The sequence below is a fragment of the Psittacula echo genome, assembly GCF_963264785.1.
Source record: "Psittacula echo genome assembly, chromosome: 2".
NCBI lineage: Eukaryota > Metazoa > Chordata > Aves > Psittaciformes > Psittacidae > Psittacula > Psittacula echo.
The window spans coordinates 142,265,151-142,385,174 of record NC_137737.1 but is presented as its reverse complement, the minus strand read 5'-3'; the positions used below and the strand labels follow the sequence as shown (position 1 = coordinate 142,385,174).

The 120,024-nt window shown below is 39.7% G+C and overlaps 1 protein-coding gene across 2 annotated transcripts; it reads left to right on the top strand.

The window, feature by feature from the left end:
• Positions 1–1,457: 1,457 nt before the first annotated feature.
• Positions 1,458–111,324, top strand: RSPO2 (R-spondin 2; the record flags this gene model as incomplete). Of its 2 annotated transcripts, XM_080610477.1 has the most annotated exons (5): positions 1,458–1,551; positions 65,977–66,165; positions 76,190–76,333; positions 77,355–77,543; positions 111,215–111,324. In XM_080610477.1, 5 exons carry the CDS (start codon positions 1,458–1,460, stop codon positions 111,322–111,324), a joined length of 726 nt encoding a protein of 241 aa, XP_080466603.1. The 2 variants fall into 2 exon arrangements, with proteins under 2 accessions (XP_080466603.1, XP_080466604.1); XM_080610478.1 differs by lacking the exon at positions 65,977–66,165 and having other exon boundaries at positions 77,358–77,543.
• Between the last annotated feature and the right edge of the window lie 8,700 nt (positions 111,325–120,024).

The window sequence follows — 120,024 nt, the reverse complement described above, 5'->3', positions numbered from 1 at the left end:
TGGAAAGGAGCAGAAACACCCAGCTCAGGGCCAGTTCGGATCCAGCTGGGTTTATGAGACCTGCCAGCTGAGTCAGATCCAGGCTGCCTCCCGAGCTTCCACACCTCCTCTGTGGTGTCCCAGGTCTTCCGGGGCTCATTATGTCCAGCACCGCAAACAAGGAGCCATGGTTTGTTGATACCTGCAGTGCTGGGGTACAGGCTCTGAGTGAGGAGCAGAGAAATCAGATAGCTCTGTGGGGTCAGTGTAATAGATGCTATGAGAATTAACAGGCCCTCCTTCATCAGAGCTAAGTTCATCTGGAGCCTCTTGGGTGGTCACTTGTTTCATCCTCTCTTATGTGCACTATTGGGGTTCCTGCTTTACCAGCTCTACAGTACCTTTGCCAAGTAGAAATGTGGCTAGAAACAGCTGAAAAAAAAAGTTGTACTTTAGGAATTCAAGAGCCATGTTCCTGGGACAATGAAAGTGGCACTTCATTTGGAAAGTACGAGCTCAGATTTTAAGAAGCCAGAAGAAAAGAAGGGGAAAATAAATGGATAAAGTTCTTAAAGCCGGGGATGAAAGAAGGAAACAGAGTTAATAACCAAACACTGCGGGAAGAAAAAAAAAAAAGGAATAAAAAAGCGGGAGAGCAGTGCTGAGGACAAGGTTTCCCGAGGCTACGAGCAGGGCAGGGAACCGGCGAGGAGGCTTTGCGGGAGCGGGAGAAGCCCGCCGAGCGAGGCAAAAGCCTCAGCAGCTGCCGGGGCGGGGGGCGCGGGGCGGGAGAGCGCTAGGGCCCGGCGGAGGCGGGGTCGCGGGAGCGGCGGCGGCGGCGGGCGGTGCTAGGGCCGGGCGGGGGGGGTGGTCCCCCGGCGGCGGCAGCACTGCCAATGGACCGCGGCACGGCGGCCCTGGGGGAGCGAGAGCCCGGGGAGGGCTGGCGCGGACACCGCGTGCATGCGGCCGCCGCCCGCCCCGCCGAGCCCGGGGGGGGCTGCCCCGTGGCGCGGAGCCGGTGTCCGGGCCCGGCGGCGGGGCCGCGCCGCGGAAGGTCGGGTGGGGGGAAGCGGCTGCGCCCCGCCGTGCCCGCGACCTGAGCGAGTGTGGGCGGGGTGCGCCCTGCGCCGCGATAAATAGCGCTGTGCGGCAGCTGACAGCCCGGGCCGAGCGGCACCGCTGACCGCCGAGCGGGGGATAGGTGCGCTCCGCGGTCTGTGCGCGCCCCGCGGCCGTGCTGCTTCTCGTTTTGTTTCTCAGGGAGAGCCGGAGCCAGGCTCTTTCCCCTTCTCCCTCCCTGTGGCGCACGGGAGATGCTGGAAGCGGCTGCGAGTTTGCAGCGCCCGAGAAGTGCGGCGAGAGCCGTGTGAGCTCCTGCTGGTCCTCGCGGCTGGCGGCCGCTCGTAGACGCTCACGCAGCCGGCCCCCCCGCCCGTCGCTGCCGCTGGAGCAGACTGCCCACCCCGCGGCCCAGGATGCAGTTTCGCCTCTTCTCCTTTGCCCTGATCATCCTGAACTGTATGGATTACGGCCACTGCCAAGCCGGCCGCTGGAGACGCAGCAAAAGAGGTGAGTAGCGCCGCCGCACGCCCGGGACGCCCGCTCGAAGCAGTGGTGCCAGCGGGGCACCAGGACTGCGTGTGCCCGACACCTCCTTCCGCGCTGAGGCAGCACGAGCAGGTGAGCTGTGTCCTCTCCGCGCAGACACGGCGAGCCCGGGCGCGGGGCTGTACGGTCGTGGAGACCCTTCCGCGGGGCTGCTGCCTGCCCTCTCGCTGAGAGGCCGGAGCTGGCAGAGCGGCGTGGCCCCTTTCCCGATGGGAAGGCTGCTCCGCGAGGCGCTGCCGGGGCCGTCGAGCGGTGAGTACTGTCACTCGCCACTCCGCCCTCTTCGGACGTGTCGTCCTTCTCCCCTCGGGGCCGGCCGAGCCGGCGTCTCTCCGGGAGCTGCCCGCCGCGGGAATGGAGTTGCCGGCCCCTCGGCCGCCGTGAGCCGTGGAAGCGGGCGATCCCGCCGTCGTAGCTCACGGCGGCCCGAGGTTCTTCCACGCCGCTCAGGCTCGTGTGCCCATGCGGCTGGCTTTGAAGAGCATCCCGTGCAGCATCCTTGGGGTGACCGTGTTTCCGAGGCAGGAAGGCGGGTTCTCCCCTGCCCGCCCGGTCCCAGTCCTGTCCTCGCCGCTCCCGCGGTTGTCGGCGGCTCAGCTCGGGATTGCCGCTGAGGCGGAGTGAACCGCGCCTCTCCCAGCGCCAAGGGGTGCCTGTGCCGCCAACTTTGGCTAAAGCGAGCAGATCCCTTTGAGTGAAAAAGAGAAACGGTGCGCTAGAGTTTAATCTGTTTTTCCTAAAATGCTGGTGTCGGGATTACCGGAGTTCAGGAGTCGGAGTGGTGAGATGTACCAGTACAGCACCCATGTGGACGAAAAGGTTACTGCAGCTCTCCCAGCTGTCAGGGCCGTCTGGTGGGCTTTTCTGCTTCTTTCCTTTTTTCTCTCTTTTTTTTTTTTTTTTTCCCCTCCTTTTTTTTGGGGTTAAACCTTCAGTATAAATGTTTTTATCATCCAAGTATTTCGCTAACCTCTTTCCTATTATTTTCTTGGCCATGTCTTCTCTTCCCATTTCTAAAGTTAGCTGAGCTTATCAGGTATCTCAGCTGCTGAGAACTTCGTATTTCTGAAAGAATTGGACTTTTGGTGAAGTTATTTGGAAGGGGAAGGAGCTAATATCTCCTATGTTAAGCGGGTACATATAGCACTAGAAGTGTGAAAGGGCACTAGTTTGCACTTTTATGCAGATGCCACCTTAGGAGTATGTACAAATAAAATTGTGAAGCAGTTTAATTTTGGTGTTTTTTCAACAGATGGTTTCCGGAATTTAATTTTTGTGTGTGTGACTAGAACTCTAGCAGTCCTTTAAAGTGACCAGACTATCTGTGCTAACAAAGGGTATACTGTGTCTTTAATTAAATGTGGAACTACTTAGAGTGCTGGCTAGACTGCGGAGGGTGATAGTGGTATTTCTGCTTTACAACAGAGCTTAAGGGTTGCATTGTGGGAGTACTGAAATGAATAGACATCCAACTTGAGTTGTGTGAATTGTCCTCCTACAAAAACTTAAGCTGGTTTTAATTGATCTCATGTTCGCTGATTGATCTTAGACTGATTGTTGTGCTTGTTGAACAGTTGGCTTTTCCAAAGGAGATTGATTTAAATTAGGTTTTAGTTTAGTTATTGGATAAATACCATCAGTATTGACAGTTGACTTACTGATGCTGTTTTATGCTATCACCTAAGGGTTCTGTTTTGTGCTTTGAAGAATGCAGTCTTTTTCAGCTAATAAGTCTAAAGAAGTAAGAATAGCCAGTTCTGAGAACTGAAAGCAAACCGTAAGAATGTATTCAAATTATAATAGACATTTGCTATGACACATGCAGTCTGAAGTAATGCTTTCGTACAGGACCCAAAATTCCAATAATTTCACAATTTTTCCATATGCCATCTGTAAATAATCAGGCATTCACTGTGGGGTACTGGCAGTTAAAATTTCTCCGGCATTCTGTTTTTGTCTGTTACATGATCTCAGATGCTCCATAATATCATTTTCTTAATGAAATAAAATTTTTGGCATAGATCAAGTCTCCTGTGAGGTAGAAATCAATTGCATTCAGTGGAATTGTGGGCAAGTACCATGTGTAGCTGACTTCTTTAAGCAGCTAAATGTACAGTAAACTTCAAGTATATATGCCTGAATTGAAGTTTGAGTGGATTTGTATCTGATGTAGGGTATTCTAGTGAACAAGAATTTAGTAAATGTGAGGCGATGTTCCCAGTCATCTTCAACCCTTTCCCAAACCAAGGCATGCAACTTTGCAGCAGAAGCGTAATGAAAATTAGTGTAATGAAAAAAAGAGTGTGGTTTCTACCTGGCATTGATTTGTGTTTTGTTAGTCAATGTTATTTCATTAAACATTATTTGGGAAATGCACTATAATCAACAGATTCCAACTCCACTGCTGCTTTTAGTTACTTTTGCAACTTGTTAGAATATTGCTGTGCCTAGCTGGATCAGAACCTTGATTCCCTTGAAACATGCCACCAAATTCTCCCTCTGCAAGTCTCTGTCCTGAGCAGGTAATTATGATTATTTGCTTTTCGTGTAGAACCTCTTCTAAAATGGATCTAAGGGTTACATAGCTTAAAGGTCAGTGGTGTAATCTCACACCTGATATCAAAGCACTTCCTTTCTCTTTCTTGTCTAATTGTACAACTTTATGTTTTATTTCTCTTGGATACCTGCTCACTTGTTCATTTCAATTAAAATTTCCTTCAGGTTTCTCTTTAGCAGTCAGTATAAGATGGAAAAGTACATAAGGTTCACTGTAAATAGCTGTCAAAATCTAGATGTTAACAGAATTCCCAGGGGATAATAAAGTCAATGTTACAGCAGTGCCTGCATTGGTGGGAAGATTCGACTGTAGTACCTCCAGTACCTCTTTGGGGTTGGTGAGACCAACTCTGGAATAGTGAGTGATGTGAATTGGACACATTAACACTGGGAAATTGGAAGTTACCTATATCCAAGAACTCAAAGAAAAACTATGGGTATTGAATACTTGTCTTTCTATTTAGCTCATGTCCAAGGAGTGTCATAAGGGCTAAGGTGTGTACTTGTCTCCTGGATGCTATTCTATGATTCTGTGCTCTCAGTCAGTATTAGATGTACTTAAAGAAAGGGGTACTATCTCTGGCAATGGGTGAATAGTATGTGACAGTGGCCATGGCAAAATATCCACAGGTGGAAATAGCAGGAATGCCTGGGGAACATCTTCGTCAGTGACATGGACAGTGGGATTGAGTGCACCCTCAGCAAGTTTGCCGATGACACCAAGCTGTGTGGTTCAGTTGATACGCCGGAGGGAAGGGATGCCATCCAGAGGGACCTCGACACGCTTGTGAGGTGGGCTGATGCCAACCTTATGAAGTTTAACCCTGCCAAGTGCAAGGTCCTACACCTGGGTGGGAGCAATCCCAGGCACAGCTACAGGTTGGGCAGAGAAGAGATTCAGAGCAGCCCTGCAGAGAAGGACTTGGGGGTGTTGGTTGATGAGAAAATGAACATGAGCCGGCTTCAGTGTGCGCTCGCAGCCCAGAAAGCCAACTGTATCCTGGGCTGCATCAAGAGGAGCATGACCAGCAGGTCGAAGGAGGTGATCCTGCCCCTCTACTCTGCTCTCATGAGACCTCACTTGGAGTATTGTGTGCAGTTCTGGTGTCCTCAACATAAAAAGGACATGGAACTGTTGGAACAAGTCCAGAGGAGGGCCACGAGGATGATGAGGGGACTGGAGCACCTCCTGTATGAAGATAGGCTGAGAAAGTTGGGGCTGTTCAGCCTGGAGAAGAGAAGGCTGCGTGGAGACCTCATAGCAGCCTTCCAGTATCTGAAGGGGGCCTATAAGGATGCTGGGGATGGACTATTCATCAGGGACTGTAGTGACAGGACAAGGGGTGATGGGTTCAAACTTCAACAGGGGAAGTTTAGATTGGATCTAAGGAAGAAATTCTTTACTGAGAGGGTGGTGAGGCACTGGAATGGGTTGCCCAGGGAGGTTGTGAATGCTCCATCCTTGTCGGTGTTCAAGGCCAGGTTGGATGAGGCCTTGGGTGACATGGTTTAGTGTGAGGTGTCCCTGGCCATGGCAGGGGGGTTGGAACTAGATGATCTTAAGGTCATTTCGAACCCTAACTATTCTATGATTCTATGATTTACCCAGGTGTTTCTCAGAGCTCACTATCACTCTGTGGATGGCACTCGTAGCAGTGTATGCATGTATGGAGGAACATGGTAGCTGGAATCAAAATTATGTAAATGAAACCTGTATCACCTTTATGTAAGATGGGAATCTTGACCACAAACGAGTTATTAATATAATAATTATATGCAGGCTGTCACATGGATTTTCAGCTAGAAAAAAAACCTGTTCAGATGTTGGGGGCTGATTTACCTTTCCTGACTAGATACTTACCTGAGATGGTGAGAATCTTGGAAACTGTCTCAGTTGGATTGTGCAGTCAGGCTTTTGGAAATACTGATGATTTGAGCACTAGGAAAAAGGCATCTGTTGGAAGTACTCAATTGAAGTAAACACCACATCTGCTTTTATAGAGACTGTACTACCTCCAAAAGTGTGATTTACAATCTCGAAAAACCCCAAACCTAACATCATACTACAAAGAGTATCTTTGAGTTGTCCAACAGTGTCTAAATATTTTACCTATTCTTTTTCTCTTTGAACTTGAAACATGTTTTACACTTGGAGGACAGTTAACTTTTTGTCTGTGGCTTGAGCTTTAAAATCTTATGAGGAAGCTGTACTTTGAGATACCTGTTTTCCTCAGGTGTTACATTAAATACTTGTAATATAGTTTGTAAAAGAACTGAGACATGTTTACACTTCCTGGAGCAATTTCCCAGGTACTTGTGATCAGTACTAAAGCTTTGGGGAGCAGCTTCTGTACCTCAGCCCCTTTCTACTCAGGATAGTTAGTAAACATTCTCTATAGTTTGGAGAAGAGACTGCGGGGGGACCTTATTAGTGTATATAAATATATAAAGGGGGAGTGTCATGAGGATGGAGCCAGGCTCTTCTCAGTGGCAAACAATGATAAGACAAGGGGTAATGGGTATAAAGTGGAACACAAGAGGTTCCACTTAAACTTGAGAAGAAACTTCTTCTCAGTGAGGGTGACGGAACACTGGAACAGGCTGCCCAGGGAGGTTGTGGAGTCTCCTTCTCTGGAGACATTCAAAACCCGCCTGGACACATTCCTGTGTAACCTTATCTAGGTGTTCCTGCTCCGGCAGGGGGATTGGACTAGATGATCTTTTGAGGTCCCTTCCAATCTCTAACATACTGTGATACTGTGATACTGTGATATACACATCATTACTATGGCAGCAAGAATATGCTAACACTGAAACCATTGAAAAGTAAAAGCTTTTAAACTTTTTGGCTACTTACACCCTATGATCTGTTAAGTCTGAGAAAGTTTCTTATATTAAAATGCAGCAGAAGTCAAAACTTCTCTGTCAGTGACTTGACTACCAAAGCAGGTAATGGTGAGGAGTTACTGAGGGTAGTTGATGCTCAAGTGGATCGTGATGGTTTGTAGAAGAGATGATCAGAACACCAAGAGCAGGATTCACCATGAGAACAGACACCTAAGTTTAGGGGCTTGGTTCAGTTTCCTGAAGTAAGTTTCTAGTGCTGCTTGTGATATTTAAAAGACAACCTTCTCGGCCTGGCATGTACGTGATCTTTAGCAAGTGGAGGTCAGGCAGGGTACCCTGGAGCAACTTGTATACACCTGACAGGTGTCTCAAGGAGGCCTGTTATAGTGGAAACTAAAAGTTAGGAGTGTGTGCTGGCACAGTGTTTATGTGTGTATGCTTTTCCTCACCTGTATCCATCCCCTTAGCCTCTATTCCATGTCACTTTGGGTCAAGATGCTGGACTGAGTGCCTGTATCTGGTCAGACCTTGAAGTCTATGCTTATGGAATCATAGAATGGTTTGGGTTGGAAAGGACCTTAAGATCATCTACTTCCAGCCCTCGTGCCACGTGCTTATATGCTTTTTATTTTAAAAACTGCAGCATGATTTACATTGTGATGAAGAATTTGGCTGAAATCTGTTACTAGAGCAGCTCAAAATGCATGACAAATAAAAATGAGTTTGTACACTAATATAGTGAAGCTAAGATGCTAACAGCAAGAATGCAGTTTCTCACTTCAGTGTGTCATTTACAATACACAGGCCAGCATTACAGCATAATTACTATGACAAAGTGTGTTTGCATGGTACTGTTTAGATAAGCTGCTTTTAATGAAAAATGTGATGTTATTTAAAAGCTAGAAAGTGGAAGAGGTGTTGATTATCAAAACTCAAGGCATAAAGAAATAAACAACAGTCTTTCTGTAAGCTGTATTTTGTTATTTTTTTAATTTCTCTTGCTATTTCTGCCAAGAGTCTGACTATCCCATGGAGGTCTGCATTTCATTTCTGATCGCTTAGCTATTTTTGAATACCCAAAACCCTTAGCTAACTGTACATTAGAGGGGACTGTCTAGTTAAACCTTCAGACCATAACAGGCTGCAAACTTTTTTCCCAGTGCTTTACATCAAACTCCGAAGCATACAGGTGACCATAAAATCCCTTTCCAAAAATGAATCCTTGATTATAAACTCCAGGGGTGGGATTCGTGTAATTATTTGCAATATGAATGTCTACGTTTTCTTTAATAATTGATATAGTGCTAGATGGTACAGTCCATGGAGCTGTTGGTACATTTTAACTCATCCTACAGTAGGTGCTTGCTTTTGATAAGATAAAGCATACCCCAAACTCAGTAAGTGTAAGATGACTTGACTACCTCTATCTATAATAGAAGATGTGTACATCTGAACTACACTTTACTGTTAGCCCCTGTAATAAGCTGAAATGAGCCCCAAATGAGAAGGGAATCACCACATCCAGTCTTATCACCTATATTGAAATTGTGAAGTGCAGCTGTTTAACAGATAAGGTCCCTGAAAGTGATACTTTCTCTTGTATTAGAGATTCATTTATTTCAGGTATTTTGTAAGGACTACATTAGATTCCTCAGACATGCCTTCTCTTTTTGTTTTTACCTTAAAGTTTTGTTTAGTCACAGTAGGAGAACTTTCTGTATTTGCCTAGGCGCCAAGTGTTTGCTAATCCTTTTCTTGGTGAAAAGCATGACTTCATATGTGTTGGCTGTTGATAATGCACAAACGTAACAGCTTGATCCTTTCATCATGGGCTGCTTTAGACACCAAAATTAGGTGCTGCCATGGTTTTTGTACTCATTGTAGTACTCGTTTAGCAGATGCAGTGCTTTGGAAAGCATCAGTCACGTGCTGCAAAGCCACTTGGTGTATGCAGAGTAAGTCTTGTCACTTTTTGGGACGGTAGTATTGAGTTTAAAGCCTATTCCCAAGTAATTTTAGGTGTAGAGCACACAATACGCTTCTAGTACGACTTTTTGATGCCTGGATTCTGACTAAAACATCTTGGGAAGTGAAACATCAAGGGGACCTTGTCTCTGAGCTCTGTCAGGCAGATAAAGAGTTTGGGTCATACAGCTGTTTCTCCTACTTGATGGATTTGTCCAGCTAGCTCCATGCATAAAGGCTTCTTGCTGACCAGGGTTTACCATTACACTTGTTGAAATTTGTGTATCTGTGGTAGGTAGTGTAGCTTGTAAACCTGACTTGAAACCTGCCTGCATCACTTCATTCTCTCTTCATCTGGCTCTTCCAGCTCTCACAGGGTTTAGCAGGAGATGCACTGTCCTGTCCATCTTCATTAATGCCTTTTCAAAACTCTGAGGAGAAATGAAGTCAAAAGGGATCATCCCTCTAGTGTATGCCCCCAAAAGTAGAAAATTGTGTTTCAAACACAGGAGAAGCAAGAGTGAAAGAATGAGTCTGTCAGACACTCTAATGTCACCCTTGCAGTGCAGTTTCTACATTGGGATGGCAGGAGGAGAAATTCCATGGAGTTGGTGTTTGTGCATAATTCTATTTCAAAATACTTAATTGATGTGAAAATCGATGTTCTGAGCATGGGCTGGAGATGACAACTGTAACTCACCTAAAATGGTGGCATATCAGAATACTTTCCTCTGTATATTGTCATCTGAGACTGCAAGGGTTTGAGACCATAACTATATGTCTTTACTTTGGCATTGTTCTGTCTTAGCACCTTGATTTTGAAGCTATGCACATCTCTGACCCTTATCTATCGAACTGTGGATCATGGAGCAGCTGCTAGTATTTTCTGGATGTGTGCAGGTCACCCTGTCTCATCCTTGTGTTTGTACATAAATACTCTTGAATGCAACGCTCCAATGAATTTATATAGCTTTGCTTTAATTTTATTCTATTTTGATGCAACTGCTTATTGCTTAAATGCAAACTTGTCACTTAAAATTCATTTTTAGGTAGTAGCATGCAAAAGATTGGTGACTAAATTTTCTGACCTTTCTTCTTGTTTATGGAATTGAATGCACAAACTGTGAAGAGCAAAAAGACTTAATAAAAAGGATTAAAATTGTAGTGTGGGGGCAGAAAGAGATTATTTTCTTTGTTTTTTTTTAGGGAAAGCAGAAAAGCAACTAGCATTTGAGGTACCTTGATTGTGTGATCAAGGGGAGGTTTTTAAGATTCCACCTATTAAGATCTGGTGAGCAGTGCAAAAAATGTTCATGCTCTTTGTTTCATTATAATAGGAGAAATATCTTTTGATAGCAGGCAGTTTGCAAATCTTGGCATCCAGTAATTAAGCAGTTATGTATTTCCTTTTGAAATGCAAATTTCAGTAGAGCCAAGTACTTAATGTATCTGTAAGACTTCGTCCTTGTATGAGGGAATGGAATTTATGCTATCTATCTGCTTTCATTCCTTTCTTTTGTTTTGTTTTTATGGGATGTTTGCATGACTGTAACAAGGGAAGTGTAAGTAATTACAGGTAATATTTAGAAGAGGCATGCAGCTCTGTAATTACGTTTCAAAATAAACACTTGTAATTGAATTATGAATGTTATTTGAATAGGGTAATAGCAAATCTCATGTATGGTTAACACAGATCCAGAACATTATGAAAATTCTTCTAGTTTGATTTTCTGTTTTTAAAAAAATAGTTTTTGCTCTCTAGGATTTAAAAAATGTAAATCTGAAAATAATCCAGAAGATATGGTTTAGGGAGTATGAGTCTCAAATTTACCTCACAGAAACTTTTGCCTTTTTTTTGAGAATTGTCAAGATTTTCTCCATCTTGATGAAAACCAGACCCAAACATAAATGTAGTGAGGCGGAGGAAGGGGCCTAAAAGATAAATAGTGTTTGTGATGTTGGCTTTTAGGTACAGCCTAAATTCGTGCTTTTTTAATCAGTGGGCAGTTGCATGAACACTAACTCCCAAGTAGACCATGTGCAGCAATGAAGACAATGTTTGTGCCTTCTTATATATTGGGAGAAACTTGTACTGCCTTACACTGCAAAGGGACAGCAGTATTTCTGTTAGGGTGTTACAGTGGTGCAACAAACTATAAACTTCCTGAAGAGAGATTACTTTCTTTTTCAGGTTGAAATGCTGGCTGAAATATGTTACACACAAATAAATACTCTGCACTAATGTATGGTCTCTTCAGCCGTATGGTTGCCACCTTTGAAGTACCAAAAAGCCCCCAAACTAGCCACATCAAGCTGTATCAGACAGATGGCTGTTGTGCATGCACAAATTAATCTGCACATGTATAGCAGCGCTGACAACACCCAGTGCATCCACACTGAAACTTGCTGGGCAACTTGGGAACCACTGAAACAGCAACTGTGCTTGGCAAAGATGGGTGTTAGTGATTTGCTTTTGCTTCTTTCTTGGATTACTCAATTAAAAAATTTGAAGTGGGTATGATATGTTTTGATTTTAAACCTACCAACTTCCCAAGAGATTCCACTCCAAGCAGGTAGCTACAGCTCTTTAGAATGGGAATTAAAGCTCCGTCATCTTTCACTTTATCTATATTGAGGTGGTACTTAAGAATCCAGACTGAGGTGAGGCCCACTAATGTCGGCCCTGCTTAGACAATAACCTTTGAATTAAGGTTGCCAGAGCAGAATCTGTCCCAGATTACCCTCCACTATCAGAAATGTTCGTTGGCCTTTCATTTATAGCTGGTTCAGGTCTCACTTTTATACAGTGTGTGCCAATAACATGATGGATATTGTAGCCCATCAAAGGATGAGAGAGTAAGTCTTATATATTTTATTTCTGAATAAAATTAACTTACATCTTCAGCAATCACTGTCAAAGTGAAGTCCAGAAAAGAGAGGACAACCTGGTGCAACTTCCTGAGAGGAAGTAGGAATGTAAAAAGCACCTCAGTCTTCAGAAGAGGAGACTTTGTTTGGGGATCTGCCTTAAAGAATCCCATGGGTTACAGCTCTGGAGAGAAGAGGCATTTGAGTAAGCTGGTTGATTTTCAAGGATTACAGTGTGAATGAGGCTCTCAGTGACACGGTTTAGTGGTGGACTTGGCAGTCCTGGGGTAATGGCTGGACTTGATGATTTAAGGGTCTTTTCCAACCTAGCTGATGCTATGATTCTATGACATGGATTCATTTTTGACTCTGCAAGAGTGATTGTGTCTTGACAGGATCACTGCAGTGCACTCAAGGTGTGTTAGGTTGTGTTCACAGCACAACACCACAGCAGCTACTTGTTTTTAGCTTGCTCTGAGCTATTGCTAAATATTGCAAAATACTTACAAATATGCAATGCTTCACTCTTGCAAGGGACCTAAACCGAAGGAACACTTTGCCCTCATTGAATTATATGCTTTAATACTTTCATTAGGAGCATTCTCAGGAGGTGGTTTTACTTCTAAATTAAGTGTCCCCTCCTCTCCAAAATGGTCAGTCTTCTCTCCCCTGCTTTGTTGAATGGTCACTTGTGAGGAAAGCTGTTTTTCTGAGGAACATCAGAGGGAAGGCACATTTTGGAGTAGGACAGGTTTGTTCCTTTGCTGTTGTGGTCTACTGCTGTAGCTACAGCTGATAACAGGGCATTTCTTCAACATATACTCCTTGCTTGGGCCATCAAAAATATAGCTGGTCTGTATGAGTCCTTGGTGATTTTTATGATGTTCTGTAAATATTCATTGCACATGGGCTGATCACCTGTTTTGTGTTGATGTTATCTGCCTGTAATGGTTCGGTGCAGGGAAGTCTGCCCTCCTGCTGAGAGGGTACCTTCAAGAGGTCAGAGGAGTTGCTTGCATAACTAGTCTTTCCACATGTAAAACTTTTGCTTAATACGTATGTGTGTCAATGGCAATGGTAGTACAGAATAAATCCTTCTTTTTGTGTAAATGCTAAGTGGTGTGTGTGTGAAATTTCAGTGTCAAATGTTAATTTATGGCTGTATGGGAGTTAATAATGGAAGCATGTAATTGAAATAGAAGCCAAAGTACCAGCTGTATTTCTCACAGTGCTACTGCAGTGTACTGGAGTTCAGCGGCTGCACTTTAGGTAATGAAACTGCAGAATTACAAGTGCTTACCATAACTTTTATTCAGTCCCAGATTTTGCTGAACTTCATCTTTTGTCTTTGGCCTTCAGAGTTGTTTGGGGTTTTATTGGAGGGGAGAGGGGAGAATTGAGTTTTAGGAAACAGTTGCAATTGTAGTTGGGAAGTAAAATGAGAAATATCCCCAGCATCTTTGTAGTGCTTGAAGTAACAATATTGGTCTATAAAGCGAACTTTGATTCAAGTTTACCGTGTTATGTTTGTGAGGGTTTTTTTCATATAGGTTGTTGTAGAAACTGAAAACTAAGAACTGCTTCAATGCAATATGTGTGCTGTGAAACTGAGAAGCGAATCTTCAAACTCTTATATTTAGGTGAACAGAGCCTGTAGGCCACCTAGTGCTACACAGTGTGTATCTCTACTGCTTACAGATGTGTAGTTGTAAAAATACTTTTGAAGGTTTCAGGTGAGCAAAACTGTCTCAGGGTAGAAGAGGAAGAGGAGGCACAGAATAATCTGGTGAGTAAGAGTTTGGGATAAAGTTGGGTATTTGATCTCCAGTTTTGATTCTCAGTTGTCCATGTTAACTGGGTTATGTATCACCTCTGTGTTGAGGGCATGTACTAGCACACGCACAAAAAAAGAGTATTTCCTTCATTTCAGATAGGAGACTTCAGCCTCACCTGCACCTCTGTCAGCAAGGAAGCCAACAGTTTAACTGTTATCTTCCCATACTTGTGCTACACATGCTCTCTCTTTTGCATAATCTCTGTAACCCAATACAGACATTTCTATACTATGTCAAAGACAATCTAGTTTTGCTCTACTTTGGGTACAGGAAGAGGAGGATGTTGTCTGTTCTGCTAAAAATGGCTTGTTATTTGCATCTTGTGCCAACGCTATTCTGGAAAGTACCCCCCACCCCATACAGGGGGACCTCAACAAGCTGAAGAAATTGAAAGGAACCTCATGAAGTTCAAAAAGAAGTGCAAAGTCCTGCTTCCATGAAGAGAACAACCCCATGCATCAGTATCTGCTGGGGACCACCCATCTGGGAAGGGCCCGGGAAGTCGTGGTGGATGCTATATTGAACATGAGCCAGCAATGTGCCCTTGCTGCAGTGAAGGCTAATGGTGCTCTGGGTTGCATTAGGAGGAGCGTTGCCAGCGGGTGATACTTCCCCTCTAGTCAGCACTGGGGAGGCCACACCTGGAGTAATGTGTCCATCTCTGGGCTCCACAGGACAAGACGCATGGACATACTGGGGAGAGTTCAGCAAAGGGTCAAACAGATAACTGAGGGACTAGAGCATCTCTCCTGTCAGAAAAGGTGGAAAGATGGGACTGTTTAGCATGGAGAAGGCTCAAGGGGGATCTCATCAATGTAGCTGAAGAAAGGGTGCAAAGAAGACAAAGCCGGCTCTTTTCAGTGGTGTGCAGTGACAGGAAAAGAAGCAGTGGCCACAACCTGGGCCATAGGAGGTTCCCTCTGAACATCAGGAAACACTTTTTTACTGTGAGGGTGACCAAGCACTGGCACAGGTTGCCATGGAAGGTTGTAGAGTCCCCCTCCTTGGAGATACTTAAAAGCTGTCCAGACTTGGTACTGGGCAACTGCATCTAGGTATCTGTGCTTGAACAGGGTGATTTGATCAAATGACCTCCAGAGGTCCCTTCCAACCTCAGCCATGCTATAAAAGGTGGTTAGAAATGTATCAGGTGCCTAGCTTGTGCCTTGCTTGGCTTTTAGTAATAGTCAACTGTGGAGAGGAAACATGGAGATTCCATTCCCTTTAGGAATCCTTGGAATAGTGACTGAATCATGTGCAGTTTCCATCACCTTAAATTTGTTGGAGTACTGAGATCAACCCAGAGAAGCTTTCTGGTATTTAGCAGTGACACAGGACCGCCCAGCTCTGTCACTTCCCTTCACCAAGACTCCCAGTCTAGCAGAAGTCTTGCAGTCGCACCTGCTCCACCTCTTACTTCCCTTCTCTCCTTTATACTTCTGTGCAAAAACTGCTGATGACGCACAGCGGAAATGAAAGGTGAAATCAAAGGGAAGACAAAAAATTATGTTTGTCTGGGTGATCTGAGCCATTTAAAGTTACTGTAAAAATAGGGTTCTGCATTGCACTAATTTTACATCATATGAGTTCCTTGCACCCCCATTTATTATTATTTTTTTTTTTTTAAATTTCCAAATATTTTCAAATAGCAAGGAGTGCTTTGTGAATGTAATGATTAAGATACTGGATATGTCTGGTCTCACTCATTTTGCTGTGAATCTGGGGCCAATGTCAATCTGTCTCAGGTATAGTATATATTTCTGAAGTGGTGCTTGCTCTGGTATATTGTTGTCTCATGCAATATTACTAGCAGATCATACAGAAAGTCTCAAAGTCAGGCACTTCTCTAATTTTTAAGAGCTGTAGTTTACTTTGCTAATGCTGTATTGAGAACTCTTTTACATTACTTTTAGTTCTTTCCATCAGACTCCTGGAAAAAGTCTTGGTGCTTCCAACTTTTATTTCAGTTATTGTTACATTAGCAATGGCATCAATGTGTAGGGTTTTTTCAGCTTTTGGAAAAGGGTTGAAATGTGACTCTATTAAACCTGAATCTGAAGACAGACTTGGTTTAATATTGTTTTCTCTTAATAGCTTTCCAAGCAGCCACTAAGTGAAACTACTGCATATTGAGCCTGGTGTAATATGAGGCTCATTGGGTAAAATAACATTAGTCTGTGCTACTTAAACACACACTCTGGAAGGCTTAAGGAGGAGAGGAAGGAAAATATTTGAAGAGATCAACTGGATGTGGTTGAATTCAAGTAATGTCACCTGAGAAGGATTAGAATTTGCCAAAGCTTGACCTGAATGAAGACCTCCATTTAGGGCTTGTGTTCCTACCAGATCAGCTGCAGTAGTTTTTCCATGCGCAGTTTTCTCCCAGCAGTTGTATAGTGAAAGAGTCCAGTGATTTACTTCGCTTCTGTGTCTCAGCTGCAGTAAAGTGGTGTATTTTCTTTAAAAAAAAAAAAAAAAAAAAAAAAAAAAAAAAAAAAAAAAAAAATTCAAATCCCAGTTTAACATTCCTTTTCCTTATTAGCTGCAGCTGGCTTTTGCTAATTAACAAAGTCTTAACGTTTTTTTTTTCATCTACATCTTGTTGCTTTTATCCTTGCTGGGAGCTCAGTGTACGTACTCTAGCTGATAAACAGCTACATGTGTAGTTCATATCCTTAAATGTGGACAGCTTCAAAAAGTACATGCATTGACACTTCAAAATCCAGGAGAAGAGTCAGTGGAATGATTAGTAGCAATGGTACTTCCTACACCATGGTCTTTGTTTTCTGATTGTGTGGGGTTAGCAAACCCAACAGTCTCATATCCTTACTAACCTGCCTACTGAGATGATGTCTTTGAAAGTAATTTTTTCTTCTGTTTGTGATTGAGATTTGGAGGGCTCAGGATACTTCCCTGTGCACCTCTCTGAAGTGAGAGATATCTCTTACAGGTGTAGAAGTTGAGTCTCTGGGGTTATAAAGTCCTGAGTTCTTCCACAAGGCAAAAGATTGCTCACTACCTGCTGATCAATTCTCAGCTCCTTCCAAGCAGCAATCTGTGCCTTCCAGGTAACTCCCCCCACCTTATATACTGGGCATGATGTGCTGTTGTATGGAATACCCCTTTGGCTAGTTTGGGTCAGGTGTCTTGTCTCTTCTCCCTCCTGGCTTCTTGTGCCCCTCCTCACTGGCAGAGCATGAGACTGAAAAAGTCCTTGATCAGAGTAAGCATTATTTAGCAACAACTAAAACATTGGTGTGTTACCAGCACTGTTCTCAGACTAAAGCACTGCACCAGCTACTAGGGAAAAAAATGGACTCTATCCCAGCCAAAACCAGGATGCAGAGAAACTGCTTCATCTCATGCATCTAGGATTAGACTTGAGTATCTTCTACTGGAAGTACTCTTAATGTGGAGATGAATTTGCCTCTGCTACCAAGAGTTTTCTTGGACCTTTCTCAAAAGCATTATTGACTGCTGCTGGAGTGAGCAATGCTTTTACTCAGTATATCAATTTCTGTGTAAAATTCTCATTACAAATTTTCTGTTTCTACAGAAAATGGTAATTGATCCTAGACTTTTGTGAGGCTCAGCCTAGCATGTGTCTTTCTGGGCTTGATTAATCTTAAAAATACCCAGAGTTGAGCCTGGCAGATATGAGAAAAAGCACACAATGAAATGCCATGCTATGGAGGAATAGCATGTCTCGCAAGAGACTTATTTTGAAATGATTTAATGTTGGAACTGCTTGGTGTTATCCTTCTTTTGCATTTAGATCTCACACTGCTAACTTATGAAATTGTGACTGAGCATTAACCGTTTTGTTTGGTCACAAGCATAGTTGACTTGTTTTTCATCATTGCTCATTACCATGTTAATTCGTTTCTTGATTTTTGTCATTCATGCTTAGTTTGTAACAGAAACCCTATCTCCTCTCTCTGTATAGCAACCATTTAGAGATCCCCATGATATTCTACTGGATGGAATAATTTCTTTTTTTGTTTACATATGTTGAGCTAAGGAGGAATATGATTAACTGAATGCTCTTGATAGTGTTCAAGTACATCCTAGAGCTTAGCATTTGCTGTTTGATGTTTCATTTTACTGCTTTACTTAAATGCTCTGCAGGGATTGTGGTTTTGTGGTGAGAGCATGAAATTTGAATCCAAGGTGCCTGGTTCTCTTACCAGCAGAGCTGGTCAGTATGTTTAAAACCAGATTCCTCTACCCCACCACCCCCATAATGGATTCCTGAATTTGTGTCTGCAAAGTAGCTTTTCCTCTCTCTTTTTCTTATAAATCTTGAGCACTCACAGCTTAAGAAGTCACTGTAAGTCTTTCTTTTGCTTCTGCATTATGACAGCACAATTTTAGTTATATCAGTGACTTGCATGCTAAAGAGGTCCTAGTGTGTTGATCTCTAGGCATGTATATAGTTATTATGAAGGATAATAAGCACATGAGTAAGCTTCCTGCGTCTGAGTTTATTGACTGGGCACACACCTGCATGCAGAACATTGCATCCATGACAGTGATCTAAGAGACTTAGAAGATACTGGCACAATTTGATGGAGAAGTTTTCTGCATTCTCATGTCTGTGAGAGATGAGACAGAAAAACCTGTGTTACTGCGTCACTGCTCTGTAGTGTGCAGAAATTACTGCTGGTTTTTTTATTACAACACATGTCTGAAAAAGTATTTAAATGTGGTTTTATCCTGACATATTTTATTAATTTTCAGATACAAAGGATGGAGCTCTTCAGCAGGCTGACTTAACTGCTGTAAGAACAACTTATATATTCATAAAAAAACCAAATTATGGTTTATTTCACACCAAAATAAATAAAATTTTGCAAATGACGAGGCTTGGGGCAACTCAGACTTGGATTGTAAAATTAAGATGTTTCAAAGAGGCCTGCATTTAGAGATACTTAGCTGAACACCCTCCTGACTTGAACTTATCTGAAAATGGAAAATTGCCTTAAATTTTTAAATTTTTAAAGCTTTCTCAAAATTAAGAAATGTCTGTTTCTTATATTAAGAATATTAAATTATATATTATCTTTGTCTTTACCTCCTCACAGTTTCCAATATCTTTCCTTTAATTTTAGTCTCTTATTATCCACATTACAAATTGTTGGAATGGGTCCAGAGGAGGGCCACGAGGATGATCAGGGTACTGGAGCACCTCCCGTATGAAGACAGGCTGAGAAAGTTGGGGCTGTTCAGCCTGGAGAAGAGAAGGCTGCGTGGAGACCTCCTAGCAGCCTTCCAGTATCTGAAGGGGGCCTACAAGGATGCTGGGGAGGGACTCTTCCTCAGGGACTGTAGTGACAAGACAAGGGGTGATGGGTTCAAACTTAAACAGGGGAAGTTTAGATTGGATATAAGGAAGAAATTCTTTACTGAGAGGGTGGTGAGGCACTGGAATGGGTTGCCCAGGGAGGTTGTGAATGCTCCATCCTTGGCGGTGTTATATGGTTGGATGAGGCATTGGGTGGCATGGTTTAGTGTGAGGTGTCCCTGGCCATGGCAGGGGGGTTGGAACTAGATGATCTTAAGGTCCTTTCCAACCCTAACTATTCTATGATTCTATGAATGTATACCAAATGGCTTTTAGTTTTTTATAAGCATATGACTTTTCTTTTTTTTTTTTTTTTTTTAAGACAGTATTTGCATTCCCACAGTGTAAAGAAACCAGTAGCCCTTTGCCAAATACTGATTTTAATTCCTGCTTGGAATGTGCTGAATGCTAAGCCCCCAGAGTGCAGGTAAATGTAATACATTTTTATTTTTTGTCGTCTTTATGAAGGAGTTCTGGTTTGGATTCAAAAAAGCGTTCAGCCATTAAGTGTCATTCTTTCAGGGTGAGATCCAGACTGCTGTGATTTGAAAGGATCTGAAATACAGAAGCTACTTGATTTTAATTCCATTTTAATGGTATTCCTGCAAGATGAGGAGATAAAGTTTATGTATATTTGAATAGCAAATATGTTCTATCTGTTCTAGTTCAAGGTTTCTAAGTCTGGTCCATTGTCATTAGTTGATGTCTCAAACTGCCTTGGGCTGACAACAGGGAAGATGACAGAAGATTTGGTGGATGTTTTGAATATTGTAAGTACATGCAGGATGTAAGGCTGTACTAAAGATTTATAACAGGATGACTGCAATGATAAGGAGTTGTCTCTGGGTACAGAAGATATATATCCACTTCTTGACTCTCAGCCTATTTGACTGTGGTGAAGTTGTTCTGTTGACCTCCTGTCTCCACCTTTCTTTATCTGGAAAATGGGACTACACATTTGCTCCTGGCATAGACTTGTTAACAGCACTACAATGGTGAAGACTCTATGCATCTCTTAGAAGATATAAATTCAATTCTCTTGTCTGGGTAGGCCTATTAATCCTGCAATATATAAGATTTGGAAAAATACAGGATGTAAATGTGTTCTTCATTATTCATGAGAGAAAATTGCTCACAGCAGCAATGTAAATTGGAAGGAGTTACTAAGGTGACAACTGTCATCATCACGAACAGGATGCCAAGCTGGTGAAGAGGGCTTTAAATGTAAGTTGCCAGTGGAGGGGGACCTCAATCTACCCTACTCCTACCGATTTGATACTAGTGCCAGAAAGAGATGCCCAGAGCCTGGAGAGGGATTGTGGGTCAGCAGAGGAGCACTTGTAGAGCAGCATAAAGGAATTCCTAATGCTCCAACCAATGCATTGGCTTTGTCAGAGGCCTAACTTAAACACCTCTATGTAAACACATGTAGTATGGGTAGTAAACAAGAAGCATTAGAGATGCGTGTGTGGCTGCAGGGCTATCATCTTATTGGCATCACAGAGATGTGGTGGGATGGCTACTATAATTGGAGCCTTGGAATGGAAGGATAAAGGCTCTTCAGGAAGGACAGGCAGATGAGAGAAGGGTGAGAAGGTGTGAATACATTGGTGTGTTCTTTCTCCAAGTGACTCAGCCACTCAGGAGACGTGCTGTGCTGGATGTTCTTCTCACCAACATGGAGGGGCTACTGGGGAATTTGGTCCCTCTCCAGAAGGAAACGGAAGACCTGGTTACCTGGATATGGAGAAGACTGAGGTACTCAGTGACTTACTTGGCTTGATCTTCAGCAGCGAATGCCTAAGTCGCAGAGCGCAAAAGCAAGAACTGGGACACTGAAGAACTGTCTGCTGTAGGGAAAGATCAGGTTCAAGAACATCTAGGGAACTGAAGGTGCACATGTCCATAGGAGCTGATGAGATGCATCCATGGGCTCTGAGAAAACTGGCAGGTGAAATGGCTAAGCCACTATCTATCATATTTGAGAACTGTGATAGTCTGGTGAAGTTCCCACTGGCGGGAAGAGGAGAAAAATAACCCCATCATTACAAAGAGAAAAAGGATGACCTGGGGAACTGCACACCAGTCAGTCTCACCTCTGGACCTGGCAAGATCATGGAACACATCCTCCTGGAAACTGTGCTAAGGCCCATAGAAAATACAGTGGTGACTGGTGACAACCAACATGGGTTCACTAAAGGTCAAATATGGTGACCTTCACAGCATCAGTGGATAGAGAAAAGCAAGTAACGTCATCTACCTGGTCTTGTGCAGAGCATTTGACGCTGTCCTTGTCTCTAAACTGACATTCTTGTCTCTAAACTGGAGAGGCATGGATTTGACAAATGGACCATTTGATGTGTAAGAAATTGGTTGGATAGCTGTGCTCGGAGTTATGGTCAACAGCTTGATGTCCAAGTGGAGGTCATTGAGTGGTGTTCCTCAGGGGTTGGTATTGGGACTAGAGCTGTTCAACATCTTTGTCAGTGACATGGACAGTGGTATTGAGTGCACCCTGAGCAAGTTTGCTGATGACATGAAGCTATGTGGCGTGGTTGACATGCTGGAGGGAAGGGATGCCATCCAGAAGGACCTTGCAGGATGGAGGGGTGGGTCAGTGTGAACCTCATGAAGTTCAACAAGGCCAAGTGCCAAGAACAAATACAGGCTGGGTGGAGAATGGATTGAGAGCAGTCCCGAGGAGAAGGACTTGGAGGTGTTGATTGATGAGAAGCTCAACCTGAGCTGGCTTCAATGTGTGGTTGAAGCCCAGGAAGCCAATCATATGCTGGGCTGCATCAAAAGAAGTGTTACCAGCTGATCAAGGGAGGTGATCCTGCCCCTCTACTCTGCTCTTGTGAGACCCCACCTGCAGTACTGCATTCAGCTCTGGAGCCCCCAACCGAAGAGGGGGGTGCATCTGTTGGAGTGAGTCCAGAGGAGGCTGCAAAGATGGTCAGTGGGCTGGAGCACCTCTGGTATGTAGAAAAATAAAAGATGAGGTTGTTCAGCCTGGAGGAGAGAAGGCTTTGGGGAGGCCTGATGGCAGCCTTCCAGTACCTACAAGAAATCTGGAGAGGGACTTTTTACAAGGGCATGAAGGGATAGGACACGGGGGAATGGCTTTAGACTGACAAAGGGGAGATTTAGATTAGATATTAGGAAGAAATTCTTCACTATGAGGGTGGCGAGACACTGGCACAGGTTGCCCAGAGAAGTTGTGGCTACTCCATCCCTGGCAGTGTTCAAGGCCAGGTTGAACAGGTCTTTGAGCAACCTGGTCTAGTGGAAGGTGTCCCTGCCTGTGGCAGGGAGTTGGAGGTAGTTGATCTCTAAGGTCCCTTCCAGCACAAACCATTGTATGATTTTGTGATCTAGTTGTCTGTTTCTGCTTTCATTCTGCCACGAACCTTTTTTGTTCTGATGTTTATAATCGGGAAGACCTGTTTCTTAGCGTCCTTTATCTTCAGTTTTTAGCGCCTTTATCCCACGTGCTCCTTGGAAGCTTTCTCCTTAACCAATACCATGATGGTCAAAACCTCATGTCTGGAGTTTAGAGTAGTGTACTTCTATTCACTTAAACTGCTCTGTAAGTTTTTCAGGGCAAAGATAAAGGGCGAATTCTGTCCCTGTGAAATGAATGATTCATAATTCATTGATTTGAGTGGAATGAGAATATCTCTATTGGTTCACCAGTACCAGGGAAATGTTGTGACAGTTGGATATGTCTGTAAATGAACTTTTCTTATCCAGTGCTTTTCCTGGGATCTAGTAGGAGTGTGTTCCTTTGCTTATTTGCCCAGTACATGTTTTATGTAGATTATAATGGGGGCTTGGGTACCTTAGAAGTAGTTGAGGTGAGCTGGAAAGTAGGCTGTTTCCAGTAGAGGGCCAAGCTTGCTGCTAAATGCCCAATAAAAATAAGAGAATAGGATTTCCTTTAGACTTGTGAATTTTATTTACTCAGCATATTATTAGAATGTAAAATCTTATGGGCAAGGACGAGATTAAGTAGTCCTTTGTTGGTTTTGTTTCAGAGTTTGCAATAAACAACCAGTGTCATTTCCAGCCTCTTACTAGATAAATGCTTCATATTTTATTAGAACAGTTTGGCTCCTGACCTGAACTTTAGGTTCATTAATCCTGTAATACAGTGAATAAGATTGGAAAAATACAGGATGTAAATATGTTCTTCATTATGTGCTTTAATGCCAACCAGATATATAATATGCATTCTAGAACATGGTAGTCAGAATCTACTAAGCAACTATCAAATTATTGACAGGGTTCATCTGCTGTTGGTTTATTTTGGGGTTAAGAGCAAAAAGACTTCAGAAATTTTAACTGTTTGACATTATACATTGATGTCTATCACATCTTGCTGGACATAGCTTAAATAGATAGGGTTAGTGGCTTTATTACCTTCAGCTCAGTACTTTTCGTTGAATCCAGAAACAAGACAAAGAATACATGAAGTGTTGTTCTTCAATAAGTCTTATGGAATAAAAAGACTCATCATCCAAATAGTTAAATTTTTACTTTGGGAATAATAATGATATTAATAATTGAGTTAATAAAGCAGTAAATCCAAGCTCTTCTATTTTACCATATTATTTTTTTTTAATCTGACACTGTTTTTTCTTCCCAGATGTAGTCTGAGAGTTACTCAGATCACTTAAGGAGTGGGAAAGAATAAATTCCTATTGATATCATAGCATGTACTACAAGAATCTTAGAACTGATGATCATAATGTTCTCAGTGGCCATATGTTCAATTAATTAGTTGATGCTACTCAGTGGAGTAAAATCGACCTCCAAACTGGAAAGTGTGCTCTAGCAAACAGCCTGTGTATCTCACCTGTAGCTCATCTGTGGGAGCATGCATGTGGAAAGGAAACCTGCAATCTTTGAATACACTTTATTTTTCCCATGAAGCATTTTCCTCTTGGATTGTCAAGGTATTAGAATTCTGCTTGAAATTTGTGAAGGGCGGAATATTGATGAAGGCCTTCACTATCTGTGATATTTCAAACATTTTTGAGATTTGTAATTCCGGAAATGGACCCACTGTGTACTGTAGAGGATTGCAGTGTTTATATTGAAAGTCAGCATGTTTTGTTTTTTGTTTTGTTTTAGAATCATAGAATAGTTAGGATTGGAAAGGACCTTAAGATCATCTAGTTCCAACCCCCCTGCCATGGGCAGGGACACCTCACACTAAACCATGTCACCCAAGGCCTCATCCAACCTGGCCTTGAACACCGCCAAGGATGGAGCATTCACAACCTCCCTGGGCAACCCATTCCAGTGCCTCACCACCCTCTCAGTAAAGAATTTCTTCCTTATATCCAATCTGAACTTCCCCTGTTTTAAGTTTGAACCCGTTACCCCTTGTCCTGTCACTACAGTCCCTGAGGAAGAGTCCCTCCCCAGCATCCTTGTAGGCCCCCTTCAGATACTGGAAGGCTGCTATGAGGTCTCCATGCAGCCTTCTCTTCTCCAGGCTGAAAACTATAAAGTTAAACTTTCTTCCCCATGGAGTTTGTCCTGAAGATATTTTGATGTGTTGGCTTCCCAGTTAGACTTCCAATGCATTTGTGTAAGTGAAAGGACAATCCCTTTATAAATGAAGAGACATTCTTTTGAGACCACCTAATTAATGCTTACTTAATTGTCTAGTAATGCTGCAAAATTCTGGTACTGCATTAGTGTGTTGCCATATTACTTCATTTTTCTTCTTACAAGACAGCATAGCAGAAATTTCAGTTCTTCAATAATGGCATTTGTAAGAACAGGTCAAGTTCCACAGCACTGGCAACTGAGCATTAGAAGATGCAGTGAAAGAATTTTATAGCCTTTGTCCTTTTCTTATGTTTCAGACCTTTCCTTTAGGACTGAGATCATTGCTCCCACATCACAGAGATGCTAATGTAGAAAAAAAGCAAAGGAACCACTGTAGTTGGTGGAAGCTGGTGGCAGAAGTTAGGCAGAGAAATAGGAAGAAAAACCCTTTTTCATGGAAAGCAGACAACTGTCAAAGAAAGTGTCACTTAGTAGAAAGTAAAAAAAGATTGCTAAACAGAGTATCAGTGTAGAAGCTTTCAAGCAGCCATAGAAAACAGTACCGAATTCGTTGGTATGGGATTTTGGGGTGCAGTTTTTATTGGGTCTAAGAAAGCGTGTTTTGATCTGTTTGGAATGAGACTTCATGGAAATACACTAACAGCCTGTGCACAGATTCAGAAAACATTCCTGTATTTGAAGTGGTTTAGCAAAATTCATTTATCCGTTAAATCAAGAATTGTGTTTAGGCTGCAGGACTGATGGCCCACATAATGTGCAATGGGCTACTAGCAGTCATATGTAAACTGTCTAATCACTCTCAGCTGTGTTATAACAAATAATTGGAAACTTAATATCTACCAGCAGTGGTACCTGTATCTGTAACAGTAATAGCCATTCCTCTTAACAGTTCCTTAAAAAAAAGAGATCCCTCAGAAAAAATTGTTTGGTTTTCTTTATTTTTCTTTCCTGCTACTTTAAGAAGCTGTAAGAGCTTAGCCGCCTGTTGTCCATGTTGCATTGTTTTCTTTGAACAAAAGCCAGTCCTCTTTTGGCAAGTACTTTGTCATTAGAACAACTGTCGGTAGGGAGAGGCGCATTTCTGTGTGGATACCGTGATGATTTTAACAGGTCACTGATGCAGTGCAGGACATTCCAGAAACATTCCTGAATACAGAGGCCCTTGCTATGAACTGTGTATTGTGAATCCCACAGCACTGTACAGTGGGCAACTCTGGTCTACTGTGTTGACTTTCATATTGGTTAAAAGACCAGTAAACCCTTTTGCAGTAGTATTTGATATTGCTCCTTGTTCACCGAGTGTGATGCAAAAGCAATGGAGAAAAAAATTGCACCCTGTGTTCTGTAGAAAGATTTTCTGTTTTTGTAATGTTACCTGATCTACTGGAATTCTACAGATATTGAACCAATATCTGCTCAAATGTATTACAAGGCCTGGGAAAGTACCTTGATGGTAGGGTTGTGGTTCTAGATAATATAGCTGTGCAGCCCTCTCAAAAACATAAAGGACATACTGATGTGAAAAATGGTGAATAGCTGAAGCAAAGCTGTAGTGAGATCACTTGAAAACTATCATTATGTACACATTCATTTTAACTCTAATATGAAATGAGAAATCTTTTTTCCATAACAGCCTTGTCTGAGCAGATGCAATGATTTTGGTGTGCTATAGTTAGTCCAGTAATTAGCTGATGATTGCTTGGCAAAGAAGCCAACAAATCAAGAACATAAAGAGTACAGTGACTCATCTGAGAACATTTGCTGTGTTATATTTGCTTGTTAATTTTTGGTTGTATGATTACTGTTTGAATTATTTAGGGTTTTATAACTACAGAAAGGAAATAAGCATTAAGAGCTAGTTTTCAAAGGAAAAGTCTTTTTTTGGGTTCACACAGATGACGTTTCTCTTTTTCATTCAGAATAAAGCCCATGAGGCCAAAATAGGAATGAAAAAGCTGCAATAGTGTTACTGTGAAGTTGCAGGTGATAGTAGATTCTTGATTAAAGCATTTAATTGGGAACCTTACATTCACCTAAGTCCAGCTTCAGCTTTGTAATATACCACTGGTGCTGATAAGTATTAACTGCCAACATCTTCCAGGATATGATCATCTCCGCTTGGTCTCCTGAGCTGAACCAAGCCTGTGATGGGCTTAGCAAGACACAGGTTTCCTCAACAAAGAACCTTGTATGTTAACTTCATGGCTGTGTAACACTTCACAGGCTGGCATGTGAGGAGAAGTCTCAGATGGATGGCACTTTCTTCCTTCTGATTTTCTTCACTCTATTTAGTTATAATGGCCAGCATGAGTGTGATATATTGTATTTGTAGACTCCCAGGCTCCCTTAGAACTTGTGGCAAAAGCTCACATTTATTTTTGTACTAGGTGTTGTTATGCTAAACTGAATGTGGTGGTTATTTGGACTTGAAAATTGAAGTTTTCAGTAAGAGAATGAAGTTCCTTTACTCACATTTGTGTCTTTGAAGATCTTTCTGCTTAACCACTTGAACTTTACTAAACCTGGTAGGTTTTTTGCATTTTAACTGCATTTCCCAGCGAAAGAGGGATGAGTAAAGATAAATGAGCTTTCCTGTGTTGTTTTCATTCATTAAGTCTCTGCTGTGAAGTGACAATCCATATATACATGAATATGTGTACAAATGCAGTGCACCTATATTTTCTTAAATACCCCTTAAGCTTTACTTCCTTACTGTTTGTTATTTGGGTAGGATGCTTTGCAAGAAGATAGTCCCTTGAACCTTGAGTGTGTACCCTGGTCTGTGCCTCTTGGGATCTTTTACTGCAGCTCTGATCTTGAAGTAAGGTATATGCAAGGGATTTTGTAGGTTTGTAATAAACTCTACTGAATTCAGGAACAACTTGTAAGACTAAGGCCAAACTGCTTTGATTAGGAAGTCCAAAAGAACATAAATACAGGCAGGAAAAGATGATGCTGGTGTAACAGGGCAAAATGTAGCAGCAAGAGGAAAGAACAGTGAAGGCAGTTTTATTGTGGAATGGAGGTCAGCTGAGTTGATTAGTTTCATGTGTGGGATTCTTTCTTAAAACATTTGTTTATAGAAGTAAATATAAGTTCCTTACTTGAGACTATTGTGGTTGTGTATGGTTATGCATGTGTGACAGAGGATAGCAATGTATACATTAAAAAAAGACAATCCTTTCAAAATATCAGGAGATTAACAGGAGAAGCACCTTTTCATTGACTTTGACAGTGTCCCTGACTTTATTAGTGTCAAAGTTATTCATCTCTCATCATATTAATCTTCTAGTTGTTACAGTTTGCTGGAATACAGTCCTTGACATTGTTTCAGTTTAGGTGCTGATGACAAAGTTTGTGCATCTTATAAATTGCATGCAATGTATAGAACTCTTATTAATTGGCGGTGGAAGTTACAATCCATATTTTAGATAAGTAGCATAATACATCCATTCAGAATTACACCACAAAAAAGAAAGGGGTTTAATGGACTCCATATGTCTGCTTTTAGGATTGGTTGAGTAAAACTTTGCTATACCACATAATGGTAAACCATCAGTGCTATAATGTCCTTAGGGTCTTTTAAGAACCTTCTTTATAGACACTCTGTCTGACAAAGATTAATTCATTAATGGATTCAAGCCAACAGTATTATGGTTTATACTGTTGCAATAATCAGGCATCAGTGTTGGTTGCATTGTTCCTTTAAATTCCTGAAAACTGAAATGCAATATCCTTGCTCTTTAGGAAAAGCTGATTTTGAACAAGCAGCAGCATTTTGGAACAATTGTTTTAATGCATACCCTAGCTTATGCCCTTTCAGAATGAAGACTGAAAATGTAGATGTATATAGGAAAATATGGATATGGGATGCAGTCTTCCTGCATCAGGGATAATTTTTTTTTATACAGGAATGTTAGTAACTAGTCCTTAAAAATTGTTTCATAGCTAAACATTTAAATAAAGCAGCTCTATGTATAGTTTTTAAGAAACTATAGAGCCTGGGTACTAATGGGTAGTTAGCCAGCTTAGGGCCACATTATGTTAGTGGTCTGATCCCTGCCTCATCCTTAGCCTGCCCACTCCAAAACAGTACTTACACTTGGGAGTAGTTTCCAGCCCATGACCCTATATGTGTGCTGCCTGGCCTAGCCACTCCTTTTGTAATGAGAATCAGATCACTGGATTCTGTATCAGCAGTCCTGTGGGAAGCATGTTAAAATCCTTAGCAACTACTTCTTCGCTTCTGCCCCTTAGGCATTGGCTGGTGATTTGCTTAAAGATTTACTTAAAAATTTAGACTGACTTTGAAAAGAGCTGTTTTATTACTTGTAGGTGACTCCCTCAAAGTCATATTCAGGCAGTTAGTCTGTCTGTTCAAAGGAACAGACCCACATTCAGGTAGGTCTCCTATATCCATAGTCCACATGGATATTCATGCTTCGTGTTGGGATTGTTGCAAGTGTCTAAGTGAGGTGGGCTGACCTTGGTTGGCTGCCAGATAGATACCCACCTAGCCACTCTCTCACTCCCCCTTCCCAACAAGATGGGGAGAAATAAGATGAAAAATCTCATGGGTTGAGATAAAGACAGGGATATCCCTTACCAACCCAAACGTTCTTTTGCTATATGGGAGTGACAGCAGTGGGATCCATATTTAACTCCTAGAGAGACAGAAGGCATATGGACCATCATCTTGAATGGTATCGCAGCATCACCTTATGATAATGAAGTAAAACAGTTTCCCCAAAACTTACTGGAATTACTGATATTTCTATATAGCAAGGGAGATAAAGCATAAAATTAAGTTCTTCATGGTCTGTAAAGTAGTTCATGGATTTCAAGACTGTATACAAACTTGAATGCAAACTTGGACAGATCCCACTGCTTCTATCAGTCCTTTGCAGTTTGTTTGTTTTTGTTTTTACCTTAAGAAGAGTAGAAAGAAATCCCATTGTTTGCCTTTTTAAAATTTATCATAGGAATCCAGGACCTGGGTATTTGGGTTCCCATTCTTGCACATCTTCAGTATTGGCAATGCCACCTTTCGGAGGCTCTGCATTTCAACAGGAAACCAAATTGCTGCTGGAAGGAAGGAAATCGTATAGCTGTCAGAGAAGGAGAGCTTTCAACTCATGGCAGCTGATTTTTAAATCCTCATTTCTGCTTTCTTAAAAGGCTGATAATTAATTAATTTAGTTGCTTGTCAGCCCACATTTTTTGATAAAGAGGTAGTTACTGTAGAAACAAACATTTGTTCATTATTTCAGATGCTGGGTTTTAATAAATGCTTGCAGTTACCTTCCGCACATATGTAATACATTCTAGCTTTTTATAAGGCTGTTGGTTACAAATGGCTTTGAAATAACTACCATGCCTTCCAGCTATAAAATCCCATAATAATTATTCATTATATCACCATCATTTTTACTATGCTAAAAGGGATTCCTCCATACCCCCTCCCACTGCAGAATAATATTGTAGAAGGGATTTCATTTGCCTAAATTAATTCAGGTTTTTTCAACACTGCGATACAGCTATATTATCTTTGTTTAAGGGGAAACTGAATGGAGTGAGACAGCAGTGTCATGAAACTTCAGTAACTGGATTCATGTTTAAATAATGTGTGGGCAAAAAACCCCTTCAGCTTCCTAGCTTAATTCTTTTTATTATCTGCATGTAATCTGAGTAGGTTCTAACTAGAAGTTCGCTAAGAATTAGGCTAGCTGGCTTTATAGCTATAATTTAGGCATAGTTATACATACCTCTGACAATTCCCACTTCCTGTTACATATTCAGAACTTAAAAGACAAGGATGTTGAGATGGTAATTTGTTTCTGAAAATGAATTATGATTCTTTTAACCCCTCTTCCCCCAAATTGTAAAAGTGTTTCTGAAGCTTAAGGTCGTTTATTTGTGTTTTTGTTTTGGTTTGGTTTTTTTCTCGTTTACATCTAAGACTACCAGAAAGTCTGATTTTAACTTAATTTCAGTGTGGTATATGCTGCTATAACATCCAACTGCTTAAACATATTTTAGGCTTCAAAATGCGTTCATTTAGACTGCTTTTGTTCCAGAGCATCTGAGTTAGAGACTTGTGCATTCACTTCTTAAATAAAGTGAAAGCATATTGTGTCATACAAGATTTTTTTTTTCTTCATTATCTGATCCTTATGCATTTGAACTTGGGCTTCTGTGACAAAGACACAGTTGTTTGTGTGCTGATTGAATTTAACAAGAAGCTGGTGTTCTGTAAGTACGAGTGCCTCATTTCCTATAGCATAACAGTACAGTAATGCTAAATGCAGATATGGAAAAAAAAAAAAAAAACAAAACAAAAACCAACCCAGAAAATCCCCTTAAATCTCAAAGCTGGAAATTCAACCACTGAAAGGTAATTGTACTGAAATTTAAGCCACAAGTCATTTTCTTACATGGTTAAGGGGTTTTAAATGGAATCAATAAACTGCAATAGAAGGGGTCTTTCAGAGGCAGCTTCAAGGAGATGGTATGAATTTATGTGCATTGAATGATTGTAGTTCCCAGCCAAATGTACAGCAAAAAGATATTTTCAAGCTTCTTGTGAAATAATAGGTAAAATAACCTTCATTTTACTAAAGCTTCTTAATTCTTTCTGTTAGCTATTTATGTAAATGATACAGTTTTTGGAGCTGCTGCCTAGTAAACAGATACTACTGACAAGCATCTGTCTGCCTACCCCAGAAGTGTTGGACCCTTGCATCATGCTGATTGTTGCAGCAAATAGAGTACAAGAATGTTCTAGATTAAAGTTTAGAGAGGTACCCATTTCCCATAGTTTTAGCCATCTGAAGGTTAAATTCAGTCTGACCTAGCTGTCAGTAAAAAGGGATTGAGCATCTTAGCAGGGATGCTCAGCCCACTTAGCTTTTAGGTTCTTCTGTAGTCAGTGGAAGAGGATGAACATCTCCAGAGGGTAATTTATCTTATCCCAAGGGGCTAACCTAAGAGTGAATCCTTAAGGTTTTAGCTGGTGAAGTTAGTTGAGGTGAATTTAATTCCTAGCTTGCTAAATATTGTAGCTTGTTACTAGGCTGTATTTGTTTATGACTTGAGAATGATCCAGGATGTCTGTGGTGGAAATTAAAATACGCTTGTTATGTACTTAGTAAAGCAGAGCATTTGCTTTAATGTAGTTGAGTAAAACCACATTTTGAATTGTGAATTTGTGAAAAGAAATACCTTTGTCAAGACTCGGAATCCCTGCAGGTGGGCTTCAGTCTGGGAAGTTCTGGTGCAGCCTGAAGACTGAAGATTCCGTGAATTTTTTTTTGAAACATCATTCTGTTATGGAATGATAGTGGGGTGGATTATAGTGGATATATAGGTGGATATATAGAAAAAGGCTTTTTAGATGGAACTTAGAAGAGTTATGACAAGTATTCCACATTTTACAACCTGCACAGGTCCTTTCCTATTCTTTATTCCTATATTTTCAAAATCTTGACTTCATAAAAATAGATTGGAGTCAACAGACTCAGCAGACCTTCATGTGCACAAAGCTAACACAGTTCTTATGGATGACATCCTTTTGCTCACAAGTGTCAATGAGCTGATGGAAATACCAAATAAAGAAATTTGCTTGTCTCTAATTCTGTTAAAGCAGCTTAAAAGTTCGAACTTTTTCTGCCATAGTGTTCGTGAAGAATCTTGCCATGGTACTTTAAGTCTTAGGATTGCCTAGAAAGCATGTTTAGGATGTTCTGCCAAGCTCCTAGTCTTTGTATGTTCACTTGCATAGCAATATTAAACTCTCTGTAGTATTCACTATGTGTAAATGGGTTGTTGTTTTCCTTCGGTTCCTGTCTGGCTCTGCATAGTTGCCATCCTGGGCTTTTTTTTTGTTTGGTGGGGTCGTGGAACAGTGGTTTGGCTCTTAAATTGTTTTGCCTTTTGGCACTGGTGCTTGACTGGCTTCTGCCTCCTGTTTAGTTCCTAAATATTTTTGTCTTTGCATTGTAGTTACTGATCTTTATCTCTAATATTTATGTTTGTGGTGATGTGTTTGTTTTAGAGTTTCCACAGTGTGCTGCCATTTGTTCTTTGTATCATCTCATATGCTCACTTACTGACTTGGAGAGCAAAGAGAAGAAAGGAAAAAAAAAAAAAAAAAACTAGAAAGGAAAAAGTATATGTGCTTTTTTTCCCAACATTTGTAGTCAACACAAAATACACTGTGGAAAACACAGTTGTTTCAACAGATTCTTAAAGCTGAGACCTGGGTGAAGTTTATGGTTTCAGTGAGGCTCAAGGGAACATGCTTTTTCTGCCAACTCTAAAAAGACTTGAAAATGTGTTGAAATCTTATATGTATTGTATTTGTTTTGTCTGTGTAGGCAAGTGCTTCTGTGTGGCCCTGCTTTTCTCGATATTTGCTACAGCTGACCTAGTAGGTAGGTTTTATGTCTCCCGTGTCGATCAAAGGGAGTTTGTAAAGTGCTTTTTAAAGGTGCCTTAAGAGTTGGTCTGACTCATGTTTCATAGGTTTGAGGGATTTATTGAAAATATGTTCAGCAAATTAATTCTTATTTCTGCAAGGAATCTGAATTCAGTTTCTTGACTGTTAGATTTTATTTTTCCCTCCCTACTACAAAAAACTGGGAGTTTCCTATCATATTTATGTCTTAACTAAGTAGAAAACAGAATTCCCGTTTTATGCTCTGATGCCTTATAAGTAAGTGTGTAAGTTTTCTCATGGTAAAGTTACTGGCTACATGCAGGTGAAAATATTTGTATGCACCTGTACTTTAGGGTAGGATTTTTAGAGTGGTAGGTATGGTCTTGCAATGTCTAACACCTCATTAGAGTCATTATTTTGTTCATGTTTTTCCCTTTTTTCCCCCTCTAAGTCTCTTTTATTCCAGTTCCACAAACACCTATTATTACTGTTAGACCAGACTCACTGCAGCTAGGGACAGGTTAGGGTATTCTGCTGGGCTGCTTCAGTTGGCAAGGAGAGAACAGGTACTTGTTATTTAATGTCAAGTGGAAGAATAGTACTTGATCTCTGGATCTCATGGACATGGCTTGATTGACTGATTTATTGTCCCAATTGTGCTTGTTTAGTACCATGTATTGTCTAGGCTCCCCTATCATTTCACTTTGAAAGTTACTTTCCATACTCATGTTTCCAAATTAAAAATTTGAACAGATGTAACTGATTTTGACTATCTAGTCAAATCGGCTGGTTTCGAGACCACTGGAAGTAAGGAGTATCAGTATACTTTCTATTTTGACAATGTTTTTATACAATTGCTTAATGCAGTTGATTAAGCTGGTAATGGATTCCTATCGCTTCAAGTGGAGCTGAGCAGAATTCAGCCTCATCTCTCCATGATGGTGTCACCTTCAGAAAGGTTCTGTTAAGTCTATGAAAATGCTTTGCACAGTAAGTGTGTAAAGATGGGACATCTCAGAAGAACATACTTGAAACTGCACCAGGGCGATGTCACAAGAACATATTTGAAACTGCACCACATTTGTAAGCAGATGTTATTTTGTGGTTTATAAAGATTAACTTATTTTTTTCCCTCCAGCTGTATGCCAGAATCTTACATTTGCGCACTTTCTGAATGCAGTCAGAAGTTGATGTATCAGTTGAGCAAACCCTAGTCTGTTCTCTCATGTATTTGTGCCTAGTGTTGCCAAAGATGCTTAGATACACTTGGATGAGCTTTCCCACTTTTGGATGCATTTTTATTTGTTTGTTTTGACACATGGTATTTTGAGATCACATCTGTATACAAGAGCAGCAGCAGAAAGAGATGAGACTAATTCTCAGTTTAAGCAGTTGATAGATAAACTGATACAATAATTGTTCTTAGAATATTCAAACTGCTGTGTTACTAAAATCATATAGTTACCTTTCTCCTTATTTTAATAAATGCATTTTTATTTAATCAGCATCTCTATTTGAGAAAGGGAAGTTTGAGAAGTGATTTTGAGGATTGCAGTTTTTTTGGTCTTTAGTCTTACTGAGTCATGGTCTCTTCTTAGAAGAGCACTTCTCTGATAGCAAATGGTGGAGCTGCTCAGCTACAGAGATTGTGTGTGTGTGTGTATGTGTGTGGCTTTCCTTTCTGGGCATTGTTTTCTGAAATCTGTATTAATTCCTGCTTCTAAAGACAGGTAATTTTCCTCATACTCTCTTGAATTGCAGTGTCTAAACATTCCTACCAGTAGGTGGAGAACGATTAAAAAAAAGGCAATTTGACCTGATGACTCCTCTTTATGAAAGGTGACCTTCTCAGAGACTTTCAGAATATCTAACTTCATTTTTCCTGTTCTAAATCCTACTTCAGCATATCCATTAGTTTCTGTTGCCTGGACAATGTATGCAGAAAAGGGCATTTGAAGGGAGATTTCCTGAGCTACAAGAACCTTTGAGGAAAAGCTGATGAATGGGCAGAGATGTTACAGCTTCCCAGCAGGATGCCAGTTAACATTTCTGCCCCCAAAGGAGCCTGACAATTCCCTGCCTTTCCAGCTGAGTGCTTCCACAGGAATTTTCTCTATAGGGATAAAAAACCTCTAAGATTTCTCCAAGCCATAAGTGTGATCTGTCCCTTTCGTGTACATCAAACTGATGATTCCTACTGCCAAGCAAGAGGAAAGGTTTGGGATTAGTGCATTTGCAGTTAACAGTTTTAGCCTTTCTGATCTGGTTCCAAAACAGGGTTTGTGTTTGGGTTGTTTATGATATTTTTTTTTTTTTTTTTTGGTATTATATTTTGAAGACTTTACAGGTAACATACCACAGGAGAGCTGATGGGTAGGCTTTTATTTAGCCTAAGGTGGTTCAATCTTAACCACTGGACATGTGAACTAGAAGTCTATTTTGGGTTTCTTCTTGGGAGACAGCAGCAGCAGCAGAAGCTCAGGGCAGCCCTGAGCTGTGTTGGAAGCCATCCTCTTCCGCTCCCGTCTCTTTTCCCCCTCTGGTCAGTTCTGCTGACTCTTGTTTCTTCCACACTTGAAGAAAGCTGCAGCACTCAGGTTTCTCCAAGGCCGTGACGTTGTGGGGTGGCAGATGCTCCCAGCCCAGCTGTGTGAGCAGCAGCTGGCTGTGCTGTGCTGGCTGGTTTGCCTCCTCCTGGGAAAAGGCAGTGGGCCAGACTCTGCTGTTAACTTCCAGCTGGATCTTACTAGCTAGTCTCTCCCAGCAGCATGCAGAACTGGCAGCTGACATCTAGGAGATAAGCATGGAACTGCAAACTGTTAGAGAATGTAAGAAATTTGAAGCATCTCCTAAAGTATTGACTGGACTTTCATAGGATGCAGAATTCATCCAATAATCAGTTGTCAGTTTTACAACTGGGATATGTAGGACTTGAAATCAGGACAAATTTCTTTGCTAGCTTTACCTTGTTATTTATTTTCCCTTCCTTTTCCCACAACAGCCTTGTTCTACATCCCCTCCTCTGCACACCACCTTCTCCAAGAACCTTTCCTTGAAGCCCAAGGAAGTGGTTTAGCATTGGATACAGCATGCATGCAGACATACTCAAGTGTAACATCCCATTGTTAGAAAGGGAGCGTGACTTCCTGCACACAGCGGGATTGATGGGGGTGGGAATGGCACAGTTGCTAAAACACGAACAGCAGAAAGGCAATCGCCAAAGTATATAAAATTCCTATAGTTCAAATGACTAAATCAGCTGAATGCTGCTAAATGTCCCAATGGTTCAGTACAGGCTAAATGTGAAACCTGCAGCCTTTCTGACAACCAAACTTGAGCTGTGGAGGCAAGCGAAAAAAATGGGGGGTGGGTGGTAAAAGAAGATAGTAGGAATGTTTTAAGCATCTTTCTATTTGAAACTAATTGCCATTTTGCCGTCAACTAGAAATAAGGATGGGGAACCTAGCTGAGCATACAGAATTTCCATGTTGGAATGTAACTTAGGCTTGTTGCTGTATCTGTGCTTCTGGTTGTTCATATGCATCTCATAAAGCGTATACAGTAAAGAACTGAAGTAAGGAGCTGAAGTCAAATGCATCCTGTCCTGGAGCAAGGTTTCTTGTGGTAGTTTTTCCTCTGATAAGAGGTGGAATAACATGAAAATGCTGTGAATGTAATGGACTGATTTTCCTTTTTGAACTTCTTCTTGTCTGTTCTTCCCCCAAATGTGTTCTTCCCCTGTAAAATTGTGTTGCTCATGAATCTCCTTGCAAACTTGTAGAAACTGCTTCTGTGTGTCATTAATATTCCTGCGTGCCCTCAGACCAGCCTAGCTTGTGGCCCTCTGGGGTAAAAATTTGATGTGTGATCTCTCCACTAACAAAACACATGTGATTAGATACTTGGGCATATAAATACTTGATAATCTGGGTTAGTAACTGAGGTGTTCCTTATTCTCTCTGCACATAATAAGAGAATCTAGGCCTTTCCATGGGGATCCATGCCATGTTGGTGGATGTTCAGGTGCTGCAGGAGGTTCTGGTAGAACAGCATTTGTCTGCAACTTCCCTGTATGAGGAAACGAAAAGCACAAGCTGATGGGGGTACAACAAAGAGTTTTCTGATGGACCGGTTGAGGGCCTTAGAGGTCTGTGTCCCTGCAGCAAACCCTAGTGATACCTCGATAGGAACAAAGCTATGAGAAAGACCATATTTGTGTTTAAATAGAGAGGAAAAAGGAGACACCAGCTGGATCACAATCAGCTGGATGAACTCAGACTTTAGCTGGCTCATTACCAAGGCACTCCTTGCTTCCCCAGCAGCTAGTTATGGGGAAGAAATCCATTCTTGAAAAGAAGTGGTATCGAAAGTACCATCTTTTTATCTGAGATGCCATCTGAGCCCTGTGGTGGTGCAGATTTCTAAGAGCACAACTTGGACTGAAACAGTTATGACAAGTCTTTTCTTTCTTTCCTGATCACCATTCTCCAAAAAGACTGTCCCAGTAAACACATATAGTTCCATGTTCCTTTTCTCTTGTATTTTTGAATATGATAAACTGTTTTACCCTGAGATAACCTTGTGTGCCTACAAAATTTTATTTGATGTCTATGTTCCTAAAAATAATACATGAATGAAGTGTTCCAAGCAGCAAACCACAGCTTCCTGAGGTAGCAATGGCTGTAGTACAGTTTCTAGTTCAAAGATTTTGTTTTATAAGTGATATAACATTGCAGAGTCTGCGTCCAGTTTTACAGCCTTGCTTTGCTGTGTGCTGTTTGTTCGTGTTCCTTTAATGATGCTTGGATGCAAAGCATGTGTCATTAGTTGGCTCATATAGCAGAAGATTGCTACAGCATATGTTTTGTGGTATGTGTGCCCACTCCACTACTTTACAAGGCTGTTTAACCTATATGTTCTTTCTAGCCTCTAATTATCAAAATATTGATCACACATTTTAGTCATCTATTTTGTCACTTATATTCTGAAAGTGCACTTATTTCTGCAGAATATATTCAGGACTGAAAGTTTGGGTTAAATACTCTGACTCTTGCTACAAATTGTTTTCTAAAGCCCTACTTGCTCAAACAAACTCTTTGGTAAAAAGGGATCTGGCTGGGATTTGATTGCCAAATGTGTTTAGAAAAGACGTTGCAAATAATAATGATTTCAAGTTCATTTGTCTGGGACAAATCCAAGCATGATATGTGTTATGTTCCAAAATTAATTCAGCAAAATAGAGTGCAGGGAAGTAAAGGGGAGAGAGTGAAATGGTCATTTGGCGATACCAAAGTACTTCATTTTCTTGACAAAGTTCTTAATATTTAAAAACATTTCAATCTTTTGGACAGAAACCATACACTCTCTAATTACTGGCTATAAAACTAAGGATTTAAGAGCTATGAATGTTACAGTTGGAGGAAACTATAATTAAGGCTGGCAAGACTCCGTTTCCTTAAGGAAACAGAGTTCAGGCAGCTCTTGAAAGGAGGTGGTAGGTTTTTTTTTTCCTATTGAACTTATATGTATTGATAAATGCATGTTGTCTAGTCTTCAACCCGTAAGTTAAGCAGTATATATCCTAAGTAACTTCTTGTGTTTCCCAGTGTACTGTTTCATCTCTAAAATGATTTATCCAGTAATAGCTATAGTTTCTTCGGATTGTAAATCAGGATTCTTCAATTATGCATCTTATATCTTCTGCTGAGAGAGAGGTGTAGAACAAAGTAAAATTTACTGGATATGGTTAAAAAGTAAGCTGATTCTTAGTTACTGCACCATGTATGTATTTGCATGCATTCTCTTGTAGCCTGTTTGCTTCCAGGGAACCAGGGAGACACTGCTGAATACAATAGCAGGAAGACTGTTAGTCGTAAAATAAATGTGGGTGCACATTAGTATTTGCCAGTCAGCAGGTCATTATGTGCAACCAAGTCTAGACCATCCTGGAATCACTGAAGAAACCACTGGCATATAAATCCCTCTTAGTCTGGTGGGCTTCCCTGGGGCAGTATTTTGTAGCCAGGAAAGATGCTGTGAAGGCTGAAGCTGGGAGTGGTGGTTGCTGCAGCTCGAGTTCTGGGGCTCTCACTTTACCACGACGTTCCAGTGCTGCCAGTACTTTGGCTGTCCCGATAGCTTCCCAGACACTGTGGGGAAAGCAGCCAGGCATGTCTCAGTGCTGGTTATGGGAGGCTTCCTTTTAGACCACTAAATCATAGAATCATAGAATAGTTAGGGTTGGAAAGGACCTTAAGATCATCTAGTTCCAACCCCCCTCTCTTGGGCAGGGACACCTCACACTAAGCCATGCCACCCAAGGCTCTGTCCAACCTGGCCTTGAACACCACCAGGAATGGAGCAGTCACAACTTCCCTGGGCAACCCATTCCACTGCCTCACCACCCTCACAGTAAAGAACTTCCTTATATCCAATCTAAACTTCCCCTGTTGAAGTTTGAACCCGTTACCCCTTGTCCTGTCACTACAGTCCCTGATGAATAGTCCATCTCCAGCATCCTTGTAGGCCCCCTTCAGATACTGGAAGGCTGCTATGAGGTCTCCATGCAGCCTTCTCTTCTCCAGGCTGAACAGCCCAAACTTTCTCAGCCTATCTTCATAAGGGAGGTTGCTCCAGTCCCCTCATCATCCTTGTGGCCCTCCTCTGGACTTGTTCCAGCAGATCCATGTCCTTTTTATGTTGAGGACACCAGAACTGCACACAATACTCCAAGTGAGGTCTCATGAGAGCAGAGTAGAGGGGCAGGATCACCTCCTTCGACCTGCTGGTCACGCTCCTTTTGATGCAGCCCAGGATACGGTTGGCTTTCTGGGCTGCGAGCGCACACTGAAGCCAGCTCATGTTCATTTTTTCATCGACCAACACCCCCAAGTCCTTCTCTGCAGGGCTGCTCTGAATCTCTTCTCTGCCCAACCTGTAGCTGTGCCTGGGATTGCTCTGACCCAGGTGTAGGACCTTGCACTTGGCAGGGTTAAACTTCACCAGGTTGGCATCAGCCCACCTCACAAGCGTGTCGAGGTCCCTCTGGATGGCATCCCTTCCCTCCAGCGTATCAACCGAACCACACAGCTTGGTGTCATCGGCAAACTTGCTGAGGGCGCACTCAATCCCACTGTCCATGTCACCGACAAAGATGTTGAACAAGACCGGTCCCAACACCGATCCCTGAGGGATACCACTCATTACTGGTCTCCAGCCGGACATCGAGCCATTGACTACAACTCTTTGCGTGTGGCCATCCAGCCAGTTCTTTATCCACCGAGTGGTCCACCCATCAAATTGATGTCTCTCCAATTTAGAGACAACAGTGTTGAACGCTTTGCACAAGTCCAGGTAGATGATGTCAGCTGCTCTACCCCTGTCCATCAGTTTCGTAGCCCCATCCTGGGGATGCCAGTTCCCATGTGCCTGCGTTCGTGCTCCTGGCTCGGGGAAATGTTCTTGTTAGCTGGGCAGCACCAGAACTAGGCTTATCTTTGAAATACTTATTTGTAATTTATTCTGGACTGGAATGAATACTGATCTTTTGAAACAGGAAGATTTACTGTAAAGTGGGATTATATTTTTCTGTACAACCCTGCAAATGAGGAGGAACAAATCCTGTACCACAGGGTTTTGATTTATTACATAGATTCATATAGAAATGTGCGTAGTTAGAGAACAGAATACCTTAAAAACCTGTATTCAGAAAGTCATTACAGAATGAGTGCTGAGAAAGTATAGTGTGGCATATAAAATTCCTTTTATTTTATAGAAGTTATCTTATAAACTTTTTCACAATTGTGATTGAATTCATATTAGTTGTTGTTTGAACTAGTCAAGCTTTTGGGATGCTTTTATTTCACTTTTGATGAGGCAGGGTTTATGGCTCTAGTATATACCTAGTTTGTTCTGCAAGTGTGTGGGTTTGTTTAAGTAGATGTTTTTGCATGTGAGTTTTATCTTTGAGTCAGTTTCATTGGAAACTGGTTGTCCCCTGTTAGAGCTGTCTGCAGATAAATGAGTTGCTGCAATGCTATGAAGAGGATGTGGGGTCAGCGGCTTAATGTCCAGATAGAGATCAGTGACAAGTGATCCTTCAGGGATCCTTACTGGGACCTGATGCCGGTACAAGATGGGGAATGAAGGGATTGAGAGTACTGCTGAGGAGAAAGACACTGGGATACTGGCTGAAACACCTCTCCTATGAAGACAAACTGAGAGTTGAGGTTGTTCAGCTGGGAGAAGAGAAGGGTTCAGGGAGGCCTTATTGGAGCCCTTCAAGACCTAAAGGGGGCTTATAAGAAAGATGGGGTCAACCATTTAGCAGGCATGTAGCGACAGGACAAAGGGTAGTGGTTTTAAAACTAAAAGAGGGTAGATTCAGACTAGGTATAAGGAAGACAGAACAGGTTTCCCAGAGAAGTGGTAGATGCCCCATCCCTGGAAATATTCAAGGTCAGGTTGGATGGGGCTCTGAGCAACCTGATCTAGTTGAATATGTCCCTGCTCATTGCAGAGGGGGTTGACTAGATGACTTAAAGATCCATTCCAACCCAAATGATCATATGGTTCTCTGAATGTGTTCATGCATCCTTCTGTTTCTCCAAATATGAATTAGCTAATTTTTAAAAGCTAAAATAAAATGAATATGTTTTACAGTGGTTGCAGTAAAGCAGAGCGAAGCATAGCACAATGCCTTGACGTAGGTTGTGGCACAATTATGTTTTTCTCTCCATCTTTGGAGATGGGGACAGCTGTTCAACAAGAACCATAGTGGAGACTAAGGGAAATCTGTGCATTTTTTGGCACTTAGGATTCTTTTTCAGTTTCTAATTTTCACATTTAACCAGCCCTAAAAGGCACACAAAATGTTAAACCACAAAGTGTTAAAAATTACTTCCCAGGTCACAGGTTGTGTTTTAAATCAGTCTTGTGTTGTTATGGTTCTTGCTAATATTTCTGGAGCATGCCATGTGAGGTCGTTGCTGAAAAGCAATTAAAGTCTGGCAGCTTTGAAATTACAGACACATCAACAAGGCTGGGAAATCTGCTGCTTTTTGACTGTGCTGCACTCCTAGAAGTCAGGAAACGTAAGACAATAGGTGCATGGTGGCTGTTTGGAGTCTGCTTTTACAGGTAACTCTGTGCAATGTCAGGTCTGCATGGATGATTTCGGTTTGTGTAGAGGTCTTTAGTGTTAGGCTTTGTTATGCTTTCAATGTTGTTTCACAAATTATGCTCTTGATGGGTATTTTCACACCTTCTATCCATTTCCTAAGTCTTTTGTGCAGTTGGTCATTTTCCTCTGGTTCACCACAACTTTAAGTAGCTCCAGCACACTCTTCCAATTTACGACATCTCCCTGACTCACCAGCTGGACTCCACACATAGCCTTGGTGCTCCAGGAAGGAAGACTTGGCATTGAGTGAGTCTGGGGTTAATGAAAGCCTGGAGTGGGAAGTTATAAAAATCAGATGGTTATAGTAATTGTAAGGGGCTGTATGTTGAGCTTAATAGCTCCATGGGGAATGGTGAGATTGGTGATATATGAGGAGTGCAGGAGGAGAAAATGTGCATAGGAAGGTGCCATTATATAAATATATATATCTCTTTTCCCCCTCCCCTTTCATTCCCTCTTTGCTAGCTATTTTATATCTTTTTGTCACTGCATCATCAAACAGTCCCTGCAGAAAGCCTGCAGAGAGGGGAAGCTGTTCTCAAGATCCAGTCTTTCCCTCTGGCTGCAATGAAATGCATAAGTCTGATAATCATGTGATTATCTATCCTGCATTTTCCATGGCAATTCTTAATCATCTATTTAACTTTTGTCTTGATCAGCTACTTACCTGTTTTATTTTACGTTCAGGCAGATGTAAGACAAGTTTTTTAAAGGAAGACAGCCACAAAGTTAACATGACCTTGCTTTTTGGTGGTGGCCCGAGTTCAGGCTCAGTCACATAGGCCACTGCTCCTGCTTGGGTGGAAAGAGGGAATAACTAGAGGCAGGCCCACTATAAAGGATTGACTGCAATCACAGACTTACCATCACAGGCTGCCTGTGATGACCAGCATGTAAACAGCTGTGGTAAAGCCAGGAGTTTACAGCTCCATACAGAGGCACTGGCAGTTGCTGTAGGTGCAGGGCTTGGTGCTTCCATCCTTCTCCCTTCACGAAGGTGATGCTAGGTCATTCATCTTAGTGCATTGGACCATTGCGTGTTGTCCAGTGACCCCCAAAGTAAGGAGACCCTGCTGTTGCTTAACAGGCATAAGAGGACACTAAAATTAGAAGCTCCTATATCTGGATGATTGCAATATTAGCAACTGAAAGTAAGTGTTTAAGCAGCAGTTAATAGGACTAGATTGAGACATAGTTACTATATTTTGAATTAAAAAATAAAATAATCTTGAAAACTGTAAAAAATATTTTATAAAATAAAGTCTTTTCTCTGGGACTGTGTTGCATGCATTCTCTATTGTTCTTGCTTCGTAGACTTAAACACTTCTTGTTTGTCTTGGCTTTGCAAAGCCAGTGCTGTGACGAAAAATGCTTTTGATTCCAGCTTGTACTCTTAGAATAATGAAAGAAAATTACACTGGCCTTTATTTACATCTCCTTTTAAGTATGAAGGCCATGGTTTTTATGTGGTTTAATAGAAAGCATAGTGAGTACAAAATCTTTGAGGGAGATACAAGCACCTTCCATGACAGAATTTAATTAGTTTTTATCTGGGCTTGATTTTGGCATGGAATATGTATGCCTGTGTATATGTGTGCATGTACACGTTTACATGTGCAGCTCATAACTTGGGCAAACTGTTCTGTGAGTCCTTAAGGTATAACTGTGGAACACCCCCATGCTGGTATAGAAGTCATGTTTTGGAGAGGAGAGGTACTTGGAAGAATATTCAAACTACATAATTTATTCAGTTTTAAAAAACTATTTTGGGTCAGGATAGCACGTTTTCGGTATGCTTCACAATGCCAGAAAATAATAAATGAACAAAAAACCAGCACCATAGAGATTATATGAGTAACTTGAGGTTTCAGTTTAAGTAGTTAAGTATCTAAATATAAATTTAAATATCAATGTATTTAATGATATTTTCAAAAGTAGCTGTCATAACTTCCTAAAAATTTGCCTCTGGTGGTAGACATGAAAATGTGCTCATGATTCTCAGCTGCAGCTTTGTGTCACAAAAACCTCCTCAAAATCTTAAGGAATTACAAACTCAAGTACATCTGAGATACAAAGTGAGATGTGCATTTAAATAATTTACTTTCTTCCTGTGAAAGAGCTGTGTGAAGAAAGCAGGTGTACTAGGGCATCATTTGAGTACGCTCTCCTCAGTGCACAAGCTTGCATGAGTGTATACAATGAAGTAAATTTGTTCTTGATCATTTTCACCTCTCGTTTTAGACCCCAGACCTGTTCACACCTAGACTTTATTTACAGATATTTACGTAAATTAAGGTTTTTACTTCTTTAATTTTTGAGGTCCTAATATGTGACTCTGGATAAATATATGTTATAGCATGCTTAGTACTGCTAAGTTTTAAGGTGGCTTTTGTTAAATGACAGTATGGCTAGGATTTTCTTTATTCAGATGGTGGATTTTGGGCTCACCATGGGCTTTCCTAAAAGTCCAGTTCTTAAAGACCTTTTGCCTATCTTTACAGAAAACTAATATCATTTATTCCCAGTGGAAAGATATGTTGTCTTTCTTCCAGTCAATTTCTTCAAGTCAAATATCCAGTAGTGAGAGTTATAATCATGGTGTGAATTAGCAGGCTGAGTTAAAGACCATAGTTGCACCAAGGCTGTACTACACAGTCTTTCTTTCTGGGAAACTACCAAAAAATATTTATCATTCAGAGACCTGTACCAGGAGACCCATAACTGGAATGGTTCTGGCTCCTGCTGACTTACTTGAAATTATTAGAGTCTGTTAATGTACAGCAGTGTAAAAACTAAGCCCTGTTCCAATATCAAAGTATTGATTTAGCTGCCAGGTTTCAAGTGCCTCATTTGAAAGTACTGGTCTGTATTTTTCAGTAGCTTTTTTTTCAGTGGCTTACACAATTTTTACTTCTGGTGGTCTCTAGGATGAAGTGTTTTACGAGCTGAGGGGAGAACTTTGGAAAAATAATTTCTGTTTTTTTAAATACTCCAGAAATTAAGTTTTACATTGTATCAATTGCATTGATCTCTTTTTTTCTCTCTTTTTAAAATGAGATAAAAGCCCGTGTAACTTCTTACTTTAAGGCATTGACACTCCTTTTTATTCTGAGACAGTGAAGTGCAATAATCTCAATTTTAAGAATGAGGAGTTCAGAGTACGAAAAGCTAAGGTATATGCTGAAGTCATGAAATCAACAGTAGCTGACTTATTCCTTGAACCTAGGTGTGCCTGTCCCGGGTTCAGCAGCAGCAGTCAGTTTTGCTCCTTCCTAGTAGCTGGTGTGGTGCTGTGGTTTTGACTTTTGGCCTGGGAGTAATACTGATAAAGCTGATGTTTTTGGTTGCTGGTCAGAATGTTTGCCCTGACCAAGGACTTTGTGAGTCTCATGCTCTGCCAAGGAGGAGGGGAAGCGGGGAGGAAGCAGAGACAGGACACCTGACCCAAACTAGCCAAAGAGGTATTCCATACCATAGCACTTCATGCCCAGGATGTAGAACTGAGAGTTGCCCGGAAGGGCTGGATCACTGCAGGGTGGGGGTGAGGTACCGGTTGGTGAGCGGTTGTATTCTCTTCCTTGTTATTTCCTTTATCATTATTACTATTAGTGGTAGCAGTAGTGATTTGTGTTATACCTTAGTTATTAAACTGTTCTTATCTCAACCCATGGGAATTGCATTCTTTTGATTATCCTCCCCGTCCCTCCAGGAGCGGAGGGAAGAAAGGTGGGGGGGGGAAGTGGACTGCGTGGTTCTGATTTACGGCCTGGGCTTAAGCCACGACAGTGCCTTACCCTAAGCTGAGGACTCCCTTGAGTACTTCATTCCTCCTCTCAGAGGTACGGCCTTTCTAATAAAGGGAATAAAAATTAAACTTTTTTATTCAGCATATCTTCATTCACTTTTTAAGACCAGGAAGGACTGTTTTTATAATATATTGCAAGTCTTACTACCTTTTACTCAGATGTATGTTGTCTAAAGACTCAAATTGGCACAAACCAGTTCAATTCACAGGTTACTCAATGTCCTGGGTTCAGCAGCAGCAGTCAGTTTTTCTCCTTCTTAGTAGCTGTTGCAGCACTGTGTTTTTGACTTTTGGCCTGGGAACAAAAGCTGATAACACTGATGTTTAGACTGACCAAGGACTTTGTGAGTCTCATGCTCTGCCAGGGAGGAGGAGGGGCCGGGAGGAAGCAGGGACAGGACACCTGACCCAGACTGGCCAAGGAGGTATTCCATACCACAGCACGTCATGCCAGGGGATGTAACTGGGAGCTACCCGGAAGGGCACGGCCCCTTTTTCTGTCGGGCTGTCTTTTCCGGCGGGCGATATCGTATTTTCTTCCCTTGTTATTTCTCTTGTCGTTGTTATTATTGGTGGTAGCAGTAGTGATTTGTGTTATACCTTAGTTACTGGACTGTCTTTATCTCAACCCGTGGGAGCTGCATTCTTTTGATTCTCCTCCCCGTCCCTCCAGAAGCGGAGGGAAGAAAGGTGGGGGGGGCGGGGCAGTAGACTGCATGGTTCTGATTTACAGCCTGGGCTTAAACCACGACACTCAACTATGTTTCATAGACCACAGAAGTGACCAAGCAGCCACAAAACACTTCAGGTGCTTGGAAAGGCAAGACATTAAATGAAAATTGCCCAGACAGTCCCAGCAGTCAACTGTGCCACATGCTGCAAATCTATGCTGCTTTGATGGGAGAAAATTCCTTTCTGAATGGAATACAATTTTGAGTATATGAGAGGCATATACAAACTAGACACTAGTTTTTATCTAGCATGTTACTCGCACCTGGATATGGCCAGTCTCTGATCATTCCAAGGAAGAAAATCAATTTTCCCTCATTCTTGGGAAACTAGATATGCCAGTTGCACACTGAGGTTGGTAAATTTTTCAGGTTACTGGCTGGGCCCTGAACTGTGACACTGTATGTGATCTATAACTGATGTCTTAACAGGCATGGGACTACTGAGAGCAATATGGGCCTTTGTGTTCTACCTGGGATCAGGAGAGACTCACTGGCCATGTCTACAACATCAGGAAATAAGGCCCAGTGGGGTGCAGTTGTAGAACTAAGCAACTAGTACTGGGGGAGCTGATGCCCATGCTTTACGTATTTCAGGGTTTTAATTTGGGCTAGCTCTAATTTGGTCCTGTGAAGTGAGTGCATACTACTTCCTGAAGTATGTTAGGTGTACACTTGGGGCATGTTTTCCAGTTGAGGTTAATTTGAAGTAAATGCAGCTTCAAGATTGTTCCAGCTTGTAGAGCAAAGCTCAGTCTTTAGGTGATGGTTTGGATTCCTGATATAAAAGCACACTGATGACCCAACTGTGACAGACACGAGTCATGTATTCTGAAGTTCTTGCATGATACCTCCAGGGACAAGAGCCAAATACTTTATACCACAAATGCCATTAAAGCATATAACTTCGGAAGAGAGAGATAGTCTTCCTAGCAAGGGCTTCCAGCCTGTCCAAACCTCTTCGCATTCCCTTCCGTCCCCGTTTCCATCTTATAGATAGCATGTTCCAATATCTAATTACAGGGTGGACGTATCCTGGTAAATCTAACCTGGTAAACCTAGGTTCAAGCCTAACTTCAGTTTCCAGTCATCATCAGCAAGATGGACCATCTCCCTCCTTCTCTTTTCATGGGTAGTTTTGTACCTTTGTTCAACTGCATTTCTTGGGTTGTAAATGGTTAGTCGAGACTTGAGGTGACTCTATGCCAGTAGTGGTTTCTACTGATGACTTGTTGCCTCTTCAGCTTTTGTCATCTGGAGATTGTGCCAGGAAAGATTTTGTATATTTTTTGCTAAGCATTGGTTCTTTCTGAATACAGTGTACATTTAGAGATTAGTCCGTGAGCTGGGCTTTAAAATCAAAATGGCGTGTAATAAGACAAATGAGTTGAAAAAATTTTAAGTATAACTCACCAACAGTTTCCTTCCATGCTCATAGTGAATAACAGTTAATTTTGATCTAAACTCTTGCTTAGTCTATTACATAGATACACGTGTATATTTAGTCTCTGATTTTCCATGATGAAACATTTTCTTAAAGCTGTTGGATTTCTTCAGTATTCAAGCATTTATTAAAAAAAAAAAAAAATAAAAATTGTTCTAGAGGGAAACATTAAGTTAATGCATTTAGCAATTGACTGGGAGTGGTAGTTGGTTAATCCTTATCCTCTTTGGCAAATGGTCTTGCGTAGCTTCCTCTTGTGTGGATGGCAAAGTTTTGATTACAGCTGTTACCACATTGGGTGGAGACATCCAAGCACAAGATGTAACTGATGAGCTCTTTTGCTTTGTCTGTTATTTTAAGTGTTAGAAATAGGATTTGGTATTCTGGTCTCCATTTACTGTTGAGTTTTGGGATTTGAAGGTTTAGAGGGGTGGGGTTGTGGGTTTTTTTTCTGTGTGTTGTGTTTTTTAGCTTTTGTTTTGGTTTTTCCCTTTAGTTTATCTGTCAATTATCTCACTTTCTTTAACTGTCATTGTTTGCTATTTCCATCTTGGTTTTCCATTCTGTGAAGCTCTGCTTTAATACCACTTACATAATTTTTAATTTATTTTTGCTCTTAGTTAGAATGGTGATTTTCTTCATCCAATAGAATATCCTTAAACAATTACAAATTTTAGCTCTTTCCAACATCTAATTTCTGTTTCCAATCAATTACACTAACAAGTAATTTAAGCATGGCAAATTTGGAGCTTGCAAAGTTTCAAATAATCATGTTTCTGGGTCATACTATGTTCTGCTTGTTTGGCGGAAATAAAGCCAGTCTAAAACCCACAGGTACATTGTCAACTGCTAATTTTTGATCAGTATTTACCTGGATTTTGTCTTAAAATTTAATCTAACTTTGAATTGCCCCATAATGAACCCACTGAGGTAGTGCCCTTTATAAATACAGAAAGACCCCACTTTATTAAAGAAACTTTAGGAAATGTTCTTTAAATGCTAATATCTGACATACATTGTATTTCTCCAGTGTCAAAGTTTCTGGGATGCCATTTTTCTGTAATGATAGCTGATGGCTAAGGAAGAGTTTACCCTGGTGTCCTTGAAAGGCTGGAGGTACACCAGTACTAACATTTTAGTCTTGTGAGTGAGGTTTATAGGCCACGGAGTTTCTATACTTCTGTGTGTGACACTAAAGGGTAATTGTCTGTCTGATACAGAATACTGCCCCTGTCGCAGTTTATCAGAGTCTCACCTCCCAGAATGAGGGGCGTGGGTTGGATTTTCAGTATTTGGACATACAGCCTTTTCTCAGTCTTGGTAAAGCAAAGTGGGTATCCATATCCAAATTCACCTGTCCTTGTGGAACATCTCTACTCTTTTCAAATCAAGAGTATCACTGGGGAGCACTTCCATGGGGTTTTGGCCAGTGGTGGATGTCATCTTGTGCTTTCCTGAATTATCTCATTTGAGTTGAGCTGCATTGCTTCCTATAGGTCTTTTCCTCTGGTGAGCTATTTTCTCTTAAGAGAACTCACTTTGTGTGGGAAAGGATACTTCCAGCTGTAAAGTTATCCTTTAGGATCCCTTATTTGCAATTACAGCACATTTCCAAAATGCAGTTTCCATTTCATTCTTTGATACTTGTTGCCTCCCTCCATGGGATCTCCTGTGAAAAGGAATATATCTGGACATCCAGAAAACTTTCCGTGTCCCTGTGTGCTTTGTTACCTGTTCCTCCTCCCTCAGAAATGCGTTGGACATCATGTATGTAGCTCAAGCTGCTGCTTCCTTCAAGCTGGAAGTAGTACTTCAGATGTAGGTCATAGGACCACAGGGTAAGTCAGTCTGGAAGAGACTTCCCAAACAGGAGATTGGACATCCCTTTGCAATCTGCTGCTCAAAGAAGAGTCAGGTGTGAGGCCAGATCAGGTTAGTCAGAGCTTGAAATAGCTGTGCATTCCTTTACCTGTTCAGGAGTCTTGTGGTATCACTTGGAGTCCTGGGCTTACTGAAAATGGGTAGCTGTTGGAGTAACCACACTGTCCATCTTGCTTTGAATTTTCCTCTTGGGCAAGGAGAAAACATTATCTTCTCTCTGCCTAGTGCTTCAATAGCATTGAAATGGATTTATCCAAGTACGCCATCTGGGACCTTGTAAGTGCTACTGGTATTCTAGCACAAACATAATCATTCACTATTCTGTCAGCTGCTGTAGCTGAGGGAATTCTGAGCTGTGTCTACACACTACCCAAATGAGCTTCTCTGCAGGCTTGTTGCATGTACCTGGTACCAGCCTACTCCTCTGCAAGGCTGTGAGGAGCAGTTTTACTTCTGTGTGGTCTAAGCTTCGTTCTTAACCTAATGCCTAACCTGAAACTCAGGTTGCCTCTGTCAGGCTTGGACATATGGCAGATCTGCTTGTATAGACCCCCCTGAAGCTTTGTTCAGAACTAGCTTTTGCTCAATGTATGACAGACTTGTACAACATTTCTTGTACAAAACATGATACTGTGAATATAACCTTACATGCATTTTAAAGTTTCCTATTCAGCTCCTTGTATTTGAGGCAATCAAGTCTCCCAGACTCTTGCCAATTGTCTAAAACCTTACATTTCCTCATTCTTAGGGGGTACGACTTTCTCTGCCTTTCAATTTAAGATTTTTTAATTTTTTTTTTTGAAGGCAAAAAGATCTATTTTTATGCTGTTCTGTATTTTCAGAAGTTTGGTATTTACGAAACACCAACCAGTGTGTTCACTGCTTTGCAAACTGGAGAAATAAGGCATGTTCTTCACACTGTTACAGATTTACAATCACAGTCAAATATTTGTTTGGCATTTCCTTTACATACCAGCTCCTGTTATACTATAAAACATGATAGTAAACAATAGCTAAGTGTGTAGTTATTAGTTTAGTGGTGCCTAATATAACAATGAAAATAACTATATAGTCTTTGCCTTTATTTCTGTTGGAATTGCTGTATTGATTATCTAGCTTCAGAGTCCAGATTTGATACCTATCACTTTATCGTGTATTGAATTTAATCTTCCAGGAACTGAAAAGAAATACTTGAGCTCCTTCTCTAACCACTTTTTCTCTGTTCCTCCATCTTTTTTAGCTTTTTAGAAATTGTTTATTAAAAGCATGAAAAGGCAACGTGAAATATCATGCATCATGCATAAAGTCTTCTTGTATGTCATTGTACTTTGTGTCTTAAGTAGAGTGTGCTGGATCTTCATCTCTTTAGCTTTAGTGCTTCCAATAATGTTTTGTCTTCAGTGGTTTGGGTGGACTTGTGTCTGGAACTGTGTTTTGGTTTGAAAAGCCAGTACGTTGGATCCCTGCAGTTTTCAATGCTTGGAAAAGTTATAACTTACAATAGAAGACAAAGTAAACACACCATCAAAAGAGAGAAAGTTAAATCTCTGTTCATTCACCTGCATGCTAGAGAAGAATCTTACAGCAGCTAGCTGAAATAGTCTAGATATTAAAAGGCTTGGAAAAAAATGAATTTGTTTAAACCCTGAGCCTTTGTTCCAATAGGATTTGTGTCCCAGATGTTGATTTGCAGCAGCAATATGCTGGATAAAGTTTGCTGTTGAATGTGCTATCAGATAGTGGCACACAGAATATGTACATGGGGAAAATGCATTTCTGTGTATTTCTGTGCTGTTTTGTAATTAAGAAATAGGCTGCGACGGCCTGTGCACTTCTGGAAGACTATAGCATGAAACAGAGAGGTCTGAGACTGGTGATCAAGAGACTTTTAACCACTTGAGAGGTGGAAGTACACTGCCTTGTGGACTCCACTGACCAGGCCTCTCCACCAGTATGGTGTTATGAGGGAAGTTAAAGGAGTGTTTCTTCTTTAATTTTTGTTTCTCTTTGCAGCTTTTGCAATAACGCCATATTTAAAGAGTTGGCCCCAGGTATAGTGAGTATCTGGAAGTGCCACGACTATTTCTGGAACTACCAGGCTCTGGTTGATCATCTGCTCATGCTTCCCGGTGGAACTTATTTTTAATGGAAGGCAAATAAACTTCCCACTTGAAATGAGCTGGGAAAAGTGAGGGTTGTCATGAACTGTCTTCCCTGCTTACTTCTTCCTACATGCAAATTCTAGAACGCGCTCTGGTGTCTCATATATAGATGAGATAAAGGAGATATAACTGAAAAAGAGATAAAACCTTAGCTGAGGAGTGATTTTTCAACAGCATGTTTGGGAGAACACAGCGATTGGTGTGTTGGGAAATTGAAAATTCCCTGTTCCTGCTGTAGATGGTTTAAAGTTGGCTTTGTGCAGGCGCAGTGGCTGCGGAGTGTTCACACTGTTTTGAACTTGAGTGTCTGCTGGAGAGCTGTGACTGGTGAGTGATAGAGCGGTGGCCTGGTGGGAGGGAGCTCTAGATGTCCCTTCTTTGGAACTGGCCTGCTGTGCCACTAAGGCAAAAGAACCCCTCCACTGCATGAAAAACATGTCGGAGAGAGATGGACATTAGGTTTGATCCTAGGGGTAGAGCAGACTGGGGGTCTGGTCTCTGTCCCATCAACTGATTTATGCAGTTTTCATCAGATGTAATCAATGTGCTCTTGCCAAAGATACTGACTTGTGGTGTTTGCCTTCATGTCTGAATTGCTGGAGTTTGGGGAACAACCCAGAATCTCAGATGTGATTATTTTCTTTTTTTAAGTCATGGCTTTGGGGGTTTTCTACATTTTACTCTACAGACCTGCAGAAAGCTGAAAGTCTAATTAATATGACATCTAAATAAGAGAAACTGGAAGATAGTTTATTCTTGTCGTGGTTTAAGCCCAGGCCGTAAATCAGAACCACGCAGTCTACTTCCCCCCCCCCCCACTCCCCAGAGGGATGGGGAGGAGAATCGAAAGAATGTAACTCCCACGGGTTGAGATAAGAACAGTCCAGTAACTCAGGTATAACACAAATCACTACTGCTGCCACCAATAATAATAATGATAAGAGAAATAACAAGGGAAGAAAATATGATACCGCTCGCCGGAAAAGAGCCCGACCGAAAAGAGGACGTGCCCTTCCGGGTAGCTCCCAGTTACATCCCCGGGCATGACGTGCTGTGGTATGGAATACCTCTTTGGCTAGTTTGGGTCAGGCGTCCTGTCCCTGCTTCCTCCCGGCCCCTCCTCCTCCCTGGCAGAGCATGAGACTCACAAAGTCCTTGGTCAGTCTAAACATCAGTGTTATCAGCTCTGTTCCGAGGCTGAAAGTCAAAAACACAGTGCTGCAACAGCTACTAAGAAGGAGAAAAACTGACTGCTACTGCTGAACCCAGGACAGTATCCACCCCTTATTCCATACCATTCACGTCATGCTCAGATCCCACATTTTCCATATACCCTCACTCTCATTTCAGTGCACTGTTATCTTAGTGCACGGACCAATTCCTATAAAGCTACTGAGTCCGTTCAGTTCATGATGTTGGGCTCCATCTCTTGTAACAGTCTTTCAGAGCAGGAGAAGCTGTGTGCAGTGTTGGATCGTTGCCTGCTGATGCTGATCATTCCTTTACTGTAGAACTCATCCGGTTCTATCAAAGTTCATTCTCTGTTGGGATGATGGTCGGAGGGAAGTCAGGGCCAGTCGCTGGTGCCCTGCAGACTTCTAGTTGATGGCTATAGCAGGCAACAGCGTACAATTGAGTTCATTGTCTGTTTTCCCCTAAAATCAAATCCCCTTGAGGTACGCATCGGACTTCCCCATCTTCCCGCATTACCCACCAAGTATATCCAGGTCCCTGAGCAAAAGCAATCCCACGAGTGGGTTTGCCTTTACCTGAAGCAGGAATAACCCAGACTGTCTTCCCCAGCAAATTCTTCATGTGCACCACAGGAACTTTGTCCCCCTCTACAATATGTAAAAGTTCTGACTGTGCTGGGCCAGCCCTGTTGGCAGATCCTCTGGTGTTGACCAACCAGGTGGCCTTTGGTAAGTGTGTATCCCAATGCTTGAAAGTTCCCCCACCCATTGCTCTCAGTGTAGTTTTTAACAGCCCATTATACCGTTTGATTTTCCCAGAGGCTGGTGCATGGTAGGGGATGTGATATACCCACTCAATGCCATGCTCTTTGGCCCAAGTGTCTATAAGGTTATTCCGGAAATGAGTCCCATTGTCTGATTCAATTCTTTCTGGGGTGCCATGTCGCCACAAAATCTGGTTCTCAAGGCCCAGGATAGTGTTCCTGGCAGTGGCATGAGGCACAGCGTATGTTTCCAGCCATCCGGTGGTTGCTTCCACCATGGTAAGCACATGGCGCTTGCCGTGGCGGGTTGGTGGGAGTGTGATATAATCAATTTGCCAGGCCTCCCCATATTTGTACTTCAGCCATCGTCCTCCATACCAAAGAGGCTTTAACCGTTTGGCTTATTTAATTGCAGCACATGTTTCACACTCATGAATAACCCCGGCAATAGTGTCCATTGTTAAGTCCACCCCTCGATCACGGGCCCATCTATATGTTGCATCTCTGCCCTGATGGCCTGAAGTGTCATGGGCCCACCGAGCCAAAAATAATTCACCTTTATGTTGCCAATCTAAGCCCATCTGAGCCACTTCAATCTTAGCAGCTTTGTCCACCTGTTGGTTGTTCTGGTGTTCCTCAGTGGCCTGACTCTTGGGTACATGGGCGTCTACATGGCGTACCTTCATCACCAGGTTCTGCACCCGGGCAGCGATATCTTGCCACAGTGCAGCAGCCCAGATGGGTTTACCTCTGCGTTGCCAGTTGCTCTGCTTCCATTGCTGCAACCACCCCCACAGGGCATTTGCCACCATCCATGAGTCAGTATAGAGATAAAGTACTGGCCACTTTTCTCGTTCAGCAATGTCCAGGGCCAGCTGGATGGCTTTCACCTCGGCAAACTGACTCGATTCACCCTCTCCTGCAGCAGTTTCTGCAACTTGTCGTTGAGGACTCCACACAGCTGCCTTCCATCTCCGACGCTTCCAAAGCACTGGAGGGGCCCAGTGGATTAGATACTCGCCCATACTGTCCCACGCACCATAACACACATGACTGTCCAGCCTTGGGGAAAACCTCTCGGTCCCCCTGTATTGTCTAAACCCAGACAAGACCCAAACCTGACTCTGCTTAACTCTCGGGATCAGACAAAATGGTCGTGGGTAGAACACACTCTGTGTGTGTGCCAACATGGTGATCCCCATCACAATCAGCAGGCAGGTCCCAAGGGTACCCAAAGGCCATTCAAAACCTTCAAAACTCTCAAATGCTGCTGCTGTACTTGTCACTGGGCCTGGTGTAGCTGCTGTGCTTGAAGGCCCCCTCACCACCAGCTCCGCTTTTTCCGAGTCCAGATCTTCCTCCTCTGCCTTGCTGGGAAATGCTGCATGGTCTCCTGCATCCTCCTGCGGCTCAGGCTCACGGAGCTGGCTGGGCTGCTGCTGGGGAATGCTCTCGGCCGCCGCGGGGCTGGGCTCGGCCGTGGGGCTCGGCTCCTCCGCCGCCTCCTCCCGCTGCTCGGCAGCCGCCTCCTTCCTGGCCTCCGGCCCCGCTCCCGCCGCCGCTTGGTCCCCGGGGCCGCTCTCCCGGGCCGCTTCGGCCGCCGCCGGCTCCCGGGGCCGCTCCCCCTCAGCTCCCCGCAGCCTCACAAAGACGGACACGAGGACGAGGGCCAGGACAGTGAAGAGCAGCGGGACGGGCAGGTGCAAGTCCACGGCCACGTCCATCCCGCCCTGCTGCCAGAGCCCGCCCGTATTACAAGCCATTACCATAAAGTACAGTGAAACAAGAACCTTAGCCCAAGGCCCACACTTGATAAACACTAACACAGCAGATACCGGCTCTAAGTAAGCTACAGCATACTGAAACTGTGACATCAAGAGAAACAACTTTGAGAGCCAATAAATCAGCATTGTGCCTTGGTCAGATCTGTTGTTATCTCAACCCTTCAAGCCCCACGTTGGGCGCCAAAAAGAACTGTCGTGGTTTAAGCCCAGGCCGTAAATCAGAACCACGCAGTCTACTTCCCCCCCCCCCCACTCCCCAGAGGGATGGGGAGGAGAATCGAAAGAATGTAACTCCCACGGGTTGAGATAAGAACAGTCCAGTAACTCAGGTATAACACAAATCACTGCTGCTACCACCAATAATAATAATGATAAGAGAAATAACAAGGGAAGAAAATATGATACCGCTCGCCGGAAAAGAGCCCGACCGAAAAGAGGACGTGCCCTTCCGGGTAGCTCCCAGTTACATCCCCGGGCATGACGTGCTGTGATATGGAATACCTCTTTGGCTAGTTTGGGTCAGGCGTCCTGTCCCTGCTTCCTCCCGGCCCCTCCTCCTCCCTGGCAGAGCATGAGACTCACAAAGTCCTTGGTCAGTCTAAACATCGCTGTTATCAGCTCTGTTCCGAGGCTGAAAGTCAAAAACACAGTGCTGCAACAGCTACTAAGAAGGAGAAAAACTGACTGCTACTGCTGAACCCAGGACAATTCTTCAAAACTAATACATGTCAGAAATCCTCTTGGGTTTTGTGTTTGGAGTTTCTTGAGGTTGCTGTACATGAAACGACCATCATTTAATCAAATTCTCTGGGGCATATAAAGTACTCTAAATAATAAAGCTACCTGATGCAAGTTTCTTGAAAGCTTACATCATGGATAATTTTACAGAGACTGAAGATGCCAGAAAAGATAAAGAATTTTGAGATTTGGAGTAGACAAAACTGCCCACAGCTGTGCAAACAGTACAGCAATGTATTGGCCATGTTTTGGTACTGCTAAAATAAAGGGTTCTTAAAAAAGAATCATTCTAGCATTTCATAAGCAGATGAAACAGGTCACCTTGGAGGGACTCTTTTCAGTGTGATAACAACTGAAGCAGCCACTTTTACATATCAACAGCTTTTGAATGGATTAAAGGAAATGGCTGGTCCATTTGTTGATGTAATGCGATTTCTTACTATAGCTGAAATGGATTGGCTTATAAATAAAAGCTGAGAAGTGGGATTAGCAATGTGCATCATGTGCCCAAGACTTGTGAACACCAAATGTAAAAGATGTTTTTTTTTTTGGGGGGGGGGAGCTAGGCTTCGGGGTAGATGACCTGTGAATCAGTTGGTTTATAAGACTTGGTTGGATTTTTTGGGTTTTTTTATGAACAGGCTATGTAGCTGACCTGTATGCATGAGCAAGAGGGAAGAGGACTTTTTAATAGTATATTTTATTTTACCTTTTTGTTTGTCTCTGCTTGTGATGCTTGGACCTTTTCTCCCTTGTTTCAAGTGTTGGTGTTGAATTATTCTGTCAGTGGCAGCAGGAAGACCCAGCGTAAAACTGGTGAATCTATGAACAGCAAACAGCAGTAAAAACTAACATTTCCTAGGCTACTTGAGCAGGGAGTAGGACACTTTCCTCTCTGTGTATTTCTGTACTTGATTTTTAGGATGGCAGGTGATGGAGTGGTGTTTGTGACCTGCAACAAATGTTCCGTATTTTTTTTCCATCTGGTAGCCAGAAACACTGCGCGTAACATGCAAATTGTTGACAGCACTGGATTTCTGGACTGGAAGGATGAGTACTGTCACCGGGGAAAAGAGCAACCAGACTGAAGAAGCAGTGCTGCTCCATTTTCAGGGAGAGAGAAAATGTCCCCCAAGGAACTGAACAGAGGGAAAATGTAGAGGAAGTTTCACATCAGAAGGAGGAAGCATCATTGAGTGGCGTTGAGGGCAAGTGAGGACTGGTAGGCTGTGAACAGCAGACAGAAGAGGACAAGGGGAGTTAAATGTTTCCAGTTGGTAGGAGGTATCCAGAAAGTAACTGAGAGATGCCTTTAAGAGCTCCAGACAGTTGAATGAAGAAGGATGCCTGAGATCTTTGAACTACTTCTCTGGCAGTTCAGCCCAGCTGGAAAGAAGCTCAGTAATGTTCTCAAAATATCTAAGCAACCAAGGCATCCTGAAACCAACATGCATGTCATTTTATTGATACAGTAGGCTTCTGAATTTGGTAGTCAGTATGCAATGCTGATAATACATGTACTTACTAAATATTGCAAAATATCTCAACGTGTTGGTGATTTCTTGAGACTTGCCAGGGTGCTGAAGGAGAATAACATCTAACTGATCTTCACAGTGATTCTCCCTACCATGGTGGTGGGTAAAACAGTACAGAAAATTCTGAAAGTATTCAATGGGATACCCACTTTTGGGTAGCAAAAGTAAAATGTTTTGATTTAGGAGTGGAATAAAAGTCCAAAAAGTCCACTGTCTTTTGAATATAGATGGAATGAAGATAAGTCTTCTGAGGCCTAGATTAGAATAATCAGAAAGCCATATATCAATAGTGAGAGAATGAAATCAGCTGAAAAATGGGAGTAGTTTAAGCATAAAATTATGATATTGAGAATACAATTAAGACTTCTAAAGGAAGTGAAGAAATTGTTTCATAACAAGCAGGCAAAATTGTTCATTTATGAGCATAAATTTAGTGAGATTTATAGCAAACTCATTGAAGTGAAATGCTGCTCTACAGTTAGTCTATCTCCAGAAGAAGAGTGGGAAACATGCGGATTTTCTGACTTGTGGGCAACTTCAGAGAAAATAATTCTGAATGGTTAAGGCCCAACATCTTGATAAAGACAGCACTGAGTGATCTGTGTAACTGCAAAAAATGATGGCTTCATACCCGGAGCAGCATGGTGCTTGGGAAATGGTGTCTTTGTGGTCAAAAAAACCTTATATAACACATGAATGTTTTTGAGAGTAGTATCTAGGAAAAGTAGAGAAGTTATATCACTTCTGTCTTTGGTACTGGCACAATAGCTTTTCCCACGCTGAGCAGTTTTTTTGGTGCCCATAAGCCTCTTCATAAAGTGGTAGGGGATTGATCAAAGGGCTGGATACTCTGCCTTGTGGTGAGACATTCTGAAATCTTGCTGTGTTTATCTTACCCTTGAGAAGGCTAAGGCTTGACCTGATCAGAGTGTCTGCATTGGGGAAAAAAAAAACATTGAAAAACTGTTAACAATTTGTCAGGCGAAGATACAAAAAGGTCCCGTGGTTGCTATTTGAAGTTCAAAATTCCACAACAGATTTTCAACAGTGAGAGTGATTAGCCCTGTGATATCTTAACAAAGGTCATGGTGGTTTCCTACCACTGACAGTTTAAAAATCAAGATTGAATGGTGTCTTAAATTATATGTTTTAGTAAAGTGCAAGTTCTGTGGCTTCTTTATATAGGACATTGGGCTAATTGTTCATGAGAATACCCTTTGACTTTGATTCTCTTAATTCTCTTGAAGACAATGACTAGAGGCAAGCTAGTAATTCCCCCCTCCTTCTTTTTTTGTTGTTATTGAAGTTTTCTATCCAAAACTTCCTTTTGTTTTACACAGCTCTAATGACAAATAGGTGTTTTTCTTGGCCAGCAACTGTTCATAGCCTGTCAGATGGTTTTTAACTCTAATGACCTTGCAGTCTTACAGTGTTAGTACGTTGGTACACTGTGTAGTATCAGTTCACCTGTAAGGCTGTATTCTTTGGTACCCTGAAGACATATGCCAAGCATATTTTATTTGGTTTTATTGAGATGCGTGGGATATCTTTATAACACTAAGTGAATTCTTTCTACAAAAAGTGCAGCTTGCAGTAGTCTTTTAGTTGCTTCCCTCCTCTGAGTCCCGTTTGCACTCCTAATGTTTACAATGATGAATATCTTAGAGACATTACTGCTAGATCTGAACTAGAATCCAGGTACCAGCATTTATGTGGTTGCAATTTCAGTTAGGGCAAGTGTGCCATTAAGCTGGCCATTGTACCAGTAAACCCAGTTTCTGACTTCAGAGAGTTCGAAAGACCAAAGATTGCCGAAGTGACACAGAGACCAGGCTCTAATATCACATGGATATTAGGCATTTAAAGAGCACATTAGCTTGGCCCTCTAAAGAAATTATGTTTAGGTAATGATGTTTTCTATTGCTTGTTTCTCTGCCAGGCCCTCCTGTTTCTCTAATTGGTTTTGGATTCATTTGTCCATTTCAGTGAGGATTTTATGAAAGTGTAAAAATACCAGATTCTTGTGGTGAACTGAAGTACCACATTCAAAAGATGTTTGTGACACCTAAAAAGGGGGTATACAAGAAAGTCACAAATTAGTAGCAGTTGTTGTGATATGGGCAGCAAGACAGTAAGATCACAGAAAATCAAATGCTGTTAGGTCTCTTGCTTACAGAACAACTTGTATTCTTGTGGGGAACAGGCTATACTCATTTTGTACTATTGATTCTCTTGTGATTTCAAACAGTCATAACAATTCAGTTAAAACTGCTTCAGCAATATAGCTTAAATATATTTGATCCAGACAAGAGTTAAAGTAATTAGCTGACATTTGATTTTACTTGGTACAGTTCCAAACCATGAAACTTTGAACACCCTTAGAGTTCATTCAGTGTTTGGGTACTAGTCTGTGTTCTCAAGTAACCTTTTCAAACTTGGCAGCTTTAAACCTAGATCTAAAATAAAAAAAGCACCATAGCAAATCTAGCCTGTAAATGGTTTTTCTTTATACTCCAGATATTTAGTTGTAGAAGCAGCAGGCAGAAGGAGTAGAAAAACGTAGTATGTGTATAAAGGTGTGTGTTTGTGTGGTGGTCACACCCGTGCATATACTTACATGGCTGTGCAAAACATTAGTCCTTCTGCAAAGACCTTACAATCTTAACAGACAGCCAGGGCAGTCATGTGTTGTGATACTCAGAGGATGGTGCTGACTTGGAGCATATGTGCATTTTCAGTTTTATGATGTGACGACAGCAGCGCTCTGATGCTGGTTAGCATTTGTAGGCCCTGTGGAAGGAGCGAGTTTCCATGAAGGATTTCGCTGGAGGAAACCTGTCTGCCTGGCACACAGAGTTGAGGGAGGGAGGGTATTACAGGGAGGGTAGAAACAGGGATGAGTAGCGTGATGTTCTACATTGCGTGTGCTGCAGCTGGATACTTGGAATGTGATTGACCATGTTTTATAAGTTTGTTATTTTTTCTTGCAGTCTAGTACAGAAAGAAAAAGAAAGTTATGAAGAAATTTGAAAGGAAGTGTATAGGTGTTTATGTTGCACACAGGCATTGGCTTCCTTCTTCAAAGAGGAATTATATGAGAATTGAAGAAGCTGTATGTGATAAGAATACATTGTATTTGCTATGTTAAGAAACCAAGATAGAAAGGGAAGACTTTGGGGCAGGGGGGATTCAGTAGGATTTAATGATATCCTGTGTACATAGGGGCAAAGAGAGAAAATTAAGTTGGTATCTTCAAGATGGCTTGCTGATGTGACACTGAAACCAGTGCTGTGATACTTGATTTGTTAAAGTATTTGTTCAGTATCCAAGTAATGTAGTAGTAGACCCTACCATGATTTTCCCTGCATTGGGTCATGTTGAACTGTCACAGAAGTCAGTATGCTTCCCATGAAGGTCTGAAAAGAATATAGGCAACAACAATGTGGAAGACTACCAATTCTGTGATATAATTCACAGTAACTTACTGTATGCAAAATACTTGGAAATTTTTCAATGTCATGCTTGAGCAGCACAGTGGAAAGTTTTCAGATTATTTCATAAAGTTCACTCTCTGTATTGCATCATATAAATCATATTATTTCCCCTTACACCATTATCATTGTATAATTCTTTAGTGTTTTTTTTCCTTAGTGTGATTAAAAAAAGGAAAAATATCTGATGCATTTTAGTTTTTTGTTTTAACTTAATCAACTAGGAGAGCAACAAGGAAAGTCATCACTATGTGACCATTAACTGTGTGACCATCTTGAACTCTGTTATCCAAATTCAATGAGCGAGTTAAAGTTTTGATGAACTGAATCTCTCAGTGTTTCTGCAAGAGGGAAAAAAATGCAAGCATGGAAATTACAAATAATTTTTTAAGGCTGGTCAGGAGATAAAGAAGACAGTCTAGATGTCATGGTTTGGGAAACCTCCACACGTGAAAATTGTGGAATAAATGTATAAAACTTGCAAAATTACTGTATTATTCAACTCCTTCATGTATCTTGTGTTGACCTTAGGCTGTGAAAGATGTGCCATCCATCTCCAAAAAAGGGATAACACAGGGTAATGGAGGATCGTTTTATGCTGTTGGCTCCTTTTCATGTGAGAGTATGCTAGGACAAAGCTATGGCTGAAGCTCAGAGAAATCAGCATAATTAAATTTGTCTGCAACACCCCCAGGTCATTTTCCACTGAGCAGCTTTCCAGCCATTCTTCCCCAGGACTGTAGCGTTGCATGGGGTTGTTGCGTCCCAAGTTCAGGACCTGGCGAGTTGGTTGTCTTCCCTGCTGGCTTTTTTTTTGGCACATGAGGACAACCTGCTCTTCCACCTTTAAGATTTCCTTCTTGAAGAGTGTTCAGCCTTCCTGGACTCCTTTGCCCTTCAGGAGTGCCTCCCAAGGGACTCTGTTAACCAGGCTTCTGAACAGGCCAGAATCTGCCCTCTGAAAACCCAAAGTAGCAGTTCTGCTTACCCCCCTCCTTACTTCTCCAAGAGTTGAAGTCTATCATTTTGTGATCACCATGCCCAAGGTGGCCTCTAGCCATCACATTACCCACAAGTCCTTCTCTGTTTGTAAACAACAGGTCCAGTGGGATGCCTTCCATAGTTGGCTCACTCACCAGCTGTGTCAGGAAGTTATCTTCTACACGCTCCAGGAAACTCCTAGTTTGTTTCCCCTCTACTGTATTGTATTTCCAGCGCACATCTGCGAAGTTGAAGTCCCTCGTGAGAAAAAGGGCTAGTGATTGTGAGACCTCTCCCAGCTGCTTATAGAATATTTTGCCTGCTTCTTCATCCTGGATGGGTGTCCTATAACAGACTCCCACCATGATATCTGCCTTGTTGGCCTTCCCCTGATTCTTACCCAGAAACACTCAACCCTATTGTCACCATCAAGCTCTAAACTATCAAAACGCTCCTTAACACACAGGGCTCTACCACTGCCCCTCTCCTTCCTTGCCTATCCCTTCTGAAGAGTTTATAGCCATCCATCACAGCACTCCAGTTGTTTGAATCATCTCACCATGTTTCCATGATGGCAACTATGTCATGATTTTCCTGCTGCACAGTGGCTTCCAGCTCCTACTGTTTGCTTACCATGCTGTGTGCATTTGTGTGGATGCACTTCAGTTGGGCTACTGATTCTGCTACAGTTTTGCGGGTAGAAGCCTTAATTGTGACCATTCTCAGGTACTTTGTGATTTCTAACACATCATTAAGTCTTGCTTCTCTGCTGCCTCATGGATCTCCATCCCTTACCTCCACTGAGATGGTGGTACATTAAAGGACCTCGGCTAGCACACCATCCCATAAACATTGGTGTGCTGCCCCCAGACTTATCTCTAGTGAGCCTGGTTTTATCTTTTTCCCCCTTCAAATCCAATTTAAAGCTCTTTCAGTGAGCCCTGCTAACTCTTGTGCAAAGATCTTTTTATCCCTTTGAGACAGGTGTACCCTGGTACCTTGTCTGTTGCCAGCAGGCTTGCTGTTGTATAGCTTTTAGTTATATCTGTGTATATATATATATTCATATATATATAGTCGCCTTTAGCTATAACCATGCTGTTCAGTGGTTGGCCTGGCCCTAGAGTCATAATCATGCACATGCCGTAAATGAGATCTGACTTAGCTGATTGAAACTCCGAAGAAAAGTGTTTGAGTGGCAAATAAAATCAGGCATCTTGCATCTTCACTGCTTTGTTCTATTTAATTCTTTTGTATAGTACAGTCTTCTCTGAGGAATCTTGAACAAGCTAGACGTACAGATTTACTAAGAGTGAGATCCAAGGAGATTAAAAATGAATTCAGAAGACTACAGGATTGCCCACCATGTGTTAAGCAACAATTGTTTTGGAGTACGTGGTCACATTATTTGATGTGGTTACAGATAGGCAATTCCCTGCTGACAGTGAGATGAGGGATATATCCAGGCCTAGCTCATCATCTGTTTGTTTCTCATCTTATATGTCTTTGAAGATGTGGATTGTGAATGAGAATAGTAGCAACGTACAGTGTAGGAAAAAGTTATATCTGAAGTCTTGTTGGCAACAGGAGAGGGGAACTGGTTTAGGAGTATAAGGCAGTTGGTCTGATAGGAAGCGTTGTTACATAAGCGTTATCAGAGAGGCAAAGAATCATACATATACCCTAGAGGGTAAGGATGCTATTCCCATCAAGTGGTTCTCACTGTCTGAGCCTGATGCCAGAGGACTCCAATACTCAAAGTGTCCCACTAGCTGGGCTGTTTCACACTGATTGCTTGCCTTCTTGTCCTGCCTGCCACCCACCAGGATTATTTTGTACAAGATCAGAGTTGAATGCTGTTGGGCTGAAGTTGGTGAGGCGTGTGTGGGTGACGGGAACAGAGAGGGAGTGGGAATGTGGTGTGCAGATGTGTGAAGGTGAGAGTAAAGCTTATCAGCTACCAGTTCCAGAGGGTGGTGGGCTTTTCCTATTTTCTTTTGCTGGCTCTGCTGGCGAAGTCATCCATTGAACAACCTCAATTATCCATCCATACAAGATAAAAGTACCAGAGTACTATGTTAGGGTGTGAATACTTCTAAGTTTTTAAAAATACAACCATTAGACGTAGCCCTTGTTCTTTTGGCTAGCTGCTCTGTTAAAAAGCTCTTGAGACCCCAAAGACACTTTCCTTCTGTTGCATGGTATTTTTTTGTTTTGTTTCCAGTAAACAGGGGTTGAACTGGCAAATTTCTGTGAAGTCCTGTAGCCAATTTAATATTTAAACCAGACCTGTTAAGTTATGCTGTTTTCAGGAATGTCATGAGCCATCCTCCCTCTGCTAACCTGCTGTGCTGACTCAGTGCTTGAGGAGTTGACAGCCCATGGGGCCAAGGCAGTGTTTGGTGACTCTGTGGAAAGGCATGATAATAAAAGCTCATAAGGGCAAAAGTAATACAGCTGAGGTTTGTGTTGCAGTTATCAGCCAAGTAATTAAAAAAAACAAAAGGGGGGAAAGAAAACCAGAATTTGAGAATAGAATTGAAGGCGCAGCAACTGGTGACCTAAAATGGTAATCTCCTTCAGTAATGTCTGTGCATATTGTTTTCAGCCCATTTTGGTAGAAACTTGTAGAAAAAGGCTCCTGGAATTTAAAACTGCTACTCTTTTCTTGGAAATAATTGTCTTGATGTCTTATTAGAAAGATCAAGAAAAGGTTGCAAGAAGAGACCTGTTCTACGACAAGACCCTGAGAGCTATGGGACAGCATTTGTAGTGCTGTACCTGTTCTGCAGAGAATTCTCTACTCTTAATTTTGCTTTCTTTACAAGTCAGAAAATACAGTAGTGTGGTTGCTGGATTTCCATGAACATATCATTCCAGGTGCATTATCAGTATGCTCTTTTTCATATATTTTGTTGTTGTGTCCTTATGTTCCTAGCTTCAAACTAGAATTCATCACCTGGGTTTTACTTAAGTTATACTGGTGAACTCTGTATAGCTTGATCTCTGCTTGCCAGTACTTTTATTTTCAATGTGTGTAAATTCATTAAATTGCCCTATGTACAATAAATAATGTAGAGATTGCATTTCTCTTTATTCATTTGCCAGTGCAGATGTATGAGAGTGAAGTGCAATTTCAGAAACTTCCTTTCAAAACTGTTTGTAACCATGTGGTAGATAAGTAACACTTTAGAGAGAAGAGGACTTCTAGCCAAAATAATTTCCAAATGATCTCAAAGTGCAATTTATCTTCTTATTTTGCAGCTAGCTATGGACCAAATCCAATTTGCAAAGGTTGTTTATCTTGTTCAAAGGATAATGGGTGCATCAGATGCCAACACAAGTTATTCTTCTTCCTACGAAGAGAAGGAATGAGACAGTATGGTGAATGCTTGCATTCCTGCCCATCAGGGTACTACGGACTCCGAACACCAGATATGAACAGATGTTCAAGTGAGTTTTTTTTTGAACCCTTACATTCACTGTTGTAGGAAGGCCATAACTCATGTTCAGTTTTTAAAATTATATGTTGTGGAACATAGTGGTATTTTCACAGATGTCTCAAGATCATCATAAAACTTCTTTGCTAAAAGAACATCCCAACTCATTCCAAGATATGTAACATTCAGCAGACTAAATAGTTGATGCATTAGCCTAGTTTTTATTGTTGTGGTTATTTTTATTGGTTTTATTGCTTTAGTTAGAAGGGAGGTTGAGGAAAGAATGATGATCTAAGCAGATATTCCTAATTTTAACAAACAAATTCCCACTATATGAAAATAAAAAGGATTAAGTATTAATTTAACAGTGCCTCATGTAGGTACTAGTCAGTACATACACTAATATATGGGTGGGCTTCTTGTCATGCTTTTTGTTCCCACACAAATTTCATGTGACCAGACACCTCGCACCAGACATACTTTAATATGTAAGTGTTGCTATTTTAATAAAACAGATGTACCATTAAAACCAAACAAACAACCTTTCACTTTTAGTACTGCATTTTATTTGGAAATTTACAACCTGTTAATGTGCAACAAGATTCCTTGTTTGCATGTTTGTGCCTAGAAGCACAACTGTTAAAATCAACAAGTGCTCTGGTATCTCTGCACATTATTTCATTGCTGTCTGGCAGTTGTGCTGATTCATATTGAGTTTTCCATGTGCTCATATGTGCAGTATTACCCATATGGATTATTAATCGTTGTTGTTACCTCTAATTCATATTTATGGGTTTGTTTGTATGTGTGTGTCATAGTCTAACCAGAATTAGGTCACTGAACCTAGGAAACTGAAGTGAGAAATAGCTTTACTTTGCTTCCTGAATAATAAAGTGTCTGTTCCATGAACGACATTCTCCCCCTCAGTACTGTGCCATGTCACTGGAATGCACCACGTTGTGAGAAAGTGGGTGCTGGCTTTCACATCACATGATCTTCAGACCTGTGTGAGGTCAGTCCGTGGCAATCTGAGCTGGACGATGAGCACTCATAGCCATGCTTGGACCTGTCCCAGCCCATGGAATGGCATCCTGGCTCTCTTTCCCTGTTTCCTGTGCAGGCTCTGTGGATGTGGTATTCTTCAGGTTGTGTTCCCAACTGCTGTGTAATATTGCCAAGTGCTGCCTAATCTATACCAGGTGGCTGGGTTTTGATGAAAAATTAAATGAGACCAGTATATGGTTTATGTATCCCTTCTGTAAATTAGTTTAGGATTTTGGCCTTCATTTTCATAACATGTTTATGAATTCAGCAACTTGTCCACTTTAAACCTTTCAAAACCATGCTGTAAAAACTTGCCCATGTAAAAATGTTTTTGAATATAGTTACAACTTTGGGAAATAGATTAATTTATCTGTATTAGCCTGTACTGTGCTTATGAAATAGAAAAAATAGTCTGTACTGGCAAGTCTTTCTTTACTTTCTTAAGAAAAGGAAAAAAAAAAAAAACAACAAACCAAAAGATTATTTGCAGAAGGTGGATGGTGAATTCAATATAACTTTTTTCATTTTTACCACTTACTGAAAGTGGCCTTTTCCCTGAATTACAGGATTAGTTTTGAAAAGCATAAATGTGAGCTTTGTCCAACCCATGTTGGCATGTGTTGAGCACTGGATACTTAACTCACCCTCATGCCTCTGACAGTCTCCCCCTGTGAGAATAATGATGCAGTTGCATTTACCGACCAGTTTTGGTTCTCCTCCAATGATTTTTGTATTGTATATTTTTATTTTGGTGTAACTGCCAGCTAGTGTATTTATAAATCACATCTTTTTTTTTTCCTTGGTTTGGTGATCTTGCATGGCACATGCATTGCATTGTGGGCACACAGGCATTTTGAATGTGGACTGAAGTTGAGTTAATATAAACATTCTTAAGAAGAAGAATAGGTTTCTTCCTACTTGATGTTAGATACTTCTAGGTATGCTTGGTTACAGACTCCATTGCTCAGATAATACTGTGTCAGCTAAAAATAATAAAAATTCTGGCCATTTAAAAATCCTTCTGGGAGTTACAGGGCTTGAATTACATAAGTTAGAATTATTTCTGCCTTATTAATGTCTTTATAGGCACAAAAGCTGCTTAATATTTTATTATTGGAATGCTTGCCCATTTTGGTTAGACAAGCTATAGAACACATTTTTATGGAAAATATTGACATGATTTTAAAATCCAAACATATATAGTGCCAAATGTAGCACAATAAATGCAACAGCCAAGTGAAGCAACTCTAAAATGATGGAAATTTTGAATTTCAAGACTAGCTTTCTTTTCTACATGTAAGCTGTATGTGTGTGTCTTGAATTTGCTAAGTGGTTCTAGACTGTTTTTCTAGTAACAGTGAATCACGTAATTTGAGACTGCTTGTCTCTAGAAATCGATGTAGAGTTTCCTGCTGGAGATATTTTTCATCTTGAGCTCTGCAGTATGAGAATGCAGTACATTTGGACATGAAATTGGAAAGTGTTGAGTCTCTTCTGTAGAAGAATACCCAAGAGAAGAGCTACACTTTGTTAGTTTTCCAAGAAATTTTAGTAATTACTGACTTTGAACTGAACTGCTCCAAAAAGAAATAATCTCATGAGAAAAAAAAAAACCAAAACTGAATTAAAGAGTAAGATGAAATCTGTCACCTGGGTGGTTGGTTTAACATTGGTCTGATTAATGAATCAAGCCCATCTTGAACCGTTCAACTTAGTGTGTATCCATAGTAACTTCTACGATTTTAGGGGGAGGAAGCAGTCAGTGTTGAGAAATTACAGCTTCCTTCAGCTTTGGTTGGCTACTCCATTTGTTTAGGTTCACCTTCTTTCTTCACAGGAGGGCTCAACATTGCTAAAAGTGTAATTTCCCTTCCATGTGCCTTCAGTAAAATCAAGATAAAGAGAAGCTTTTAAACAAATTGAGCATTTATTAAGCACCTGTAGTAAATTCACTGTATTAAGAAAGTTCTTTTTTTTTTTTTTTTTTTTTAACTTTGTTACAAAATAGCAAGGCATCATTAATATATCATGGCTTGACTATTTCTAATGTAGTATAGCTGAGCATATGACTGTCTGAGACTATTGTAGTCAATGCAATTTTAATGGTCTGCTAAGGGATTAAATTACTTTAAATATTTTTTCTGACTTTTTAGAAATAGTTTTCATTACTTTTGTGTTTGTTTCCTTCCAATATGGCCTTATCTCTTTAAAACAAGCTTAATATAGCATTTGGGATTTTGAAAATTAAGTTGAATGGCCAGAAATTGAGGTCTATCTGTCAATATTTTATAGGCTTTTATATTTTCCTTCTCTTTCTCATTGTTCTGGATTTTTTTTTAATTTGGATTTTTATTTATTTATTTTTAGTTTTGGCCTTTGTGCTTTGATGGAAAAGTTTTATTCCATCTCTCTGGCAACAAAAATCATGACAGTGCTTTGAATTAAGATTTATTAAATCTGTAGTCAATTTAGATTTAGTAAGGCAATTGTATATTTGTAAAGTAATAATTGAAAACACTGTGGTTTGGCATTTATTTAAAAGATCTAAACTAATAATGAATTGAGATTAGAACTTACTGGAAATGTATTGCTAAGTCTTTATTAAGTGAATTTAATTTAAAAAATATCCTCACTATAGTATTTTATAGTTAGGATGTTGTATTCCAAGCATTGCTTTCTATGAAATGGTAGACCTGTGGTAAACTTCAGGATCTGTTGTGATCAAGTGATGGTGTGTGTCATCTCTAGAACTCATGTTTGGCCCCAGCTCTATAGCTTAAAAATCTTTATTTGTGTAATAATAATAACAACAAAACTGTAACTACCTACGCCATAGCTGCTTAGGAGGTTAAATATCTAATATAGATACTCCCCTGTAGGCTAAAGCTCTTTTACTTATGGTTTTCCTTCTCTCCTTACTGTTTCCTCAGAGACTTTCCTGAAAGTTTTGGTCTCTCTTTCCATCAGTTGTATAAATGATACTTCATTCACTTTAAGAACTCGCATCATACCTTTCTTCAGCATCTTGCATCTGTCTCGCTCTTTTGTTAGCACTAGCAGAGTCTTTGCCCCTCATGTGCCCTTGTGTCCTCAAGATGAGCTACAAAACCTGTAGTCTGTCTGGATTTCTGAAGTATCTCTCAGCTCAAGAAATTCTGGAGAGGATTAGCATGGAAGGTGGTGCTTGATCATGACAGATTGGTATGGAGTGCCAGTGCACACGTCAAGATGGCAACGTGAAGTCTGTAGCACCAATGCTGTTTTACTGACCAGCAGAGGGATGGGAGCAGGAGTTGGAAGGAGTGAGTGTGATGGACATGGGGACAGTCTGGGGATAGGTGAAATTAAGAGGTTCTGGGGTTAGAAGAGGCAGAAATATGAGAAAAGAAGAGTAGGGGCTGTGAGTCAGAGTTCATGTGAAAGACTCAAGTATTTAATGCTTTGGACCAAGCAACAATTGTCACACACCAGGATAACCAACCTCGCAAGTTATGGGCCCAGAGGCTCCTTTGGAATGCTGCCTTAAAGACTGAGTTTGACCTTCAAAAGTAAAACACTAACTGTCGTGAATCATCATCTGTTACTTTGACTTCTTAAATACAAAAGAATGCCTCAGGCAAAGATTACCAAGCCCTTCAATTGAGGAATGCCGTGTTTCTTTCCACAGCTTCAGTCTGCAGCGTCTCTTTGCAAAATACCATTATCTCTCCACCTTGAAGGTGTTCAGTGCAGATCTCTTTCCTACACTGGTGGTTGCCGGTTTCCACTCATGCAGATCCCCTCGCATGTTCTCACTTCCCTTTCCCATAGTCAACTGCTCTTTACTGGTGTCCAAGATTCATGTGGAGCAGAACTTGCTGTGAATTGTTGTTTGACTAACATTATTAGGAATTGACCAGCTATCTCTTCCACTATGTGTACCTCAAAATATCTTTGTTACGAAGGGAGTTATGAGTGGATAGTCAGTCACATTGATTATGTTTAGAAGGGGACAATATTGCAATGGTAATGCTGCACAATCTGATCTTTAAGAAAGGCAAAATAAGGCTTGTGTAAAATTTTCAAGATTATGCTTATCAGTAAAAGCACAAATGAATCACTACTTTTTATAGTCGAGTTAGACATTTTTTGACCTTAAAATTCATCATATTGTGCTTAGTATAAGAAAATTATATGATAAACCTTGTTAAGGTATGTTAAAATATGAAGCACATGCATCTCAATATGGATACTTTGCTTTATTTTGAGGCATATATTCAAATGCATATCTTTCCCTAAAATTCATCTTATTCTGCATCGCCTTATAAGCTGGTGATAAATTTACTATGGAAGTATGGTATTTGTTTTGGTAACATTATGCTGTCTGTAATTTTAATACAAAGAGATGATGTTTACAGGAGGATGTACTATTTTTTTGCAATAAAGGTGTATGTACCTGAGTCTATATTTAATTCAATATCTGAATTTGTATTTTGAACTCCTGGGCTTTTGATTCCATCTCTAAAACATAAGCCTGTCAATTCTTTGATGCTCATTTTAAAAGAAGAATGAGTAGGACTGGCTTATCATGACTGTCAGGAAGCAAAAACAGGTCACAAAAATCTTTTAATATCACTGTGATTTATCTGCTTAAAATGTATCCCTAACTTAGACGTGATTTGTAATCTGGGCTTTCTCCTTCCAGAGTTCTTTAATGCACTATTTATGTAATTTTCTATAAATAGTTTCATCTACATCAATCAGATTTGGGTTTTTTTGTGATATTTACATAAATATTTGTGGGTCAACATAAATGAGATTATAAAGCCTAAATACAAACTTACTATTCTTGTCCAGCTAAATAAACTCCTTACACATCTAATTGTTGCCCTAACCTTTACTGAAAAATGGTTCATAGCTATTACTTTTTCAAAATATCTGGTGCCTGTGCAAAATACTTCAGAAAAAAGTTATTTCTGAAGTGTCATGGGGTGCTAGAGCTCACTGAAAATCAAGGAAAAGGGGACTTGGACTCATAAGTCCTGTACGTAACTTCTCTTTTGCCACTCTGTTTCAGTCAAAGTCAAAGATGGTTTAAATTACTGTCTTTGAATTCTTTTCTGATAGTGGCCTATTTTAAGGCGGATGATATTATCCTTCTTCTTTTTCTCCTTTTTCTCCTCTCTAGAACCAAAGAAGCCCTTCAGTTTGGTAGATTTCCTGCCTATTGGCTGAGCAGTGCAATATTAGCTTATGGAGTTGTTTCTTTCTTGAGCATATTCTGTAACTACTTTCAGGCATGGGAGCACTTTTACATACTATAGTTGATCCTTGGGCTCTACTGAAATGTCAGTCATTCACATTCTCACTCTTCTGTCAGCCTGAATTAAGAGATTGCACAGTATCAATAGATTTTTCCAGTGGAGAAGTTATATATCTTGTCCCATAAATAAGCATTTTAAAGCTCTTGAAGAGGTAAGTTTCTGTTTTGCTTTGTTTTGTCTGAACACTAAAGACAGTTGAGCAAAGCACTTCCGTCTGATTTCAGCCCAGCTCAGCTTCACCAGACATGTAGTGACTTCTCTTCCAACCTTTCCCCCGTGGGGTGAAGTCATGGAGCTGTGAATTTATAACCACTCCTGTGACTGAAAGTAATCTACTAGAAAGTTTTTCTAACTTTTGGAGTACTGCTCTTCTCCAGTTCTCACTTTCTACTTTACAAATACGTTTTTATTATGAAACATTATACTCTTTATTGTTTCTAATATTATTTTTTCCCATTAAAGTAATAGCAGTGGGGTCTTGTCAATTTGATGGGATAAGAAAGTTACTAGTTTAAAACTGCCTTTGCTGAAGCAATTAGGACCTTTGCATGGATTTTGGTGAGGTCAGAATGCTTTTCTTTTAGCATTTACATACAACTCTTGTGGGAAGTATGGTGTGACATTTTAAAAAGTGTCGTCTGTTTAGAAACTATGGCTAATCAGGCATACCAGCAGATTTCTATGGGCCTCCCTGAGTGCTTTTTGAAGTCCAGTTACATGTGAATGGTAGGAAGAAAGATGTATGGTCTTCACATGGGAGTGGCTTTCAGTGGTGCTTTATACCTTTCAAATGAAAGGATGGAAGCAAGTATTTCACTTTCTGGCTTTCTCAAAATAGGATCGCTGGAAAGAAAATATGAGATTGTGCTAGAAGAGTTGCAGTAAGTGTTATGATGTCTGAAAGGTTCTGGTTATGAATAGAGGGCAGTAGGGACATGATGCTGATCAGGAACAGGAGGGATTTGATGTCTAGTTGGAATCAGACCCTTGGTGGGATGCTGCAAATTGAGTACAAGTGAAGGCAGGAGTAGGGACTCCAGCGTCTGCCACTGACCTGCAGACCTCTTGTTGCTAGCTAAATGGGAGCAGCAGCAATGTAGCACCCTTTACTTCTTTACTGTCAGGTTTTGAAGATTAGGTTTCTAATTCTGTCATTGTTGCCCTGCAAATATGGTAAGCCTGACAAAAGTAAGTGATTTGTCTTTGGGGTTCTTCTGCAGGACTGAATTTGTCAACTTTCTCCCCTTTAAGCCAGTCTTATCTTTCCCTGTGACCCCAGAGTTCTAGGCTTCTTACTGCTTCTCAAGTCTCCCAGGCACCCTTGTCTGTCTGGAAACCTCTAGCGGGCACCATTTTCTACATATTTTTAAAGATTTATTCATTCATTAATTTAATGTTTAGATATGAAGTATTCACAGGAATACTAGCAATACACAATAGCAGTTTAAATAGCAGTAGTTTTATGGAGGGTATCCCAAGCAAAGGTGAGGCAGGCTTTTGCCTGCTAAGCATGTTTATATGTTATAAAAAGGGAACTTGTGTCAAAAAGTTTCTCATTTAATCCCTCTTCCACCCAAAAAAGTTCAAATGGATTAACTTTAAACTTGTAACTCCCCAACATGTTTTGAAAGCAATAGTTAAAACGATATTTATTTCAAAAAATATACTTGCATCACTTGGATGTGAGGGAGGGTCAAATGATGCTAATTTTTCTTTTAATGTTCTGTTCTGCACCTCATTGAACTACAAGATCTGGAAAAACCTTGATGTCTTTTCAAACTATCTTGTGTGGGTGGGGCAAGAGGCAAATGTTCTTTTCTGAATATTTACACACACTAGATGCTTGATTCAAGCATTGCAAGTAATAAAGTACTTGCATAGTACATCTCGAGTGGATAACAAATCTCAAACGTAATAAAATAATTTGCAGTTAACTATTGCAGTACATCTCCAGAGCAAGTCACCATATCATTTGTGCAGACAGATTAATCTGGGGAAGTGATGTTGCAGGGTTATTGTATGGGCAGTGACCTTCTCTTTGGAGAATGGTTCAACCCTCGTTCTTGGGAATTTCCTATAAACTGTGGATAAGAAGCCCAGATGTGCTGCTTATGTGAACACAAGTTCTTAAAGCCCCTTTGAGAGATGCTGGATGCAGGAGTTGGTAGCACACAGGTTATGTGTGGTTGTGTCTAAACAGAGCCTGCAGAGCTTATCTTTGGCAGTGCAAGACTTCAAACTGATGTTCGTGTTCCTTCTAACGAAAGAAAGGAATACCAGCATTTGATTATTTTTTTTCCAAGCAATATGCCTGACTTATTGTCCAATGCCACAAGAAATCTGATCTGAAAAGCCTCATATTGCCCTAATTGCTAACAAAGAATAATTTTCCATCACCACCCAGTTTAAGTGTTTTGTTGTGCCTTACTTAGGCATGTTGAAGTTCAGGAATAAATACTAAAATCTATTTTATAACGATTACCTAAATTTGAAATGTTGTTAAGGGAAGGGTATATTTACCAATAGCTATTTCAGAAGTCCTTATGGTTTGTGGTTTGTTTTTTTTTTTTTTTGTCTTTAGAAAACAATGAAGAATAAATTAATTAAGTGACCAAAATATTAGTATGTTGTTGCATGACCTGAATAACAACTATTTCCTTCTGTGACTTCAGATACCTGAAGACAGGATAGTTAACTATAAATTAACTATGTTAGCTGAAGGGTTAGATTCTTTTAAAATAATTTCAAAGTGTTCATTACTTTTCCAAGTAAAATGACTTTTACTTTTTAATCTTGGGAACATTTTTCCCTGGCATTTTTTTTTTAGGTATGTGTGACTCACTTTCATATGCCTCCATGTAAGTATTTCCGCTTCTCAGGTGTGCATCTGAATGCTGATACCTAGTTCATTTCCAAGTTGCCATGTTTTAGTATGGAATAGGATGTTTCTGAACAGTCTGCCTCTGAGTCTGTAGTCTATTGTGGATGTAGTCTATCTGTTCTCTTAAATTTTCAGAGAAATCCAGTATTTCAAAAGACAATAGTATATTTAATGTTGGGGGATTTTTTTGCTAGTGTTCATAGCTTTATGTTTTTTAATCACTTAATGTTGGCTTTTGGTTTTTTATGGGTTAGCTGCCTTAATAATAAAGAGGAGTTACATCTAGAAAAATTGAGGCTTTTTGCATGGTAGCACTTACCTGCTAGATATGGACATCAGATATAATACACGAAAGCATTCGTTCAACTATTTACAGAGTCAACTCATGAAAAAAAACATATCCTGCTTTTGATGACAAATAGTAAACTGAAGACAGTGCATATAATACATGCATACTTTACAAAACTTTTGCATCTTAGTTATATGAAAACTAGTTAAACACAAAAATAACAAAAAAAAAAAAACAAACCACATTTTTCCTCCAAAAAGGTGTAATTAACTCAAATATTATCTAACTAGAGGTTTTAGCTAAAGATTTGATTTAAAAAATATGGTTAAAAGGGCATGGGGAAAATGTGGTAAGTAATTACAGTTAATTTCTCTTACAGAGCAGATGAATTTCAGGATGACAATATTCCTCATTAGAGTACTTCTAGTTTTGCTGGTTTATTACTTTATGAAAGTCCTTCCATTTTTAATCTGACCCTAACTTAGCTGTTTCACTGTTCCTTATGATCCTTTCAATTCAGGATGCAGAATAGAAAACTGCGACTCCTGCTTTAGCAGAGACTTTTGTACCAAATGCAAAACTGGCTTTTACTCGCACAGAGGTCGCTGCTTCCGAGGATGCCCCGCTGGATTCGCAGCCTTGGAAGAGCTTATGGAATGTGTGGGTGAGTCTTCCAGTACAGCAATGCTGCTGAAGCAGCTCTTTTGCCAGTTGGCAAGTTCAAATACGGCACTGTTTTTGAGCTGATGCTCAACATTTCCTATGAAGAAATATTGACTAATGAATTGGGTCTGCATTTTCTTATCAATAATAATGATGTTTTTTTCCTAAACTTCGAAATACTGCATTAATGGGAATGGCACTCTGTTCTGCATCAGAAAGTTCTGTCCTTCCAGTTGTAAATCACCTTGTATGAGGATTTACAATTCAGAGCTTACAAGATTTTAGGAAGGCCAGTTTTTTTGCATTAGAACTGTAAATCAGTGATGTACTGTTGGATTCTTTCCCTCATAAAACTACGTGCTCATTTGGCCCAGGGGCAGGGCAGGTTGCGTTCCTGTAACATCTGGGTTTCATATTTACTTTCAGTTTCTCTGCTGCCCCTCCCTTTTCCAAAGGAAGTAACAAATATAAACCACCAAATAAGTTTGTTTGTTTGTTTGTTTGTTTGTTTGTTTTTCTAGAAATTACTATATAACTCCTACCAGCATTGGCAGTTCTCACATTATTTCTTAAGTCTCACAATTTGGTGCTTTATCTTTGAAGCCTTGGAATTGTGCTAGAACAGATTGTCTTTCAAGAGTATTCTTTGCATTTCATGATGGATAAGACCTGGAAATGTGAACTCTTAAACTTTGCAAATCCTGGTGACAACCAAATAAGATTTATTTATTAAAAAAAAGTAATTAATAAGCTGTGATTTTAGAAGGCTTTTTGAATATTTGGGACTAACATGATGTCTCTACGTTCAGATTGATAGTCAGATGGTTTTATGCTCAAGTTGATGCTGGCTGAAAAGATTTTCAGAGATTTTCTGTAAAAGATTTTAATTTTGTTTGGAGGTTTTTGCCTGTTAACAGTGAAACTTTCAAGTGGTGCTTTATAATATTGTATTCCAATTAAAAATCCAACAACAAATTAGAAACAAAATAATTGCTTAATCATGTTTTCTTTTGCTTTATCAGAAGGCTGTGAAGTAGGTCAGTGGAGTGAGTGGGGAACTTGCAGCAGAAATAACAAAACATGTGGATTTAAGTGGGGCCTGGAAACAAGAACAAGACAAATTGTGAAGAAGCCAGCAAAAGACACAATACTGTGCCCAACCATTGCGGAATCCAGACGGTGTAAAATGGCCATGAGGCATTGTCCAGGAGGTACGTGTAAGTGTAATCCATGCCACAAAAATCTATAGGAGCTTTCTTTTAACTGAAATCCTATTTCTAACTTGAAAAGACCTATTTCATCCCAGCCAAAGGGGAAATCCTGTCCCTACTCTGCCAGCTAAGGCTGAAAGGCAGTACTGTGGCAGTCCTAATTTGTGCAGCAAGGCTCAAGGGAAAGGTTCAGTGTGATTAGTCTCTCAATATACTGTGAAACTGTTTTTCTGGGTGTGATACTGAGGCTTTTTAAAAGGTGCCCTATGGAAGAACTATAATAGGTTGCAATTTAAGCTTCGGCACAAAAACAATAGTGAGGGTGGAATAACTAATTGCTTTGCACATGGCAGGAAAGATTATGATTCTAAATCTTTCTGCAAGCGGCACACCCAGTGCTGGTGTGATGGGGATTTAAATTCAGTGAAGTTTGTTACACATGTCATTGTTAGCTGGAATGTTACTTGTTCTGAATATTGTAGATCAGGGCCAAACTTTGATAGATGTGATATTTGCAGAATAGTGATATATATGAAGCTTTTCATCAGAAGACCAGCTTATGATAGTTACCACAAGTAAATTTCCTAAGAGTTAGGAAATTTATTGCCTAGACTATATCAAGATCATTGATCAAATCTCTGCAATTTTTCATTAAGTATCAGAAAAGACATTGAATAAAAATTCAGTGTGAAAGGTTTGAAGTACTCTCTCAAAACTACGGTCTCCAGTAAATCCTAAATGTTGCAGTCCTCTCCTATCCTTCTATAATGTGTATTCTCTGCCTGTGTTTTTGGAGATAAAAATAGATTTGTATGAAACTGCAGGTTTGAACTCCCCACACTGAATGCTGATGCTTAATAATGCTTCTGTGCCATCATATAAAACGCTGGCCAGAGTATAAACTCTCTTCTCTCTCAGAAACTGCCACGAGAGAGTGTGTTAGTAGTATTTTAAGTGCCTAGGGTAAGCCTAGGGTAAGATAACCTGGTCTGGTTATCTCTGCTGGTGGGGAAGCCATAGGCATTGTCCTGTTTGTAATGCCTGCTTCATAGTATGTTTTAATTATGATTATACACATGGCTGGTCTACGATCCCGCTCCTCTATCATATTTAATTTAGATAGCAAGTTGCTGCATTAGACACTCAAAGTGTTTTGTTGATTATTTAATCAATGTGAAGCAGCAGAAGGCAGAGACACTGGTTACAGGGAAACTCAAATCAAGCAGATCCTACCTCCTAAAATATGTTAGAAATGTTAGAATTTTAGAATGTTAGAAATTTTGTAATTGAACTTTTAAACTGAGCAAATAAGAGAAAAATGTAAGATTAGCACTACTGGGGGACTGAGGAACCATAATCCCTGTAAATGCCAGTTGAGAGGCTGTTAATAAATGCTTTCTTGCTAATGTTCTCAGTATATAAACTCACACAAATGTGTAGGATAAGTATTGGATTATAAAGCTAAAGGAGTTGTAGATTGTGATGGATTAAATTGAGCACAGGCAGTAAGGTTATTTTTGGTAGAACAGGGTCAAACATAGTGCTTTTGTCACATGCTTTTCTACTTCTGCACAGTTTACAGTTACTATTTATGGTCCACACTACAGAAAAGCTTCCGATACAGATTTTTACAGATTTGCAGAATTGGAGTTAAATTCAGTTTTCCTACAAAGTACTTCAGTTTCATTTTTATCAGGGATTGAGATGTTAGCCATCTGGCAACGGGTCTGTGGTACAAATCTAGTGATGAAGAAGAATTCGGTATCACTTTCCCAGTATTTGCAGAGTTGTAGAGATACAACCTGGAATGCAAGTGAAAGATGATTTCACTTCTTTCCTACTTAAGCCAGCAATGTTAAGAGGATACTCTTCTTGATGTCAAATATATTACTGTGTGATATTTTCTTATTGCCAGTACTAATTGATTTAACTGTTATTACCGGGTAGGAATGTGACATCTGTGTATCTGTTTCTGTTATGTATGTTACCCTGTGGCTTGGGTGTAACCTGACTCATGCTATGAGAGGCTGGACTTAGAAAAAGATTAGTTTGATTGTTCAGGCCACCTTCTACCTGTGCTGGTCTCTTCCTGATAAGAATTTTTCTCCTCTTCATCTCAAAAGAAACACAACAAAAAACCCAAGAATTTTTGAAAAAGAGTGATTGTGTTACAAGCAATGGGGAAATTAGCAGCAGAAATGTTCTGTGGACTGATAAATCTTGTGGTCTTGAAGTTTTCCCATAGATTTATTGCAAGTATTCTCTTCTTACCTCTTATTTTTACATGGTCCCCATGTTCACCTCAGTAGTTAGTCCTCTTTCATTATTACCTTTGAGAAACTTGCAAATTGCTCTCATTTCATATTAAGTAATACATGAATATTACTCTATCCCAGACTCCTTAATTCTAGTACAAATCGTGATGCTATTTATGAATGTTTATTTAAGACATGAATCAAGAGAGATGAAGATGTCATATATGTATGCATTAATTTCCTGAGCTCAAAAGGGGGAAGGCAGCAGGACAGGTCATAAGGCTATAGTGGGGGGGACTTCTTGCCTTGACTCTGGCATGTAATTGGATAGATGTCATTCTGGTTGATTGGATTTTGGGGATTTTTGTGCAGTAATTTTTATCTAACAGTAAAATGACCCAATCAGATTTTCATTATTCATATTTGGAAATTATGACAAAAAAGACTAAAAGATAAAAGAATTTATACTTAAATACAGAAAGCTAATGAATATGCAGACTGTAGTACATAGAATTTACAATATACAGTCATTTACGTACTGCATCTTTTTGTTAATTTTGCAGTGGCATTGGACCAAATCTGCCCTTTTTTCACATTCAGCAGACAGGTAGAAACTGCATTAAGTGTAGCCCCACTGAGTTCTGGCTCTGCTAGAATATTGATATTACCAAGCAGGCTTGCCTCCTTTGCTGTATTTTGCGACCGCCAATTAACCTCAGACCAAGAAGGCTTGGCTTTAGCTTGTCTGAAAATACAACCGGTAATTTTCAGTTATGAAGCGTAACTCAAAGCTTTTGCAGGAAAAAAGGAAAAACCCTTTCAGCATCAGCAGAGAGCTGACAAGAAGTAAGCTCAACCAAAGACGCTTTGCACAGTGCAAGTTGGGAAAGTAATAGTAGTAGCAATAGTAATAGAGCAAGTATTTTTGTGAGTATTTTAGTCGATGGCCATTTTGCACATTTAGTGAAGGAGTTAGCAGTTGGGAGCAGGAAGGGACAAGATGAATGTAGCTTGGAGTATGGCTTAACACTCGGAGCCTGGCATGCTTATTAGTATGTTTGCTCAGGAAACAAGCTTTTGTCTGCTGCAGAATCTGCTTGTCTGGATTGTCAACATCTGCTTTCGTACAGGGAGTGTTGTGCTGAGAGTATTAAAATATTTGGGGTTTTGTTTCCCCCCCCCCCCCCCCCCTTTAGCTGATTGCATTCAGAAGGGACAGCTGCAGGCGAAAACTAATAGTAAAGGAAATCTAAACCCTATGGAAAATGAAATTCTTAATTCTGCTCATTTCAGTAAGAGTGCCTGCAACTAGACTAAGTATTTTAAATTAAGGTGTATAGGCAAGAAATGTTGTTATATTATCAATATACAGCAAGTTTGTGTCAGCTCCTTAGAAAAGCACAAAGGTTGTAATCTCTGTTTGGTAATAATAATAAAAAAAGAAAAACTGAATCATAAGGAGCTCAGGTTGGAAAGGACTGCAGAAGGTCCTCTAGTCCAGCCTCCTGCTCAAATCAGGTCAGCTGTGAGAAAAACAGGATTAGCAATTACTCTAACAATTCTCAGAGATTAAATATTTTCCCTTTTTTGGACATACTTCTGTTCCTCTTCATATACTTATTTCTGTATTAAAATATAGTATTTTACTTTTTTTTTCTTAGAAACAAAAAACCATGTATTGATAATTCACACAGAATCATAGAATAGTTAGGGTTGGAAAGGACCTTAAGATCATCTAGTTCCACCCCCCCTGCCATGGGCAGGGACACCTCACACTAAACCATGTCACCCAAGGCCTCATCCAACCTGGCCTTGAACACCGCCAAGGATGGAGCATTCACAACCTCCCTGAGCAACCCATTCCAGTGCCTCACCACCCTCACAGTAAAGAATTTCTTCCTTATATCCAGTCTAAACTTCCCCTGTTTAAGTTTGAACCCGTTTGCTCCACGGAGCCTTGTCTTCTCCAGGCTGAACAGCCCCAGCGTTCTCAGCCTCTCTTCATACGGGAGGTGCTCCAGTCCCCTGATCATCCTCGTGGCCCTCCTCTGGACTTGTTCCAACAGTTCCGTGTCCTTTTTATGTTGAGGACACCAGAACTGCGCACAATACTCCAAGTGAGGTCTCACGAGAGCAGTGTATATATCTTGTTTTTCCTTTGTGCAGCAGGGATAGGCAAATTAGGAATCTGTTGATGAAGGAGCGTTTTTCTCCCTATTTTCAAATCACAGCAGTAAAGAAAATTAAGGTGTGTTAATGATGAAATGTGAACAGATATGTTCTTTTCTTAAGGCTGATGAATAACAAATCTGTTAGGTCCTCAGAACCAAGTATGACATGTTGATGTTCACGCACATAGGACAGAGATACAGCATGATTCATATAAATATTATTTTTCATGTAATTTGTGTGTTATTTGGTCATATGAATGAAGAAATATGAGATTGAATGAATCTATGAAATCCTGTTCTGAAACTTCCCTTGCACACTAAATGTTTCAACTGAATTTGTGTTGCTGCATTTTTTGGGTTTTTTTTTGTGGGTTTTTTTTTTTTTTGTTTGTTTGTTTGTTTGTTTTATTTTAATGGTTTTTTTTTTTTGGTTGGTTATTTTTTGGTTTTTTTTGGGGGGGGTTGTTGGTTTTTTTTTTTTTTGTTTTTTGTTTTTTTTTTTTTTTTTCATTTGTTTTGCTTGTTTTGGTTTCATTTTTGTTTGTTTGTTTTTTAACAAAACCCACCCGAGCAAGAAATACCCCTGAATAGATGCAGAAAAGAAAATTACACATGTGAGCTAAGACACGCAATAGCTATATTATGCATGCATTTGATTCATAGTCATTAAAATTAGTTCAACTATAAACTTAGTGTGACTTTTAAAAAAATGCTGGATTTTTTATATTACATTATTGGAAGTGATCCATTCTTTAGTCATTTTCGACAGGGAAAATGCAATCCAATTAGACTCTTATCTGAAAAGTATTTAGAAATAGTTTTTATAAACTATATAAACTTGTACATCAGCTTGAGTAGCAGTTAAGTTTAAAGCCAAGTACTATCTGTGAAGGACCAGCATTCAGGTTTCCTTTGCAGCTTTTATAGAAATGATTGCTCTGTTACTAAACTGCCTGATGGTTTAGATGTCTCTCAAAGCTCTGTGAACAAGGTATGGCTGTTGACTCGTACTCCTCCATTTTCTATGTGTTTGAAATAAGTAGGTTAAATTAAGCAGCTAAGCAATTAAGTGCTCTGAAAAACATCAACACTTATTGAAAACAATCCTTTCAATTTTTAGGTTCTTTAGGTAACTGTTCAGTATTTGAGTTGGTATTTTCCTTGAAACTGGTATGGTGGATCATGAGTGGGACTTGAGGCAGCTTGATATTAAGTCACAATGCTTCTACAGAACTCTTTTGGTGTTTCATTCCAGATAAATATTACTGTGGGTTATAATCGTGCTTATTAACATTTGTGAGGTGTGTGAATATGCTGAAATAATACATTATTTATATTGAAACCTGTAACTTAGCTTGGATAGATATAAGTAGCCTAAATTTCCTTGGAGTGCTGTTGTAGTGAAGTGTGGTTTTGGTTTGTTTATTTAACTGATAGATCGGGTTTTCAAAGGATTTTAAGAGGCTTAGTTCTCTTTGACTTCAGGAGAATTTAAAAATGCATGTGCTTTTTAAGACTAGAAATAAAATCCCTCTAAAATGACCTTTAGAATGTACCTTTTATGACATAAGCAAAATACTTTTGTGGAAAAGAGTTGTCATCTGATTTATTTTAGTTTTCCTTCTTCAGGACAACTGCCCGAAGCACATCTTGTCATGGTCTATATATTCCCAAGTGCAAGGGTTTAGCTCTACGTATCTTATCAGGACAATTTAGTCTGTGGAATTTTATGTATTATCATATGGTAGTGTGATACATTTTCAATTTATTTAAAAAGATTATCAGGGAATTGCTGGCAGTGCAAAAGAGGCAACTGAAGCACGTTTTTCCCTTCCTTCTGAATATAAATTATCCTTCAATCCTCCTTTTTAGTTAAAGTAATAGGAAATATTTTCTTGGGAAGGCTTCCACACAGTTTTTCGAAGCATTAAAAGGTTGTATGTGCAATATATTTATTGCCATTATTATATCTTAGACCAGATAAGTACTTTCAACATGTGTTTTTTCTTAAGTATATTGTATTTGAGAAGTAGCATGAGTATCATGTGATGCAGTATCTCCTATGGGAGTAATCTTTTTTAATGAATAACCAAGTGTACCAGTGTGTAAATCCTCATAAATGACCAGTGTGAGTTATAACCGTCCCATGGCAATTATACAGATCAGGGTTGTTTAAAAATGCTGAAGGAGAGCCAACTGCTAATCCACATGGACATACAAATACCGAAGAGTGCTGTAGTTGATCCAAGTGCATAAATTGAATTTGTCCATAAAAGGTACTTGACAAATTTTATTGTGATACCCTTATGAAGTAACTCCTATTGGTTTTTGTCTTTTGCTCGTTCTGTAACTACAATTCACCTGAAGGAGGAAAAGCCATATATTTACTCATTTCTACTTCTCAACTGGAGAGCTATCTTTGTTACGTTACAGTCAGCCATTTCAGTCACAGCAGAGAAACCAGCAAACACTTTCCTACCTGAGATTATATTTTCTTCTGAGGGTCAATCAGTAAGGCACATTTCTATGGATATCCTCTCCCATACCACAGGCCTAGGTAATGGCAGGTCTGGAGACCCATCTGCTTCAGGTATGGCATGACTCGAAAGCAATCAGCCTTGCTCATTTTTAAGGATTCTCTAAGGCTTTTCTGGCACAGAAATCTCTCCTTAAAGTAATAAACCTATTAGGCTGTACAGATATTATTTATTTCTGCAACGTTAATACAAAGGCCACATTCTGACATACTCCTGGCAGAATTTTTGGTTGGGTTCTTCTGATACTCCTCAGCTTTTGTACTGTTCATCTTTCCAGCAGAACATGAACGAACAATGGCAGTGTTTGGATCTTGGAAGTTCCTCTATAAATAATGACAACTGTGACTGAAGTAGAAAGACTTCACCATACTATAATATTAGAAAATATGCAGTATTTGTATGCAATACTTAGATTCTGTCCCCCTCATCAACCTTAAGGATACTGTAAGAAAACATGTATGACCCTGAATGTTGGGCCTTGCTCTGCAGGACTGACTTGGTGATTTCTAACCAACCGTGACAGAAATTAGATTCCTTGGATGCACGTGTGATTGCCAACAGTTAAATTATCAGTTTAAGTAGATAAAGTTTTTCAGACATAACTGGGTGCATACTCCTTGCACAGTACCAATGAAAGTAAATTATCTAAGTCTGCATCACTGTCTAATTACAGCTGCTTGGTTGTTAAGCTAGGAACTCATTAGACTGCTGTAACTTGATTGATTGTGATGAACTGTCCAAACCCTCTATAATGGCTTTCTGCTGGAGCATAATTTTGAATGCTCTGCAGCCTGCTTGCTAGATATGTACTGGCAACGTAAGGTAGCCTAAGAGAGGAGCCTCATGGATTCGGGCTGAATTCAACAGAAATAGAATCATAGAATCATAGAATAGTTAGGGTTGGAAAGGACCTTAAGATCATCTAGTTCCAACCCCCCTACCATGGGCAAAATACTTTGCTCCTATCCCATAACCAGAGGATGCAAATCTGGAGAGTAAAGAATCCAGCAAAGAGGAGGAGATGGGAAAGAATCTGAGAAATAGACAGTTATGGCTTCTTCCTGTTGTTTGGCTCTTCAGACAGAAAAAACACGTATAGGGATATTTGGGTCCCAATTAATGGCTTTGTTAGCAGACTGCAATAGGTAAAGCTGCTTCACTGACTGGTTTCTAGTGTCTTTTAAAATCTGACACCCAACGGACATGTCTACAGTGATGCAGTGAGAGGTTCCAAAGCTGGTGCTGTGCAAGATAGCTCACTATCAACATAATGTCGTGTACAAGTTAGTTACCCCTGCTGAGAGACAGGATTTTTTAGATCTGGCTCAGTCCTGCGCAGGCCATGAGGTACTATGTTTGTGATAAAGAACTGTGGTTTGCTGTATGGATGCATAGCTCGTGAGTGCTAACTTGGGGAACTCATTCTCTTGTGGGGTTTATTCCTGTTAAATAACTATCACAAGGCTCAAAGAAATTCTGGACAGGGACACTGCTCAATTCATAAATGCCACAGTTTCCAGTACTCTGCTGTAGACCAGATTTAATTTAATTAACTTTCACTAGCTGGCTACAGGAGTCAAGGGGGAATGCCAATAGGGAGTAGGTGAAGGAAATCCCCCCAGCTGCTTTCACTTCAAGTTGCTGCCAGTGTTAGAACTGGGCTGGGGTCAGCTGCACTGTTTGTAAGGATGTGCTTTGGAAATCCTTCATAGAGAGTTTCATGTCTATATCTTTACATGTCATGAGCAGCGCAGGAAGAGGGGAATGGGGGAAAAGATCTGCTTCTTTTTGCTATTGTTGCTTGGTTTTGCTTGCTTGTGTGGTATTTTATTACAGCTTTCTGAAATAATTTGAGATAATTTTACCTCAGATTGGAAAGCTTGGTCTGACTCCCATCGTTCTCTTTGCTTTGCTCCTCAGAGGTGAAAGAAAAGAACTTACTCTTGAACAGTTTGAATCTCAGGTTCATTTTGAAGAAATTCAAACATGACTGTAGATGATGTTTGGAAAAGGTGTGAGAACATGAGCAGAGAATAAGACCAATAGAAAGCAAGAACTGCTCGTTGAACAGGGCAGTCCTTCTGTGCACTGATTTTTATATGGTGTTATAGCCTCACATTAAAAATGGGTAGATTTGATAATTTTCTGGGCATAGTCTTAATAATGAATTAGCCTAAAATGAGTAGTAACATGTAAAATAGCAATGCAATACCACAGAGGTAAACAAGTACCTGTGTCAGTATAACATTCTGCACCAAATGATCAAGCATAAAAGCAGTATTAGTTGGGATAGACACAGTACCGCACCAATGTTTGGTTCCCAAATGGGCTCCTTTTATGCAATAAATCTTCTCCCTTAAGAGTATTTATTTGTGTTTCTAAATTGGCATGGCTTAGATTCTGAAAAAGCCCCAAAAGTAAAGTGTCTTCCACTGAATTAGAATCCTCTAGATTAGAGTCATCTTTGCCATTTAATTTGAGAGTTTATCAGTTTATGTTTCTTCATAGAGTGTGAATCAGGAAGAAGGCTATTTGAGTTCAAATAAAGGCTGAGTTTATACAGCTTTGAGTATCACCTCCAAGTTTGACACTTTAATCTTGTGTCATACACACCTATTTAGTGCATATAAATACTGCAGGCACAGTAGCAAACTGTTAGCTCGTCTTTTAAGGCTATTCTTTTGAGATGTTTGAGATATGAACAGCTTGGCTGTTCATATATTTGTGCATTTTAAGCCTTTTTACCCAAATTATAATTTATTGGTTTCCCATGAGCATTCCTTGGCATTCTTAGCTAATCAGTCACTTAAGTCTGATGACTTCTGTGAACCTGGTACCAAGCCAAACTGCTGGAGAGCGGAGAATCATGCAGGTATCTAGTTGCAAAGAACCACTGCAGTAGGACACCAGTGAGAGCAGGTGCTTTACAGCATGTCAGATTTGTTAAGAACTTTGTTTAGGAAGTTCAAACAAGGGGCATGACTTTCAAGCACCCATGTTTGAATTGCACTATAATGTTTCACAAAAATCACAGGTATTTCGAATAGCATTGATATCCCATGATAACACTGTGGCACACATTAGAGTGAGCTCCTGGTGAAAATGACAGCCAGCTGTTAAATCATGCTGTTTCTCAGATACAAATGTGAACATCTTGAATGGATTGCCAGCTCTTCCTATACAAAGAGTTCAGCACAGTAGAAAGAGTACTGTAAAAACTGTCAAATGTTTTCTCTTAATTCATTGCTTTTAAAGTTGCACAATGAAACCTTAGCTGTTGACTAGATGCAAATGCCAAGCAGCTTTGATCAGATGGAGCGTAGCTGTCTCGAAGCTAGATTGCATTTAGTTTTAATGCTATAGTATCTTCAATACTGAAAAAAGTGCCACATTTATCTGCCAGTTGAAATGACAAATGCCTAAAGGGTTCCTAAAATGAAGATAGGTAAAAACTACCACAAAGATGGTTGAATTCCAGCTTTATCCTTTTGCTCGTAATTTATGGACCAGATTATTTTGTTACCTCCTCATTTACCATCTGTTCCTTATAATATCTAAAGTAGAAGAAACAACTTTTGTGAGGCCTAGTAAAGAAAACCCACAATTTGGCTGAATATAGAGAATAAATTTTAAGCATTGCAAAAGATTGTACAGGAGAGACGCACTAAAAATCAGTGCACAACTCTGCCAGATAGCGCTAGGAATGATATACAAGTAGGATTATTTGGGTATATTTACAACAGAAGAAAAGAGATTGTATTTGATAACTGATGGCTGAAGAAATTTCTGGACCATAAAAACTCCACAGATAAAAAACATCTACTGAGCAAGTCCTGTGTCAGGCTTCAAATCATTGCTCTGGTTAGGAAACTAGAATAGCTGATGGAAGATTTCTAGCTTAAAGAAAGTACTGTAACAGAACACAGGGAGATAAGTCTGTAAGAAAAAGCAAGTTGGCTTTAAGATCATTTCAGACTCTGTCAGTTTTATAAGCTGTAATACTGACATTCTGATGTAATGGTCAGAATCAATTTTTCATAATCATTGAAGGTGATTAAACATATATTTTCTGCAGGACTTATGGATATATGCTATCAGCTGTAATTCACATCACTCAGTACATGATTATTCTGCCACCAAACTTTCTTAATCAGCTCTGCAGCCCAATGCCAGCTTGAGCGTAGGCTGCAGTAGTACCTCTTGAGAGCAGGGGAAGCCAGTGGAACATGAGTCCTAAACACAGAAATGGAAAAATCCTGGGAGATAAGGTTCATTTTATTCTTGCCGCTGTGGCGAGGAAAAAAAGAGGGATTTATAATTTCTGCTGAACTCAGTAATAGAGGTGGCCTAAAAACCAGTGAAGTGTTTCGTAAGAAGTTTTATAACATGCTGAATATTTCTTTCAACTGGAGTGGTTTTATTAAAGAAGTAATTGTCCTTCAAGTTTCAAGCTTTAAAAAAAGTTGATTCATATGTCTTTTCCAGAATTATGTTTTCTGGGTGGAGTATGTTGTGAAAGAATAATGTGTTACTTTCTCTTATTTTTCTTCCAACCATCTGAATTATTTGTTCAGGATGTTAAAAAGAACTCCATTTTTTGGGAGGGGAACTTCCCCTCATCCCCCTTTTTATTACAGTGTCATAGTCTTACAGTATCTCAGACTGTGACTCAAGCTTATAAAGCATTTGCATCCTAGTTCTTTGGGTGTGATCCTTATCTGGAGTAGGTCAGTGTTCTATAGATGTGTTCCTATTGGTCTTTTATAGCGTTGATGAGCATGAGCTTCTTCATGGTTATTGCTGAAAGTCAGAATTTCTGCCGAAGCTAGTAAAGTTTCATTGATTGATTGGTTTAAATGAGAAGCAAATCTGGCTCTTTTGTAGTTGCTACTTGTTCCACAAAATATTAGGATTTCAGAACTTAAAAGTGAACTGAAAATAGGAGCCAGAGTATAACTACAGTCCTCTTCACTTCATGGAACAGTGATGGAACCTCTCTCTAATTGAGAGAAGATTGTCCTAATAAAAAATAAAGAAGAAATGATTAAAAAGATAAAAAAAAAAAAGGGGGGGGGTGGAAGAAAGATGCACTTTTCCCAACCAGCTGAGTGTAGAATGAAAATTCAAATGGTGTTGCTGGACTTGGAGTTGCAACTGGTTGCATCAGTGCATACACTTCAAAGCTGGGAGCAACATGTTGCAAAAGAACCACTTAATTTTTATTTATTTATGTATTTTTTAACAGTTGTCCAAGTCAGCGTCTCCATATCATCTTTCAGGGCTATTAAAACAAGGTGTAGATCTATTGATAGGGCTGTGATTTATTTTTCTGTGTGAACCAAAATGTAATCTAATTACACAGTCAACTGTGTAAACTCTCTGTAACTGTTCAGTATGTGGTTAAGACATCATGTCAGGTCACTAGCAATTGATTTTTTTGTCTACCTTTTTACCACTTATGCTGATTTTTGTACTGATTTTATTCTAAGACAGTAGTAAAGAAGAGAACAGGGAAAGGCCTTTCTACTGAGAAGAGAGTGATGTGGAAACTTTGGGCTTCTCCCTGAATCAAAAATGGCACATTTTGGAAAGACACATTTTCAGGAAGTGTCTGATACTCTGATAACTTTCAGCATGGCAATGCTTTATCTGCAAAAGGAAAGAAAGGTACAGATACCTGAAATCTGTAAGAGTATTCATCTCCTGTGGACACTTGGAGAAGGTTCAAGGTTCCTCCTTCAGCAGAACTCTTTTAACTGTAAAGTTACTATGCATCACTTGCAGGAACTCTTATAAAAGGGCTTTACCTATTACTTGCTAAAATGATTCAGTGAAGAAAGTAGTGTAGTAATTAGGGCATTGAGAGCTCCCTGTATTGTTTTCTCACATGATTTTCATCACCAGTTTTCTGATTTCTTAAAGCTAAGCTGCTGGAGCCACCACGTAACAGTTTTCATGTTTTAGCTATTTTTCAAGTCTTTTGTTAGCTGCAGGCAAGAATCTGAAAACATAGACACCCTGAATAATTCAACACCATAAATTAAATATAAAACACTGGAATTTAATTATTGCTTTAAAATCTAGTGGTTTTGAATTTTACTTGTGACTGGCTCATGATTAACTTGGTTGTCAAATGTGTACCCAGCATCCAACCCCAAAAGGAATGTATTTAAAGGTTCTGATTTAGAGTTTTCAGTGTTTGCTAAAATGCTGTGCCTCAGTTATTAATACGAAAATTCTGATATATTTTAGTATGAAAATATTTGGCATATAATTTCTGAAGAAGAGAATGTTGTTGTGTAGGGCTATACATTTGCTGTATTTCCAAAGAGCTTGCTTTCATGGTATTTACATAAAACCTAGTCAGCAGCAAAAAATCAAGTGTTATTAGTGAAGGAGTATTTCAATGCAATGATCTAACATGCTAATTTGAGAAGATAAGAATTCATATTCTAGTTTAGGCTCTGAAAAATGAACTAATGCAAAGCATTGTGACCTAGCAAAATAATAGCTTTTAATTTACTTCCTTGGTTCCTGTCAGCAGTTTCATTTGTGTTGAATAGGTATAATTGTGTGTCCTCAAAGAGATTGCACTAAACCCAGTTATGATATAGGCAGACTTTCCAAATCCTTTATTAAGCTCAGCAATTTCCTGCTGCAGATAAAAATACTTCAGCTTTTGGTTTTATTTGCATTCTGCTGGTAAAAAGTAGCTTTCTTTTAAAAATGTGTCACTTGTGATCCTCAAAGTTGAGTTGACTGAAGGTTTCCTATTTACATTAGTATTCATGTGAATATGGTGTTTAGCTGAGCCAAATTTAAAGTAAAAAAGCACATTTTGAAAGGCAGTTGACTGATAGTGATGCCACCGTGCTACCACATGCATTAGATTTTAAAAGCCAGCGTTTTCTGATTGTTTAACAGTCCAGAGGAATTGCATTGGGAAAGTATGGGAGGTTTCAAGCCTAAGCCATTTTAGATTAAATGAAGTGATAATGGTTACTGCCATTAGCCACATGACTCAGAGAACTCAGAGAAAAATTGTTTATGCTTGGCAGAAGTTAATACTAAACAAGCTCCATAATGTCATTTTTGCTAACAAACATATTTTCCCATTAAAAAGGAACTAAAATGTACTATGGTGTTCTTACAGTTCTGAAGGTAAGTGCAAGAGGTACTTTTCTAATTTGGAAGTTTTGGGGTGTTATTTTGCAAAACTTAAAAAAATTAATAATCAGATCTAGATCTTCCTTACCTGAAGATTCATACAGTGTTTATTACAGCCTAGCTTTATTTCAGTGGAAAAATAGCAGGAAATTATTTAATCATGTATATTATGTTAAAATTTGGAAACATTCTTGCTTGAGTTACTGTAGCTCAAGAGCCAACATTTATTATTCTGTTTTGATTTTTATAACTCTCATTCTATTTGGCTAAGATACGGAAACCTAGATTTTGTGTGTGCTTAATTTTTTTCCAAATAGGCTTGACATCCCTCATGCTTTTCATTTATACCTAAAGGTTACCATGTTATCCCCAACAGCTAATGCTCCACGTTGGAAAGATTGGGATAATAGTTGTTTGTTTATATATAATACAAATATTAATATGTTTGCATATACACATAGAAATAAATTGTTTGTAGGCTTCCAGACTTGCCAGTATTTGCTAAATCCAGAAGATAATTGCATCTAGAATAATTTGAGTCTTTAGTTATTGGTACTTCTTTTAAATACACAAATGTAGTTACATGTTTTTTCAAAACTTTGTTCAACAATTGCAGGTCCTCCTGAGTGCTGAGCACTTTTGAACATTTGCTGAAGTGTGTTCTTTCAGAATGATGAGTGTGTTTCAAGAAATTTTTCATCTTTTTTCAAAATGCCTTGCTGACTTGTAGTTGCACTTGTTGTTCTGAATCCCTTGTTGTTGTGAAAATGTCCATCATAAAGTTACTCTTTTCTGCCCAAAGTAATGGTATTGTAGAGCATACTATAGGTTTTTCGTAGTGTTATATTTCTTTATGCTAAAATTCAAGACTGTAAAATGCTAGATTATTAATGGTCAGGAGCAGTGACCTAATCTGTGAAATATTTGTGGCTACGTTGCAGTTACATGTCTCATCCCAAATGGAGCAAAATAATCTAGTGGTCATATTTGCTGAACACTCCTCAGGGACCCCCACCACCACCCCCAACTTGGATTTAGAAATTGAGTTTGAAACACTTTAGTAATAAAACTTTTTTTTTTATTATGTTATTTTGCACTATTCTTGGAATTGTCTGGTATCAATAAAAATATAGTCAATTTATTTTCAAGTATTTAAAACCTTATGTTTACAAGATCTAAATCAAGGGATGCAATAATGAAATGAAGAATGAGAGTCAGGCATTTCTTCAATATAGCTACCTGTGAATTACTTATTAGTTTGGAATAATGGTAGCACAGTGTGTCTCTGAATACAGTCTGGATATTAACTCACATCCCTAGAATCCTACCCATGACCTCAAGAATATTTAGCTTTCTATATCATTGCAGAAATTCTTAACCATTATTTAATTTATCTTACCCTTAAAAAGGGATGTAAAATCTCTCCTTGAAACCATGCCATAGGAACTGATTTTGCTGTTTCCAGTGCTGGCTAAAAGTAGGAATTGCAGAAGCATATGAAAATATTCAAATTGTGATGAATGGATTGTGTTTTGTTTTGCATTATTATATTGCTATTGTACTGTGTATAATTGTGTTACTTGATATACAGCTCTTTTTCTAAATGTCAAATTGTGGCTAGTAAATAAACTTAAAACTCCTTTTCACGCTTACTACATACTACATTAAATGATTTTCAATGACATAATGGAGTTTGGAGAGGAGACATAGCTGTTGTGCACACTGCATTTTTTGTTGTGACGTTTCTACTTCTGGGGTGTTTTTTATTTTATTTTATTTTACTTTGTTCTCCAATGTAGACACAAAAAAATATTTTTTTCTTTTTTTTAAGTCATTTGAGGAAAAAAAGAAGACTGATAATATTTCATAATATTTGTCCTGGGTTCAGCAGTAGCAGTCATTTTTCTCCTTCTTAGTAGCTGGTGCAGTGCTGTGTTTTTGACTTTCAGTCTGGGAACAGCGCTGCTAACACTGATGTTTTTAGTTGCTGCTCAGTAATGTTTACTCTGACCAAGGACTTTCTGAGTCTCATGCTCTGCCAGGGAGAAGGGGAATCCGGGAGGAAGCGGAGACAGGACACCTGACCCAAACTAGCCAAAGAGGTATTCCATACCACAGCACGTCATGCCCAGTATATAAACTGGGGGCAGTTACCCGGAAGTGCTAGATCACTGCTTGGGTCAGGCTGGGTATTGGTCGGCGGGTGGTGAGCGGTTGTATTCTCTTCCCTTGTTATTTCCCTTATCATTATTATTATTGGTGGCAGCAGCAGTGGTTTGTGTTATACCTTAGTTACTGGACTGTTCTTATCTCAACCTATGGGAGTTACATTCTTTTGATTCTCCTTCCCATCCCTCCGGGAGCTGGGAGGAGGAAGAGGGGGGAGTGAGCAAGCAGCTGCGTGATTCTGGGTTGTGGGCTGGCCTTAAACCACGAAAATATTCCATTCAAATCTTATGCTTGTCAGTCCTGTATTGAGATGAGATTTGATATTCTTGTTTGATGGAGTGACTGCACTCAGGATGTTTGTACAAAAGTAGATCCACTCTTGTGCACGTGCTTGCATAGTGCATATTGAAAATCACACCAAACACTGGCACATCTTGCCCAGAGAGGCTATGGAGCCTCCTGCCTTGGCAATAGGTAGTCAAGAGCCACTGGGACGTAGTCTACATGGTCCTGCTCAAGCAGGAGAGCTTAAACCAGATGACCTCCAGAGGTTCTTTCCAACTTCAATCATTCTCTGATATGCATAGTTTGATTTCAAAATAGGATTTGAAGTAACCATAAATAATTATACTATTTATCTTTAAAAGCAAGAATGATGCCAGCAACGTGTGCCTTTGTGCTATATACCTTAGAACACCACATGTTTTAGTCCAGATATGGACATTGCCATACTGGGAAGGGCAATTTCTATGGCTAGATGAGTGATGGGAAACTGTACACCTCACTGGAACACTGAGGATGATTGTGGAGAAAATTTCTGAAACCCTTGGCGTGCTATGGAAATAAAAAATTAATGACAACTTAACTAAGATATAGTAATGCCAGCAAAATATCTGCAGTTTGTTTGATGTGTTTGAAGGTAGAACATAATTCTTTGTTTCACTGTACATGTTCTTTCCTTAAAGCTGAGACACTAGCACCATTTTTGTCTCTTGTACTATCCTAAAATACTTCCCCTATTCTCCTGTCAGTATTTTGATCACTGTCTCTCTGCTACACTAATAATCGTCATCATCAATATAAGTGACTGTAGAAACTAAAAAGTTTCCTTCTGCCTTGAAATGTCAATATTAAAGTCTGAAATCCATTAGCCACTTGTTCTTTCGTTTCTGAGTCACCCTGCATCTTAACCTTCTCAAAATAAAATTAACAACTGAAAGTCTGCAGTTTTGGTGATTGTGGCAGGAGCATTGGCAGGAAGGCATTGTGCTTAAAGTATTCTTTCAAATGCTTATTGAACTCACCACCATCTTCTGTATGTAGTTTCTTACTGCAAAAAGTCAGATGATTTGGCTGCATTATATTCAGCTACACATCTGCAACTATTAGGATTTGCATTAGGACAATAGTTGGCTGAGCAAGCTTTCTTCAACACAGTTTATTAACAGGCACCTTTCTCTTTTCTGGCCCCATATAAGCACAGGAAAACAATTTTCTGTTTCCTTTCCCAAAGATGATATAGCTTTTGCTTCAGAGTGTTGTCTGATGTAGTTATAAGAGAGGGAATGTTAATCAGTCATTTTATCAGGAATTTGTTTCTCCATATCTTTTGTGACTACCATTCTGGACCAGTCTTTTGAAACTGTGAATAATTTGAACCCATATGCAGAAATACTCGTCACTTTTTCTATAGTACTAAACCTAGGGACTCTTCATCAGGGATTGTAGTGATAGGACAAGGGTAATAGGCTTAAACTTAAACCAAACCATTCTATGATTCTGTGGTTAGGATCATAAAGTGGCAAAGAAGTTACTAAGTGGCAGGAGGGCAGTGGGGCTTTTGCTTCTACCAGAAAATACATTCCCCAGCAAAAACCTTCTTTGCAAGACTTTCCACCACATTAAGTGCCTCATTATGACCATGTACGTGCCAGGGCTGATGCGTGGTAGTGAAGTTTTTTGTTAAGGGAAGCATAGAGTTTTGTCCTACTGTTGAACTGTTTACTGGCATGTTAGTTTTGGGCTACAGTTACAGTAGTGGTGTTGGTGGATTCTTGGTTGATTCAGAGCAGCCACTTTCATGTTTTCGTATTCTCATGCTACGAGCTGACTATCTTAGCCTGTAGCGTTAATGCACATAGGTTTTTAAGGATCTGTGAAATTTGATGGTCAGCGCATTGTACGTGACTTATGGCCAGCATGGAATGAACAAAATTCTGCTAGCAATAGTAACTTCTATCTGATCTGTTGTTTGAAAGCTCAGTTATGTCCCTAAGCATTAATTCTTGCATGTAAGAAGGGAATAAATAATTTCTTCAAAGATGACCATATTTTCATTTCTGGATGAAATTTCTGAACAGAATCACTTATCGAAACAATGCTTTGAGAAATTATGAGATTGGGCCAGTGAAGTTCTTCACTATATAAATTGTGGATTGAAATCAATCCCATCTATTATAATTTAGACAAGAAAAACCCTATCTTCCCAGTTTGTAACGTACTGTATTGTTCAGTGTTAGCTTTAGCTTCTGTTCTTGGCCTGTTCACTGATCTGCAGCCCATTACAGTGGTGCCTGTTAGAGCAAATGCTGTGAAAGTTTTGCTAGTTTTTCTATGATAAACCATGTTTTCCAGGAATTCATACTTAAGCATTAAAAAATCCCTCGGAGTTGAGACTTGGCATGGAAAGTCTTGATTCACAACGATTTCGCTCCTGTATTTATCCAGATTTTCAAAAATTAATCAGTCATCTAATTTATTAAGTTGGAGGTATTTCAAAATAATGTATTGTTTCAAGATCATAGAATTGTATTTGTTGGAAACAAATAATATTATGATCGCTTAATCTAAATAGACACATTTCCTGACAATGAATAATTGCTTTATTGCTGTTACCTCACAAATCACTCTTAAATGCTTCTGTGTGTTTTTTCTGTTGGGTAGATCCATGCAGAAACTGCAGTAGTTTAAACTGGTCGCATTATTTTTGGTATTCTACAAATATTCAAATAGCTAAGCTGTTTTTCTTTGAAAAGCTAACTGTGTATCAATGAAAATTCAATGAAAATTTAACTGTATAAACTCTAACTTATGATATCAATATTACATACTAATGTACATTTTAAAACTTTTTTTGCCCAATATTTTATAGTTGGCAGTATTTTTCCATTTAGTTAATTAAGAGTATTACTATTACTGCACATTGTGAATGTTCATCACAGAGAAATGAGTCTATCTACTTTGTGACTCTTACCTAGGATGTTTCCATAGTTGTGATAGAGACAAACTATAACACTGTTGAGTTCTAACAAATAATCTATGTAATTGTGCAGATTTTAATTATCTGCATAATTAATATTATTAATAATTAATATAATAATATATTATTAATTAAAATAAGGTAAACCAGAGAGAAATGTTTATTCTGTATTACAAACATTTATTCTTGACTGCATATTAGTACTTTATATTTTTTTTTTGAATCAGGTTTGGGGAAAGAACTATTACTTGAAGTTTATTTACACAGAAAGTAACAACAGAAATCACATGTTCAAAGCCTGTATGCATGGAAAGAAGGTTAAAGAAGAATAACTGGATAGTGTTAGGGAGAAAGTAATTATTCGGCTACACAGAAGGGAACTGGAAGATGTTAAACATAACTGAAAGGAGAATAAATTCAAACAAGATTTTGAAAGGAATCTGCTAAAGCCAGCAAATTACAAGAAGAAAATGCTACCTTCCAATCTCAGTTAGAAGGGAAGTGGCTGTAATAGTGGATTAATTGTCTCAGTAGAGAAAATAAACAATTGAGTGGATACTGGTAACTAATTTCATCAGGATGTCACACCCCAAATGATCCAGTTGTCACCCCCTATTAATCTTATAGGACAGTTTAAATCAACACATGGAATAGATTGCAATGGAGGCACTGGCCAAGAAATGAGTACTTGCTAACATAATGAAATAATTAACATTCAGTAGAGATCAACTATACTTCAATGTGAGAAGCTGATAATCACTTAGCTTAGCTTGGTTCAAACAAGTAGTTCCTTTCAACATTCAAAAAAGTGTCAGCCAATTCAACTATGTTGCCAAAGTTTATACATTTGTGTCCATGAGTTTTACCTTTTTTCCCAATTCTCTCCCTCATCCCTTAGGAGCGAGCCAGGGCTCTGTGGTGTTCAGCTGCCTACTGGATGAAACCATAGCAACTTGAATGGGTTTTAGGACCATCTATTCCAGCCCAGGGGCTTATCACATAAATACCTAAAATCGGAATTGTAAAAAATATCCAGTTTGAAAAAGAGCTGCAAATTTGAAATCAGTGAGGTCCAAAGGGTCTGGGTAGATGTTTCTTTTATCATCTTTTGATCTTCTGCAAAGAATGTACAGACAGGAGTGTGCCATTCTTGGGAGAAGTACTAGTTGGCACAAGTCAGAAGTATGCCAGGAAACCTGGTAGTGTTTCAAGGCACTATTCAAACCTGTGCTCTGGCTCTTTGTATTTTATTAATGAGATATAGCCCTTGCAGCTGGCCACAAGTTTAGCAAGGTCTGTGGTTTGTGCTACTGTACCCACAGTACCATACAGTCAGATGGACTATGACTGCCAGCTTCAATATCTACTGGTGGAAATACCTCTGTCCCACAAAGAATTGTTAACATCAGGCACTTGTAAGCAAAAAATAAATAGATCTTGAACAATTTCAGTTATGCAATGACTTTATTACTGTTACCAAATAACGAAGCCAAGATCTCATACCCATCGTGAGATGGGTATGATGATGTGGAGCAGGAATAGCACATAACATTTATATTTTTCATATGGTTAATTAAACCCATAGAATCATTCTGTACATACTAAGCTTTTATTGGTATTAGACTAAAGAATTTCTTTTTTGAAAGAAAAAAACCCAACCCAACAAAAAACCTGATAATTACTTCTCTCTGTGCTTCCAATCAACAGTCTTTGATGTACATCTGTTTTTTAAGTACAACTGTAACTTCCAGTCAGGAAAAGCCTTTTATGGCAAGTAGTCTTCAAGCTACATGCTGTGTTTGTTTTACATATTCTTTTTCCTTTTCTCCTTAAGAAAGCACCCACACATTTTTCTTCAACTTTATCAGTGAATACATACTTTAAAACTTTTATGCAGGAAGAAACTTTAGTTTTCAAGTTAATTTAGACTTATTGTTTAAACTGATGGTGGAGATTTTAGTGATGTCTTTCTTGCAGATGTGTATCAGGATAAGAAGACAACCTAATTTGTCCACTACACATGTAATATTAGATATCATGTTATACTGCTTCTTCCATCATGTGATGCCAAGGCTGTATCCAGCTGCTGCGTAGATGAAGGGGGAAAGACAGCCCTCGTGGGCTAAGACCATCTGCAGTAACAGGCTGGTATAAGAGAGATGCTGCAGAGCATTCATTCCCTAGCAAATCAGTGTCACCTCTGGGAGGGGAAAAAGTATGTTTATTGTTCTTCAGGTCATATGTGAAAAGTCATTTCCTTTTGGATTAGTATTTACAGCTGTAGAGATGAAGCTAAAAGAGCCATCACCGAAATCATGGCCAGGACTAACTACCAGACTCAAAAATGTTCAGACTTGGGACTTTTGCAGATTTATAAAGTTTTATCTTCACAGCATATAAAACCAAAGCACAAAGCTGCTGAATGTCTAGGAAAAAGTGGTAATGGTCTTAATATAGTTCTGTAAGCATTGCTATTTTTTTTCAGTCAATTATACATATATATATTATTTTTTTCCCCAAATAAATAATCTGAGGATAAAGGTAAACAATACTCTAGACCAAAAGAAAAATTCAGGCTGCTTTGTAAAGTGATCCCACTCAATTGAAGAGGTACAGAACAAGGAATGTATACCTGTAGGATGAGGAATGACATCTAAAAAGCAGAGTTTCTCAGGACAAGTTATGTGAGTCCACTACAATGTAGAAAGAAAATTTGCAAATGTAATTCTTGGCTATATAACTTTGTTAATAAGGAAAAAGCACAATAAATCAATGTTATCCTATGTATGAGAAGAACTCTGACATCCAGTCTGAGACCTATGTTTTATAGAAGATATTGGATCAGACAGTTCAGATGGAAACTGCAGATAAGAGTCAAAAACTTCATCTGAAGACTACAGAATAACTTTAAAGAAAGGTGCACTGAGACTGCCATATGTTTAACTTCTCAGAAAGATGGACAAGCAAAGATTGATCTACAATGCATGAAGAGAATTGTCTGCTTTAGAACAGAAAGGCTCAATGAGAAATACTAACTGGATATTAAAATTTAAGTTAGGAATTGGGCAGACATTTCTGCCAGTGGAATGATTAACTGCTGGGAAAATTACCAGAGGAAGTGATGGATCCTCTGTCTCCTCTTGCCTTCAGATCTAGACCAGGTTTATTTCTCCAACAAGTTAGTAGCCTAAGCAGCAGAGAATAATGTTTTATTTCTATTGTATTTCTACATATGTATTTCATACATATATATATGCATTTCATACATATAATTGTATGTAGGAGATCTCACTAGAGGTTTATTGACCCCTACTTCTCGCTTGCAATCACTGTATCATCTTCAGTTTTAAGGAATAAAACATGTTTTCAATTATATTAATATAAAGTGTAAGTATTCTTAGAGACATGCATTATCTAATTTTACTATCTTGGATTTATTATTTAATCTATAAACTTTGAAAAAGAATACCAGTTTGAGAAAATCTTGATGCAGTTAGCTTTGGATAACTGCTTCAGCTGGCTTCAAGGCAATCAAGACACTTTACGTTATTAAGTCTAATAATAAACTTCAAGAAATCACAGGTTACTTGCCTTCTGGTTTGTCATTACTATGATCCCATGTGCATCTGCAGTAAAATTTAATATAGGATACATTATATCTGATGCAGACTTGAATTTATTAGGAAATGCTGTAGAGCATAACTTAAAGAAAGTACAGCGTAAATTGCTTGTTTCTGCATGAATTTCCATTTTAAATAATTATAACTTTGAAACCACTTCATTTGTTGTCTTCAAATGTGACTTTTTCACTTCAAAAATCTCCAAGCATGCTAGGCTGAATTTTCTGCTTTTGGCTGTTTAAGACTATATTCTGATTAATATTAAAGAGAAAAATTGCCAATCAATAACTGAATATCTCCAATACCGAAAGCAAATAAATTAAATATTTTGCAGCCCATTCACTGAAACCCATGAACTATTGTATTTTTAAAGCAAAATTATTTTTCCATGGAACAAAAAATAATGAGTGATATGCACCCATTTAGTGCCTGGGGGCAAGAGGCGGGGGGGAAGGTAGGTGTCCCTGTGGTCTGGTTATGAGTTGGTTTGGAGAAAGCCAAAAAGAAATACTTTAAACTCAGTTTATCTTAGGTCCTTGGTCCTGATTTACTGATATTTCCTCCTGTCTTCAACCAGCTCATGTTTAAGCCTTAATTGCCTGTTGGTCAGAAAAATTTAGTTAACACTTCAGAGCAACATCAGGACATTTAAGGAGCTGCTTCTCGGGGGTGTTGTGGGGATGGGGGTGCAAAGTTTTTCTTGTGTCAAGCATTATGCAGAGTTGAATGAAACATTGCTAAAACACTCAGAAAAAAAGTCCATGAGGAAGTTTGAAGAAAATTCATTTGGTAGTTTTAGAATAATGGTGACTGTTTTTACAGTTTCATGGTCCAGAGTTCAAGATGTGTGTGTGCCAGAATCATGGCCAGGCTTGGAGCCAGAGTACAGCAAAGCTCTAGGTGTGTGGTACATGAAAATGAAAATAGGGTTAATGGTACTTCTTTCTGAAGTAAAACAGACAAAACTACAAAGAGCTGATGGTCATACAACTTGCTTTTCTTGCATGTTCCAGGCCAAGTCTTATAGGCAGCTTGAAACAGTTGGTATCTGATATTTTAGTCTGAATAGGTCTCCTTTAAAACCAAAGTTACACACTGTGCTGATGACACATGGTAGTTGTGTACCTGTTTGAATACCAGCTTTGGGATAGGGAGGAAATTATGTTTTTCCCTGAAGAGTAGAAACTCACCTTTTAATCCAGCTGTTCCTTTCTACTGCTCTCTCCATGGCATGTTTGCAGTGGAGAAAAAAATAGCTTTAACATCCTGGGAGAGCTGTGCTGCCACTTCCTGCAGAGGCAGTGGACAGGCTCAGGCACAGCTTGAGGACCATCATCCTGTTGTCTCTTAGCTTCCTTACAGAACTCCTTGTGCACTCCTTTTCCAAAGATAACAGCAGAGCTTCAAAAGCTGGTCCAGATCATAGTTAACAGAAGCCAGTTGGGTGATTTTACATTCCTTATTTCATCTTAAAGTAGACTTCATATAAACAGCAGACTTCCAAAAAAGTTCAATGGGCCATAAAGCTGTTTCTACAATTCTGACAGTGGTTTGATGATACAAGTGCACAAACAGAAGGTTTACCTTGCTAAAGTGTCCTATTGAGTACTGTATGTATCTATTTTTCATAAATAGCTGTGCCGTATTAATCTTAATATTGATGAAAAACTGTTGTGAGACTATTAGGAAACAAATAAGATTTAGGATGAGAAGTGCCCTCTCTCCAGCTTCTGATAGTGAATAAATGTCCTGTAGCTACTATATGAAATGGCACTGAGTGGTTACAGCCTGGCATGCATATAGGTATTAAGTCCTCATAGGCAGTCTTGGGAAAGTGCTTCTCTTTAAGCCAGCAAGAAAGCTACTGTAATACATTTATGGATAAAGCCATGTAACTCAGGACATCTTTTAAATCCTGACTGGCCACAGCACAAAGACAGTGACTGTCTCTATAGTTGCTAACTAAATGTCTGGCATTGTTAATTGCTCTCCTCAGAGCTCCCACGCCAGGGACATACCTGCAGGAGCAGCAATGGCCTGTGCTGTTTCCCACGAAAGGCAGGGGCTCCCCCAGGTGAAAATATGACCGATTCTCTAATACTGTTTAATTTAGTAATGCAGGGGCTCTGGAGAAGTCTGTGGCCATAGTGTGTAGGTGAGATGTACAGGTAAAGGGAAGTCTGGAAAGCTAAGTTTCGATCATTAGGCATAAAGACTGTGTTGCCCTCCATCAGCAGAAGCGAAATGTCAGAAAAGGTAATATTCTAACTAGAAGACCAAGACAGTGACTCCATCATGACCAGAGCACAAATAACAGAAGCTATAATGGATGGAGTGCAGTTCTGATTCTGGGTTTGGTGAAGAAAACAAGTGTGTGTGCTTCATCACACTGTATGAGAAAAATTTCACAGGAGAAGGGAAAAGTGTGCAGTATACACCAAAGTAGTTATGAATAAACAGAGACTAACCTGACCAAACTTAGGTAGGCAGTGTGAATACCTTCTGTTTCAGCACCTTGAGTATAAACCAAATGAATAACAGTGAGCAATGCAAGTGCAGCTGTTATTCTGGTACACCATTCCTGATGCACATGCTGAGGGTAATCAACTTGCATCATATTATTAGAAATAATCCATTCATCTTCACTTTCAGTTGCTATTCAGTAGGAGAGTTCCTGCTGGATTGTACTTTATTCCTTTGTCAGGTGTTCACTTTCGCCTCTTTTCTTACTGAACTTCAGTAATATTACCTGTGCAGTATTTGAAGAGAGGCAGAAGTGATAATTGAAACTATATTTTAAGCTATTTCAGTTAAAAAAAAAAAAAAAAAAAGAGAGAAAAAGGTCCTAAAACAAAATTGTTCCTCAGTTCTTAACCAGAATCCCTAAGGGGAATTTAAAAAGACAAATCCTTTACAATAGTAGGAATAAATAATGTTTTACAGAAGAAAAAAATCTCTATAAATAAATAAACTACAGAGTGTTATGTCTCTCTCTGTAAGAAACCCGCGAACAAAATGCAATTTCTAGAATGAAATTAAACCTTGCAGGTGCTACAAATAAATACTGTCTCAATAGAATTTATTTTCTATTCCCTATATAATGAGATAAAAATAAAATTAATTAAACTGTCTAGAAAAAGGAGAAATGGAAGAAAAATAAAGAATATGGTTTGAAAACTGGACAGAGGGAGTTTTAAGTCAGATTAATGTCCAGTCAATCCTAGAGAATTTCAAAGCCAATTAGTTCTTTGCTGTTATTGTTGCCCATAGAGTTAAAACATATTTACACATGTATGTGAGCTTTTGACTATAAATATTTTTGTATTATTTTGAAATTTGCTTTGCATTGCACTGTGAAAGAGGAAAATAAACAAACCCAGACTTTTCACTGGAAATATTTTGTTTGGCTCTGCTTGCAAAGCATCTGATCTGACACTGTGTTGACTAAGATAAGAAGAGTGAGTACCCTGCATGCAACTGATATTCATATCTTCTGAATTCTGAGCTAATTCTACATTAGATGATAAACATTTTGACTGCAATGGAGACCCACCTGTTTTTACACCAGTATGACTGAAAGTATAATGGGACCCAACGTCTTAATATCTATACTGTTCAGGTAAATGTAGGTCTTCTATCTGAGTTTTCTGAGTGTTCCCGTGTCAACTTGAATTTGCTAGTTTTCCTTTAGTGTCCTTTCTCCCTCTTTCTTCTCTGTGTCCATATGTATGAATATTTTTTGTACTTATTATATTAATTAATGAATAGAATAGCTTATGTTCTAGCAGAATAATGAGTACTACATATTCTTTGCAATGATGGAAATGGAAGCCAGTTTTCAGTTAATATCTCACTGCCATCTACTGTATACATTGGAAAACTGCACTGTGGGAAATGCATTGCATTTCAGTAATGTAAGATGACTCTTTTTGCCCAGTGAATTTGCCCTAAAGTTGATGAAAAAGTCCACTGAACCCTCAATAGGCTATGACATGTAAATTCCATTCTTTGTGGAGGAATCAGAATTTCTTAAACAGATGACAATGTCTGATGATACTCAGTATTTTCCAGAAGGAAAGAACATCAGATTTTAGTATTGCTTAGTTAGTTTGTATTCAGGCCAGGTGAAAACTAGATGTGTACTTTGAGTGAAAAAGAGTACCTCACTTTGCTTATTCTTGCCGTAAATAGTAAAGCCTTTAATTTCTTAGTGGATGTGTCAAAGCAAAAAAAGCCAGTGACGTTAAGATTCAGAAACTTGAGATAATTTGATATTTCTGTTAGTTGAGGGGGTATTCTTTGATTCTTTTAACTCAGCTTTAGTCTCAGTAGCTGATGTCTAGTGTATACAAACATCAAGTAAACACAATGTTATTGGTTGTTTGAGATATAATAATTTACCCAGAGATGTGAATTTATTAAATTGAAAATAAAGTATCAGGATTCTGGGCCTCAGAAACTGAATATGGTATCATGCAGGTTAGTTTTGCACTACCAGTGCTTTTGCAATGATTTGTATAGAAATTACAAAGTTTACTAAAGACAGAAATTTCCCTGATTTTCATCAGGAAAGCTGACATCAAATAGACAAGAACGTGTCAGACTGCATTTACATAAGGCAACTCATTTTCTTAGTCTATTATTAATTTCAGTAGGCTGAGAATACATATAATTTGTACCATTAGCTGTTAGTATTGCACCAAAAAGTACAAAAGAAGACCAGTAAACATGCAAACTGCAGCACTTCAAAGCTTTCATTTGCTTCTTCATATCAGTTGTGAGAAAGTCTGTAATTATGGCATGCTTTTTTTTCCTATTTTTATTCAGTAATTGTTCTAAGATCTCATTTGCTCAACATTATTCAACCTTTGCAAATGAAGAAGGAATGATAAAATAATTCATTAGTTTTCTATGATCTCTGTTGTTACTGTGTTTCAGTGCTTTGCAAACATTAATTAACCCACCTTTACAACTTCTGGTATTTTAGGAGTTGAAATGGTATTGTGGGCAGCTCTGATGTACTCTATGTGATTATACCATCACTTCTGCTGTCTTCAGAGGCAAAAATGTGTTCGCCGAACTTCTTCAAATGGTATCAGAAATTTACCCAGGAAAACGAGGAACTGGTTTCTGACACTTGGCCCTTTCTGTCGCATCTCCTCAACCTTATTATGTCTTTGCCAGTGTCACCATCCAAGTCCCAATGTCTTTCACTCCCTGTCAATGTTATTTTACTATGGCCGATTTCCCCCAAGTCACATTCCTCCTGTAGCTAACTTTCAGTCCTAATTTAATGGTGTTAAAAAATTCCATGCAAACTAACCCAGGAAAGCTGTGGTAACATTGGCAGAGATGCCCACAGCATGATGTTTTCTAAGTTACTAAAGCTCTTTGCATCCTCTTCCTGTGGGCCACTTGTCAGTGCTGGTTTGTAAATCATGCTTTGGGAAGAAGTTGACTTTGTAGAACTGGGGAACTTTTTTCTTTCATTGAGTGTGTGTTCATAAGATCTCTGAGCAATTTGTACATTTCTCTAGAAGTTTCAGTATCCAAAATTTTTAACCTGACTGAAAGCCCCAGGAAATGAATTACTTCTGGGGAGTAATTTCTGGATTGAATCTTTTGTTTGGTTGGTTGTTGGATTTTTTTGCAGTCACTGTTTGTGTGTAGTTTGATGTGTGGTGTAAATGGGGAGTAAATAATGAGGCCTCTGTGGGTCTGAGTAGGACAGAAACTGTCCTGCCAGAGAGGGCTCCTCCAGCAGCTTACATCTGCCATCTTTCTCCTGAGTTGGTCTAACTAGTTAATCATTTAGTATCTCTGTCATCTTTCCAGTGCTATCATTAGTTCCCTGGTGTCTCCCATCCTTCAGTGATGTGATTTGAGTGTAATAGCTTTTTTATTTTACTATGCAGATGGGACTCTGCCACATGCGGGGCCTGTGATAGAACTGCAGCTGCAAACTGATGTACAAGTGTACAACACTTAGCTCCTAAAAGGACAAATGAAAGGGAAGAAAATATTAAAAGGTGTATTTAGCAAGGAGCCATGCCATTATCCCAGGAACCATGGTGCCTTCACTGCTTGCAGTGAAAGTTCTGCATATGAAAATCCAGGGAAGGGGCAGGACATCTAAGCCCCATTATTCAGTAATCATCACTAGAAGAGAAAAATGCTTTAAGTAAAGAAGGGAGTATTAAACATTCTGATGTCTCTAAGGTAACTATTTGTGTGTAAGAACACCTAAAATTTCTGAGGTAATTGCAGTATGAAATAAAGATGCGAGTAGTTTTTGCCTTTTTTTCCTGAGTGAAATGTTTTAAATTTAAATCCTTGCTGCCCTCGTGTGGATGTATACTGTGTTTTCTCCATCTGCTGAAATTTGCAACAGATAGATTTTGTTAGAAAAGCAGTATATACAGCAGTGTTTATACAGCAGGTGAAGGACAGTTCAGATTCTGAACTGGTGCTGTCAGTCTGAGCCAAGGTTCTCAAGCAATGTAGCTGGGAGTCCCTGTGAATACATTTGCTGCATTTTAGTTCTGGATAACCAGGAGTGCCTTGAGTGTTAGGAATCTGCTGCCCAAGCTCTGTCTGGAGAAAGCTGCCTTTGCATCTGACAGAAGGTGATGAAGGCTCCTTCTGAACCAGGTAATGCATATCCTGAATGGACCAGGTGGATCCATCCAGAAGGAGCATGCAGTATTTCCGAACACATTCATACTCAGGGTACAAGACAACCATCAAACTGAGCCCAAGTCTCTAATATAGCAGCACACAGCAGCTGTAGGAGCAACCCTGGTCAGATGGTACAAAAACAACAAAAAAGGAAGAATAATAATCCAGCAAGAGCCAAGTTAAATAATTACTTTTGTAGCTGTTACTCTTGTCTACAGACAATTGCTGTGTATATTATCATGATGTTTTTTCAGGAGTTCATGTTGGAACTGCATTATTACCTATATGTTACCATACCATTACCTATATGTAATCATACCCTCAAGAACTTGTGGTACATTGTTCAATAATGAGAAGATTTCATAGCATACCGTATTAGTTGCCCACCCACCTATCAGAACTGAGTGATCCAAACAAAAGTTTAATGAATAACTGTAAAGATACCAAAATGTGGTAAGTTACTTAGAAAATTAGGACTAACTCATTGGTAATTTCTGAAGCAAATAGGAAAATTGAATTTTATAATATTGCAATAAAGGGTTTGAATGAATGGCTTTGCCAGTCTTGCTTATGTAATGTAACCTGTGCAGAAATATGAGGTACAGAGTGATAAATAAGCTTTTAAGGTTTTTATCTGCTGGATAATTGAACACTGAATCCAGCTAAGTTTCAGGTCTTTCTTAGGCCCTATACATTACAATGTATGCACACAACTTTACAGCGTGTCAGAGTCCTGCTGCTTCCTATGGAGAGAAGGGCTTGGGGTCAAGGCTCTTGCTCTCTGGAGCATTGCGCATGTTGAGGTATGGAGGAGGCCATGCAAGGCTCCCTGCAGATGAGATTCTCCACACCCAGCCCATGGCACAGAGCAGAGGAAGCTGTTGCCATCTCATCCCCAGGGCAGCGTCTCCTCCATTGCCTGTTCTCACCTCACTGTCCTCCAGCTGTGGAGCTGGGAGAGTTTGGCTCCCAGATCCTCTCTGAGAATCAGCTTTCTCTGTCACAAACATCTTGCTCTTCAAAAGACGTCTGTAGCAAGATATTCAGAAGTTACTTCTGTTCGCTGTGCTTCTGCTGACAAAATAAGCACTGTAATTGAAATCTGTATTTAATTAAAATTCTCAGGAGTATGGACTTCAGCAGCATACTTTGAACTCTTTAATCTTTATAGTCACTTTTTTCTTGGTAATCTCTAATCTCTGATGCATTCTAGTAACAATATAGGAACCAATGGTTAGCCAAGAAATACCTTTTATATTCAGTTTTCTGGTTAAAATAACAGTTGGAATTTAGGACTCAGCCTCGCCAGCCATCTGGATTTTCTCTGTGTGGTTTAATATTGTCCTGAAAATAATGAAACTTATTCTGTACAACAGGGGAGTTGCAAATATAGTGAGCAGCCAAAATACTCACAAGAGAACAATTTACCAGATATCAACAGCTTGGTGGTACTGCCTCAGGTTACTACTCCATGGCATGTGTAAAGAAGGTAATTTGTCTTTGGTGTGCCTTGGGACAAAAGCAGGTACAGCGACAATTGCTGCACAGCAGCAAAAGCACCATAATGTGTTCATAGCACAATGACATGTCAAATCGCTGAGATCTAGTCCAGTTCATGTCTATTTTAACGATATTGTATGGGGTTTTGGCTATTTGATTTGATGCTTGTGTTACAGAAGCTATTTTGTAAAGCCTAGAAAAAGATACCTAGTGGGTTGTGGGCCATTTTATTTGTTCATCTCAAAGTTTTTAAGGAAAAATAATAGGATTTTTCACTGCCTCAAACTTACAGGAAGCACTTACTGTAGTTCTCTGGAGGAGGTTGTAGAGAAAACTACATGGGGCACTGACTGGAGTTTGTACAGTGAAAAACCTCGGAAAGTAAGATCATTGAGCAAACCTCCAGTAAAGCTCTGATTGATTCTGCTGGTCTTCTGCGAATCAATAGGCCAGCAGCATTGGTCACTCATTTCAAATTTTTTCTCCTCATCTACTCCTTTCTCAGTAAGTATTTTGAAGTTTTGGGTTAAAAAAAAGGGATATTTAAACTGCAAGTTAGAATTCAGTGTTGAATTATACATTCATCCCAGTTCTCTGCCTTACAATGTCCCGAATAGTAGAATCATGTAAGAAAAAAAAAAAAAAAAAAAAAAAAAAAAAAAAAAAAAAAAAAAAAGAGAGAAAATAATGGAAATCTCTATAATTCAAACCATCTTGTTGTAATGCTATTTTGTGTCAAGTATTCCTTCCTTCTGACCTCATTATGTATCCCTAGTTACTAGATACAGTGTTACTAAAGAGTTTTAACTTAAAAGCTGCTTTGATTGATGATTGGTTGGACTGGGGTTTTACTGTGTAGGATTAACTAGATTTAAAAATGGCAAAATGCCATAGTAGCATTAATTCCAGACTTTAATGAGAAGCAGAAGTAAACTCCAAGGACCCTTATGATTTTAATGTGGACTAAACTCATGTGCTCATTACCTTAATGTCCTGTCCTATTTTATATACAAGTATTCTGTTAATTCCTAGCAAATTGTAGCCTGGATGGCATATTACAGATATATAAACTGAAATATATTACCCTATATTTTTATTTAATCATAATTTTCGGTACTTTTAGAATCTGATTTATTCAGTACTATTATCAAATAGAGATAAATGCTTCATGCTGGTTTGGGCCTTTTTAATTAAGAAACAATATGGAAGTAAGAGAAAGCTAGTCTGGCAAGCATTTCCCCCAGTTAATAATGTACTGAAAATGCAGATGAAAAATGCATTTTCACATTTTTATGTTGTCTGCTACTTGAATTTCCTTTCACTGTCTTCTTATGTTCATCTTAAACTCCTGGAAATTTATGAAGTTAGCAGCTCTAGAGATTCATAATCTTATTTTTTTTACCATTGATCACATATTTCAATGTATGGTACTGCCAAGAAAACTCACACTGTTCTCACTCCAGACAGCATTCAGTTATCTCCTTAAATCCTAATAGACTTGCTAGTATTTAAGCATATACTTAAAAGGTAATGCATTACTGAATAAGGGCCTTTGTATTTCGCATTTCTTCGATTTTCAAAAGATGTGGATTTATTATTGAAACTGGACAGAAAGAAAACATTTCCCATCCCAGGAGCCTGAGAATTTTTTTCCCTGCATTGTTCCTGTTTTCCCAATTTTGGTTATTTTTCAGCGAACTTCCAATAGTGAGAAGTGTGTAAGGAAATTTTTGTTTCCACACAGTAATATGCTGTGAGAATTAGGCAGAGCGCACTAAGAAGCAGTAACAACAGTTATTCGCAGAGGCAGCACTATTTCAGCCAAAGCATGTAGGATGACATCCAACCAAATATGTGGTCTGTAATGCCTGATTTCTTATTGAAATCACGGATGTATTGGACTTGACTTAAATAGGATTACTCATTCAAGCAAGTTTACGCAAGGATCTGAGGCACATATCCAGCTTTTAGTGAGTTAGGAGTCTATGTACTTGCTTGGCTCCGGGCCCAAGGCACTTGCATAACGTTGCTTGCGTGAGTTACTCTGACGAAAGTGAGACCTACATCAACATGATTACTCATACCAGTGAAATCTGCCTGTAGAAAAGTGATGACAGTTGGGGATTCTGCTTCCTCTTGTATCACCTTGAAAACTTCTGTTTTCACAGATGATCGAAGCTCATTAGCCAGGATTACCTTTGCAGTCCCCATCGATAATATCTATGCCACTGTGTTTTTCACCTACAGTCTAATGTCCTTTCTGTATTCTTTACTTAGTTGTCTCATTGATACTGTTTGCTTTTCCTTTTCTTTAGGGAGAAGGCCAACAAAAACAAAGGACAAGAAAAAGAAGAAAAAGAACTTAATGGAAAGAGCTCAGAAGCAGCACAGCATCTTTTTAGCAACAGATAAAACAAGCCAGTAAAGACTTGATTTTCTTTAATATATTTTTTTGCAAAGCGCACAAAAGCTGCTATATGCTCCTGCCCATGGATGCACTACGATTCAGCTGCTTTGACAGTATTGGTGGCAAATACCTTGTGAAAAAGTATAAAAAGTCCACAAGCTTCTTTGATTTATTTATATATTTTTTATTTTATTTTTTCTTGTCATTTTTGACCTGAAGACTTCAAGGTCAGGAGCGCACTGAGTTGAATCAGTGGAAGTGGTGCTGAAGGGCATCAAAGATTTTGTCCTGGGTGGCTGGTCAACATGTTGACACGAAACAGAAGCAGGAAAGAAACCTATGTATCACCATTAGGCGGACTTGTGCATATTTAAATAAAAAAGGAAGGAAGTCTTGAAGGTGTAGGTACTATTGCATTTATGGCCCTTGTTTTCTATATTTGAACATTTCAAGAGTAAATAGATATGACTTACCTACTTAGTGTTAATGTACACTGTTCTCAGCACCTGCTACCTTGAAACAGTTGTATAATAAAACTGCTTTAACACAACATAACATGGGAATTACTGCTTAGACTTACAGAAGCACAACAGACTCTATGTGTACATATTACTCTCTCTACCTATAAATGAACATATTTACTGTACATCTATGCATTTTTATGTATAATACTTTATACGTGTTTAAAGTTATGTCCTGTTGGTTCTAGTAATATACTTTAAAATAATCCAGTAAATGTTTACTTTTACTATGTTTTAAGTATCTTCTCATATTTCTCAAGAGTTACAAACTGGATTTTCTTTCTAATTTGTAAAGCACATTCAGATGGCTAAACTACCTTGTAGTGACCCTCTCAATGGAGTGTCATCTCTGAAGTAGACGTGCCAGACTAGTAAACAGCAAACTTCCTGAAAAGAGGTTGTAGACAGGTGGGGGTTGGTCTCTTTCACCAGGCAGCAACTGACAGAGCGAGAGGACACAGTCTCAAACTGTGCCAAGGAAGGTACAGGTTGGATATTAGGAAGAAATTTTTCACAGAAAGAATAATAAAATATTGGAACGGTCTGCCCAGGGTGGTGGTGGAGTCACCATCCCTGGATGTGTTTAAAAAGAGATTGGATGTGGCACTTGGTGACATGGTTTAGTCGAGGTGTAGGGCATGGGTTGGACTCGATCTTGAAGGTCCCTTCCAATCTGGTAATTCTGATTCTGATTCTGATTCTAAAATCTCTTCCACTTTTCCATTCTCCTATCTCAGTCCTGGTATATTTTGTCTCAGAAAAAGAAGTGTAGCGGCACGATGACAATAGATGTTTTGAGTGTCAGGAGAGAAATTATATGGGAATTTCTTGGTATCTAAGATTGTATGTGTAGTTTTTTTTCAAATATAATGTACAATGTTTTATTTCTTTTAGTCCTCATCCAGTCATATACAGCAAATGAATACCTGAATAGGGGAAAAACACAAGAAAAAGCTATGCAAGTTCAGTCATTCAAAAGCATAGCAAACACCAGTGTCCCAGTATTGCCAGTTACCTGTAGAAGTTCAGCAAATTTAATCTGTGTCTGGTGTTTGTTTGGGTTTGGGAGAGAGAGGTGGAGACAATTTTCTGTGTAGGAAGTCAAAATGACTCAGGATGTGTAATTTGGTAATCTAGCATTATTGGACTTGCATTCAAAGAAGGTTTTGAATAACTGCTGGGAAAAGCCCACACTAAAATGGCTGTCATTTATGCTGTCAGATACGTTATTCCTGTTTGAGGGCTAGAACTTGCATTTGACCTACACAAAGCAAGGAAAAGATAAAGCTGTCCCCAGAACCTTACAAAACTCTTCTTGGCATACACTTCAGAAAAATCCCACAAGTCTCAGTTTTATGAGTTATATGCTTCACATTCAAAGTAGGGAACTACAGCATGTATAAGCACAACTATATCCATATTTAGCTAGGACAAGTGTTGCTACAAAAATGTGCAGTGGTTAGGCATGTATGAATGTTCCATGAAGACACTTGTGGACTTTCACTTAGCCATCTTTCATTTAGAATATGTTCATATTTAACTAGAACATAATAATGTTAAGGACAGTAATATTGCTCTGATCCTGGGCTGCTATTTTGGACCTTAAATGCTCACTTCATAAAAAAAAAAAAAAAGACAGTAAGAACTGTAGCTGCCTGTTCGCTTATTGGTCATCAAATTTGGCTGTAAATTCGGTGAATGCCCTCATACAATCCTTCTAGTAGTGGTTACAAGTGTTGTATTAGGCATGTCATGAAAAGAATGCTACAAAATGCAATAAAATTATGTCACAAGATTCTGAGTAAAATATTTTCAGTCCTTGTTAATTCAAAGAACATATTCCTTTAGATAAGCATATGTGCATAAGTATTAGAGTAGGTGTATGGATGCAGATTTTCTCCCACTGGAGTGGAAAATTTGAGGGTTTTCCAAACATCTGTTTTGTTGATACTTACAATGTGTTTGAAAAGGCACTGTAAATTCGATATACATTGATTTCTCTTGCCCCAATCACCTTCGTTAGAGAGTTTCCTTGAGAGTGTAGATACAAGCAAGTTACCTCTAAGTAGTGAGTGCCCTCATGTGTAGTTTCTTCTTTGTCCTAGACATCTGTTTTTATCCTGGCTTTGCATGGTGTGTCCTATCAGTATATTCATAGCACTGGTGGGTTTGTAGGATCATACTTCTGAGGTTAGAAAGGACCATTTGGACATAGGAAAAGGTTCTTAACTGAGAGGGTGATTGGTCACTGGAACAGGCTCCCCAGGGAAATGGTCACAACACCAAGTTCAAGGAGCATCTGGACAATGTTCTTAGTCATATGGCTTAGTTTTAGGTAGTCCTGTGAGGAGCAGGGAGTTGGACTTGATGATCCTTATGGGTCCCTTCTAATTTTAGATACTCTATGATTCTGTGATGTTGGGAGATCATCTAGTCTAAATCTTTGCTTGACAGTGGGTTAACCTTGAAGTTATATCAAATCTGCTACTGTTTCAGGATCTTCAAACAGATACTGTTACTTGGTAAATTGAAGATCGTGTTTTCAGAGCTGAATATCATGAAAACACCCCGTGCCCACTCTGCCTCTTATTTCTTTTAAATGTGACCTTGTTAAGATCTTACTTCTTTTTTTGATAAGCAGCTGACCAGGTAGAGATGCCACCTTTTTCTCCTTTCAGAGCTAACTTTTTTTTTTTGTTTCTCTCAAACAGTGGAAGAATTCAGAGCAGCGGCCCTTCTGTGTTCACAAGGTTTATATAACCCTAGTTTTATGATCAGCTATTGGAAATCTGTTTAAAAACAGAATAGATTCATGTTAGTAGGATAAAAAACTTTCTATAACATTGGTTAAACAACTGTTACATTGCTATGATGCACAAATACTTCTCTTTGGAAATTATATGTTCCTTTATATCTTATCACCTGTCCCAGAAGACACAATCCCACTCTGCATTTAGGATCTCTCTATTCTCAGTATACTTTACCTTATCCTGACCTCCTAGCATCTCTCTCTTTAAATTAAATAAATGAATCCCCCCCCAAAAGCCAGATATAAGTTTAAAACAATTATTTAGTGGCTGACTGGTCTTTACTGCATCTCAGGTGTTCTTGCTAGTAAGAAATTATTGTTACATGTCTCTTTCCTTATTCCTGGGGGGAGGAGAGGGGAAACAATCGCATTCCACATTATGGCAGCGCAAACCTTCCATATTACTAATCTCAGTATTAGGAAATTGTTCTTATACCTATGTGCTTGACATAGTGATGTCTGTGAAAGAAAAGTGAATACTTTCACACCTTATATGTTGTGCAAGCATGCTTTTATTAGTATGCTCCCTTGATTAGTATGAGTTTTTATTACAGAAAACTGCAGAGCAGAAAAAGAAATTAGATTTTCATTTGAGTTAGCTAAAAGTAAAGCAAAAATCAATTAAATGCCATGTTCACTTTATTTTTTCTTTTTAATGACAATAAAAAATAGTAAAAAATCTTGATTGAAAGCTTATAAAGCTTATAAATTGAGAAGAATTTTTCAGACAGATTAAGATCAAAGTTAGTGTTTCAACTTTGTTATCCTGATGAAATAGAATATAGAATAAAAATAAGTGCTGTGTTTATAAGGTGGGTGAAGCTACTGAAGACTGGTGCTATCACTTACCAGAGGGTATGAGATATTTTTTAATTCAAACTGCACATCTCTTTTCCTTCACCACCAAAATGTATTTGTCTCTTGACACTAGTTCACTTTCACTTCCGATGGTGTAAGCCAGCATAAATTCCAGTAAACTTTAGACTGATATTGTTTTGGCCTGACACCAACAAGAACAAAATGTACCCTTCTGAAAGTGCAACCCACAGACCACAGTTGGCTTTTTTTTTAGTGCTTTACCAAAAGCTCTGTGCTGAACCTGACATTGTTTCCTTCATGAGAAGCCTCTATCCAGGAGCAAGGAAGGGACATAAACTCTGTGTTTAGAACAGCTTGATCTGAAGAGATCAGGGAGATCACTGAGAGAAGGACAGTGTTTGAAGTACAATTCCTCTCAGGAATGAAAAATGCTATAAGGAAACTAGGACTAGAAAGAGCATACAAACTTAGCCCAGCCTTTAGCCTGTTGTCTAACTCTTCTAAGACCTCAACTGTTGTTTGGGGTTTTTTAATGCAAACTATCTCTGTTTATGACTAATGAACATATGTCCTCAACCCCAGTGCAGTTGAATCCTTACTTAAACTGTCCAGTAGTGTATCTGTAGTCATGTCAGCTGTGAAAGAGCTACTCAGCATCCTTGTTTTCAAATTGTGTCATCAGTAACACTCAACATAATCTTGTTAATTTTAACTGGGCAATACCAATGAAACTAACTAATAGCTCATAGACCACAAATGAATAAACACTGAAACTGAGATAGTTTTGTTTTTCCCCAGTCACTTTTTGAAACAGGAATTCAGCTCACGAGGGCAAACAGAGAATATGTCTTGGCTTGCAACTATGGCTTAGCTTCCCTGATTTTAAGGGGGCTTTACGGGAAAGATAAAAGTTGTGGTGGGTTTTTTTCTAACCCTGAAGTCCTCTTTTTATCAGAAACTGGCAAGAGGTTATGTTTGCTTTCTCTTTCTGAGTGGACTTGAAGGTATTTGTTGCCATCTACAGAAGCTAAGGCCCTTCTGCAGAGGGGGTCCTGATCTTTGCTCCAGGATTGATTTGGTCTTTTATTTAGTTGCTGTCTGATGATAAACACAAAAAATCTCAGGGACATGGAGAGACAGGGTTTTTCTGTCACAGATTGGTATTCTCCGTTCATCCTTGTGCTCCTTGTTATGCTGTGGCCTGGCTTCGGCAGGAGCAGTGAACAGCCCTTCTACCACAAACGTCTTCTAGTCTGCATATTCTCTTGGCTACGGCATGTGGATTCAAACTCTAAGGCTAATCCTAGTAATTTATTTAGTGATCAAATATTTTCTCACTAGAGAGTTAAATAGAAGTTCATGGACTGAAGGTCTATAAACAGATGATGGATGAGAGAAACAGGTAAGTTTCCTGTCACATCCATAATCTAAACCAGGAAGAGGTAAGTATATGGGCAAGTATAATGACCATCCCTGATCCAATGATTGCAGGTACTGAGGAAGTATGAGATGAATGAACTGCAGACAATGGCTTGTGCTCACCTTACACAGCACTGCCCATTGCCACTATTGGAGGCAGAATGTTGAGCTGTTGATTTGACTCATTAGAGCCTGTTTTTAGATTTTTATATAAATGTTTAGATGACAGTTTTTCTACCTTTTTTTTTTTTCTTCATCATGCATTCATCATGAATTTGTACGTTCACATCAGTTCAATCGCAGTTCAATGAGATTGTTCAGAATCAAAGCCTTTTATCAGTGTTGGTGGGACGGTTGATAAAGACAGTCATTGACTTTGACAGGGAAGATGGAAGGTTCTTATCACCTAAAGGTATACTTGACCTTAAAAAAAACCATGAAGGATTTTATACTTTGTGACAAAGTTCATTTTTATGAACTATATATTTTTATGCCCATCATGAAGATGGGCAACAATAAGAACAAATGTAGAAGAAATATTTTCAGTCTGAATTTTGTAGGCTGTTATGAGGGTGATGCATGAAGGCTGAATGATAGCATTTATAAAATCTGTACTGAGATGACTGAAATTGTATTTCTTCCAATTATAAATAAGTTACAGCTCTGCAGTGCTGATTACTTGAATGAGGCAATCAGTCTTCATTCTTACTCTCATTTTTTTATAATTTTTTCTTCATGCAAACAGTGCAGCACAAGGATTTGGGGTTTTTCCTTAGTCTTTCTTCCCTTTCCCTCCAGCTTGCTGGTGCTCCCTATACCATAATTCAAGGAATTCCCATGAGCTCTAAGCTGCAGATGCTTTGCAATATGTAGCTGGCTTGCAGATGTTTTAGCATGTATTTCCAAGTCACACAGCCAGCCACTCTGAAGAAAATCCAGATGTTATTCAGAGGGAGAAGTAAGTAGAACATGAAGTCTGGAGAAATATATTAATTCTTATGATTTCTCTTGTCAGCTTCATTTTTTGAGGTGTGATATAAAAAGAAAGGGCAGATGTATTACCTGAGAAGCCTCCAAATCCACTTCTTTATTAGTAAAGGGAGATCTTTGACCGTATTACCACTAAAGAAGATTGGTGTGTTTTTAAACAGAATGTTAACAATACTGTGCTGAATGCACAGAGGAGATGCTCTGAATACACAGAGTACTCAGCTGTACAACAGAACTTCCTGCCCCAAATAGCCTTATCATAAATCCAAATTACCTTTTCCCTCTTAAAATGGATAATTAACAGATATAAACGCGTGACATGGTTTACTGGGAGGTGTCCCTGCCCATGGGAGGGGGGTTGGAACTAGATGATCTTAAGGTCCTTTCCAACACTAACTATTCTATGATTCTGTGATTCTAATATAAATGAAGGCTTCTTGAGCAGATAGAGGTCATTTAAGGCTGATGGACCCTTTACTAACAACGAAGTTGTAGTGTGCATTTCAGCCTGGACTATTGTATCTCCAAGGCATTATTCAAGACCAGTCTTCAAATCCAGAATATATTTTTAAGAGATGGAGTAAGACTTGAAACCGAGAATAAGACAATTTTGATTCCTAAGCAGAATTTCTTCTCTGGATTATAACAGGTTGTAGAATGCAATTCGTGAAATGTTTGTTTTCCTCCATCTGAGTTGCTCTCAAAAAGAACAAGCCATTAATTCCCTCCACATCAAGATTCTGGTGGGCATGCCTTCCTTCAGCCTGCTTTCACCTGCCTAATTATTCCAGCAGCAAAGCTGTCCACCAGCTGTAGCCCATTTTGAATGTCACATTTGCCAAGCAGAAGTCACTTTGCTTTCCTGTAGAAAACTTTATGCCACCTCTGTCCTTTATATAAATAATTTAAAGGTTTTAAGAGTAGATCATGTGCCTGGCAAAATCTTGGAGCAGATTCTCCTGGAAGGCATGCTAAGGCACATGAAAAGCAACAAGGTGGTTGGTGACAGCCTGCATGGCTTCACTAAGAGCAAATCCTGTCTGACCAATTTGGTGGCATTCTATGATGGGCTATGAAACTGATGGACAGGGGTGGCGCAGCTGACGTTATCTACCTGGACTTGTGCAAAGCGTTCGACACTGTCCCACATGACATCCTTGTCTCTAAATTAGAGAGACATCAATTTGATGGGTGGACCACTCGGTGGATAAAGAACTGGCTGGATGGCCACACGCAAAGAGTTGTGGTCAATGGCTCAATGTCCAGCTGGAGACCAGTAACGAATGGTATCACCCCGGGATCAGTGTTGGGACCGGTCTTGTTCAACATCTTTGTCGGTGACACGGACAGCGGGATTGAGTGCACCCTCAGCAAGTTTGCCGATGACACCAAGCTGTGTGGTTCGGTTGATACGCTGGAGGGAAGGGATGCCATCCAGAGGGACCTCGACACGCTTGTGAGGTGGGCTGATGCCAACCTTATGAAGTTTAACCATGCCAAGTGCAAGGTCCTACACCTGGGTCGGAGCAATCCGAGGCATAGCTACAGGTTGGGCAGAGAAGAGATTCAGAGCAGCCCTGCAGAGAAGGACTTGGGGGTGTTGGTCGATGAGAATATGAACATGAGCCGGCTTCAGTGTGCGCTCGCAGCCCAGAAAGCCAACTGTATCCTGGGCTGCATCAAGAGGAGCATGACCAGCAGGTCGAAGGAGGTGATCCTGCCCCTCTACTCTGCTCTTGTGACACCTCACGTGGAGTATTGTGTGCAGTTCTGGTGTCCTCAACATAAAAGGGACATGGAACTGTTGGAACAAGTCCAGAGGAGGGCCACGAGGATGATGAGGGGACTGGAGCACCTCCCGTATGAAGACAGGCTGAGAAAGTTGGGGCTGTTCAGCCTGGAGAAGAGAAGGCTGCTTGGAGACCTCATAGCAGCCTTCCAGTATCTGAAGGGGGCCTATAAGGATGCTGGGGAGGGACTCTTCATCAGGGACTGTAGTGACAGGACAAGGGGTGATGGGTTCAAACTTAAACAGGGGAAGTTTAGATTGGATATAAGGAAGAAATTCTTTACTGAGAGGGTGGTGAGGCAGTGGAATGGGTTGCCCAAGGAAGTTGTGAATGCTCCATCCTTGTCGGTGTTCAAGGCCAGGTTGGATGA